Raw genomic sequence first — 141,369 nt, 5'->3', positions numbered from 1 at the left:
TCTAAAAATTAAAATTTTATTAATAAAAATATATTTTAAAACAGTTTTCAATTTTCCAAAATAAAAAATAGGAAAATATATTTAATTAAAAAACTGATTTTTATTTTTAAAAACATAAAATATGGTGTTTTTAATGTAATATCTTTTTAGTAGTTTTCAAATATTTTTTAAAAATTGTTTTAAAAAATAATTATATAAATATGATAAATAAATAAAAATAAAGTATCGTATATAAAAGTTATTTTTAAAACATATTTTAAAATATAGAAATCAGATTAAAAATATTTTAGGTTTTTAAACAAATATTTATTTTATAATACATAAAAAGCAATTTTTTAAAATTATTCTTAAAACTTGTTTTTAAAAAATAGTCACCCAATTGAGACTAAGGTCTTGTTTAATAACTGTTTTTGAAAACAGTTCTGAAAAAATAGTTTTTAATAATAATTTTTAAAAATTGTTTTCTAATGTTTTGTAAAATAAAAGTTTGTTGAAGAACTTAAAATTATTTTTAATTTGTTTTCAATATTTTTAAATATGTTTTAAAAATAATTTTTATATTTATAGCTTTTTTTAATCATTATATATATTTGTATGATTATTCTTTAAAACAATTATCAAAAAACAATTTAAAATAACTAAAAGACATTTTCTAAAAATACTCTATTTTCTGTTTTTTGATAATAGAAAACATAAAAAATATATATATATATAAAATAATTTTTTATTGTGGAACGTGTTTTTCAATTTTTTTATTCTAAAAAATGGAAAATTATTCTTGAAGGGCCTACACATTTTTCTTAAAATAAAAACACCACTACGTAAAAAAAATCATTTAATTATAATCACTCCCAAAAAAGGATTTTAATTTAAAATAAAATTGGAAATTACCCACGTTTACTTGTCCCATTCTCCGTCCATGCCATTCCCCTTCACGTAGGAATATGATTACCTATGTTATGGGTGCAAAAATATTTCCTCAATGAGGTGTAGTCAAAAGTAGTGGCAAGATCTTTACCCCACATGCACATTGAGAAGTTGTAGCCCCTATATAAGGCACAAAGGCTCCATATTGTCCTACCCAACTTCATCCATTGAATCTTTTCCTTGGCTTCCTTTGTCCTATACTTTTGTACACTTCTATTAAATTGATTTCACTACTACATTTCTTAACCTTTTAATACCCATTAATAAAGTTTAATTATGAATATTAATTTTTCTTATGGCTCGATCGGCTATATAAAAAACGATAATCTAGAAGCAATCGGAAAATAGTCTAATCATATTTGAGAAGTAATTGAGTTCAATTACTTGATGCCATCAAACTAAGAATTGGTCGTGTTTAAAAGATAATTTTGTCTAATTACTTTTTGATGTGAGTAATACCATTGGCATACAAATTGGGTTGGGCTGAGTTACCTATGTTGAGCCCATTGTATGCAATGGAGATTGGGCTTAGAATTTGGGAGGCCCGGATTTGCAGGCCCAACTAATGTATCATTGATGAGTCATGGATATGACTCATATGAGTGAGTAATAATACTTGTAAATGCTTAAAGGAACAATCCAATCAATTGGATTAGAATGTAAATGTGAGAGAGGGGCCCATCATGGCCTGCCCCCCTTATTCATTTTGTATTTGACCTTAGAAGTGGTGTATATGCATCATGACAAATTCAAGATCTGTTAATTATTTGCAACTTGGAACTTAGTTCCAAAAGTATGGAGAATGATTACAACAAAAATTTTACATAAGCTAAATCCCTCTCTCTCTCTCTCTCTCTCTCTCTCTCTCTCTCTCTATTAATGGGTAGTGTTACTTTCATAATTACTTTCTTGAATAATATTTTTTCTAATAATTATTCTATTTATTTTATTTTATTAGGCAGTATTAGTGTAACTATGAGAATTATAATGTTGCTTTTAGAACCATTTCAAACATTTTATTTGATCAAAAAATAATTTTGGTCATGGTCCTTTCAACATTAAAAAAAAATAATAAGAAATAAATAAATAAAGCAATTAATTAAAAATATTGGATATTTTAAGCTCCATTTGGGTTAGGAAAAAAGTTTCAAAAGAATAAACAATAATAATAATAAAAAGTAAATAAAAAAAAGTGTTAATTCAATAATTCTCAAATTTTACATAAACAGTGGAAGCACATGTATTAATATTAGACTGCTACAAATTTATTGCACCTAAATGTATATTTTACATCATACTCTCCTAAGGTGCATTCCCTTTAAATTAAACTATAAGAATCATTTGTATACTTTTATTTTCATTTTAGTGGGTTTTTGGTAAATTAACTTAATAATTTAAAGTGACTTAATGACTCAATTTAAGTTATTAAATAAATTAAGTATGTTTGATATAATAACTTAATAATATGAATTAAAATAAAAAATAATTTTAAGTAATAAATAAAAACAATTAACTTATTCTTAAGTTTATATTTTTATTTTATTTTATTTTGTCATAATTACCTCAACGATCTTATTTGTTATTCAATGACTTTCACTGTTACTTAACTTCTTTTATCCTAGTTCTAAATTTATAAGAATAAATATGTCAATTTGATAATTTATAATAATTTTTAAGTTAATATTATCAAACAATCTTAATACTTCAAATAAAAATTAAGTAATAAGTTTTGGGATGATACCTTAAATATAATTTAACTTAAAGTCAACTTAAATTTTAAGTAATAAATATTAAATTTTACCAAATAACTCATTTAGTTTAGTTTGTAAATTATTTTTAAGCGGTATAATTTGTAACTTTTAAAAGAAATTTAGTCAATCATTATAGGTTAATATGTTACATAGTATATAATTGATAACTATCTTTATGTAATGATTATTTAAAATATAATATCAAAATTTGAAATGATATCAATTTTTTTTTTCCAAAAAAAAAAAAAGTTTAAAATATGTATTTTTTTTTAGACATATAATCATGATAGTTAGTGATCCAATGATGACAATAAGGAATTATATAATGAAAATGTTGATCCAATTTAACATAGATTTTTTTTTTTTAAATATGGGTTTATTTTGGTATAATATATCCTTTTTTAAGTAATATTTGAATGGATAAATACTCGGGAAAAAAAATTTACTATTAACATATTTATTGTAATAAAATATTATATATATATATGGAAAAATTATTAATATTTATAAATGGAATATTTTTAAATAAAATATAAATTTTAATTATATTTTTTTTAAATAAAAAATTAAGGAAAATTATGTTATTCATAACAAAATAATAATAATAAGAAGAAAACAAGTTTGGTAACAATTTTTTATTTTATTTTATATTTTCTATTATTAAAAACATAATATAAAGTGTTTTAAAAGAGTATCTTTTAATTGTTTTTTTGTTATTTTTACTTATTTTTTATAACTATTTTAAAAGACAATTATATAAATATGTAAAATGATTAAAATTAAAATATTATGAATAAAGTTATTTTTAAAATATTAAAAACATGTAAAAAACATTTTAGGTCTTCGAACAGACTTTTCTTCTACAAAAATCAAAGAATAGTTTTAAAAAATTATTCTTAAAAACTGTTTTTAAAACTATTTTAAAAAATAATTACTAAATAGACCTTAAATTACTGTGATGGATTTTCATACCCTATTCATAAATTCTGCATTATTCTGTATTCAATTTAAAAATATGTTTTCGAAAAATAAATAAATCATAATAATCTGTTATGTAGTAAAAGATATTTATTTAAAAATATAACTTTTATATACTATATTTTCCATAAATAATATTTTGAAATGGCTTTTTCCTTAATAAAGGTAAGCAATTACTATAGTAATTAATGAACAATAATTACACAATTATCGTTATGGGCTATGTGTAAAATAATTAATAATATTTTACTATACATACACACATTTAAAAAATATAGCATTTATATATACCATATATTAATATTACAAATAATATATTAAAAAATAATTTTGATTTTTTTTTATAAAAGGGAAGGAGTAACTATTAAAAAAATAAAAAGACTAATAACACAATCATGAGGAGGGTTGTGTTGCTAAAGACTCAATAATTATTATCACCATAAAATAATTATTATAATAAAAGTTAATAATAATTTTAGACATTTTTAGAAAAAAAAAAGCATCACATTTGTTTCAAATAGTGCTAAATAATTATGGTTAATTATTATAATTGTTAATTTAAGAAAAAGTAAAATATTGATGTGGAAATATATGGTAGAATAATTGATATTTTAATGTAATATTATTTAAAAAATTAATAAAATGTACATGATATTTAAGAGGGGATGCTTTTGGTAGAAAAGGTGATGGACATTTGGCAGTCATTATTGACATAAGAACCAAAACATATTTATTACAATAAATGTAATAATAGAAATAATAAAACTCATAATTATTATAGTAAATGGTTTAATAAAAATAATTTAAAATATTGGTAAAAAAATAATATTTATTGTAATTAAAATTAAGGAAAAAAATGATTTTGAAATTTGAATAGAAAAAATTACTGACAAGAAAGTCTTGAATTAGAAAATCAGTCACACACATTACTTTCCTCCCAGGCTTGCACTCTCTCTCTTGTTTCTCTCTCTACAACCCAACCCCCAACCCACAACCCACCTCTTTCATCCATTGCTCAGTGGCCTTGTCGTTTACCCATTATCTTTCAGAAATCAAAAGTAACCGAAGAAACAGAGAGGGGCGTCAGAGCCGTTTCATATTTTCTTTCACCTACTATTTCTTTCTTCAATTCATCCCCCATTGATCTTTATCTCCCTCAGTCCTCTCAGGTACTTCTTGCAAGACATCTCATTTTTGTTATTGATTGTGTCTTGAACAATGTTTTTGATGATCAGGATTATGGTGTTTCTTTTTTAATCATCTGAATTTCAAGGTTTTTTGGGGTTTTTTTTTGGTTTGTTTGTTTGTTTGGCTTCTTTCCCCCTCCCCCCTTTTTTTTGGGTCTTTTGTTTTTTTCTTTCTGTGCATGTTGGTGGAATTGTGAAGAGAAATGGGATCAGGTAGACCCATTTAGGGTTTGGGTTGGAATTTGGGTTTTCTGTTTTTTTGGTGTGCATGCATGTGCGGATTTTCTGGGTTTGTTTGATTCTTTAGGTTTGGGCCATCTTTATTATAGTTTGATTTGGTACTATAATTGGTGTTTCAGGAGCTGAACTACTCTGAGCAGTGGGTTTGATGCCCTTCTCAAAGTTGTAAGCTTTCATTATTCTGTGTTTATCAGTCAGCTTTGTGGGGGTCTTGATATGATGGAGTTTCTGCATTAAAAAAATGCAAATGTTCAGTCTTTACTGCATTCATGCATATAGTTCAATTGCTTCTCTAAGCTTCAGTTTGGGTTTCTTTAATTTTTATATGTAATTTAGATTAGATTCTGGAAACTTGATCAACATTATTTACCAGAGAGTTCTGTTTAAGTCTTACATATTTATGTGTGCTTGTCCCTATGTATAATGTTTGGTACTTTCTTATTTCTTATGGAATCAGCTAAGCTAATCTACTTGTTTTTATGTTTTTACTATGAATCTGAAATGTGCTAAATCTGTAGAAACAGTCATCATTTAAAATTTTAAATTCTGGTTTTCTCATTGCAGTTTAAATTTGCCTAGTAATTGGCTTGTATGGAAACATTGAGCAAAAATTTGAAGGGTTGCAACCATGGTTCTTATGGCATATCATTTAACTCAGGTAACATGTTGAATTTCCAGTTAAATATGGAGGTTTCCTGGATGACCACTTGCATACCATGCTTTGCTTCATCACATCTGCATTGTCTACAGTCCTGTTTCATTTAGATGAAATCATTACTGTCTATTGGTGCTAAAGATGGCTCTTTGAACTTTCAGTTGCTACTGGCCATGGATTTTAGTTGTTAAAGTGAATGAATTGGGAGCCATCCAAGTGTTATGGTCTTATAGAATTTGATCGTTGCTTGCAGGTGGGAGATACACGTTTCAAGAACCTTTTTTTTTCAACTTTTCTTACCCTTCTTTCATTTTTTTTTAATTCTTTTTTCATCATAATTCTGTTCATTGTTAATGTATTTATTGTTCCTATGATATTCACTCCAGTTTTGCTCCTTGCGGGTCATGTAATTGTAGAGTGAATTAACATTTTGAATGTAGATTATTACTGATGTTATCATATCATCACAGTCATTATATCTTAATATCTTGTGACTGTGCACAGTTTTGCAATTTCGCAGCCACTAGCACTACAGTTACTCCTACTAATACTACTATTGCAATTATTGGTGTTACTGCATGAATAGCCTTCTCATCTCATGCAGGGCTTTACAGTTTTCGAGCTACCTTTTTGAGTTATTATGTATCCTCCTCTGCTGTTGCTTGATTTCAGGTCCTTCCCAGGTGTATTCTTAGCAGCACACTGTTTGTGTTGGAATAATATTTTGTACTTTCAAACTTTTTGGGGGAAATTCATCTGGTCTGATGCAAGGGCAAAGAAGTACCATTGGTTCCTTCTCTGAGACCATTGATTTTGGGCAGGGCTCTGTTTCCAATAACACTGGCATGAATCAGCAGACTTCGTGGAATAACATGCTAAATCCCGTTGATAGCCGGTTGTCAAACTATATGTTACCTTCCAATGAGGCAAATTTTACATGTGTAAATGCTGTCAATCATGATGTTCAAAACTTTAATGGCTGGCATTTGGGTGAATCTAGCTCTAGTATGAATCCACGAAACCAGGCGATTAATGCTGGTGTAAGAATGGAACACGGTAGGTCTTCATCTGGTACTCTTGCAGGGGCTGATCCTAATTTGGAAGACAGGCGACTTGATCTGGCTAATAGCCCTCTTCATGAGAGTGCCACTAGTGGCAATCAGATTACAAGGGGGCCTTTATTTATTCGGGGTTCCAGTTCTACTCGTATCCCTCTGAATGTAAATCTAAATGCTGAAATTGTGGGTAATTCTGGTAGTGGTGGGCAGGAAATGGGAGCAGGCCTGTGCAAGTCAGGTGGATTAGGAACAGAGCAGGTTTCACCTGTTAGTGCTTCTGCTGATAATATAGGGGCCTCTTCTGGAAGTTCTGGTTCTTTGATTGAGGAAAGCAATGGTGGATCAGGTTCTTCTTTGGGCAGTTGGGGCTTATCCTGCAAGAGAAAGGCTCTTGAAGGTACTTCTGGACAGTCTTATCCTAGTGGAAGTTCAAGCTGTTCTCCACAAGCTGAACCCAGTGCTTGGCTTGCTGTTCCTGCTCATTCTAATGCTTCTAACAGCTCAAGCATATCCACACCCTCAGGGAATTCTCTCAGTGTGAATCCTCCAGGGCTGCCAAACCAACAGTCTGGGATTGGCATGAGAGGTGTAGCTCCTTCTGATGTTTTTCCTTCTTTAAGTGTTACAGGAAATGCAGAAAACTCCCAGAGAAACTTTGGCAGGAGAGTAAATCCGGGACATCAACAGGAACCTGTGGCATTTAATTTATCATCAGCAGGAATTACTAGGCGTTCTAATGTTAGTTCCAATCATCAATCATCTAGGCCTCTGACATTTAGTGATTCTTTGGACTTGAGGCCAAGTGCAGCGGTAGCAGCCAATGCAAATGCACCCCAGATTGCTCCCCAGAGCCAGTCTCATGTACTACATATTCCTGGCTTGGCAAGAAATATGCATCCTTTTCCTTGGAGTGGGGCTTCCAATTCAAGAGCTGGCAGTTCATCACGTTCATTTAACTTTTCTAGGGAGAGAGCTGCTGTGTTACAAGAGGAAGCAAACCTAAGAAGCAACCACAGAAACAATGCAGAGCATCCCATGTTTATTCCTGCAACTGAGACTAGAAATTTGGCACAGGATCCAACACATTGGAGTTTGGCCACAGGAAATATTAGCACTAATGGAGGTGGTCCTTCAACTTCTCGAATGGGCCTGAGTTCAAGTGTTCATTCGTTGCCTACTGCTTGGATTCCTGTTCACAATCCCCCAACATCAAATCAGCAAAGATTATCAGAAATTGCTCCTTGGACTTTATTCCCATCTATTGAGTCTGAAGCTGGAGGTCTCAGTGGTCCTTTTTCATCATTGCCTTCTGGTCCTTCCGCTAACACACGGGAGACAGTTATATCAGCTGGAGCTATTAGCCAAGTCCATCAGCAAACATATCCAAGGTCTGCATTCTTGATGGAGAGGCAAGGAAATGATGTTCTTGGTATGCCCCATTCATTGCGTGCTTTAGCAGCTGACATAGAAGGGAGACACAGGCTAATATCTGAGGTTCGTGTTATTGAGATAAATATTTTCTTTTCTTAAGTTCTCTATTTCTGTATGTTCTTAGTTAAGGCTAGGGTACCTTGGTATGATATATTTGACTTAAAAGTGAAATACTGATGCTGCTTATAATTTGGAGTTCTAGATAGTAGTGTTTAGGTATTATGTTTCGGATCACAACAGGTTGCATGGGTTGATATTTATTTATAATTGCTTCAGTTTTATCCATATGAATTTTTTTCAACATTTTAATCCACATAACAAAACATGACTGTGTGTCTTATTGCTGCTGATGTCATGATTGTTATAAACATTCTTATGATTAAGTTTGTTCTGATTATCCATTTCTCTTAAACATATCTTGCAATCCTTTTGGTTTTAGAATTTGGATTTTAAACTTTGAGACTTGCCTTGGGGATTAAACATCATGAGGCTTTACAAGTAGTGATCTCATTGACCATATGCCTAACCAGTCAAGGCTTGATCAAAAGATGTGCCTTTATGCTCCTCAAGTCATCAGGCATATGCCTATTGTTCTGTTAAATTTTTTAATTGACCAACATTATTTCTCTAATCCCTGGTTTATCTCTTTTTTATTAGGCAAGAAAGCAATGTATTAATCAATGCCACAAAAGGCGCACAAAGTATAAATGACGTATACAAGTGAGCTGCAGGGCAAAGAATAAGAAGAGAAAAAAAAAATGCTTCCTCCCCTTATTTGCATCCTATCCAAACAACAAAATCAATCATAGACAAGGACACGTCCTCTAAAGAGAGAACAAAAAACACTTCCTCCCCTTTTTGCATCCTAGCTAATTGACAAAATCAATCATAGACAAGGACACATCCTCTAAATCCCCTTTGAACCACTCCAAAAAATTACACATGCAAAATGATTTAAACTCTTGCTCTAACAAGTCAATATTTCTGAAAGCCTTTCTATTTCTTTCTTTCCAAATAATCCAAAACAAACATAAAGAAGCTTTTCATGCTTTCTTCCTCTTCTTCCTGGTTAAAAGTCCATGCTAACTTAGTAATGCTGTTTTAATTGATGAATTTGGCACCCATACAATTCCAATCAAGGAGAAAATTATCTGCCATAGAATTCTTGCCTTAGAACGGTGAAGGAAGATGTGCTTACCAGATTCCTCCTCGCCCTTTACCCATAAAATATCTATTCACCAAAGTCAGTCTTCTCCTCTTTAAATTGTCCATAGTTAATATTTTGTTTCAAACCACTTATCAAGCAAAAAAAGCTCACTTTTGTTGGAATTCATGAATTCCAGATAACATCTGCTGGAACCCTGGTCTTTCTTGCCCCAAGGTAATAGGATTTAACTGAAAAGTTGCCACTCTTTGAGGCCATCCATTCTACTTTATCTTCAACATTCCTTCTTGCTAATTTTCCTTGTAGTCTCAAAAAGAATGCTTCAACACTATTCAACTCACAATCATGGAGATGTGGCATGCCCCTCACCCCTCCACCCCAGTTTATCTCACATTTTGAAACTTTTTATCCTGTGATGGTGTTACACAATCATTGTTGTTATTTGTGTTACTAATACTACAAGTCTACAACTAATAGTAGTATTATATTATTTTGTATTTATCCATGTTTATTTACTGAACTGTGATTATGATAATTCTATGTACAATTTTCTTATAATCTAATCTGTGATGACTGCCAAGTGTTTCTTTTTTTCCAATTGTTTTATTATTATTTTTTAAAATTTTAGTTATCCCCACATGTCTAAATTATGTTAAAATCCTTTTACTTTTCTCATTTTTAATTTAAAAAATACCCAACTTTCAAAAAATTATTTGTAAGAAATTTATTTATGTTTTGGAACTTGTGGAACATCTTTTGAATAACAGTATGCTTGTCCACCTACCCAGACATCATCTCTCTTCCCTCCTCTCCACAATAAGTTGTATCCTCTTTGAGAGACAACTATTCACTCCCCATTTAAGTTTTAAAATTTTCAGTTATTTAACTCTGTGGTTTTAAGTTTTACCTGTGTCATTTTATCATTTTTCTTATGGAAAAATGGGCAATTATATTTGTTGCAGCAAAATCCAAGAAAGAAGTTGTGTTTTGTTAATATAGCTATAGTTGCACTATAATGATGGTTCAATTCATTTGTCTCAAACCCTCAAATATTCTTTTAAAGTTTGACCTATAAAGTGATAAAGTTACTCCTTTTGTGCTGTAGTTAATATGTAAATATTATGGTAAGCTCATTCTCTAGCTATCACAGAATCAGATCCCTGGCCTGATTTAGTACTATATCATAAAAATAATATATGCTTAAAGTACATTTATGATGTACATAAAGTGGACTCATAAACATTTTCTTTTGTGAAATTACATTTCTTTGCTAGTGCTTGTGGGTTCCATAAGTGTGTAATAATTGACTTGTGAATTTTCCTCAATAAACAAAGTTAAGTAATTGCCATTTTAGTTTTATTTATTGACCTTTTCTTTTGAATGATTGCTGCCTCAATTCTATACAGTAGTAGTTTTCCATCCTATTTGTGTATCACTTTATAATATTCCATATGTGAGATTTTTGGATTAATTATAATGTATTAATTACACCTTTAAACATATAATTTCCTTTTAGTTAAGTAATCATTGACTTTTAAAATTCTTAGATGAGGAGTTTTAGAGAATCCCATCATTTAGCTTTTTAGTTAACATTAGTAGTTTATAGCTTATTAATGTAGCAAATATCTTTCCTGTTTGGGATCTTAAATTTCATTATCTTATTCATTTAGAGAAAACAACACCAAGGCACCTTTAGTTGTTAGTTTTTTTTTAAAAAATTTTTATCTACTTTTGGATGTTTTTAGTGTAACTTTTCTTGTATGCAATATGTAAGAAAACATAATACTTTGCTAGATAATAAAAGACATTTTTTATGTTTGCTGAATGGTGGTGGTTAGTCATTTGATGGTTTTTTGTTCTATTCTCAAAGGAAGACCTAAATTGACTTCTAGGTTAGGAAATGAAAACTGCTATCAACCATATTTTGATACACTTTTAGCTAGAAAACTAGAATAAACTTTTAAGGGTCTATTATATTTTAGATTATAAATTCAACTAGATATTTGTTCAGTTTGGATATAGATCAAGTGATAGAGTTTGTATCCTATATATTAATTGCTATAGTGCCTCATTAAATATGAAAATGCTAGATTTGTAGATAACCTTTTTGGCTATCATATTGATAGGCTTTGATATAATAAGGTATTTTGCCAAAATGTTTTGACACGGAAAAAAGAAGAAAGGAAAAAGCTTGTTATTTATTATGATAAGAAGAAAATGATCTCTTGTTTAGTGGTGAAAGATGTGTTTCTAAAGACATTGTTCCTTGATTTGCACATACGAAGGATTTTGCCAGACTCTTTTGTTGTTGTTGGATCTGGCGATAGCTCAAGGATTGGTTGGTTAGTCGTTTGTGGTTTTTTCTTGTTGATTTGTATGTTGCATGTGTACATATGTACACATGTTTTGCCCCCTTCTTTTGTTAGGCGCTTATACTAATATAATTGTTCTATTTTTCCTACAAAAAGAAAAAAGGTAATGAAAAACGAGGAAAAATGAATTGCACTTATTGAAAAATCATTGGTTTGTCAGTAAATAACCACCATTGAAAAGTATGTGTGATGACTTATTAAGTATTATTGCTTTGAAAAAGAATGAAGCAAATCTGATCAACTAATCTTAAAGTTGTGGAATGTACGAGTACATTGATCAAGAAGCATTTCGCTAAAAGGAGGAAAGCATGCTAGGAGGTGTTGATGAAGTGGAAACAAGAATTTCAGCTTACTAGTGCAAACATTGTTGCAATAGCTCATTGATTGAGTACTCTTCTGAAATGCATTGATCAAGTGGCCTTTTGCTTTAGAGCGAAGAGCTCACGCAAGCTTGGTGAAGGGAAAGATGTTTTGTTCTTGCTTCTAGTTTCTTTGGTTTTCCAAGGCTTCTTGTATGCTTTTTGTGTGCTTGAGTTGTGGCCTTTTTTTAGTGAGAGACCTTCTTACCTTTTTTTTTTTATTTGACTATTAAAAAAAGCTCATTGATTGAATATCCTTGTTCCCAAAAATGAAATGAAGTGGTTCTTCAATCCACAAGATGTATAAATGCATCAATGAGAGAGGGTTTCACCTCTGTGGGAAGCACTTGCAATCAAGTGTTGATTAAGTGGAATCGAGAATGTTGGTTGAGTAATGCAAACGTTGGTGAGGCTTTAGTGCCTAAAAAAACCTAAGGGTTCTTCTTCATTGTTTGTCAATGTAGGGTGAGTTAGGGCTAGGTAAAAGGTAAAAAGCATAGTTAATGAGTAACAAATTTCTATTCTTTTTGTACTATCACCTATTTTGCAAAGGATAAAAGAGCATAGATTAATTGCACGATGGCTATTTGTTCAAGGATGATAGGTGACTTTATCTTTCAGGGTGAGAATTGTATAGAACATGTGTTGAGCTAATGTTTGCTTTGGTCTAACCCTAGTTGCAATTTTGTATCCATTTAAAGCTTCAAACTTCCTTAGTCCAAGCTCTCAAGAGACTCAATATTTTTCATTATGTGCAAGATAGAGCTTTTCCTGTTCTTCTGTTGTAAGTCACTTCCCTAGCTCTAGATCCACCAAGTGCTTTTTAACAATCTATCATGAAGAAATTATATAAATGTATAAATAATAACCATTTTTTCATCTTTTCCTTCATTATCATTGATATTTTCTACTACATATGCAAAACCACTAAAACAAGAAATGCTTGGGCACCTACCCAAGTACCTTTTGCCATAAATATTTATAATGTTCTTGAGTTGTTGCCATAAATATATATATATGCCCATTAATTTTTTCCAAATCCACATATCTGTCGGATGTGGTAGATTTTTAAGATATTCTTGTGGGATCAAAATATTATTTTCTTATCTAACAATCTTGGAAATTATTTAAACTTGATAGTGTACAACTTTTATATCCTAACTTACTCAGGGAAATCTATGTCTACAGTTTTTTATTTTGGATGGTGGTGATTGTTTTTGTTTTCAGTTTCCAAGAAAAAAGGGCCATCCTCAAATCTTTGCAAGCAAGGAATCTATGACTTTTAAATTGTCAAACCTTCAATAACTCCTCTATAGGATAGATGAGCTTTAACCTTCCATTGAGTAATGAATGCAAAGATGCTTAACACTCTTTCTTTCCGTCTTCATGATCTTTAATTCTCATCCTAAGAATTTGATGTTAAAGAATTTGGATATAAGATAAAATGAATAAAAGAATTATTGGGGATGGATAAATTACTTACACGTTTTTTACTATTATTGGGAGCTCCTCTTAGATGTTTAAAGTAATATTGTTTGTTTGTATAACATAGGTAATGACGTTTGCAAATTATGAAAATACTCATCTTTTAAATCAAATAAAAAATGTAACATCCAAAAGGTTGATAAATAAGTTGCTTCGCTCAAGATTTGTGCTAGAGTTTGGTAAATGGTGATTGGTTGGAGTCATAGAAGACTGATTGAACATTGAAATTTTGATATCTATGTTTAAATAGTGAGAAGGAAAAATAGGGAAAGTAAAAAAGGGGACAAGGGAAGAGGACATTAAGGGCTTGTTTGGTAATTGCTCTTGAAATTAGTTCTCTATTTTCTAGAACAAAAACAGTTTTCTAATTTAGAAAACACGTTTGACAAACTTCTAACATAGAATTGTTTTTTTTTTTTTTCAGAGTTTGTTCTAAAAACATGTTTTTTATAACAAATTTAAGGTGTTTTGAGTTGTTTTTTGTAGAGTTTTCTAAGTAACAATTGAAAAGATGGAAAATACTTTGGAAACTTTTGTACTATATATAAGAAGAGTATCATGATGGAGTATTAAATCAAGAAAACTATTTTTCATATTTGAGTTCAAATATAATTTTATTCATGAAAACAATTGAGAACCATTTTTAATAATTGTTCTCAAAATTTGTTTTTTTTTTTTTAGAACTGTTTTTGAAAACGTTACCTAACAAGCCCTAAATTGCTCTTTTTGGTACTGATATCTTCATACACTACCACCATTGTCATCTTCAATTGCTTCTCTGCTAAAATTCAAATTAAATCTCCATTAAATCCCTCCTTCACAAATATCAATATCAATTTCTTCACAAACTAAAAATATCGCATTCAAAACCATTTCCCACTCAAAATCATGACCAAATCAAATAATAATATTTATAGTAAAATAGATTTTCTGGGGACATTGGGTCAAAGTTGGTGTTAGTATTGTATTTGACAAGTTAAAAGTGCAAATGGTTGATTGGAAAGGTCATAGAAATTATTGTGGTGATGACATTTGATTTGGGTAAGGTTTTTATGTGGGTTATTGATAGTGACTCGTCATGATAGCCATGGATGGGCCTTTAAGTAGGGTGATGGCTATAATCAAAATGGCGGGGTGCAAGTGTCCCTTGATGGTAAGAGGCTGGTGTGGGGATGGGGTAGGCTCTTGGGTTGATTCCATGTGACAAAAAAAAGGGGGAAAGAAAATGAAAAAAATTTCCTATCAAAGAAAAATGATGAGCATGAAGAAGATGGAAGTTGAATAGCTTTAATAATCAATGAGGTGGTGTTGGAGCGAGGGGAAGATGATGTAGCATGGATTTTGGTGGAATTTCTTGGTTTTGCAATGATGACGTGTGTTGGGGTTGACAAGCTTGTAGTTTTGACATAGTGATGGGATCTTGTTTGGTAGTTGTGTGCTTTGGATTGGAGAAGAAAGTGATGCATTAAGTGATTGTAGTTCAGTTCTTTGTTGTTTGATCTTAAAGGGCATTAAAAAGAAAATTGCTTTATTAATGGTGGCAAGTGAGGAAGATGAAGATGATAGTGAATTAGATGAGGATGGTAAATGAGTGAGTTCTCAATGATGCAGCAAAAATTTACTCTTTGCATTCTTTAAATTTCAAAGTGCATCATGATTAATTTCATCATCTATCTATTAGCTTATGGGCAGAGAAGGGGTTGAAAAAAGTTGATAGTGAGCTAGGGGAAAGCTTAGTGTTATGTCATAGTTTAGTTCTATTATGTAGCAAAAAACTAAGGTTAAATCATAATTTATGTAGGTTACAAGTATCTTATGTGGCTTTTGGGCCAATATATATTGTATAGGGCCATTTTGTTGCGTATGGCCTCATTTATGGAGGTTGTGGGCCCATTAGTAGGAAGGAAAAAGCCATGGGTACACGACCACCTCCCACAAAGATTGTGCATTAGGTGATTGCAAGACTTGAACTTAGGACATCCCATTCATGAGTTGAAGCACCTGCTAGTTGAGCAACCCTTTGGTATTGGGTTTGAGGGGTTTCATCTTTTTGGCCCATTATATAGTCAAGCAGGTGCACAAGTTTGTTTTGTGGTTTGTGAGATTAATATGTCACTCCTTCTTACTAAAAACAACAAATTCATTGCATTGAATTAGTAAACAAAATGAGGGATGAAATATCTTTCCAAAATGCAGAAATCTAGATATAAGGGGAGAAAATTAAGCTTAGAAAAGAAAGAAATAAATAAATAAATAAAAGAAAAGCAACCTCCTCTAGAAGCTTCACAAGAAATCAAAACAACTTGCCCATCTAAACAAGGTTGCAAACTCTATATAATCCTAGAACCACTTAACATGACTTAGGGAGGTAATAAATCCCTACAAGAGACACACGAGATTCCTTCTTAGAACAAGAAATTCCTTCTTAGAACTAGTATTCGTATTGGAAATGGTAGACACACGAGATTTTGGTGGGACATTTGGGTTGGGGATTTTAAGCTAAAGGATGTTTTTCCTACGCTATTCAAAATTGTAGCCCATAAATCTGCTTTGGTGGCTGACCTATGGGGGAGGCAAGGAGATGGAGGCGGTTGTTGGGAGGTGCACTTTAGAAGATCTTTCCAAGATTGAGAATTGGAGGAGGTGACTTGTTTTTTGGAACATATTTCTGTGATAAAGGTTCAAGAAGGGGGGGATTCCTTAGTATGGAAGAATGATGGGAGGGGAAAGTTTAGTGTCAAATCGTATTATAGGTCTTTAAGGGCTGAGAATAGTTTTTTATTCCTAGCCAGAGAGATTTGGGGTTTGTGTGCTCCTCTTAGAACTCGTTTTTTTTGCTTGGGAAGCAATTTGGGGGAAAATTTTAACAATAGACATGTTAATGAAGAGGGGTTGGTCCATGGTCAATAGGTTCAGTCTTTGTAAAGACAGTGATGAATCGGTGGACCACATTCTAATTCATTGTGGTAGGATAAGGGAGTTATGGACTTTGTTGTTGTCATCTTTCGGACTGGTGTGGGTGTTCCTAGCTTCAGTGAGAAATCTTCTCCTGGAATGGAAAGTTAAGGGGCTAGGGAAGAAGAGGAGAGTAGTTCGGAGATTGTCTTCAATTTGTCTTTTCTGGTGTATTTGGGGAGAGCGAAATCGAAGAACGTTCTAAGAGAAAGAGTTGTTAGACCAAAGTTTGAGGAACCTCTTTTTCCGTTCACTTTTAAAGTGGTCTCAGCAGTTTTTGGATTTAGGTTTTTCCTCTTTTCTGAATTTTTTCGGTGATTGACATGGTGGCTAGCTTTCTCTCTCTAGGTTTTTTCTTTTTCTTTTTTCCAGCTTGGTTTGGCTCTTTTAGTATACTGCTTGTATGCATGGGGTGCAGCCCCTGTTTTGGCGTTTTCTTAATTTAATCTGCCTTTGTCTATAAAAAAAAAAAAAATTCCCTACAAAAGAAACAATTTACTTGGCTTCTTGGTGAAATGATTTGCCAAATTGCTATCTTAGTATGGGGCCTAACAAAAGGAGTATCCTAAATCTCTAGCTAGACCAATGATTTGGTGAAGCCACACATCAAATTTCCACAAACTTATTTCCTTTTTAGATCTCCACAAAACGACAATAGCATAAGTGTCCTCCACTCCAGAATTTGGTAGACTGAAGGGTTTAACCTACATCATGCCTTTCATAAAGCTATAGATTCTCTACCTTGATGGTGAACCCTCCCTTGCAGATTTATATAAAGCTTTTAACACCATACCACCTTCGTCTCTTAAGTACTGCTTTAATCTCGCTGTCCTGGGTTTCCAAAAGAAGACCCATGAAAAATTTACCTTGATAGAACCCATCAAAGGTGTTATGCATATGGGATTCTCCCCGACTGACATCTTGGAGATTCTGATTTCACAATATAAGCCTCAACGAAGCACCTCACACTTTTGTTGGAGATATCAAGCTTGGGGTTTGGAGCTTCAACTCTTGTCTTCTGAAGGAGATGGAGGCCGGGACTGAATATAAGGTTTGAATGATAGGACCAGAAAACTCTCTTGAATGAAGCCTAATCCATTGCCTTAATTGATTTAAATCCTTTGTTTAATTTTTTTTATGTATATTCCATTTATAATTTCATCTTATTTTTACCTTTCTGGTTGGGTCCTCATCAGATCAAATTGGCCTATATGCATTTGCTCTGTTAGCTTATAGGTCTGGCCAATTTGGATCATCAATGAATACCTGGATTGGAAGTCGCTTTCCATGTTTGGATTTATGATATGGTTCAGATCAAAATCCACTCCATTGACATTCAGTGACGGCTAGCAGAATGATGATTATGATTAGATTGATGATGATTCCAGCAATGTGAATTTGGATAGCAAGGGCTTTGTTACAGCAGGGGGCTGTTATGGGATATGGTGATTATGATGATGGAGGATTGTTGACAGCTGTAGTATGTAGCCAAGCAGTTGTTAGTCATGGTAGATGTGGTGTTGGTGGTGAGGGATGTGGTGGTAGAGCTGAAGATTGTAGGGCTAGTGATGGTGGTTCTAATGGGACTTGGTGGAGGTGCATAGGTGAAGGTGCCCTAGCCATGTTAGAATTTATAGATGGGTTAGGGTCCTTTTGAAGGGGTTTTTTGTTGCCCTTTTTGTTGTGTTTGTTTTTTTTGGGGCGTCCTCTGTATACGTTTTGTATACTTTGATGCGCATTTGCTAGGCACTGTCAATATGTATACTTTAAGTTATAGGGTTTGTGTTATGTTGATATTTTTCTTGATCAGATTGTGATACATTGATCTTAGTAAAAGGTCTGTATATTGATAAAAGAGCACATTTGTCAAAGTTCAGGACACATCATTCTTGGTTAGGAACTTAGAAATTTAGAAGTTTGTGGAAGGTATTTTATATGTAGAATTTATAATTTTATTGAATAACAAGTGTTTAGAATTCTGCTGCTGGAAATTTAGAATTTTTAGTAGTGGACTACATAGGTTACTGTTATGACTTCCAAGTAGATATAAGCTTTTCAACCAATTCCAAATCCAGAATATCACATTATTATGATTTGGAATTATTGAAGTTCTTTAACTGTCTACATATATAATGTTGACATCGTATCCAGTTGTAGTTTCCGTTTCTTTTGCCGACAAAATTCTATTCATTCAAAGTTTGGTTATCAGTTTTCTGGTGGAGCTAACTACTTTTGTTCTTTATGTGGCAGATTCGTCAGGTTTTGACTGCCATGCGTAGGGGTGAGAGCTTGCGGGCTGAGGTTTGATTTTAACTTTTGTGATGATTCATGTTTATTCTCTTCAAAATTTCATGTTGTGAACTTAGCATCCTGGAAACAACTTAGATTAATTTGACTGTTTTGATGTATGGTTCTTTTCTATTGTTCTGACTTATTGAAAACTCTTAAGGTGGCAAAAGGCGAGTATGCTTATGCTTATGCATCTATGTATATTTATGTATTTATGTATGCATGTATGTATGTATAGTTTGAAATATTTCAGATTTTTTTTTTGCCTAAATAAAAGCCCAGAATAGTAAATTATTTTTTAAAAAAGGATCCTGAGAAGCTACTTTAAGCTCTCATCTTGTAGACTTAAAATCAGCTTGTTTACAGATGTCACCATCTAACATATTGACCTGCAAATGGGTGATATGTCAGGATTATATGCTCTTTGACCCGTTCATATATCATGGGATGTCCGAATTGCAGGATAGGCACAGAGATATGCGGCTTGATGTCGATAATATGTCATATGAGGTAAAAACGGCCGATTTATTGTCTCCTCATTGATTTGCCATGGAAGTTGTTCGCTGACTTAGTGATTGGGATACCAGGAACTACTGGATTTAGAAGAACGCATAGGAGACGTGAACACTGGATTGAGTGATGAAAAAATACTGAAGTGTATGAAAAGGCAAAAATATTCATCCAATCCAACACCTGAGGTGGAGCCATGTTGTATTTGCCAGGTTAGAGATAGTTGAAAATCTCTATATAACAAGAAATGCTTCCATTTAGTTGTTTAAAATTTGCTCGGTTTATTAGTTATAAACATATTTTCCCATTCCTTGAAAATAATATACAGGAAGAATATGCTGTTGGAGATGACCTTGGGATACTGGATTGTGGACATGACTTCCATACCAACTGCATCAAACAATGGTTAATGCAGAAGAATCTGTGCCCCATTTGTAAAACAACAGGCTTGGCTACATGAGAAGGGATCACCATCATATGCAGAATCTCAAAACTTTACTTTCTTGCTTATGGATCATTAAATCCGACATTTGGTGGATTATATCTTCTTTAATCTCTCTTCTGTCTGAAACCGGTTTTTGCTTGCTCATTACCTGCATAATCTCATGGAGAGATGGGAATGAGCTGTTATCTGGGTCATGGAAATGTTGCAGCATGAATGGTGCAATGGGATATTTATACCTTGGGAAATTGGAGAAAACTTCAAAGCTTTATGACATTACAGACGTCTATTGAAATAATATTCAACATTATCCAACTTTCGTCGGTCCAGTATATGATTAATTTATATAATGCTTGCTTATATATATTCTAATCTTTTCTATAAGCTGCTACATAGTCCTATTACTTGCCTTTGACAGCTTTTTTCCAACTGGGTTTGGGAGTCCAAAATTGGTCATTTCTTACATGCATTTGGGAAATGAATTTTAACTTATTTGCAGATGAAGGGGGTGGAAGATTTGGCAAAATATTAAGGTAGAAATGGTAGTGGAATACTGCCTTAGACCAAGCGTAACGTCCGACCGTGACTATTGATTCAGGGAGGCTAATTCATAGGCGACAAAAGTTAAAATATATAAGCCAAGGCCTTTCTCGGAAACGGTGTCGTCTTATGCTTTTAGTTGCAGAGGTCTGACGGTGGGGCCTGGACGGACCCCGACCTGATTCCACAAAAGCTCGGTGTCGTTTCCGAGAATAAGGAAAGTGGGAAACTCACTGCCTTTTTGTGAACCCTCCGGAGTCCAGACGGCGTCGTTTTTTCGACAGACGGAGAAAGTAAAAACGACGCCGTTTTGTAGGGGAATTGTAAAGAGGTGGGGAAGCCACGTAAGTTAGAGAAATGGGGAGTGGGGGTGTGGCCGGACACGTTGAGGTTAGAAAGGTGGTGCAGAAAGCGCGTTTTGCAAAGGGGTAGAGGATATGATTAGAGAAACGGCAGAATGCAGATTCATATACATAAAAATTTTGAAACCTGGTTCACACTGTTTTTTCTGATTAGAAAAAAAAAAGGACTTTTACGTCACCACACCCCTACACTAATCATTTCCCAATACCCAAAACGGCTCTCTCCTGGATTCCACTATTCATCATTAGTCTCTCACGCCTTCTACCTCTCTCTCTCCCTACACTTCATTCAGCCTTATTCCACCGTTCCTCTTCATTTTCTTTTTCTTTTTCTCTCTCCTTCTACCTAATATATTCTTGGTCTATAGTATGAGCATTGTACTTAAATGGAGGTTGTTGAGTCATCTCCACTTTCCACTGTCTTCCACCCCGTTTGACTTTTTGTTGTATCGTGTATTGTTATAAATTTGATTCTTTGATAGTTGGCTTCTCCAAAAAGAGATTGTACACACACTCTTGTTCTCTTGTTGATTAATAGAAGATGATCAACCCTTCAATTTACTCCTAATAGTATGTGTTTTTTTTCATACAATATGTACGTACACAACTTCATCCATGTTGGGAAGGATCATGACTACGTGTAGGGTATGTATGTATGTATAAATATGCATCAGACTGGAAGAAAAGGGCATTGTCTAGGGAATCTAAAAGAAGAATAGTGAAGAAAGAGAGCAGCCGCAATTTGGTTCTTGTTTTGTATTCAGAGCGCCGCAGTTTCTGTACTGCTTCTGCTTCTTGTGATGACGCCTCTTCACTCTTTTTTATTCTCTCCCTCATCGCGTGACCTTCATTCCACCCACTGACCCACAGATATCAGTGTATTTGAAGCTGAAATTTTATTAATGAACAAAATTCAAAATCATGCAAATTATTAAGTCAAAAGTTGGGAGTTTGATGCATAAGATACAGGACAACAATGGAGGAATAATTGAGTGCGTCACATCAAGCCCTTTAACTACATGGGATGGCCGATATATAACAAGTATCAACATACTCAACCTACGTCCACACCGGCCCACACTGACACTACACATTAATCAGTCTACATGTGATGATGCTGCACTTCATTTTGTGCCACGAGGGGTCACCAACTTGAAGCAAGCGATCCAGTCATCACATGGAGCTGATCTCTGATAGCTTTTATACCCATAGAAGGTGCTCTCATATTATGTCTCATGGCCAGCTTGGGTGGCCTAAATTGGTTCGTAACCTCCCGTCAAACCAAATTCTAATACCATATTAAATAACTATTTTTTCTAAAAGTTTAAACTTACAACATTTGGATTCAATATGCATATCATGCTCCTTAATAAGAACTACTCATTTATACCAGCAACTTTAAAGATTATAATAATATATTTATAGGATAATTCTTACATGAAGTACTCTTCCTAAGATGTTCATGATCGGTATTAAGTAAATCTAAAAAAAAAAAAGGAAGAAAATAGTAATAAGTTTTTTTTTTTTTTTTTGTTAAGTATTTGCCAAGTTTACCTTCCCACTTGAAAATTTTGCTTGAGGTGCAAGCTTCAAATAGATTGTATTTTCCTTTCTATTATGCTAACATTAATTACGTATTCATACATAGAAAACATAAAAAATAAAAGGTGTCTACTTTAGCTAAGTATAATGTGAGCTGGATTTCGTTTTAAGGAAGTCTGCAACCAAATCCCTCTTATTAAAGCTCCTAAAACAGTAGTTTTCATCTGGCTTTTCTATTTTGGAAATCGGTTCATAAATTAATCTAAAAAATAAATAAATTTCAGGAGAAGACCTTGCATCATATATACCTTATACCACAAATGATAATCAATATGATACCACATTTGGATCATATAGAAGAACATATAAATACAAATAAGGATCCTTTAAATGATCATGGATCATCTGGTACCCTATGTGCGATTGGATCGATTCAAGTTTTCAGATTTCAAATTTAAGTTGAATAATGTCAGAGATGTTTCTGATGATGATTAACACAACTTAAATAAAAAGGAAAAATTAGCTGAATTTGGATCGATGTTTTAGTTGCGAATAGCTTGTGGTTTATTGGTAGGAAGGTGACAAAAGGCATCCCCAACACAAAATCATTGCATACACAGGTAACGCTCCTGGTTTCAGTCCGAAACAGCTAGGCACGCAGTTAGCATTATTTGCAAGATAAGAAGACATTTATTAGAGAAACATTGTATCTTGATTTGAAATTAATGGAAGGAAATCAAGAAATTAATTGATCAACTTCTCCACCGACTGGGGTTTGATTAGCATACGTGGGAGGAAGCCATAGCTGTGCTGAACTTGCTAAAGATGTCATGTATGTATAAATGGCAGATTTTTGAATGCAAATGAGAATTGGCAAAGCTTGTGGAGTTGAGGATTTTAGTAGGTATGGTTGAGCCAAGTGGTGCACCCCATGAGCTGAGTGGGGCCACTGGTTGAGAAAACTCTGCAGAACACGCTTAGCTATCCGTTTTTGTTTTGAAGCCAGTAACGGCATTGCCTTATGATTGTATTTTGGGCTCTTCTTTGCCAAGAGAATCATCACTATACCTAAACTTTGCCACCTTTTTAAACGCCTCCTCACCCCTTTCCCTCTCTCACTTCCTTATATCTCTTCTCTCTTTCTCTCTATCTCTCTATATATATTTCTTTTCTCTTTCTCTTTCTCTGTAGCTATGGCTGAAGGAGGAGGCCATGAGGGTTTCTTATGGGAAAACCAGTCATGGGGTTTCTCGAATTCGGATAACTCTGGGGGGAGTGATAAGAAATCTGGGGAGAAGCAACCTGGTTCGGCCTCTAATAGCCAGACTGCAGCCACGGGAATGGATTTGGTACCGCCTGATAAGAAGCGAGGGCGAGGCGGAGCCATCAAGAATGGAAAGAATGGAAAGGGAAGTGGTGAGGGGAATGAAGGAAAAAGCGGTGGTGGTGGTGGCGGTGAATCAGATCATGAGATACATATATGGACAGAGAGAGAAAGGCGGAAGAAGATGAGGAACATGTTTTCTAGTCTTCATGCTTTGCTTCCTCAACTTCCTCCAAAGGTAATTACACCTTCTTCAAGGTTGAGGTTTTGATAAATATGGTGTTTTCTCTCTCTCTCTCTCAAATTACTCTTTATGATAGTTCTAAGTTGTCTCAGGTTTTCAATTTGTTTCCTTCATGGGCAGTTGGTGAGAAAGGTGTGGTCTTTTTCATTTCTTTTCTTCTGAGTTTTTTTCTTTTTTCTTTTTTTTTTCCTCCTCTTCCTTCTCTTGCATATCAGGAGAATCTTCTAATCCTACCCACAGGATATCCATACCTGGTTCTCAATCAAAATTAAGAATTCATCCTAGATATAGCTTTTCTTTCTACAAAGGTCCCAAACTATACATACAAAGGGCAGCCCTATTTTTCCTTTTCCTTTTGGGGCTTTTATTGAATTACTGGTGTAAGAATGAACTAAAATACCAAAACTTTCAGTAGGGTTTCATGGGTATGACCTCTATGGAGGCACCTTCTCCACCCATATCCCTATTTCTCCTTTTCAATCCATAATCCTCAGCTGCTTCCCCTTGTTTCTCAGTTTGAAAGTACTGAAAATTGGTGGTTTGTTTCCTCAAAAGTTCTTCAACTTGGATTTCAAATGGTGGCTCAAATAGGTACCTTACTGTCACATCCCTGAGACATCAAGTGGGCAGATTTCATCCCCATTTAAATTTGAAACTTCAATAAGATTTTTATAATCCCAGTGGATTTCCATTTTTGGGTCAGTGCAAGATCTCAGAATATCAAGAGGTAAATAAGATTCACATCGCACCACATCAGCTCTTTACCAGGACAGTTCATATGATACTTGGTATCTAAAACAGGTAGAATTTTATTTTCCTAATTATCCTCTCATTGAATTTTGTACAGGCAGACAAGTCCACCATTGTTGATGAAGCAGTGAACTACATCAAAACCCTACAGCACACACTCCAGAAGCTTCAAAAACAAAAGCTAGAAAGGCTTCAAGGTGCAACAACTGTCAACTATGAGCCATCAATAATCACGTCGCAAAAGCTAGCCTTCGACTCAAGGGAGGCTTTCTTAGCTGATCAAGGATCTTCCAGTAACTTAGCCATTACACCATCGAATTCTTCCAACTCTCTTTCAGTCGCTCGGGTTCCTGCAGTATTCCAATCATGGACTTCTCCTAATGTCACTTTGAATGTTTGTGGCAATGAAGCACAAATCAGCGTGTGCTCGCCGAAGAAGCCTGGTCTTTTAACCACCATCTGCTACGTGTTGGAGAAGCATAAACTAGAGGTGATATCTGCTCATGTTTCTTCAGACTATAACCGGAGCATGTACATGATCCAGACCAATGTAAGCCTACTATTCTTCCCTTGACAGTTCTCCTTTTTCACTACTGATTCTTTTGCTATCCTGTGTTGCTAGTTGTCTCTTGATGTTTTAAGATTGATCATTTTTGAAGTCCTGAACATAATTGGCCATGTCCAAGCCTTTAAAAGACATTTCTAAACTGGGACCTTTTCAACTAGGTCCCAGCTTGATTGTATCTGGAAGCAGTAATTGAACTGCAAAAGACTGTGAATTAGGGTTTGTATTGATTATAATTAAAGATACACATCTGAGGCTATTCAACCCTAATTTAAATGTCCCGGGATTACTGGGAATCCCCTCATATTATTCTGAAAACTGCACACTCTAGAGCATATATATGCTAAGAAATAGTAGGAGAGAATAGAAACATCCATTACTAGAAGCCAGTTATTCGATTTTCATTTCGTTGCAAATCATGTTTCTGAATTATATTTTTCCATTGGGGTATATGGCAGGCGAATGGAGCTTTGGATCAGTTCCCTGTGGGATTTCCAATGGAAGAAGTCTACAAGCAAGCTGCAGGAGAGATAATGTTCTGGGCATCCTCTTGACCATATCCAGCCAGAATTTCAAGAACATGATCCTCAAGATCAGGACACAGTTACTAGTGTAGGTTTGCTATGGCAGTTTTCTTTTTAGGATGGGACAATCTCCGTTTTTGATCAGCAAAATGGGTATGCAAGCCCTTTTTCTCATAGTTTGGGTAGCTTACTGATTTGGATTACTATGGCATGTTTTAGCCATAGTTCCATATAAGTGGCGACTTGCGACTTGTGACTCCGTAATCTGCATTTCGAAATATAAGCTTAAATTCAGTGATTCTATTTCTGCTGTATTTAAGAAGACCTTAGAAATGAAAATTTCATGTCATTAATTTCAGAATCAAGAAGTCAAGACCCCAACCAGTAAGGTAAGTCCTCATTTGTGCATGAACAAGCAGAGCTTTTGTACATTTAAGGACCTTTTGTGAAGGATGAAGAAGAGAGCTTTCCATATAGAAGAAACCCTCTGAAGAAAAGGGGAAAAAGAAGTATCTTAAAGGGGATGATCTTGCTCATGATGATGAAGATGCTATCATATTTTGTGTTTTGAGAATACCAGAGTTAAAAAGAGAAAATGAAGCCATCATGGACCATGGTGGCCCATTGCCAATACCATAGTAGGTGTTCCCAATAAGTACATTTCAAAATGATGCGACAGTTCAAAGATAAGATTCATGAATTCCCAACTAAGTGTGCTTATCATCTATATATATATATATATATATATATATATATATATAAATATATATGGCTAGTGGTATTGACAACTAAAATTTAGATTTGGGTATTTGATCATTTTTCTAAGGGGGGATTGTGTCATAATAGTGTAAGTTATAAAAGCAATTATTTTGGTCGTGCTATATACCTAGTTGCTATTAATTAAAGCAATGTAGGAAATGTTGTGGTTGAAGGGTTTTCTTAGAAAAATAGGTTGAAAACACAAAGTATATGTGATGTATTGTGATAATTACATACTCCGTTCCCACGCTAAGCATGTTGATGTCAGATATGGATGGTTGAGAAATCGATGTAGTTTAATAAAAGGCGGTTTAACTAAAGAAGAGATAAAGGTAATAAAGTTTAAAGAGTAACTTGATTCGTGTGTTAGCTTAATGAGTAGGGATGTTAATGGGGTAAGTTTGGGAAAGGCCCGGGTTATCTTGATGGTTGTGATTATTTAAGTGCATTCACATCTTCCTCCTAAACTTAAATTAAGGAGGAGGATAACGATGGGTCATGATATGTCATGTTCATATCATTGTTAAGATAAGTGATAGTAAAATTTTACTCAACTTGAATATAACACGTTTAATCTCTCTAATAAATACATAGATTAAGATTAACAGTATATAAATTGTCATAGATAACTGTTGATAAAATTCTAATCCGTTTAACCTGTTGACACACGATTCTAACTTATTTAACCTATTTGAAATTTGAAATTTATAAATATATTATTTAAAATATTTTTAATTTTTAATTTTTAATTTTCTAATATTAATTATTTTAATTATAATATGTTTAAAATATAAAAGGTAAATTAAAATTTTAATTTTACACTTATTTATAATTTTATTTAATGTTTTAATTATAAAATATTTTTAATCTTTGTAATAGAATATATAAAATTTTATTTGGTGCCTTGTTTTGATTCGTGTTCATTTGGATAACCTGTTTCTTTTTTTTTTCTAAAACAAAAAATATTTGTAAGTTGTATATAAAATATAAAAACTCTTAACATAAACATTATGAATTTATCTCATGTTACTTTCATTTTTTCCAAACAAAATAAGAAGTGTGTCCAAATCACACCTACTTGTCTATTTGGATACATTTATATATTTTCTATTTTTAAAATGAAAAATCAAGTTACTTCTATATAAAATATAAGAATTCCTAAAGGCTTATATTTTAAAGGAAATAGATTTAAATTTTTTTGAAAAGAAAAAACTATTAAAAAAATTTATTACCTTAAATTTTGAAGTTTTTGAAAGTAATTTTAAAGACATAATAGAAATCCTTTTATATATATATATAAGGAGACATTTGTTTTCTATTTTTACAAATAGAAAATAGTAGTAACTTTTATAGAAAATATAGTAACAACTCTTAGAAAAATAAAATTTAAGGAAGTAAATTTTTTTACTAGCTCTATATTTTTTTTTTATTTAAAAAAAAAGTAAAGTCTATTACTTGTTCTTATATTTTATCTAGAAATTACTTTATTTTTATTTTTCAAAAATAGAAAACAAGAAATGTATCAATGACACCTAAAGAAGTGTATCTTTAAAATGAAAAAAGAATTTTTTATTTTTATAAATTTTTAATATATAAAATTAAGAAATTTATATAGGTTAAATGGTTCATAAATCAGTAGGAACATAATGAATCATTTTGATATGATTAAGCAAGGATACATTTTGAAATGAATAAGTAAATGTTAAATGAGTTGAGTAATATTTAAACTCAAACCCAACATGTTTATTAAATGGGTTATATGCATTGACACAATTATTATATACTAAACTCAAACCTGCTAAAATTTGTACCATTCTTAAGTATATCATTGTGCCATGCCAAATTGTTAACCTTTAGGCAAGGCAAGGTGGGGATGTGAAAGTTCTATACCAACCCTATCCCATTCAATTTTTTTAATTGTATAAAAAGCAATTTAAATATTTTTTAATTTTTTAATATATAAAAGTAATTTATATAGATTAGACGGGCCACAAATGGGTAAGATCATAAATGGATAATTTTGACATGATTAAGTAAATAAGTTATTTTGACACAAATAAATAAACTAGTTAAATATGTTTGAGTAATTAAACTCAAACACAACATATTTATTAAATAAGATATATAGGTTGAAATAATTACAGTTCGGACATAATTCTAGTTGATTCAAACGCATTAAAAATTCTTATTATTTTCGAGCTATATTATTTTATCATGTCAAAATTGCTACCTCTTTGATGAGGTAGCAAGAGGGTGTAAAATTCTCATACTAACCCTATCCATTTAAAATTTGTAATTATATTAGAACATACAATGAATAAATAAATTTTATAAGAAATAAATTTACAATTTTTTCTATATGTTCAAATTAAAAGGGAAAAATGAAAATCTTAAATTAAATTAATTTTTATATGCATTTACATATAATTGATTGGAGGAATATATAAACACACCTTGAGTTTTAAAAATATTACAAACTTGTCTTATTAGAGGCTAAGATAGGACCACTATAAAAATACCAAGTATAATGTCATCCTTAATGATCGACATGAACAAGGGGTTTAGGCTACTTTTCCTATGTTGGAGGGAGAGACTTTTGGAGCATGTGTTGGTGGTTCTAACACATGAGAATCATTTGATGTAGGTGGAGCAGACAAAGTTTGATAAATTCGCCAACTCAATTCAGATTAAATTTGAATTGAGTATAATTATGTTCAGCTTAAATTTGTGTTCATCGACATAACCTATTTAACAAATATGTTTTTATCAACTTCTATAATATAAACTTAACAATTGACCTATTTAATAATTATGTTGATTAACCTAATTATAACAATAAAATATTGAACTCATTTTAATTTATTGTTGAATAAACATGTCAATTGAATCATAAATATATCAAATGGGAGAATTAATCATAGACTTATATAAAACTTAATTCAACTTGATTACGAAATAGAAGGACCTAATTATAAACTGGGTTAAATGAGCTACTTGTCTTGTTTCCTATTTAATAATTATGTAGCATTTGAGTTTAAGTTTTTTAACATAATTATTATTCATCATGTTTGGGTTGACTTACTATAAAATGTTTGAGCCTTGATACTACATGAATATGACTCATTAACATGAATGATCACCCATAGACGTAGAGATGTATAAAAGGTGTGATTCGATCGAATTTTAGAGGAAAAATTAGTTGAACCAAGATAGTTGGTTCATGTTTGAATCAAAACAAATTGACCTTGTAGAGATAGAAAAAGTAAATCAAATCAAACTTGATTAAAATCAACTTGGATTTGAATTTTAAATGCTCAAAATATGATAAATGCATTTAAAAATTAGTTTAATTATAGTTTAAAATAATGAATTACTTTAATAGAGCCGAGCATAAAAAATAAAAATATAGATAAAAAAACTTATCAAACGTTGAACAATTATATATAAGTTTTAAAATATCAATTTTATTTTATTTTTATTGGTCAAGAGACAAAGAAACTGAAAATCAATTGACAAAATTGGTTTTCAAAATTCTCAAACTAAGCCAATCTTTATGATTATCGAAAACATAACCAATTATTTATATGTTGAAGGACTAGTCTTTGATAGCACAAGAAGCCCAATGCGTGGTGCTTCTAGCAGCAACTTGAGCCCGATTTTGGGCTATTTATGTGGGAAGATCTCAATCCTAATATGGGCTGCTCCGGTGTCCAATTCTTGTGACCCAAATCCATTAGAAGAAGCTGTTGGGAGAAATGGGAAGGTTGATTTGAAGTCAAATTCATGGCATTTAAAACTTTTCATTATTGTATTAAGTTGCAAATTCTCTCTCTCTCTCTCTCTCTCTCTCTCTCTCTCTCTATATATATATATATATATATATTCCCAAATGGGATTGACCCAGCTTGCTAAAAGTTCATTCGGCCCATACCCTTTCAATTCCATCTTCAGAGAAATGAGCCCATACAATACCAATTCTGGGCCCAAAAGCCTGAATGGTCAAATCCTCCAAGTGGTTGAAAGACTGATTGGCGGGCATACAGAACAAGTTGAACAAAACTCCCATGTTCAGTAGTGGAGCATTTAAGTATACCTTTGGTCCAAGGACATATAGTTCTGATTTGAGGTGGTGAGCTTGAAAGGAGGAGATAAGGGAACAATGTTAGGTTGGGCTGCATGTGAACACTAATAGCCAGCACAAAAGGCAAAAGAAGAAACAGTGAAAAGGAACCAAGTCACGTGCTAAAAATTCAATGAATCAACATGATAGGTTTATACTTAAATCAAAATCGAATCAATAAAATCGGTTTTTAAAATTCTCAAACCAAGACCCGATATGATCAGTTTTCATTGCTTTGAATGGAATTTTTTTTTTTTTCGGTTTTACTTACACCGATAATGACCGACACACCTCGCTTCCATTTTGGGTGTGGGACATTATTGTTAGCATGCCATTGTTTGTTCCTGCATGGGCAGAGCCCTTTTTTGGGGCATTCCAAGAGGAAGACGAACCATCCAATTCCCCACCTAAGGGGATCCATCCAAAAATAATGTTACCCTCATAAACCAATATCAAAAGTGACCTAACAATTGGTGTAAAGAAAAAGGCTTACAAACAGTGAATTTGACCATCCATGCCCCCTTTTCACAACATGGTGACCCAAGGGAATCGATGATTTGGAAGACTACTCTTTGAATAACCTCCATCTCCATGCATAGATCCATTTTTATGGCTGACCATTTCAGTAATGCCTTCACGTCCCCCCATCTCATCATTATAATGGTCGACATCACACAAAGAAAAGCAAGGAAAGAAATCCGTTTTACTTCACCTTTTTCTTTTTCCTCTTTTCTTCTTTCCATGGGGGATTCTTAATTTTTGCTTCTATTGGGTTTTTTTTCACACAAAGCAATGATTTGAATTACCCCACTTTAAAAATTATAATTTACAAATAAATCAATAATAATAGTTAAAAATATCCTAATTTTATATATGTATGAACTTCTCTTATTCTTATAAACATGATTTTTTTGAATTAAATGAAAGCTTTTTTTTTAGTTTTTGGTTTTTATTTTTTTATTTTTCGTCTTTGTTGTTAGTGGGAAAGGTAAATATGACAGGTTGTTGATATTGTAACAATGATTGACATCTAGATTTGAAAGAAGTAGCAGAGAAGTCAAGCTAAGGAGGCTTGTTTTTTTCCCACTTTTATGGGTTGGGATTTTGCAATCATGCATCTCGTTTTTTTTTCCCCCTCTAAATTTAGAAATCTCAGAGGATTTGTTTGGAATTATTAATTTTGGATTTAATTACGGAAAAATATATAAATATATATATGAATAAAAGCAAAAGTAGTGAGAGAATGGTCAAAGTGAGAACATATTGGTGACCAATCAAGATTGAGCGTAGCGGATAATGGCATAATGCAATGCATCCGACGAACTAAATATCACCTCGTCTGAAACTAATCACAGTTAAGACACTAATGGCCCCCACAAAACACATATTTAACATCACATCTATCTTTTCCTTTGCCTTTCAACAAAAATTCTTACGTACAAAAATACATACATACACAAATACATTTCCCTATATACCGATCTACAATCAATTTTGCTGCATTTTTTTTTTCCCCTCTGCAATTCGTGAAATGGAATAGAGATTTGAATTGGGGAAGAAGAAGAATGGAATGTGTGTGATCGTGGTCATCGTCGTCAAAATGGAACAACATCACTGCAACCAAAATCGTCAGAATTGACTACCGAATCTTCTGGCCACGAATCCCGAAGAAGCTTCAACAAAAGTTGTGCTTTGCGCTTTGCTCTTTCCGTACAGTCGCTTTGTACCAGCAGCAAAAGCTGAGTCACTACCCCCGCGGAGACCGCCTCTCTCTGGCTCTGCTCCGCCGCCGAGCACAGCGACAGCAGCGCTCCGGCAGCGTACTCCGTTGCGCGGTCGGAGACTTTTAGAATTTTTCTCACGAGGAGGGGCACGGTGAGTGCGTGTGCTGCGAAGGCGGCGCAACCCGCCGGAACGCGGCAGAGCAGCTCCACTGTTGCCAGGGCTCGCTCCACGTCGCACTTCTCAAAATCGGCCAATCGGTCGATGAGAGCAGTCACAGCACCGGCAGCGACCGCCTTGTGGCGGCTTTGCTTGGCCAGGCATAGGGCGAATAAGGCTTTGATTCCAACTTTGAGCGCGCGAGGATAGGCCAATGGATAGTTGAGAATTCCGGTTATTCCTTCGAAGATTTCATCCACATTGCTGATTTGAGCTCTGAGATCCAGTGATCTGGTTCCGGCGACCACGATCTCGATGAGTGCGGCCGAGTTGACCCGAACCTCGATCGATGCGTGAAATAGGAGCGACACGAGATGCGCGACTCGGTCCGGCTGGGACGCTACGAACGCGCACTCCGACTCAGAGAGAGGAAACATCACCAAAAGCGCGAGTGACTCATGCTTCAACTCAGCCGAGTCACACTCCGAATCCGAAAAAATAACGGGGAGAAGAACCTCCTGAACATTATGCGAACCAATGATAGAGCGGTTTTTGTCCGAGTCACGAGCGAGTCCTCTGAGTCGCTTCACCGCCGAAAGCCTGGTGTGGGAAGGATTGGACTGAGAAGAGACCTGAGTCTGCAGAGACCGAACCGAGGCTGGGTCGGCAGGCTGTTTGGGAGTGGGAATACGCTCAACTCCAAAGGACCGGTTGGCAACGCACCAGTCCTGGATGAGACGGCGAAGGGTGTGGTTGGGGATGAGGGTGAAGTCGGTAAGAGAAGACCGCGTGACGGGGCAGGTGGTGTTGCCGGTGCCGACCCAGTACTCGATGCTGGCTCGGTCGTAGGTCTGACCCGTGCTAACGGTGACAGGGTCACACATGAGCTCGAGCGAGATCGGACACCTGAAGTGGTATGGGATCTGAACACCCACATCCAATGGCTCTAAACTCCCAGGCATTTTTTTCTTTCTCTCTATAATAGGACGAGCAATACTATATCTGAGCTCACTGCAAATTCTCTTTCACTTTCTCACTCTTTGCTTTCTCTTATACGATTTGAAACAGAGGGACATACCAACAGCCGTAGGACTGGGCTGGACTCTGCCCCTTATCTCTGACTCTGCTTCACACGTGTGTCTCCATTTACTCACCTCTAACCCTAGTTGGCAAAGTTTGGTCAAAAATAAGGTGAGACTACTGGGCCCACTTTCCTCCATAAATCTTACTCACGTTTACATCTTCTATTAATTGTCCCTGTTTCTTACTATTTCTGAGGTTTCTTTCCTCATATTCATTATGTTTTTAATGGTCGCATTTGCAATTTTGCCCTCCTCACCACTATTATTTATTTCCCTTTCATGTCCCTCCCCATTCATTAATTTGATTTCTGGCATGCCTAAAGTTTGGTGTTGTTAGAATAATTATAACTAAGACATATAAATTTTATGATTTTTATCCCTATAACTGGAATCAAATATTTCTATTTTTAGGTTAATTAAAAATAAATAAAAATATATGGCATAATTGGAATGAAAAAGAACAAGGCAAAGGCAAAGGCACCAAGTGAAGCGAATCTATACTATCCAGCGAATAGGAAAAGAACAATACAGAGAACATTGAAAACAAAATAGAAATAAAATAGAAACAAAAACAGGAACTGAGCACGCGTCCAAAGAACAACACCGATTCTGATTAGGTTTGATTTTACTGTGGTTGGCGGTCAAAGGTCAAAGATGAACAGATTTCAGAGGAATGTGCGGGTCCAGGTTGTCTCTACACCTCTTTATTCGAGTACACATCAAAAATATATATATATAAAAAAAAATTAAATGGAAGCATTTGTTGGATAACATTAACACGGTGGTGGTGGACTGGTGGTAGGTCTGGGGAGCGGTGGGGCCACCAGAAGTGGACGATGTTGATAAAGTGGGGCCCAACCAAAATTCCCCTAAAACCCTAGATCTGTGGCTGGAGTACTGTAGAGCGAATCAATCACATGCTTGCCTTGGGTGAGATGGGAGGTAGGGAACGGTGTCGTTTAGCGGCGCACGCACACGCGTGCGGGGAAGGGGGGACAGTGCGCCCCACGGAGCCACGCCCCATTGGATGGTGATGTCCCCGGTCAACCGGGCATGATTGCCGGTACAGCTTACACAATGGTTCCCCCGATGCACGTGATTAAACACCCTCGCACGTGTCCCCAGTACAGCCTGTATTTTTCTTTTTAATTTCTCTTTCAAATTTACTCCGCCTCTGCTCTCCTTGTTCACACGTGTGTTTTTTGCAGCTGGAGTACGAAACTTCCAGCGTTCCCATTTACATTCTCTGGTGGAGCACCGTCCAGATTCGACACGGTCAGTGTCTCAATCTTCCCATAGCGGTACATTTTTAAATATATATATTATGAAGCCTTTAATCTCTCCTAACTAAAATAAAGATATTCTAGAAAATGATAAAAATGGGAGTTAATGACACATCAAAGTCATGCTTATTTTTTATAATATAAAGTTTTATTTGTCACTAATTCATTCACATCAATAAACAATAGGCGGAACCAAATTCCCTTCTTAGGAAGTCCAATTTAGTATCCATTATACAGGTTTGAGCAACGTGTAAAGCTACAGGAGATATATTTTAAATTTGGGTTAACGGCAGCAACGTACTAAAAATAATGCTTGATGGATATAGTTTAAAATACAATATGGGAAAAAGGACTACTTTGCCAAACGATTTCATTAGGCACTTTTTTAGTGGGAAAAAGTTCCTACGTCCTACCTTTTAGCCAATCTTCCATTATCTATGGTGGTGCCATCCAACATAATTGTGTTCATACTGTAGTGGCTTCCCTCCCCGTGAGTCTCCCATCCACAAATTCAATTGAACCAATCATTTCACGTAACATTCGTCTCGAAAGGTGGATTCCCCATTTTTAATTTTAAAATAATAGGTCAAAAGCCTTTTAAACAAGAATATTAGAGGCATCTCATTTTCATATTTGCCTTTGCTTTATTTAAATTCTTAAAAAAAAAAAACTTAGGAATTCAAAATTCTAAAGTCTGTTTTCGGGGTTAGGAATTATTCTATTATTTTTATTTTTTATTTTTACTTTTAGAAATATGTAACCCACTATTAGAGTTTAAAGGAGCCAAGGCTAGTTGTAGTTGGTTTGTGATTCGGCCTATGGCATTATCCTAGTGGTCCTCTAATGAAATAATTGAAATCCTCTTTCCACGTTGCTTCTCTATGCGTTCACCACGTGTACTCCGCAATCGTGAATCTGATGTGGTCCATAACTAACGTCCATTTTTCAACCAAAAATCTGTATGTGTGCAAGAGCCATCCACATGGGTCTTTTGTTCCTTCCAAAGCTAAAAGACATCTTAAAGTTATTGTGGCATTGATTCACTTTCAACTCATGAAAAAGTTGTTTGATTTTTGTCAAAGACGAAGATTATGGGAGTTGATGCTTTGGTTGGGAATATGGGATGATCTCCATGATATCAATTCTAATATTTTTCCTGAGATAAATTATTTTAATTTTAATGAAAACAATTCTTTACCCTTATATGCTAAAGTATTTCACTATAAACAATTATTAAGTTCTAGAGCCATGGGTCCAATCTATATTAAGATAATATTTAGATTAAACTCTAAATATTGTAAAAAAAGCTCTTCTTCCATCTCTCCTAACAGTGACTTAAAACTTAAAAGTGTTCAGAAAGCAATTATATAAACTATATATTAATCCTATTATAAATACGCACAGCTACCATACAGCATTGAGCAGCCCTTTTTGTTTGACTAAGAATGGATGGATGGATGGACGGATGGATATATAGTTATGAAATTCAGTGGATAATGTTTAGGATTTACATGGTTTGTGCTTAAAGCAATGAATCAGTAATGCCCCCATCAAAATTTTGTTTTTATATAATTTTTAAATTTAAAAAGGTGGGGAAGTAGCTTTCGGAAGGGGGCAACCGTTGGTCAGATTTTCAAATCTTAATTAATGCAAAACATTAAAAGCAAGTGGAAAGTCTGTGCCTGAAAAGGCCCAAGCACAGTGAAAAATGGGTGCCCCTGTGTCACCCTCCAACTGTATGGATTTGGCATCGGATATGACCTTTGGTCTTTGTGTGTCCCCCCAATCAGGCCCATGGAGCACCACAAATGATGGCCAATAGGCCTCTTGATGGAAATATTGGTGCTCACCTCAGCTTCACAGTGACTTTGACCAGTTGCAGTGCTTGTTGAGAAGAATGTGCTGGTTGGGCGAATGCTGTCGTAGCTTCATAACTATTATGATGCGCATTCATATTCTTCTGGGTCCTACTGATTTGGTTCTCCAACAGTATCAAATAGTAATTTTTTTTTTTTTTTGGATAAATATTAAAAAGACATATCAATACATTAACTTCCCATATACAACTCAAGATTATCAATAGAATAACATTAACGTTAATGTCCCATATGTAACTTGAATCTCATGACTTCATACTCAAGTTTCCTTAATTTATATCATATAAGGTCATGTTACTATATGCTTCGGTGTTATTTTATTTTTTTTATTTTTATTTTTATTCAATGATCTCAATTTTATCATACTTCTTATTTACTTATACATATTAGATAATTTCGGGTTTTTTTTTTTTTCTCTCAATTCTTTAGATGTCGTTGGTCTTATGACTTGAGCCGGGTTGAATCTAAATCATTTTTCTAATAGGGAAATGAAGAAGAACAAAAGAATGAAAATAATATCGTCATGGATGCTTTTGTGTTAGCATTAGGGTACATTTACATATGGGGGTGCCTATTGGAAAGGAATATAAATTTTGAAAATTGAGAAGGCGTGCTTTGTGCTTGGGGTTTTATTCTACAAGGTCATCAAATATTTTAGAAGGATCAGGATTGAATACCCACAACAAAAAATAAATAAATATCTCAAAAGTACAAGTAGAGATTCTCCCTACACCATAGAAAATTAATTTTGTCATGACATATAAGTGGGTTTCAATGCAGTCGTTTTCCATACGAACGAAAGGCTCCTAAGTTAGATTCGAGATGACTCCACAAAGAAAAAAATGGGGGAAAAAAAAAATCAGTGGAGCACTTAGGTAATGACTTTTGTCGTTCATTGAACAAATGACATAAAATATTAGGAAACAAAATTTAATATACGTAGTTATGTGTGGCTTAGAGTGGATTGAATTGAAGGATTAGATGTCGAGAATATGCCATCTTGTTTATAGTTTATGTGGGTAATTTATTATTAGGGTTAAGACACATTTTGCTTTTGCCTGATTCCCCCCTACCTACCTACAGGCTACAACATGTGATAGCCAATTAAAGGGAGCAAGGCCATTGGTCCTGGTGCTTGATGAGAAGGGTTTCAGTGGAGGTTAGTGACATGTTAATCGTATCATTAACCTCGGTCTGCTAAATGGGATTAAGCTTCATTGAGCAGTGCGCAAATGGATAATGTAATGTTTGTTTAGGTGAAGCGCCCTTGATTGAAGCCTGTTTAACTCTGACACTGCACTGCAATTGGGCCTTCCGCACGTGGGTTTGGGCTCGGTTAGGAGACACCTGGGCCAATATTATTTTGGACCTGATTCCAATGTATGCCTTGGTCCTGTTTAGTTACTGTTTTTAAAAACAGGATTTTTGTTCCATGTTTAATAATTAAAATATAAAAAATAGTTTCACATAATTTCTAATAACTGTTTTAAAAAATAATTATATAACTATAGAAAATAATTAAAAATAAATAACTATATATAAAATTTATTTTTTAAAGATATTTAAAAATATGGAAAACAGGTTAAACGATTTAAGGTTTTTAGGCTTTTACTCTACAAAATATTATAAAATAATTTTTAAAAACTATTTTTTAAAATACTTTTTAAATAAAACCGGGTTTGGGTTGTAATACTTGATGAAGGCAGGAATTGTCGTAAGATAATTATAACCTTGGAAAGTAAATTTGTCGGTTTGTGATGCCTAGGATTTGCCTTTCTACCACTTAATAACCACCCTTATGAAGAGGCGTCAAAGTGGAACACTACTTTTAAAAATGTTTAGAAATACCCCTCATCTATGATCCTCCCACAGACCAATGATCTAATGTATTGAAAAAATATGAAAATATGGGTGGTTGAATTTCCCAAAAATGTAAGGAAATATCATATGGAAATCTTGAAATATATACATAAAAAACTTATAAAATAAAAAACCAAGAAGTGATAAAATAAGAAATAATACATATTAAAATTATTTTTTTTAATACAATCTCTCTTTATATATATGTGTGATAAAATTCGTAATATTAAGTAATAATATGTAATATTTGACAACATATTTAATATTAAAATGATGACCAACTTAGTTTGAATTCACTTAAGAAAATAAAAGAATTAATGATATATGTATAATTATTTTTGTTTAGTAATAATTATGTCTACTTTGTTACTATTTAAATAGAAGTTAAACACAATCACAAACAACACTTTAATGTTTCAACACCATAGAAAAAATTATTTTAAGAGCATTCTTAGTAATATATTATATAATTAAAAAGTAATTTTTGGAAGAAGGTTATTTGAATAATCAACCCTGGTAATTCTTTAGATATTTAAAAAAATGATATTTTAAATTTTATGTCTAATTATTTTAAGGAAAATACTTTCAAGTATTATGAATTGTGAGAACTAACTTCTAGAAGAGACAACACCAATGCTCCAATCATGGATGAGATAGAGGGGCTAGTTGAAATAACCAAATGAGACCTATAAAAGAAGGAATTCCCCTTAATCCTTAGGGAAACCCTATCCTATGGTTAAGTTAGTTTTTGTTTTGTGTGTTCAAATACCTTTTTCTTATACGTGAGCTAAGAGAAGATGCTTAGTTGTCGCTCCCATGTCTTATATATAATAACGGGACCATGGATGAGGACAATCGACAAGGAATCAATTGTCCATCATCCATTGGTTATGCTTATATGGTCATATGGACTTAATGTGCCTTTCTTGTCGTTCATTGATTGAGAAGCATCACATCACAGTCGAAAATGACTTACAATCTTTGTGTACACCACATCTTAAGAAACAAATGGCTCGAGAGGGGACCACCTCGATTATTGTCTTATGAAGAGCATCTTGTGCAAGATGGTCCATAAGTGCCTCATGTGTCGAAGGACTTCCTTTAGCCAGGTGGTTTTTTATGGATATCGATTAAATGTGCCATGGAAATTTAGGGTCTCCTCAACTGCGTTCCCCCACCCCCTTTTTCATCCACCTTGAATAGGGTTAGGTAGGAAAATTTCTCAAGTGCTTCAAATTTCAAATGATGCCTAATCAACTTTTCATGTGGCACCTAATCAATTCTACAAGTGGCACCAAGGGGAGTTGCCTCTTGAAGTCTCCTTAGGGCTCATAATTCATGTCATTTTAATTGCTTTTAGCAGTCGATAATGTGATAGTGCCTTTTTGTTTCTCGAGGCTCTTACCTAACAAGGTATTTAAGGACTTTGAGGTTTACCTTCAATTGCTTTCTTTCTTTTGCCATCTCTTTTAGTTGTCGAGGATGCCCCACCATGCATCAAGGTCCTAGGTTATATGCCTAGGTTTCGAGTAAAGAGTGCAAAGAAGGGGGATGGCCTAGTGCTGCATAAGGTAGTCCCACATACATTACCAATTGTTGAAACTAACTTCTAGATGAGGCAACATCAATGCTCTGGTCAAGGATAAGATAGATGTTAGGACATAGTCCTTAAAAACATGACATAATGTAACAATGATGGATTTGTTATTTATCAATAAGATTCATATTTCCCATTTTATCTATTATATTCATGCATTATTCTTTTTGAGGATTTTAGTTTGACATATTTTGCATTTTATAGAATTTGAGTGCATTACAAGTTGCATGAAAGATTCGATTCATGGGTTCATTGCAAATAGATGATTTGTTTATAGCTAGTTCATGGATTTAGAAAATTCATTTGAGGTTGTAGTACATTATCTCTTAATTAGAGGAATGACTAATTTTGGTAATTGGGATGAGTTTCCTATGGTAATCACACTAGTGTTTGTGGTCACTCATTGGAAAGAACCTATGGTGAATTATGATAGAGAGGAAATTGAGTTTGTGCTAAAGTTTGCAGTGATTTTGACCTATGAGTGAGAACCTAAGATGATCATATATTCCCCGTGAATTGGGTTATTATTGATGGAAGTCAGTAACAACAAGCATTCTCAATAGAAGCATCATGATATCTCATGAGATATAGATAATGTGTCCCTTTGGACGTATGTTCAAGAAATCTATAGTTGTTGTAGTTTTTTAATTGGAACTTGATATATGTTCTTTGTGAGCTAAAAGATGTTACTCAAGCATAAATAAGGAGGATATGAAACTCAAGGTTTGTAGAGGTAACATTGAGAGGTTAATAACATTCACTTTGTTAGATTATGAACACCAGTTCATAGGGAGTCTGCATACAGTGAATAATAGGTCATAAACTCAAGTTATTATATCTCGTTGTAATATTCATAGGATATTGGAGCATAATCGACTCTTTATAATGAGATATTGAGTCAATTTCATAATTGGATTTTGAGAGAATTAGTATTGTCCTATAAGTCTCATTAGTCCTTGCTCGAGCTCATTTTCTATGGTGATAGTTTATGAGGGGTAGTTGTGTTCTTTATTCACTTGTATGCATAGGGGTATTTTGATAAATATATAAAGTTGCACAAAAAATGGTGAATGGTCTCTCTATACTAAGTTAATTGATTAATTACAACCTAATAGGATTAATTAATCAATAATGACTCAAGTAAGCTAGTTTAAACGATTCAAGCCTATGATGGGCTCAAGTTACTTAAGCCCACTAAAAGCCTATATAAACCCCCTTTTAAGGGTTTTGGGCTTCACTCTTACCATTCAATTTTCTATTCTTTAGAGAGAAGAAAATTTTAGCCACCAACCCTCCTAGAGGATTCCACCACTTGTGTGTTAAGATTCAGAAAGAACCATCAAGTATAAGGTAATTGAGTTTTCAAGATCTATCGCGACTTTGACACATCTTCATTGACTATATTTGATCTAGGAACATCCATATCAAGGTTATACACTAATATTTTATATCTAAAAGTTTTAAATGCTTGTTTGCTTATGTTGCTAAGATCTAAAGGGCCTTAGAAAGATTTGTGTATATCTTAACAATATAAGAATGTGAATTAAGAAATTCAAATATTCCTTACAATAGAGGGGACAACTAAGAAGAATAGATGCAACCTACAAAAGAAGGAATTCCCTAGGGGATGAGGGAAACTCTCTCTAATGGTTAAGTCAACCTCCCCTTCAAGTGATCAAATACCCTTTTTCTTATAAGTGAACCAAAAGAAGATGTTCGCCTGTTTCTCCTATGTCTTATATGTAAGCTGAATAGCTGAATACACGTTCACACGTTCTCACTTCATGATGTGGTCCAACACTTTGACCATGTCCTCCACCATCTCACTTCCGCTGCGGTTAAGGAGCCAGCAACTGTTCAACGTGGTGGCAAGAACAACGTGGTATGATGGAAGCCACAGATATAAGATTTTAAAAGAAAAAATGGTCCCGAACTCGTCTACTATTTATCTTCAGAAACACCATCTAAACAAAGAAAGATTAGAATTTGGAAATCAAGTTTTTGAAACCGACTACAATGACTGGAGGTAAGTAGACTATTCTTAGTCTTTTTCAGTTTTGATTCATATTGAAAATCCATTGGAATCATATATATATATAGCATGTAAACAACTTACATTTGGTATCAGAGCACGTTAAATCTTACCTCTATTTTGTATTAATTCTGAATGAAAATTCTTGTTATTATGATCTCTCTAAATTATTTAAACAATGGTTGCTTGAGGCGATCCAAAGGGTTGGCGTAATTCTTTCAGAAAAACGCCATTATAGGCAGCCATTCAAGCGCCGTTTTTGGGTGCTTCAGCGGCACTGTTAAGGCGCCATTGGAGACACCATTGGGAGTGCATTTTGGGGCTGCAACCAGCGCCATTTTCAGGAGCCATACCAGCCCCGTTCAGGCACCACTTGCAACACCATTGAAAGTCCATTTTTTGGTGCTGCAACCAGTCCATTTTCAGGCGCCATACCAGCCCCGTTCAGGCACCACTTGCAGCACCATTGAAAGTTCATTTTTTGGTGCTACAACCAGTCCATTTTCAGGCGCCATACCAGCCCCGTTCAGGCACCACTTGCAGCACCATTGAAAATTCATTTTTTGGTGCTGCAACCAGTCCATTTTCAGGCGCCATACTAGCCCCGTTCAGGCACCACATGCAGCACCATTGAAAGTCCATTTTTTGGGGCTGCAACCAGTCCATTTCAGGCGCTATACCAACATCGTTTTAGGCGTCTTTTCGCACCGGCAAAAGGCGCCCTTTGGGAGTGCCGTTCAAGCGCTATTCACAGCGGCTGGAAGTCACCAGTGAGGACTTACTTGCTGGTGATGTTGGTAGTCGGAAGGCACCCGTGAGGCTCTTTATGCCTCTGATGCAGGTGGCTCCATGACTAGTTGGTGATGAAGCAATCCACAAGGGTGGCGGTAAATTAGAACCTAGAGAGAGAATGGGTTCTATTAAGTGTTAGGCCATGAATTAAATGGAAATTTGGGCCTTGGTATAAGAGGCTATTGGGCTCATTAAGCTCAATGCATGCCATTAGCCCATTTTACAAAATTATGGGCTTTAAGTTTTGGTTCATTGAATGATGGTTAAAATTGGGCCAGTTTAGGCCCTTTTTGGCTCGATTTGAATTTTTATTTTAATTTTATTGGGCATAAAATTGATTGTGTTTTATTTGGATTTAAGCATTCATTCATAATATGAAACCTTTAAATTATTATTATTATTTTTAAATTATCATGTAAATTTTATACATGCAAAATAAATAATTATATATTGTTTTATATGTTTGTAGCCTAAATTAAAGTTGTAGCTCTTAATGCATGCAATTATTGCCTGAATTTGAGTTAGATATATTAAAATTATATTATATAGTTTTAATGTCTAGTGAAACCATATGATTTTTTAAATAATTAAGGAATAGCCACAACATCCTTAATTATATAAAAATTATATATTAAGTAAATAAGGATCACATTATGGACATTAATTGTAATTAATTATATAAATATGATGATTTTGCCCCACAGGGTTTTCATTATGTTTATATAATTAATTAGGATAAAATATTAAAATCAATTTTTCCTAATTTACCCACAGGAGTTAGGAAGAATTAATTTAATAGGTTTATCATAAAGATTATAGATAGAAAATATCAAACTATATTCATAATAAATTTCATAATTCAATAAAATAGTTTGATAAAGTTTATCATAAAGATAATTAATTTGATTGAATTAAAGATTTAGCCCATAGGCAATTTTTAATAAAATTAGATTCAATTTTTTAGCATGTTCTACATTGGTAAAACATGAATTTAAATTAAAGCCTCGGTTTTTAATAAGTTTATAATAATTTTTTTTATGCAGTTTTACCTAGCATATCTGATATTCGTTGTGAGGTTCCCGAACTTAGGGGAGATAACTTTAAGATATGGAATGAGAGAATTCTTCTTCAATTAGGGTGCATGGACATAGATTATGCTATAAGGAAAGATGAACCGCATAAGATCACTGATACCAGCACACCTGAACAAATTTTATTGTACGAATGCTGGGAGAAATCTAATCGCCTTAGCGTGATGTACATTAAGACAAAAATCAGTGCTGGTATACGTGATTCAATCGAGCAACATGAAAATGTTCGTGAATTGCTAAAGGCTATTGACGAGCAATTCGTCACTTCAGATAAAACCTTGGCAAGCACCCTAATTATGAAGTTCACATCCTTGAAGCTCACCGCTATAAGAGGTGTGCATGAACATATCATGGAGATGAGAGACATTGTGGCTCAATTGAAGAAACTCGAGGTAGAAATGTCTGAATCCTTCTTGGTGCACTTTATCCTTAACACTCTTCCACCTCAGTATGGACCTTTCAAAATCTCTTACAACACACATAAGGATAAGTGGTCTATCAATGAATTGATGACCATGTGTGTTCAAGAGGAAGGAAGGTTAATGATGGAACAAGGAGAAAGTGCCATGTTGGTGACGCAAAGGAAAGGAAAGAAAGGAAAATCTCAAGCCAATTAGAAAGAGAAGCAACAAATTTCTCCTAAATCTGACATTAAGAAAGACGAAAAGTGTTTTTTTCTGTAAAAAGAAAGGACACGTGAAGAAGAAATGTCTGAAATTTCAAAATTGGCTTGAAAAGAAAGGTAACCCTACCTCATTTGTTTGTTATGAATCTAATATGGTTAATGTAAACACCAACACATGGTGGATTGAATCTAAATCTACAATCCACATTTCAAATTCCTTGCAGGGCATGCAAAACCTAAGGAAGCCAGTGAAAAATGAGCAATTCATCTTATCCGGAAACAAGATGGGCTCGCATGTGGAAACAATAGGGACATGTTATTTAACTTTATATGATGGTTTTATTTTGGAATTGCAAAGGACCTTTTATGTACCAAGTTTCTCACGAAACTTGATTTCAGTTTCTAGACTTGTACCGTTTGGATATTCCTTTTATTTTTCAGAAACATCTTTTAGTTTGATTTATAAATCTGAATGTGTTGGGAATGGTATCTTGTCTGATGGTCTTTATTGTATATTCTTACACAATGATACCGCTCATAATTCATTACATGTCCAAACTGGCATTAAGAAATGTGTTGTAAAAGAGGATTCCTCTACATTGTGGCACCGGAGATTAGGTCATATCTCCATAGATAGAATCAAAAGATTGGTGAATGATGGGGTACTTAGTACTCTAGATTTTACTGACTTTGAGACTTGTGTGGACTACATTAAGGGTAAGCAGACTAATAAGTCAAAGAGAGGTGCTACTAGGAGTTCCACCATACTAGAGATCATACATACTGATATATGTAGTCTTGACATGGACTCTCATGGTCAGAAATATTTCATCTCTTTCATAGATGATTTCTCACGATACATGTATCTCTACATACTTCATAATAAAAATGAAGCTTTAGATGTCTTTAAAGTCTTCAAGGCAGAAGTAGAGAAACAATATGGTAAACAAATTAAGATCGTGAGATCAGATAGAGGTGGAGAATATTATGGTAGATACTTGGAAAATGGACAATCACCTGGGCCATTTGCGAAGTTTCTTCAAGAGCATGGGATTGTTGCCCAATACACCATGCCTAGTTCTCTAGACCACAATGGTGTAGCAGAAAGAAGAAACCAAACTTTATTGGACATGGTGAGGAGTATGCTTAGCAGCTCAAAACTTCTTAAATTCTTGTGGACTGAAGCACTTAAGACAACTGTGTATATATTAAATCGAGTTCCAACCAAGGTTGTCCCAAAGACGCCATTTGAGTTATTGAAAGGTTGGAAACCGAGTTTGTGACATATGCACGTTTGGGGATGCTCGTTTGAAGTGAGAATTTATAATCCACAGGAGAAGAAACTGGACCCAAGGACTATTAGTGGGTATTTCATTAGATATGCTGAAAAGTCTAAGGGGTACAGATTTTACTGTCCATCTCACAGCATTAGGATTGTGGAATCGAGAAATGCTAAATTTCTTGAATATGACTTGGTCAGTGGGAGCGATCAATTCAGAAACATAGTTTTTGATATTGATCATACAATGTCTCAACCTTCCACTTCAAGTGATAGATTGTTTATTGTTCACAACACCCCTCAAGTACAATCGGGTGTAGAACGAACAATCGCTGAAGTTCAACCAGTCGTTGAAGTTCCACAAGTTGTTGACAATATTCCAGTAGATCAAGTTGATTAGGAGCTTCCTGACACTTTTGAACAACAAGTTGAACCTCATACTTCCTTAGAAGATATTGGTGCAACCTTAAGAAGGTCTACTCGAACTAAGAGGTCAGCAATTCCTAATGATTATGTAGTGTATCTATAGGAATGTGACTACAATATAGGAGCCGAAAATGATCCCGAATCTTTTTCACAAGCCATGAGTTGTAAAAAATCATAATTGTGGTACAATGCCATGAAGGATGAGATGAGTTCTGTGAAGTGCAACGATGTTTGGGACCTTGTTGAGTTGCCTAATGGTGCAAAAACCATTGGTTGTAAATGGGTTTTTAAGACAAAAAAAGACTCATTAGGCAACATTGAGAGATACAAGGCCAGACTTGTTGCAAAGGGGTTCACTCAGAAAGAAGGAATCGATTACACGGAAACCTTTTCTCCTGTATCTAAGAAAGATTCCTTACGCATTATATTGGCATTAGTAGCTCACTTTGATTTGGAATTGCAACAAATGGATGTGAAAACAACATTTCTTAATGGAGAGCTAGAGGAGGAGGTTTACATGAAACAACCTGAAGGATTCCCTTCTAGTGATGGTGAGCAATTGGTTTGTAAGCTTAAGAAATCCATATACGGTTTAAAACAAGCATCCCGCCAATGGTATTTAAAATTCCATAACATAATTTCTTCATTTGGTTTTGAAGAAAATGTTATGGATCAATGCATATACCTTAAGGTCAGTGGGAGTAAAGTTTGTTTTCTTGTTTTATACGTGGATGACATCTTACTTGCAACCAATGATAAGGGTTTACTTCATGAGGTAAAACAATTTCTCTCTAAAAATTTCGACATGAAGGATATGGGTGAGGCATCTTATGTCATTGGCATTAAGATCCATAGAGACGGATTTAAAGGTATCTTAGGTTTGTCTCAAGAAACCTATATCAATAAAGTTTTAGAGAGATTTCGGATGAAGAATTGTTCACCTAGTGTTTCCCATATAGTGAAGGGTGATAGGTTCAATCTGAACCAATGCCCGAAAAACGATCTTGAGAGGGAACAAATGAAGAACATTCCATATGCTTCTGCAGTCAGAAGTTTGATGTATGCTTAGGTCTGCACAAGGCCTGACATTGCATTTGCTGTTGGAATGTTAGGACGATATCAGAGTAACCCAAGTATAGACCACTGGAAAGCTGCAAAGAAAGTGATGAGATATCTTCAAGGAACCAAAGATTACAAGCTTATGTACAAACGAACAAGCAATTTAGAGGTAGTTGGCTACTCAGATTCAGACTTTGCTAGCTGTGTTGATTCATGTAAATCAACATCTGGATACATTTTTATATTGGTCGGTGGAGCTATATCTTGGAGGAGCGTTAAGCAGACCATGACTGCTACTTCTACTATGGAAGCTGAGTTCATATCTTGTTTTGAGGCTACTTCACATGGTGTATGGCTTAAGAGTTTCATTTCTGGGCTTAGAGTTATGGATTCAATATCTAGGCCATTGAGTATATATTGCGACAATTTAGCTGCAGTCTTTATGGCGAAGAACAATAAAAGTGGAAGTCGAAGTAAACACATCGACATTAAGTATCTAGCCATAAGAGAACGTGTTAAAGAAAAAAAAGTGGTTATTGAGCACATTAGCACTGAATTGATGATCGTTGATCCTTTGACTAAGGGCATGCCACCATTGAAATTCAAGGATCATGTAGTGAACATGGGACTTAGTTCCCTTATGTAGTTTCTATTGTACAAACTCTTATTATGATGTTTTCTCATATTGATGCGCATTTTTTATTTAATTTTGAGAAAATTCAACTTCATTGGACCAAGAATGAACATAGGGTTTATTCATTAAGTAATATTGCCACATAAAGTATAATGTTAAGAAATGAGTACACTGTAATACATGGAAGGTAACACTAGTTAAATAGAGGACTTATCGCCATGATTCATGTATTTGTTACTTAATGGGACAATTGATGGACTGAATTAGGACATTAGGTTAAAGGTGTGGACCAAGTGGGAGAATGTAAGTTGAATAGCTGAATACACGTTCACACGTTCTCACTTCATGATGTGGTCCAACACTTTGACCACATCCTCCACCATCTCACTTCCGCTGCGGTTAAGGAGCCAACAACTGCTCAACGTGGTGGCAAGAACAACGTGGTATGATGGAAGCCACGGATATAAAGATTTTAAAAGGAAAAATGGTCCCGAACTCGTCTGCTATTTATCTTCAAAAACACCATCTAAACAAAGAGAGATTAGTGTTTGGAAATCAAGTTTTTGAAACCGACTACAATGACTGGAGGTAAGTAGACTATTCTTAATCTTTTTCAGTTTTGATTCATATTGCAAATCCATTGGAATCATACATATATATAGCATGTAAACAACTTATATTATATATAATAGTGGGACCATGGGTGAAGATAATCAACAAGGCATCAATCATCTATCACTCACATCTTTTGCCTATCTAGCCATATGAACTTGATACGCCTCTCTTGTTGTTTGCTAATTAAGAAGCATGATATCGCGGTCAAAGATGGTCAACGATCTCTATGTGTGCCACTTCTTGGCAAACGAATGGCTCGAAAAGGTACTACTCTTAGTTACTGTTTTATGTGGAACATCTTATTCAAGGTGATCCCTAAGTGCCTCATGTATCAAAGGATATCCTTTAAACAAGTGGTTTCTCACGCAGATTAAACATGCCATGGAAATTCAGGATCCTATCATGAAATACTTCTAATCCTTTCATAATCACTTCTAATTGACTCTACTCTTGTCTAAAAAAAGTAAGTTGATCACATTTGGGAGATAACTTGGTTTAATACTTTGCAATTTAACTAAACTTGTTTGATGCAATGGATGAGAATGGAGATACCACGTGTCTATTTGATAACAATTTTTTAGAAGAGTTCTCAAAAAATAGTTATTAAAATAATTTTTAAAAACAATTCTTTACACTGGGGTAGCATGACTTCGTTTGTAGGTGATTAGATGTAAGCCCAATTGAAGCAGGTATCCAGCCCACCATTTTGGGCCCAAATAAACGACCCTTCCCAGCTTTCCATTTCTCAAGCCTGCAGATGCAATAAATTGCTACTGCCTTGTGAAACATGACAGTGAAAGGTAAATGGATACTTTTTGTTTGGAGAAACAAGGATTCAATGATTCATTACTTATCCTTGTCTTCTTTCTGTTCCTATCTTATTTGTTAGTAGTTAGTAGTATCAGAAAAGCACAGAGGTGAATTTGAGGTCCCCCTCCCCATCTCTATCACTCATAAAACTGATGGTGACTCCTGTTAAATAGTATTGCTCACTCAAATTCAAATGTAAGTTACAGTGCCATGAAGATCTGCATTACTGTCCTCTCATACTACAAACATTAGAAATTACCCAAGGCCTAAAATTAGGGCTGCAACTTGACTGCCCAATCCGATGTTCGGGTTGGTACAGGTAAAGTTTCCAACAAGCTAATCTGAAAATATTAGAGTTGGTATGGATTGAAGATCCAGGTTTAAAACCCAAATCGACATATTATTAATATATTAGTATGCGGGTTTGGTGTGAGTTAACCTTCTAATCCGCCCAAGTTACAGCCTTACCTAAAACAAAGAGACAGAAACAGTCAAACTAAACACCCCATGAGATATCAAATTTCTATTTCTTCCAAGGACACCCAGTTGCATGGGATCGTGTAAAGCTGAGCAGATTGAATGGCCTTAGCCCTTAGCCCATTTAGGTCCCAGGCCAACCCAGAAGCCAACCAAGAGAGAGGAAGAAAAAAGAGTGACTTGAGACTTGAGAGGCCCTACCTGACCTGTTTCATTAATTAATGATAATTCGTCCAAACAAGCCCCAATTCTTTATTTGGGCAAAACTACAAACTGCAGTCACATGATACCCATTAAAAAAATAAAAATTCTTCCAAATGCATCATCTGCCAGTCACAAGGTTCTCTTTTCATCCTTGTTTCTAATAAAGAAAAGCAACTGCTAATATCATATTATAAAAGAAAATCAATATAATGTGTCAAAAGGAATCCATAGTGACAAGAGAATAACCACAAGAATGCTTATGTTTCTATAAGACATAAATCACATGGAACCCACATCAGACTATCCAACTAGGATTATCTGTCAGTCTTAAACAATTTTTTTTTCCTTTTTTTTTTTTTTTTTTGGTAATTTCGTGTTGTTTATGCAAAATAAGAAACAACAATGTAGGTTATAAGATGGATACCACCAAAACTACCATCAACCACAGAAGTTGAAGTGGTCTGCTAACTGGATTAGCAAAACTGGAATCACGAGCCACCGGTCCTGGTGTAGAGGCAACAACAGGCTTCTGTAGCTCACATTTGCCAAACGTCATGTTTGCCTGCACAAAACAATCAAATCAATTATATGCCAATCATGGCCTTCTGCAATAAAACCTTCATTTATGCGCATATAAATCAAGCTGAGATTAAGGTATTGCAAACCTGGCAATAGGCAATGTTTCCACACCCACACACTAGTTGCCCATTTGCCAAATCTACAGCTTCTGGGGCTCCTCCTCCATCACTTCTCTGTAACATCAGATGCAAATGATTTATTTCCATATTCTACCCTGCATTGGGTAGTAAATGATTTTCACGAATATCATCTCAGTACCTTGTAAAAATCTACTGCAATGAAGTTTGGCCATCTTTTACCTGCTGCTTCATGGCAAGTGTTCAACATACTAATTAATGGAGCTGAATTATGCTTACAAGCTTGGGTCACATCTGGTCCGTCTGGGAAATAGTTCATTAAGACTAGTGACTTTGTCTTTGTGTTGTTCATGGGAGATGACTCGCCGCGATTTGGACATGATCCAGCTTTCATTCCACCATTGCCATCTGGTTTTAAGATATCATTTTTCATTCTTTTTATTTTTTTCCAGTTCCATGAAATTTAAGAGGCAAAGAAAAATAAGACTCACATTGGTTTTCTACTAGGTATCTCCACTCATAAGCAATCCCTTCAGAAGCCTGCTTAGCTGCTTTTGAGGTAAAAACCACCAACCGCTGATTTTTTTCGACCATGTCCTCTACTGTTGGCCAATCTCCACCATTTCTTGGCATTCGAGATACTGGAAACCAGAACTTCCTCAGGCCAGCGGCATTAAACACATTGGTCAGGCCCTTGGGTGATGTGACATAGTCTTCTATGATAATGGTGACAATCTCTGATGGGTTTGCTTCAAGAAACACTTGAACTTCTTTCAGAACATTAATGGCAGGTTGCTGATGAATTAGATTGCAGATCAGTTAGTTATTTGAAGAATATAGTTGATCAAATAGAATTACAGTTAAAGGGCATGTAAAGTACGGGGGCAGCAAAAATACACTTTGATTTCTCTCTGAACACAATTGATTCTGTAAGATGTAGCCATATCAAAATAATTATTTGGAAAATAGAATCGAACAAACTCTTTCACACTTACAAAAGCGGTGTAGTTGTAGCACTGACCACCATAGGAGTGACATAACCAGATGTCATTGTCAAAGTCATACATATCGAGCATCAACCCTCTGACACCATTCTGCAAGGGAAAAAACCAGTCTTAAACAGAAGCTTATTGAAAAGAAATGCATCTTAGACTAATGAATAAGACTGAAAAACCAACTTCTTGATGAACTAAGGAACTCATCCATTTACAATTGCAAGATGGACTAATTCTGGAATGAAAAGGGAGAACATGTAACAAGTTGATAGTTAGGTCATGATCCTGTATGGTCCACCCACAGACCTTGAACTTCCTGCCAACAAAGTCATATTACTTCGAAAAAGTTCAAAAACCATACATACAGGCTACAGCTGGGATTAATGGTAGGTCCATACATCAAATTTCAGCATTTGTAGGTAATACCCATTAGACTTTTTCTTAATATTACCAATTGAAAACAGATTATTGACATTTTGGCAGGCCTTCCAGCGAGGAAAAGTCAAGGAATACAGCTCATTATGTTAGTCCTTCTAAAGCTCACCAGACGCATCAAATTTACAGGGAATAGGGCCTTTGCAGGCCCTGGTTGGGACAAAGGATTACTTCATGCTAAGTCAAGTCATAAATGATATTGCTTCTCTGGATTAGGTTAAATTCTATTAACAGGGTGACCCAACTGGCTCCCGCCCAGCACCACCACTTTAGATGCTTATATTACAAACAAAGCATGTCAAGTTTACTTTGGAAGTCAAGTTCAATGATTTCTCTCAAAGAAACAATGAGGAAGAAAACACTGCACTTTAAATATTTATTTCTTCACATAGAAAGAAGATTCTTACTTTTCAGAAGACCCTACGGAGCCTTCCTTCAGCCTTTCCTCAACCCAACCAACCTCATTTTGTGGGGTCCTTCCCTTCTTTTATTTGAAGGCCACACTGTCCTTGTTTTTCAATAAGATAAAGAAGAACAAACAAGGGGATGGAATCTTGAACTGTAAATAACAATCAGAAAACACAAACACCTAAACAGTGGCATTTAAAGACAGTTAACAGTGCTTTGGAACCTCTAAGTGGGGCTCATATGACACAAGGGCCTCTTGGCAAGCTAAGATTCCAAAGTTGGAAAAAATTTCCACATTCCCTTCCAAGTCCAGGACTGTTTCTAGGTTGTCGGGTTCTGTAATTTTTCATCCAGAACTCCAAGCAGTAGTTTGATAAAGTAGATGAAACAGAGTGTTAATTAGAAAAAACACTTAGAACATTATATTCTTTTTCCCTTTGGTTTGAATATTGAGAAGAATCAGAACCCTCAAATTAGAAAAATTTTGTATATATTCCCTTCTACAAGGATCCTTTAGACTTCCCATTACTTGATGTGAAACCTCAAGGATTTTTAATTAATTTAATCATCCACGACAATATTAAACAACAACAAAAAAGGCAGGGGCCTGATCCTCTGTTTTCTGGAAGCACTTTGCTTGCTTTCAACAACTATTATCAATACAATTTCCGCTTCAAAAACTAAAATAAGTATTTGGAACTCACATTGAGCTGACTGGTAATGGAGTCTTGCTGGTTCGTCGGAGTCAGTATCGGCCACCCACTCGCCGACTTCGCCCCCAACTTAGCAAAAGCATTGTGAGTCGTCAACCACGAATACCTATTAAAAGGCAGACCCTTTACCTGATCGATCACAGAAGATTCAAAATCATGTCAAACAAACACAGAATTAATGAAACAAAAAAAAAAAAACCGAAGAAAAAACAAGCGTACGGACCTTTGAAGTAGGGTTCACAGGCCTTGTACGCGTGCATCTGGGCCGAACGTTTCCGTTCGCGAGGCACGTTTCGCAGTGCAAACCTGAGTCGCAGTTTCCATCCGACACGCATGTCTGTCCCAGCTGAAAAAAGGTAAATGACACTCTGTTTGGTTACCAGGAAAATGTGCAGGAGAAAGAGCAAAAAAGCATAAGATTTCAAACTTCCTTTTCTTTCTCACTTGGATCCGAAAAGGGTTTTGTGGGTTTGTTTTCCTTTTGAAAATAAGAGCTGAAAATGTGAGACGTACCTTGAGAGCAAAAGCAGAGTCCAAGAGAAAAGCTGCAATGAACAGCGTTGAAATGAAACCCATCCTCTGCAATCAAAATATACACTTTTAGGACTCTCAACTGATATACAAGCGACTGTATATTGAGAAATGAAGATGAAATACCTCCACCAATGGCTTAGGGGAGAAGAAGAAAGAAAGATTTTTCTCTCTCTAGAAAATGTGTACGTGAGGGGTGAGGGGTTGTGTCAGCAATGGAAGCTCCACAGAACATGGTTTCTGTTTTGCATTTTAAAATTATAAAATTTTAATCATTATAAATGATTATCTTTTTTAATAGATAAAACCAGTTTTTTAGATATTTTGCCGAAATTAAATCTAATTACTAACAAATAAAACCAAATTTATATTTTGTATGTTGGCGTATTTATGTTTCTTATGGTGCCTTTGAAGTTGAGACAGATGAACTGCAAAAACTTTGCAGGACTTTTATTAAAGGCTGGTTCTGTTCACACTCAGAGAGAGAGAGAGAGCAGCCATGAGCTGCGGATGGTACCTACTCCATTGACTCTCTCACTTGTGAATAATTAATCTGGGATTTAAAATTAAAGTGGGGAGTTTTGATTAGTGGTGCATGATCAAGTTTGTCTCATGATCAATTTAGTTCCTTTTTTTTTCCCCCTTAATTTAACAAAAGGAAAAGGTGGTTATGGCTTTTTCTTATGGGCTTGATGGAAGGTATATTATTTTCTGTTTTTTTTTCTTAAGAATAGAAAATAGATGGTGTTTTTAGTTTTTCTTTAATAGCGTGTTTGATAGTGATTATAGGAAGTGTTTCCGACATTCTTAATACTTGAAAAATGAAAATTTTTAAGTGTTACAAACGTTAAAAACACTTCTTAAAATCATTATCAAAAGCACTCTAAATCTGTTTTAAAAAATAATTACAAAAATTATATAATGATTATAAATAAAACTATAAATATTAAAAATAGGTTAAAAACATTTTAGGTTCTCAACTATATTTTTATTCTATAAAATATCAAAAAACAGTTTTTAAAAATTATTTTTATAATTATTTTAAAAAATGTTACCAAATAGGACCTTAGTAACTATCCTTACAAATAATTTTTTACTTGCATTTGTTTCAAAAATATAATATTTAGGAGAGTATGGTAGTGTTTGTCTTTTGACTGAATGTAATTTTTTTTTTTTTATTAAGTTAAAAGTAATTTGCTGATATCAATATATTATTTTATTTTTTTTTATTTAATTAAAAAACCAAATACCACCTAAATCTTAATATTTTGAATAAGGTGGAGAACTTTGTAATAATAACATTTGCAAAGCAAATTGTGCTCTAACCATATTTGTCAAACTCACCTATCAAAAGTCTTTAGCATTCCTTTTTTAGCTTTGTAAGTGGTAAGTGTGAATTATGGTTGAAGGATGTCAATCACTTCTAGCCTCATTAACTTTCTCCAAGTTGGCACGCGGTTTTAGCTTTGGCTCCCCTGAAAAGTAAGAACTGTTGGGGAAGGAAAAGTTGAGACTTTAAGCACCAACGACAAGCAAAGACAAAGGGAAGTGAAAAGTTAGAGAGAACAACTTTTATTCTTAAAGGCAGCTTGGGTTAAGCTTTCTTGGAGAACTGAATGTCACCTTCAAGTGAAATTGCTTAAACAAGAAACCATTCTCAATGTACCACTCCACCAAAATGCCTCTTCAAACACTACACTACACTTTTCCTTTGAAGCTATCTCCTCCTTCCTTCCTTCCAAGCTAGACCAAAAAATGTCTTCTCTAAGCATGCATGAGACTAACTTGTCCACTCTCTCAAATCCATTTCCAAATGATGAGTAAGAAAGAGATTTTCTATTACAATATATTTTTTTTTATGAAAGGAATAATATATGAATATTTTCTAAGTTTATACGTGATTATAAGAAGAAAAAAAAAACATAAGATAAAATAGAATGTGTCAGACTCAATAATTACATTTATTTATATTGTTTATGATATTTTTTTTGTGTAAAATGTTTTTTTTTTTAATTTGTGGAGGTATACATGATTGATTATCTGAATCACGTGAAAAATTTGTATACCTTTCTAAATAGATGACTTTATTTTTGTATTTTTTTATTAGCAATTTGCATTTACATTTGGATTGGCACAACATGTATGAGTGTGTATGAATAGGAGGTGGACTATTGGGAAGAAAAGATCAAAACTCATTTTCTCATCCCCATGTGGAATGTTTGAGTGGAGTCCATACCATACCAAACTTTGATTGACCCTTGTTCTCACAAAAAGTTCTTTACCGGAATAAAATTATTTAAAAATGAAAACCCCACTAACATAATTTCCAATCTAATTTGTTCATTCATCCGGATCCATGTGGATAGAACCTTAAAAGAGGGAGAAAATTCAAAAACTAATAGCTCTTGACTATGCCTCTAAGTGAAAACCTAAAAACTGCAACCATATATGCTTTCTTAATTGATAGAAAAAATATAGCTTATTGTTTTCTTTCTAATACTATGTAATTGAATTTTTTTTATATTTCCTTATCTATATTTCAAAAAAAAAAATTATTTCTTTTTTTTTCTTTATCTATTTTTTTTTAAAAAAAAAAGTATTTCATTATCCATATTTTTATTAAATGTGAATATATATATATAAAGGGAGAAAGAAAAGACAATAATAATATTTCACTGCATTTTTATTTCTTTAAAATGATAATAATAATAATAATAATATACTCTAACCCACCTATATGTGGCAACTATATAGGAGTTATTTTTCATTCAACAATAATTTTATTTATTTATTTATTTTTTAAATTATATATAATGGGCCAAAATCTTCACACACTTTGGGTCTGATTGGTAACTGTTTTTTGAAACAGTTCTAAAAACAGTTTTTAAAAACCCTTCATTGATATTTTGTCAAAATAAAAGTTCATTTGAAACCTAAAATGTTTTTAATTTATTTTTAATATTTTTAAATATGTTTTAAAAATAATATTTTTATTTTTAATCATTTTTCATATTTTTATAATTATATTTTAAAATAACCATTAAAAAAATAAGTAAAAACAATATAAAACAACTAAATTATGCTATATTTTCTATTTTTATGAATAAAAAACAAAAAATAGTTTTTGATTATTAACGTATTTCCTTGATTTTGTTTTGAAAAATATAAAATTATTCTCGAAAATAGTTATCAAACAAACTCAAATTTATTTTTAGACCATTACAAGTGGACATGGAACTGAGAATTACGAAGAAGCCTACAATCGTTCCATTTTAGGCTTGCATAAGCCATGGGATGGCTTAAAAATCCAAAAAAAAATTAAAACCACGGAAAAAATTCACATATAGTTTAATTAATTAATTTCTTTATTTTGGTTTTAATTTGCATTATAAAAAATTCATAGTACTTTTATTACAAGGTTATGTTTGATAAAGTTGACATTCACATGTTTTTAATAAGAAAATTTATAATTGAATTATTATTTTTATTACATGCTTCAATGTGATTAATTTGTATCGAATACAATTTTTTTTTGTCTCCAATTACTATCCATAAGAAACAAACATAGAAGCCATTGCAAAAATAATATTTTTCTCTTTTAATTTTCTTAGGTTATATTTAATTCCCCAAAAATATTTTTTTTTTTTGATTATATTCTAAAACATATCAAAGAAAATAAAATATAATTAAAATCAATTACAAATTTACATATTTTTAAAATTATCTAATATTTACATAAAAAAGTTAAAATAAATAAAATAGTTCTATATATATATAATTTATTAATCTTAAGTTTTTTTTTTCTTTTATTTTTTGGGTTTATAAATTAAAAATGGTAATACTGAAGACAATGAGAAGATATTTTTTTTTTTTTTTTAATTATAATCATACTTGAGGAAAGTGGTGGAAAGTGTGGATTTCAACCCATAATTTCTTCTTACCAATGAGAGTCAAATTTCAATTCATATCAATTTGGACAACTTTAAGTTAATCACTCACATGAAACACTAGCAAAATCCACCGTATGTCCACCACACACACAATCATAAAGAAGAAGAGTAAACCAACTTTTGTCTGAATAAACGATACCCCCAGAAGAGACTAAAAGCTCATTTCATCGAAGCCCATAAAGCAACAAACTTAATTGATTAAGTTGACTGTTCACAAAATAATCAAATAAAACAAGACTCACGAACTGAGAGAGGAATACGAGCAATGGGCAGGATCACAAGAAGGGAAATGATAGAGAAATGATACCAGAAATTTTCCGGGCCTCCAGACATGGGCACTGCCGTTTTCATACTCTATTTCCTCGGACAGGAAAGCGCATGTGACGGAGCTAATACACAGCAACTGGATCATTATCAACGGCTTTTGAGGCATGCAAAAAATTAGAGTGTGTTTGACAGTAATTTTAAGAAACATTTCTAAAACATGATTGATAAAAATTTTCAACTGTTATAAAGATTAAAAACGTTTCTTAAAATTACTATCAAATGGATTCTTAGTAACTCAAAGGACATGTAGAGATGACAATCCTGGGTTCTGGGCTAGTCACCCATGTTTAATTATCTCATTTATTTATATCTATTTTTATTATTTTTCAAAAATTTTAAATAATTTTATAAAAAAATTTAAATTTATTTTTATAAAAAAAATTAAATATATTTTATTCTCTTTAACCTTTACCCTATTTTATACTCCTAAAATTTGTTAAAATAAGATATTTTACCTCATAAATTTATTAAAAAAATCAATGAATAATTTGTTAAATAAAGAAACAATGTTAAGATATAAAGAAAAACGCTTGAAATGTGATAATAAAAAAAATCTATTACCTAAGTTCAAAACCGTTCTATTTCATATCTGTATGAAAAAATCATGAATAATCATATAAATATATATTTTAAATAAAAATTTAAATTGATAATTATTATATTTTAAAGATATTTAAAAAAACTTACTTTAAGACTGTTAATTCAAAATTGGTTTTATCTAATTTCATCTTAGTGTTCAAGTCAAAGTATAAAAAAGATCAATTCTTTTCATAATTTTATGAAAGGGTTTGCAACTAGTGATAAAACATTGATATTAAAATGTTAGATTTTTAATATGAAATGGTAAACCGTAAAACACGTCAAAATTTAAAAGAGTGAAGTGTATTTAACAAAAAAAAAAAAAAAAAAAAAATCTATTAAAAATTACTTCTTCGGTAAAACTTTGTTCTCGACATCATTGTAGCCATGATAATAATGCTCATAATAAAAATAATAATAAATAAATAAAAAGTTAAGAGAAACATGGCAAATTTGTTGTCATTCAAAGATATGGACCGTCAATGCATTGGTGTAAAGGTTATTATACAAAGAATATAATTAAAATTAAATTCTTATTAGGTGGGTGAGGGTGGTGGGTAGGGGGCAGCAGCGCCCAAAACAAAAGGCAAATCAAAGTATACACATGCTGGCTTAGGCACGGGGGCACTTCTTGGAAGTTAGTGATTTCTGTTTTTCCCTCCATAAATGAGCCTTTCAATTCCCCTTCAATTGTCACAAGAGGAGGTGAAAATTAAAATCCTTAGGCCAAAATATACTCACATTTTTAGATGGATTTATAGTCTAAAACGTCACCCTTTTGGTCTAAATTTTTTTAAATGGGCTATTTGGATACATGGGTTAAGTTTAGTTGGTCGGGTTGATCATGTTATATGATTTAAAATTCATCCATGTTTTTTTAAAACTTAGATAAAATTTGAAGGTAAAACAACAATATGAAAATAAATTTATATATTTTTCTTAAAAACCAAAAATATATATGGTATAGTTGTAATTTGATTTTTTTTTATTAAAAATTCTAGAAAAATAAATATTATCATATAAGATGATATATGTTATAATTATTGTAAAAATATTAAATTGAATTTAGCTTATATTCGGATTATTCTAAATTTGATCGTGTGAATCGAATCCAAATTGAGTTTGAATTGAAAATCATAACTTAAATTCATTTCAAATGTTAAAAATAACCATTCAAATCTTTTTCGATACTAAGTTGGGATCGAGTTAGATAAGGTAAACATGTCTAAGTTGAACCCATCGATTTAGATATAGGTGTCTAATCTTGAACTATAAAATAATTTGAATTAAAAAAAAATAAGGTGTAAAAATGGCAAGAATTCATTAAATTAATATTTAAGAAGGTGGATTTGACGTGAATATGTAAAATAATTTCCAAATTTTCTTAATTGGAAAGCTTAAAGGAGGATGATATAATAGTTGATGTTAATATTGGAGGAGAATCTCACTGCAACCGAGTGTAGATCACTCTGAAATGCAACCCACATCTGCACCGTCCAATTAAATTTGACTAAAAGAAATCATATGGTTTTGACAAGTCGAGGGTGGGGCCCTGAAATCAGTGAAAAAGACGCATTCACACCCTGCCTAGGAGTCCTCCATCTTAACCAGATGTGCTAAGTGCTAACTGCTAATGTACGCAGGTGGTGTTGCTCTCCACTTTCCACTCTCCATTCTTCCCAATGGCGGTGTACGGAGCTGCCGCCGTTCTGGGATCACTGGTTTTTCTTGGAATGCAGCTTCCACTAGTGATGGGAGGTGAGGTTTCTCTGCATTTCTCATGGACTCTGTCCTTTCTTTGTGATCTCTCTTAGCTTTACTTTTCCCTTCTCGGTCTTGCAATTTGTGTGAAGTTACAGTACTGAAGCCACGTATGGAACTTGCTTTTGTTGATCATCTTCTTGGTGGGTAATGTCGGATTTTGAAACCCATTTCAGTATTTTATCTGTGGGGCTTGTGGGGAGTGTTTTGGGTAGAAATGGGTTTGATTCTTTGAGCTGTTGTTTTGTTTCATTTTCTTTCTTGTTCTGTCCTTCATTTTTATGGGCATGTGTGTTTTATGGGTTTTGGGGGTGGTGAATTTGGTACTAGGTGTTGTGTGGCTCTTTTGTATCCTTGTATTGAACTCACTGTCCGAATAGTTTTTCTATTTTTGGTTTTGGCTTGAGGAGAAGCATTTTAGTAAAATCTTTCTTCGACAAATTTGGGTTTGTGCGAGGAATCTAGGCTCAGTTAGTCTGTCTGCAACTGGGTTTTTATGGGTTGAGTGGTATGTTTGTGTTTTGGTGATCTCTGTGGAGGACAATTTTTCTTTACTTCGCTGATTATTTTGATTCAGCCCTATCATTCAATGCATGAACCAGAAATCACAGAAACAAGGCTTTTGGCAAAAGTATATTAGAAAAATTTTCCCATGAGTTTAGACAATGCTATGTTCTTCTTATTCTTTTGACTTTGACATGATTCTATATTTTCCTTTATGAGTGGAAATGACCCAAATGCAGTTGTTCCAGGTAATATATGTTTAAAGAGGAAAAAAGGGTATATCAGAAGTGATGTTTGCTTGTCCTACTTGTGCAGATTGCCCTTTGGATTTGAGTGGGTCAAATTTTACTCTGGTGGCCTCTGTATGCGCTAATAAAGTTGATAGAGGAAAGTGCTGTCGCTATATTAATGCCTTTATTGCAATTTCTGTTGCTCGTTATGCAAATAAAACTAGTACCTTGGGGGTTGCTTCAAATTTATCTGATATTTGCCTTCATTCAATATCGGAGACCTTAGAACTATATGGAGTTCCACCAAATGCAACAGTTTTCTGCGGGTTTGGGACGAAGATTCCTGTTAATTATGATTGTAAGGGTCGAACAACTGTGGTGCAGATGCTGGAGTCCCCAAGATTTTCCGATGTCGCAGATAATTGCAAAGTGCCCCTTTCAGAGGAAAGCAAATGCAAAAAATGTTTAAATGCAGGAATTAGCTATCTTCATCGCCTGCTAGGAGCAGAAAACAATATGACACTGAGTACATGCAGGGATGCAACTTTTGCTGCACTTGCAAGCCAAGTTGACAACACATCAGCTGTTGATATTGCAAGCTGTTTCTTTGGCATTCAAGGGCTGAGTATTTCTCCAGGTATGATTGGATCGAAGAAAATGGGGTTTTAACCTGTATTAGACATAATATAAATCAGGCTCTTTCTGTTAGATGTGTTGTCATGAGTCAAAATTTTATTCTTGTTCTGGATTTCCATCTCTAATTGGTACTTCTTTTTTACTTTATCATTGGATTTTGTGTGTCTGTTCATGGAATTGCAACCAAATTCTAAAATGTATAGGGGTCTCTACCATTTGTATATATAATTTTGTTGTCTTTCTATTGTAGTTTTTACTCATGACTTTACGGGTGTTAAGGAATGTTGTCTATAGAAAAAAAAGGTGTTAAGAAATATGTTGAAGAGTGTCTGGTATATGTTACTTTTTGCTAATAAATATTTTATAGAACGTATTATGTATGGGTATTTCCTTGTGAAAATAGGTTTCCTTATAGGATAGGGAAAGGTGTTAGAAATATCTTCATGACATTGAGATAAATATGTAAAGTCTGTAAAAATATGAGGGAGAGCAAAAGACACCCAATGGAGCAAGGCTTGGCTTCAGGGATGTAGATTCATGGAATTGTTTTGGGGTTGGAAGTTATATATGTTTCCTTTTGCTCTGTAAGTTACCTATAGTATGCTGGATTGGTTCTCTCACGTACTTGAATATACTCATGTAAGTATAGTTGATTGAATCACATTAAAACATGTCTATTTATGTGTGGTTTCACTTTATTTTACACATTACTCCAATACACGCTATCCAACCTCTCATTGTCACAACAAAATGTTTGTGCCATGGCAAAAGAAGTGGTCAGTATATGCACTGGAGTATTAATTTGCAGTTCTAATCATGATGAGATGAGGGCAATGTTCTCGGAGGAACTTGATGTAGTTAACTGGTTGTTTGCTTTTCCATAACAATTTTATATGAAGGAAGGTAGGGACTTTGTCACCCAATGGTGTCACTAATTTGATCAGTTAACAATGGGGAGGATATCTATGAAGATTCATCAATTTCTCACTTTGTTGTACATTAAGTGGAACTGGTTTCACATTTTGAGTGTGGAGATACTAACAGGTTGGGAAACATTTCTGAGCTATGATAGTCAAGTTGCTCTATCTAGTTCGACTTGCAGCTATCTTCCAGTTCTTTTTAAGTGTCATAGTTGATTACTTCCTCATTTGGAAGTGTGGTTTAAGAGTCTTTTACAGGTTTGGTTGAGGAATGATGGGGCTTCTCTAGCAACTATATAGAATGAAAAATGAAGCCTGGACACTAGCTTTTCTGGTCTCAAAGAAGCAGGCACATGGCCTCAATAAAGTTCCAGAAAGGTCTTACTCCAGTAAAATTTGGTTAAGACAATTTACAAATGAGGAGAGTTGCAGGGCTCAAACAGGTTTGCTGACTAAAGGAGAATGTGAGCTCTGTTCTTCAGAAGGGTAAATTTGACTTGGCTTCAGGGGAGAGCAAAATTGAGGTGAAGTTTGGTGCTTTTATCAGTAACTTTTATAGTTGTTTCAACCAGATTCTCTGGTCTATTGGATTGTTGGGGATCCCATATAAGATTTTGGCTAAGGATTTTTCTTCCTAGCTCTGGATTAGTATTGTATCATCCTTTCTCAGAAGGCCTTTCTAAGAAGATGTCTATGTGACATTTTTGTTGTTAATTCATCTGGCCATTCTAGATGAAGATCAGGTTTCTAGGTGTTCTCACAATCTTTACATTGAGACTGAGGAACTAAATGGTGTTTCAATACAGAAAGAGATTAGAGCTCTTTCTTGGTGGCATGCTGCAGATGGACATTTGCTTGTTCATTTTAGCTGTAGAAAGTATATGGTAGATGCTTTCCAAAGCTTTAAAGGGGAGTTTCTTTAAGAGTGTAGTAAGACAAAAGGCCAATTTTTCCTCAGTTTAATTTTCTATTGACAATATTATTCTCTTCTGCCAGGATGTCTAGTTAGTAATTTAGATATACCATTTTTGTGTCACTACGTTTAGCAATTGTATCCAACTAAAAATGAACCTTCTCTAAAAGGAACCATGGTGTTCTAAAATGTTTGGTTTTTTCTGTCCTCGATTTGGATTATAGTGCAGATTATTTTCCAGACGGCTTACATCTACAATCCAGTAAGAGGAGGGTTTTCTTGTTTTTTTGCTTCGGAGCACACTGTATACTCACTGTGTACTTTGTGTAGCTTTTTTGGCTCTTTAATACATTGCTCTTTTTCCTATCAAAAAAAGAAAAAGAAAAAAAAAAGACAGCCTACATCTACATTCACCTCATACATGATTCTGACACAGTTGACTGGAAACATGTGAGTTGGTAGAGTTGAAAGGGGGCGGATTTTGCAATAAGTGTATTAATTAATCTTTCCAACAGTACCTCATTTTGTTTTGTCCTTGATTTAGACTTATCAGGGGGCATCGATTAATCTTTCTACTTATTTGCTTGATTTCCTGTAAGGGTTTCCAAGAAGCTGCAGAAGCTATCAAGGAAATTCCCCAGAAAATGTGTAATTTAATTCAACCAACTAATGTTTCAAGATAAACCAATTTGAAAACTAAATTTCAGTTCTATAAAAAACCAATTATCAAGTTCTTGTTACATTCCTTCTTGGGATTAGCATGGGATATATGTTAGGATATTGGTAGTTGTTATTGTGTTACACTGTGTATCAGTTTAGTCTGTAATGTACTTTACATCATGTAATATTGGGTTTTGATGATATATGGTTATCTAATTTTGTGTTTTTTCATCCAACCATTTATCTACTATTTTGCTGAATTTTTAATGCTAGTTTCAGAACCACCACCACCTGTGCACACTCCTGAGGTGTCTCCTAGTCCATTGGTTGCTGCCAGCCCTAGCCAGGTTGTCTCCACCGTAACCCGTGATGAAAATCACCATCCCTACCACCTCACGTTAATTCCAGGTGTTGGCATTGCAGTCACTGCCGTTGCTGTTATAATGCTGGTAGTCTTGATAATTCTCATACGTAAGAAAAACAGAGAGCTAGAGAATTTTGAGAATACTGGCAAGACTTCTTCAAAAGACTTCCCCCCTCCTCCTCGGCCTATAAGAAAACTTCAAGAAGGTCCCTTTTTTTTTGGTTTAATGCTTTCTCAGTTATGGCATACATACTTACACTAAATTCCTTTTCTTTTGGGGTGGGGGTGGGCGGAACTGAAACTGCATACAGGTTCTTCATCTATGTTTCAGAAGTATAGCTACAAGGAGACAAAGAAGGCAACTAACAATTTCAACACTATCGTTGGACAAGGAGGATTTGGAACTGTGTACAAAGCTCAGTTTAGGGATGGTTCAGTGGCAGCAGTTAAGCGAATGAACAAAGTTTCGGAGCAGGGGGAGGATGAATTCTGCCAAGAGATAGAGCTTCTTGCCAGACTGCATCATCGTCATCTTGTTGCCTTGAGAGGCTTTTGCATTGAAAAACATAATAGGTATTCTCTCTCTCTCTCTCTCTCTCTCTCTCTCTCTCTATCTATCTATCTATCTATAAATTACTCTTTAATATCTCTGTGTAATCGAACAATTGTGCATGTTGAATGGCAGGTTTCTCATGTACGAGTATATGGAAAATGGAAGCTTAAAGGATCATCTTCATTGTATGCTTTTTCCTCTTCTTCTTTATCTTCTTATTCCTCCTCTTCTTCTTTTTCTTTTTCTTATTCTTTTGTTGGCTTCTTCATCTTCTTTTGTTGGTTTTGAATGTGCTCTGTTGGAGGTTACTCTTAGTGCAGGGGTGTGTGTGTGGGGTCAGGTGTGATGCGGATGTTGTAAGCCACATGGAGTGTGTGTGTGGGGTCAGGTGTAATCCTTCTTTTTCTTTTGTTGGTTTTGAGTGTAATCTGTTGGAGTTTAATCTTCTTGCAGGAGTGTGTTCTTCTTTTGCTGGTTTTGAGTGTTTTCTGTTGGAGGTTAATCATAGTGCAGGAGCGTGTGTGTGGGGTCAGGCGCTTCTTCTTTTGTTGGTTTTGAGTGTGCTCTGTTGGAGGTTAATCATAGTGCAGGAGTGTGTGTGTGGGGTCAGGTGTGATGGGGATGTTGTAAGCTACATCATGGAAGTGGAATAATTCTATTTTGTTTTTCATATCATTCTTATCTTGTTTTTGGTAAGAAATGAAATGAGTCTCTCTTGGGTGATGACTCCATTTTAATTGATGCTACATAACATAAAATAATGGACTATCCATATTTGCTCATTCTGTACTTGGATTAAGCCTGGTCTTTTACTTTGTCCAGCTCCAGGTAGAACTCCACTAAGTTGGCAGACAAGAATCCAAATTGCAATTGACGTGGCAAATGCTCTGGTAATCTGTTGAGATCATGCTCAAAGTTTCAAAAACTTTCAATGGCTTAGATGCAGAACCTCCAATATTATCGTCATACCATTATCTTGTGAAATTACTTTACCTTCCTCATTTGATTTTCTAACATACAGGAGTATCTCCATTTCTATTGTGATCCTCCACTTTGCCACAGAGACATCAAGTCCAGCAACATCTTACTAGATGAGAATTTTGTCGCCAAGGTAGTTTTTCCACTTGTATATGTATCTTTTTATGGATATAACTCAACTTTGCTATGTTTAAATCAAATGACATGGAGGAAGATAACACATTTTATGTTAGCCCCGTTTTCAATGATTCCCTTTTTCTTGAAAATGCATATTGAGTACTCACTTGAATGCTCTAAAATGACACTCTTTTACTCTTGTTCCCCGTCTCTCCCAAATTAATTAAATCCAGGTTGCAGATTTTGGTCTTGCACATGCTTCAAAAGATGGTTCCATTTGCTTTGAACCGGTAAACACTGATGTTCGGGGTACTCCAGGTTAGGTTTGTGAATGGTTTGAACATGAATTCCCTCTTCTTTTAGAAGGACCTAATTTTTATATGGCTTTCAGGTTATATGGATCCTGAATATGTGATCACTCAAGAGCTCACCGAGAAAAGTGATGTGTACAGTTATGGTGTGGTACTATTGGAGCTTGTGACTGCAAGACGAGCGATACAAGACAACAAGAATTTGGTAGAATGGTCCCAAATATTCATGGCATCAGAATCAAGACTAGCCGAACTAGTGGACCCCAGTATTGGGGACTCCTTTGATTTTGATCAGCTTCAAACAGTTGTGACGATTGTGAGATGGTGCACACAAGGAGAAGCGAGAGCTAGGCCTTCAATTAAACAAGTCCTAAGGCTTTTGTATGAGAGTTCAGATCCAATGCATAATGGGTTTGTGCAAGCTGTGGAAGACGAAGAGTATGAAGAAACTGAAGAGAGGGGAAGGACAAGCAAAGGAAAAATGAATAGGGGTGATGGGATTTTTCACAGTGGGGATGGGCGATGTCTTGCTTCTTCTTCAAGTACATCTAGGTCATATTGTAGTAGAAGCTTTTTACTTGAAAATGGCTCTCCACAATCTCCTTCTGGTATACTCTCTGTTTGAGGCCAACTTTTCCTCTGCTTCAGGCACTGATGATGGACTGAAAACTTTTGAATGCAGCTCTTGTTTATGGTAATGCTTAGGAAGCATGGAACCACAGTTGCTATTTGACAGGTATGCTCACATGTTTCTTTAATTTTGAATGGGTAAAAGAATTGCTTCTATAGAGCATGTCAAAGGATTTTGAGAGTATTATTAGTCCTGGTAAAAGGGAAAAACAGAAACAAATGAAAAATTGAAGTAGCCTGTGGCATTTGTTTTTGGCTCATATTGTGTTAAATTTTGGGAGAAATGAGGTATAAATATATTAGAAATGATGTATAATTTTATTCTTTTGGCTTGTGTATTGACATTAAGCATTGTGGGAATGCAACAATTTCTCATCATTGTTATTGGAACAGTCAAAATGGATAATGCAGTTTGAATGTTGTAGCAACTAGCAAGTACAATTTATCTTGTAATATTGATTGTGTTTGGTGTGGTTGGACTTGCTGCACTTTATGTATGGAAAAGATGAAACCATTCTACTGTGTATAGATCTGTTTTGTTTCTGAAAAGTGTTTTCCTTGACAATCATGATGAGGTCTATGATGAGTGTTAGCCATCAGATGACATACTGGGAAATCAATTTATTACCATACTGGGATCTTATGCAGCAATAGAGAAGGGATATTTTTGGCATGTATTGGGATTTTGCATCCCATTTGGCACTTGGTGATGGAATGTCATTACTGTTACTAGCCAATCCTTGAAATTTGTTGGTATGTTGCCCATGGTGGCCTCTTCATTTTGTACCAAATACACTGCCTGCCTACTCCTTTACATTACCATGCGGAAGATGTTAAAGGAAACATAATTTTCTGCCGCCTTAATTCAAATGTCATCTAAGGGTATCCAAGTGATGAAACCGAAGCAGAAATTTCAAGTAAATTTAGTATTCTAGAACCATTGATGTTCAATTTATTCCTTGTCATTTCTCCGATTATGTTTCACTCGTATCACTGTGTTTAAGTCCAAAACAATCCTTTTGAAGAAAAAAATAGTGAGAATAGTACTCCTCTCAAATTATTTATCAAAATAGTTTTTTTTATCCACGTAATTATCCATGTCTTTTTTTTTTTTTTTTCTGTGCAGAAAACCACATTATTATGGTTTTAAAAGTTTTAGAAATATCCTTAAAACCATAATAAAAAATGGTGATTTTACAATTTTCTTTAGAACCACAGTTAATAACTGTGGTTTCAAAAATATTTTTAAATTACACCCCATTACAATGGTTAGTATTATGATTTTAAAATTATTTTTAAAATCACAATTAATAATTATGGTTTTAAAAATATTTTGAAAACCACAGTCACTGATTGTGGTTTTATAATTTTCTTTAGAATCATAGTTACTAACTATAGTTTCACAAATATCTTTAAAGTACACTCCGTTACAATTTTCAATAATTAGTATTATAATTTTAAAATCTTTTTTAGAACCATAATTAGTAATTGTGGTTTCAAAAATATCCTTTAAATTGCATTTGTTACAATTTTTCATAGTTGCATTGTTAGTTTAAAAATATTTTTGAAACCACAGTTATTAACTATGGTTTTATGGTTGTTATGATAAAAAAGATTTTAAAAATAATTTTAAACTCACAATACTAACTATTAAAAGTTGAAACGAGTTATGGTTTAAAAATATTTTTGAAACTATAGTTAGTAATTATGGTTTTAAAGAAAATTGTAGAACTTTATGATTATGATTTTAAGGATATTTATGAAACTTTTAAAACCACAATCATCAATTATGGTATTTTATACTAAAAAAAATAAAAGGAAAAAATCCAAGTGGATGAATACGTGGTAAAAAAAAAAAGACTACTTTGATAAATATTTTGGGTGGGACACTATTCTCACTATTTTTTTTTCAAAAGTATTATTTTGGACTTAAAACTCCATATTACCGTAAAAGGACATAAATCAAGAGACTATTGAGAATTAGATTTGTGGACGTTTTATACATATAATACAAAACATACTTGAGGGGAACTTTGGAAGAGGAGGCTGCAGGCTTTGCATGTAGGCCATGACTTAGTGTTGATGTGCCCTGCTCCAAAGCTGAGCAGTCCCTGCCACTACAGTGTCCATATCAGTGATTGGTACCATACTATCATGGAGGTGGTATGGTGTGGCCATCATTTGCCAACAAATGGAGCCTCACTCCAATCAGGGTAAGCAGCTACCCCAACTGCAAGACTCTGAGTGCCAACTGCCAACTCATTGAACATGTAGTTACCTCCTATCCATGTTATTCTGTTGGGTGCCCCGGTAGCCAAAAAAACCACTCCAGAAGCCAATGCACCAGGTTTCAATATCATTAGAGTGCTACGTCCGGGTCCTCATGACGGGAACCAGGCGCCATCACAGGGGCTGGTTACGTAGGGCTTAGTATCAAATAGAATTTTCTGATTTGATTATGTAGTTCTTCAACAATTTGGGGCTTACATAGACAAATGGTATGTTGAATGCACAGGGCAGTAGGCTCCTGCAGCTCCTACTCTACCCACTTCACCCTGCCGTTCATTTCCTCCTGATCCAGGAAAATCGCATAACACAATCTTGACTTCAACATCGGTGGGATCCATGGCACATTGTTAAGAGGTTCTTCTATTCCCATGGCCAAAGTAGAGAGGGACTTTGGAGATCGACAGGTTTCCTGAATTAACAGATTTTTCTCCGATGGTTAAGATGCCATTACCCTAGCCTTGTCTATGATATAGAAGCCGAGCATACATCTATTTTTTGCTTGGGATTGATGAACTATACAACAAAACGGTTCAGGCTTTATAAGGACGTCAGGTTTCCCCTGCAAACCACCCAGTCTGGACCTTAACTATCCTCCATTGACATTAATCTTGAAGAAGACTAAAAAAGGTAGCCACATCTTCAAGAGGGTGTTGACTCATCATCCACCCAAGAGCAATGCCCTTTGCGGAAAAAAAATTGTCATGGAGGTTGTATATCAATTCTTGCAGTCAGTAAATTCCCACTATAGGTATTTCTATATGATGTTAAAGAGGAGAAAAGAAAAGAGAAACTGTTTTGCAGTAAATAAAAATCCCTGAACAATTTATGAACGACAAATACATACTGGAAATCAGTGCTTCCCAATCACGTCCAGGGGTTGCTCCAGCTAGGGTACAAGGCAAAGGATACAGCTCACACGGTCATGAAATAGACCAAATGACTTATAACTAACTTAGACCAAATAGCATACTAACCAATGCTGATTAGTTGCTTCTTGTTTTATGTTCGACTTATTTAAAGTGCAAAAGCAGAGACAATAGGACTTTTCACCACATGGGTACCATTAACCTCCCACCAGGTTAGATATCCAAAATTTCCAATATATTCGCTCTGTGGTCTAGCATATCCCAGATTGATCTCTACTGTCATGTTGAATTCAGCTTTGCTGTATTTTCCTGCAAAGAAAACCATGGAGGGCTGTACGTTAACTTTCATTCCCGATGGTTGCTTCACACTTGCCCGATAAACCGAAGGGGAATCCACCACGTTTGTCAACACCCTCTTGAAGGTGTAGCTAGTAGTGTTGGTGTTATTGTTGAGGAGGACTATGAATGAAGGGTAATTTAGGTCTAGATTGGCTTGATCGCAGGTGAACTTTGATCTCCTGCTGATGATCTTAATCTGTTTGCTAGTGTAGTTCAGTCCACACAGGAAATTGATATAGTCTTGGACCTCTATATCATAAATAAGACCTGGGTCCATGGCCATGTTAGGGTTGATGTGCCCTGCTCCAAAGTCCAAAGGAGTCGCTGCAACTCCAGTGTCCATGTCAATGATAGATCCAATGGTGTTGTCGAGCAGGTATGCTGTGGTCATCAATGCTGACCGAATGGCGGCCGAGCTCCAATCTGGGTGTGCTGATTTCAGCAGTGCAGCTACCCCAACTGCATGGGGAGAGGACATAGATGTTCCAGAGAGGAGAGTGTAATCAGTGAGCAAGCGGTTATCTCCTACCCGTGTCAGTGCTACCTTGGGTGCCCATGCAGCCAAGATATTCACCCCAGGAGCCAATACATCAGGTTTCAGTATCATTGGGGCCCTATTATTCGGCCCTCGAGATGAGAAAAAGGCAACTTGAGGGGCTGGTTTACTACCCAACACAGTTATCAGGAACTTAACATCAACCACAGGATTCTCTGATTTGATGATGTAGTCCTTCACCAAATCTCCATCTTTGGGGGTTACAACCACCAATGGGATAAAGAAAAAACTAGGAAAATTAAAAAACTCCGAGTCTGAACTGATGATGGCTCCTTTTGCTCCTGCTCTATCCACTTCACGCACCTGACTAACACCTCCTGATTGGTTGAAGTAGCAGAACACGATTTTGCCTGCAACATCTTTTGGGTCTAGAGCAAAGTCTTCACATAGTTCCTTGCTTCTATTTCCATGGCCGAAGTACAGAGAAACATTCGAGACCAACACGTTTTCCGGGTACACGGATCTTCCTCGGATGGTCAAGATGCCACCGCCAAATGTGACATCGGCCGCATAATCTCTATCAATAGTCCCGGCACCAATGGTTGTAATCCAAGGAGCTCCATTGAGCATGGTGTAGCCCTCAGGGCCAGAGTTACCAGCTGAACAAGACACAAAAATCCCTTTCTCCATGGCTGCAAAGGCTCCCACTGCAATTGGGTTTTGTTCGAAGGTTGTCTCTTCGAATCCCAGCGACAGTGACATGAGATCAACACCGTCGGCTATGGCTTGGTCCATTCCGGCTAATGTGTCTGAGGCAGCCGAAATATCCGAGTCATTGGTAAAAAGCACTTTGTACGCAGCAAGCCGAGCCTTGGGTGCAATGCCAATAGCTGTTCCCTTTGCATAGCCAAAGTAATTGGCATCTCTCACTGGACTCCCAGCTGCCGTCGACGCAGTGTGAGTCCCATGTCCAAAGAAATCTCTTGGGGAATCATAATCATCAGACGTTGATATGATCAAGCCTTGCTGCTTCAACCCTTTACTAAAAGAGCGTGCTCCAATGAGTTTTCGGTTACAATAAGAAGAGTTGAACTCCACCCCAGATTCACATGCACCTCGCCATCTATCTGGCACCGGACCCATTCCCTTATCCTTAAAACTCTCACTCTCTGGCCAGATTCCAGTGTCAATTATACCGATAATCACGTCTTCACCAAACTTGCCTTCCGGCCATGAGCCTGCAGCATTTTTATCTAGTCCAAGAAATGTTGGTGAACGTGTGGTATGGAATCTCCCAAAGGTATCTGCATGGATTGCCAAGAACCCCGGCATCTTCTCCAGCTGATCAAGATGTTCCCGGGACAGCACAGCACTGAAGCCGTCCAAAACATGGTTGTATGTGTAGAGATGGGTTGGATGCACTCCATCCGAGGATGACATGGATGATAGCATTGACAGATACCAGTCATGATGACTGGAGAAGGTCATTGGCATGGTTGACTTATCCATGTGGATTATGTAAGTTCCCAGGTCTTCTGCCATGGAAGCTGACATAGCAATTGAGAGAACGAGGAGGAGATACAGGAGCCTGAAAGGAGTGAAGCATTCCATTGTTGGACGCTGAAAATGCATGGTTTGTAAGGAACCTAGTACAAGAACAACTTATATAGGTCAGTTCAAATGCAGTGGAAGTTCATTCCCGCTGAAGGAGCTAATTACCATCCATGAAAAACCAACAGGGAAAAACAACATCGGAGTGGTTACAGGCTTGATCAAAACAAAATTCGATGCAAACAAAGTTTCAATTATTTAGGCCGGCAAGAAATTTTGTTCTAGTTATGATTTTCTAGTACGTGGAAACATATTCCTGCACTTTAGCCGGCAAACAATTTTGTATAGCTATGGTTATTGCTGTGCTAATATAAACCGATCGAGCACCGCTACGGTTTCGCAAAAGGTACTATCTAGACTGGGTCACATCACTATTCTTGTGCACATCACTATATTGCAGCAGGAATTATAGATGGAGGTTTAATTTGCGTCCAATGTCACACTTTATGAAGTGGACTGCGTTAGCACATTGATTATGTTGATACGGGACTGAGGCCTGTTAAGTTGACATCTTGCACCTATGAGTGTCTATGACATGTGGGACGACATACCATGTTGAAGACAGTATGAGTAGCATGTTGCAAGGGATGAGTGAACTGAATATTTTGTAATTGTAGACCATATATACTAAATGCCTAGTTAATGGGCAGCTAGCTCACGAGGAAGAGAAGGGAAGGTTTCAAAGAAAGACAAATTTGCATAGTTGGAATCCCATTAGACGAGCATATACATCTCGATCAAGTCATACTGGGATAGGACTTGAGCTTTAGTTAAATTAGTTTAAACTTGTTGGATCATATCATGAATGTCGAGTATACTAAACTTACCCATTTTTAAAGTGAAAATCAAAATGGTTCATGTTTGGAAATATGCAGAGGCCACCCACATATACACTGTTTTTTTCTTCCATCTCTTTTCAGTTGGTTTGATCTACCACACCCACCTTATTATTCTAAGCCAAGCAAATACAAACATGACCATAGATATAACACAGGCGGCTAGCCTTCTGATTTGGAGGATTGGGGCAGCCTGGTCACCTTTGGGCCAGGGCTCGCCTGACCCGTGGCCCCTGGCCCACACAGGCCATATTTCTGAGAAAGAGTTGATGTCTTTTTAACTGCCCAGGCCGCTTGGCTCTACTTGCCTGTCTAGGCCACGTACGAGTGCTCATTTTTAGCCCTCCAAGGCAAGAGAGGGGCTGTCGCACGCCTGAATTGGGCCAGCTATCCAGTTTGTTTGCACTCTCTGGACATCTTCTTGGTGGGTTGCGATACTAAGCCAACCACTAAACCATAGTTAATTTCAAGGTTCTCTTAGAGCAATGCACAAGTGGAGGCCACTAATGAGACCACACTTGACTCCTTGAAAAAAATGTTAATGGTTAGAAGAGAAAGAACTTAGAGATATGAAGAGAAGAAGAAGATGTGCAGAGCATCTGTTTGAGAGAAAACCAGAGAGATGGAAAACTGAAATTGAGTTACGACCAGCAGCCCACTGATGGGTACTCTGTTTCTTATATATAGGAATTTAAAGATCAGTTACTAACAACTTTCTAATTAGTTACAACAAACAGCCTGTTAACTACTTAAATAACAGCTTGTTAACTACTAAAAACCACTTTACTTGACATCCCCCTCAAGCACACAAGGCGAGAAAGAACTGTAAGCTTGCTTCAGAGATGGAGGAAACGTTGAGTGGAGAGAGCTTTGGTCAAGATATCAGCAACCTGGTCTTCAGATGGAAGAAATCAAACATCAAGAGTTTTCTGCAAGACTCGTTCACGAACAAAATGATAATCAATTTCCATATGTTTAGCCCGAGAATGAAGGACAAGATTTGCAACTAAATAAGTAGTGCTGAGATTATCACAAAAAAAGAACAGGTGGCTGAAACAGGGGAACAAAGAGTTCTTTAAGTAGAGACTGGATCCAAGTGAGTTCAATTGTTGCATTAGCCAAGCCCCTATATTTGGATTCGATACTAGAGCGAGAAACCACCTTTTGTTTAGAAGCTGACCAAGAGATCAAATTGCCTCTAAAAAATATACAGTAGCCATTGGTGCTACGTCTATCATCAGGGCAAGATGCCCCATCTGCATCTGTATAGGCAATAAGATCAAGGGAGGAAGATGGTTGGAAAGAAAGCCCATAAAACAATGAACCTTTGAGATAACGAAGAACACGCTTCACGGCTTGAAGATGAGTAGAGGTTGGAGCATGCATAAATTGGAAAAACTTATTAATAGTATAAGCAATGTCTGGTCTAGTAATTGTGCAATACTGTAGGGCACCCACAAGACTCCGATACAAGGTGGGATCTTCAAATCTAGTACCATCAGCTATGGAGAGAACATGACCAACAGCCATTGGGGAAGTCACGAGCTTTGATTCAGACAAACCAGCACGCTGAAGAAGATCACATATATATCTAGCTTAACTTAAATGCAAAGAAGATCCAGAATTGAATACCTCTATTCCAAGGAAGAAGTTGAGAAGACCAAGATCCTTGAGAGCAAAGCAAGAGTTTAAGGAGGATATAAGTTGTTCAATGAGCAAGGAACTTGAGCCAGTGACAATAATATCATCGACATAAACCAAGACAACAAGCATGGCAGAATTGTTACAATAAACAAACATTGATGTATCTGCTTGAGAAATGGAAAAACCCCATTTAACTTAGGTGGAGCTGAGTTTGGTGAACCAAGCTCGTGGAGCTTGCTTCAAACCATACAATGCCTTGGTAAATTTACAAACAAAGTGGGGCATAGAAGGATCCACAAAACCTGGTGGCTGCGTCATAAAAACTTGCTTAGATAAATCATCATTAAGAAAGGCATTATGAACATCAAGTTGTTTGATAGACCAATTTTTACTTAATGCCAAAGAGAGAACCACACAAATAGTAGTAGGTTTAACCACGGGATTGAAGGTTTCAAAGTAATCAAAACTTGGAGTTTGATGAAATCCTTTCACCACCAAACGTGCCTTATAGTGTTCAATAGTTCCATCAGGTTTATACTTCAATTTATAAACCCAGCAACATCCAATGATATTCTGATTAGACGGAGGAGGAACCAAGACCCATGTTTTATTGTTCATAAGAGCTTCAAATTCAAGATGCATAGCTTGCTGCCATTCAGGAACTTTAGCAGCTTCCTTGAAGGAATTCGGTTCACAAGGTGGAGGAAAAATAGTCTCAGTAGGGGATAGAAATATCTTGGGTTTGAAAATGCCATTTTTGGCACACGTTGTCATGGGATGACAAGAAGAAGGAACATGAGAGGAAGGAGGTTGAGCTGTTGGAATAGGTGCAACCTTAGAAGAGGAAACTGACACACTAGTATCAGAGACTGAAACCAACTCTGAAAGTGGACCTGATGAAGAAGACAAAAGGGAAGATATTGGAGTGGTTGGTACAGCTAAGGGAATGGCACAATGAGAGAGGGAAACAAAACAGGGAGGCTGAACTGTAGAAGACTTAGCAAACGGGAAATCTAGTTCATAAAAAATAACATGTCGTGATATATGTATTTTTCCAGTGGACATGTTTAAACAGAGATATCCTTTATGCTTAGAACTATAGCCAATAAAGGTGCATTTAACTGATCAATATGCAAATTTATGGCGATTAAAAGGGCATAGAAAAGGATAACAAGTGCAACCATAGACACAAAGAAAAGAATAATTTGGTAGACAATGGTAAAGAGTTTTATGTGGAGAAGAAAAGTTCAGCACAGAGGAAGGAAGCCTATTAATCAAATATAAAGCAGATTGGAAGGCAAAAGACCAATATTTAAGTGGAATAGAAGCATGAGCAAGCAAGGAAAGACCTACTTCAATCATATGTCTATGTTTTCTCTCCACACGACCATTTTGTTGAGAAGTAGACGAACAAGATACTCTATGTAGAATCCCAAACTTACACAAAGTATTAGTAAAGGCTTGAAACTCTCCTCCCCAATTAGTTTGAAGCACTCTAACTTTAGTATCAAATTGAGTCTCAATCATCACTTTAAATTGCAAAAAGGCAGAGATAGCTCGATCTTTAGAAGCTAGTAGATACAACCAAGAAAATCTTGTATGGTCATCCACAAAGAGTACAAATTATCTTGCACCATTAGCACCAACAATAGGGGTAGGACCCCATAGATCAGAATGTACAAGAGCAAAAGGCTGAGAGACTCTAGATTCAAACAAAGTAAAAGGTAAGTGATGGCTCTTTGCCATTTGACAAGGTTCACAAACACTTGTCCAATGTTCTGGGGGCAAGCTACAAGCACTCAGAACTTTATTGACTATTTTACGTGCAGGATGGCCTAACCTAAAATGCCATAGAACTGCCTTATTGGAAAGTTGTAATGCAGATGACATACATGGGACCTCAGTTGTCAAGCTTGTTCTTCCAGCAAGTTTATCACCATCAGGATCTTGATATCTTCTACTAGGTGCTTAAGACAACAATTTGTATAAGCCATAGTTAAGGTTGCCTTGGAGAAAAGCCTTCTTCGAAGCTTGATCATTCACCACAAATCCATTAGTAAAGAATTCCACAGTAATATTATTGTTAGTACACAACTTATTCACACTTATCAGATTGGTTTTAAGTTGTAGAACATGTAAAATATTCTTTAGATTTAAAGACCAAGAAGTTGAAGAAATAGTGGAGTGTCCAATATTTGAGATATTTAAACGATTACCATTTCCAACGATGACTTTGTCTGAACCAACAAAAGGAGTATGTGAATTCAAATCGTTGAGATTTGGAGTTAGGTGATACGTAGCTCCGGTATTCATGTACCAGCCTCTATCTCCAACAGTGGACGAAGTTGCAACCATTGCAACAAGATGATTGTTCATTGATGGTTGATAAGTTTGATCAAATCTATGATAGCAATTAATCGCAATGTGACCATATTTACCACATACTTGGCATTGTGGTTTTCCATTGCTGCCACCAGAAACATTATTGAAGTTTCCAAATGAGTAAGAATGATTATTAAAGCTACCTCTTCCTAGACCATGTCCAAAATTTCCACCATTGTTGTTATAGTGGCCTCTCCCACGGCTTCTGCCAAAATTCTGATGATAAAATTGTTGTTGATTCGGATTGCCTCTACCTTGAGTCTTGAATTGACCAAACTTATGATTTTTTTTTGTGTCATTGAAGGTTCACTGTTGCAATATTTGCTTGCAGGAGATTTGTTTCTTCTGTTGTGTGTTGTTGTTCTAATCGACTTTCATGAGTCAAGAGCATGCTGTGGATTTCTTCTAGGCTTAATGGTTCATGCCCAAAAGTAACTGAAATGACAAACGAATTATACTCTGCTCCAAGTCCTGCAAGTAAATAGAGAATTCGATCTTGTTTTGTAATTTTTCTCCAATTGCAACCAGGTTATCTACAACGAACTTGATTTTGAGTAGATATTCCATCTTACTCAATCCTTCTTTCTTTGTTGTTTGCAATTGGAAGCGAAGCTGCATGATACGAGCCTTTGAAGCTGCTGAGAAAATTTTCTCTAGAGCAGTCCAAATTTCTGATGCAGTATCAAGGCCGATAATCTGTGCCATCACTCCTCCTGTCAAAGAAGAATAAATTCAACACATCACTAAGCGATTCCGATGTTGCCATATACTGTATTCTGGATTTATGTTCTCTGAATCGCCAAGAAATCGTGAAGGAGCAGGGATCTTTCCATGGATCATCTCTTCAAGGCCATTTGCAATGATGATGTTGAGCATCTGAGTTCGCCACAATAAGTAATTTGATTGATCGAGTCTTACCGTGAATGCTTGATTCAACGATGACATTGTATGATGAGTAAAACTGGAGTTAGGATGATCAGTGGAAGAAGCTGATCCTTCTAGTGCCATGGAAAAGGGATTTGCAAATGTTAGTTTGTGGCTCTGATACCAAGAAAGAACTCAGAGATATGAAGAGAAGAAGAAGATGTGCAAAACATCTGTTTGAGAGAAAACCAGAGAGATGGAAAACTGAAATTGAGTTACGACCGGCAACCCACTGATGGGTACTCTGTTTCTTATATACAGGAATTTAAAGATTAGTTACTAACAACTTTCTAATTAGTTACAACAAACAGCTTGCTAACTACTAAAAACCACTCTACTTGACAAGAAGAGCCACACACTATGTTCAAAAGAATATTTCGATATTTTATTTAAACGATGAAAAGGTAATTTAAAGCAATTTCCCATTTGATGACTAATACATATATAGCAGGTCTAGTCATCTATCAAGTATTATTAAGATTTTTCTTCTCTTTTAAGAGAGATAGTATCTTTGACAAATTTCATCTAAGACAGAACTGCCCCTTTTTTTATGCCCCTTTGCTATTTTCCTTTAATTGTGATCCTTAACAACAAAATCCTCATTTGTAGTAACATCAGTACTATTATATGGTTCGATATGGGATAATTTACCGGTGTCATTTGTCATATGAGACACGGCTCCCAAATCAGCATAAAAGGAGCGGTCGTTTGAGTCAGCAAGGACAAGAGGGGCTAGGGCCTGATGAAAATCTTCAGACTGAAATGAATATTAAAACATGTGCTAGCAATCAATGAAAAAGTGATTGAATTTTCCAACAAATTTGACAAGTAACATTGCCATTATTGTGGGAAAATTCCTCATACCTTTTGGTTCATCATACAAGATCACGACAGACCTTGTCAAATGGCCCCTCTACTCCTCCATACTAAACCTATGATAACACAGTGGTTTCTTTTTACCTTAGCCTCTAAGACAACCCACAAGAATACCTCTCTGCATGGGAGGTCTTGAAACCCTGCTTGAACTATTGAATATTTTGATCACTAATTTTACATCTAGCTAGCAGCTGATGGGTCTGGCTTCTCTTCCCTCCTCCCGTCATCTGAGGACCCAATTGCACAAGTAGCTTTTGCAGCAATCTGTGACACGTTCAGGTGGAAATGCTTCTGGCCCCAAAAAATACCGAGCTGATGAATGATTATATGATCAAATCGGATAATCCAGCAGTTGATATTGAATTTCTGATGGTGATGTTGGGTACCAAGCCAACTTTACAGCTGGTATTTTTCTAGCCATGAGGGTCTAATTGAACAGCTCCGGGGACCCGTCTTGATTTTTAAGGCTATAGAACCCAGCATTCTGTATGATACAGGGGTAGCAGACTACAATTTCTTGCATGGGATGCAGAGTACATTATAGCTTTTGAGCTTGCCACAAGGAAGGACATTCTTATCCTCATTCTCAAAAGAAAGAAGAATATTCAGCAAAGCTGAGTTCAATTTGAGTGTTTAGATTGATTTGGTTGGTGCTAATTGGCATAGCAATCACTTACTAAAACTTATTGTCATTTTGCATGGTGCTAGTGAAATTGTATGTTAATGGGCAGCTTATTGGGTAGATGAGAAGAAAACTATCAAGTAAAAATAATTTTATTTGTTTTGAATCCTGTCAAACTGACATGCATTTCTTAATCAAGTTGCCAGCTAGGTCCCATGAAAATCTATGCTCTTCCGAAAGAAATGATCAATCAACAGCTCACAAGGTCATGAAATAAGATTGATCAGTTGCTGGTCAAGTTCTGATGATAGGTGCAATGGCGGAGACAATAGGACTGCTCACAACATGAGTCCCATTAGCCTCCCACCAGGTTAAATACCCGAAATTTCCAATGTAATCGCTCTGTGGTCTGGCATCTCCCAGATTGATCTCTACCGTCATGTTGAATTCAGCCTTGCTGTATTTACCAGCAAATGAAACTATAGAGGGCTGCACAGAAACTTTCATCCCTGACGGTTGCTTCACACTGGCATGATAAACGGTATGGGTATTCTCTACATTTGTCAACACCCTCTTGAAGGTGTAGCTTGTAGTGTTAGTATTGTTGAGGAGGACCATAAATGAAGGGTAATTTAGGTCTAGATTGGCTTGATCACAGCTGAACTTTGATCTCCTGGTGATGATCTTAATCTGTTTGCTGGTGTAGTTCAATCCACACAGGAAATTGATATAGTCTTGGGCCTCTATATCATAAACTAGACCAGGATCCATGGCCATGTTGGGGTTTATGTGCCCTGCTCCAAAATCGAGAGGAGTCCCTGCAACTCCAGTGGTCATATCCATGATTGGTCCTTGAGTGTTATCAAGCAGGTATGCTGTTGTCATCATTGCCGAGCGAATGGCAGCTGGGCTCCAATCTGGGTGTGCTGATTTCAGCAGTGCAGCTACCCCAACTGCATGGGGAGAGGCCATAGAGGTTCCAGACAAGAGAGCGTAATCGGTGAGCAGGTAATCGTCCCCTATTGGTGTAATTCCTATGTTGGGTGCCCATGCAGCTAAGATATCCACCCCAGGAGCCAATATATCAGGCTTCAATATCATTGGAGCCCTACGACTGGGTCCCCGTGACGAAAACCAGGCCACCTGCGGAGCTGGTTTAGCACCCAGCACTGTTTTCTGGAACTTGATATCAACCACAGGATTCTCTGATTTGATTATGTAATCCTTCACCAAATCTCCATCTTTATGGCTTACAGCCACGAATGGTATATAAAAATCTCTCGGCCCGAGAAAATTTTGTGAGTCTGTACTGAAGATGGCTCCTGCAGCTCCTACTCTCTCTATTTCATCCTGCTGATAGCCTCCTGGAAAGTCACAGAACACAATCTTGCCTGCAACTTCTTGGGGCTCTAGAGCATTGTAGTCGCAGGTTTCCTTGCTTGCATTTCCATGGCCAAAGTAGAGAGGAACGTTAGAGATGAACACGTCTTCTGGGTAGACAGATTTTCCTCTGACTCTTAAGATGCCATTGCCTAGTGTCACATCAGCGGCATAATCTCGATCAATAGTCCCAGCACCAATGGTTGTAATCCAAGGAGCTCCATTGAAGATAGTGTAACCATGAGGACCAGCGTTCCCAGCTGAACAAGACACAAAAATCCCTTTCTCCATGGCTGCAAAAGCTCCCACTGCAATTGGGTTTTCGTCAAAAGTTGTCTCGAAGAATCCCAGTGATAGAGACATAAGATCGACACCGTCTGCGATGGCTTGGTCCATTCCGGCTAATGTGTCTGAGGCAGCCGCTTCCGGATCACTGCTGTCACTGAAGAAAAAAACTTTGTACATGGCAAGCCTAGCCTTGGGTGCAACGCCAGTAGCCGTTCCTTTTGCATAGCCAAAATAATTGGCATCTCTCACTGGACTCCCAGCTGCGGTTGACGATGTGTGAGTCCCGTGTCCAAGGAAATCCCTGGGAGAATCGTAATCATCAGGCAAGGATATATTCAAGCCTCGTTGCTTCATCCCTTTACTGAAAGACCGTGCTCCAATTAGTTTTCGGTTACAATAAGAAGAGTTAAATTCCACCCCAGATTCACAGGCACCTCTCCATCTATCTGGCACCGGAGCCATTCCCTTATCCTTGAAACTCTCACTCTCTGGCCAAATTCCACTGTCAAGTATACCAATAATCATGTCTTCACCGAACTTACCTTTCGGCCAGGACCCAACTTTTTTCTCCAGACCAAGAAACTTTGGGGTGTGTGTGGTGTGTAGTTTTCCAAAGCTATCCGGGTATGTTGCCAAGTGACCTGCCATCTTCTCCAATTGATCAAGGTGTGCACGGGACAGCACTGCACTGAAACCATCCAAAACGTGATTATATGTGTAGAGATGGGTTGGGAGAATACCATCTGGGGACGACATGGATGAGAGCGTTGACCTGTACCAGTCATGATGACTGGAGAAGGTCATTGGCATGGCTGATTTATCCATGTGGATTATATAGGTTCCCAGATCTTCTGCCACGGAGGTTGAGAGAGCAAGAAAGAGGAAGAGAAGCTTGTAGGGAATGCATTCCATTTTTGGAGGCTGAAATGGGTCAAGAGATAGTTGGACAACAAGGACTTATATAGGTGAGCTTGAATCTATTGAAGCTATACCCAGCTAATAATGCTTAATTTCATCCATGAAAGAGTTCAAAAGAACTTAGTATTTGGAGTTTTGGCCAATGCAAGAACCGATGCGATCTAAGTTACAGCTTTGTTGGCCAGCAAACAGCTTTGTATTTGGAAAATTTGCTGCTATAGAGGCCGGCTAGAAATTTTGTATTGTTATGTCCATTGGAATCCTAATAAAACATTGTTCTGGACAGACCAATCATATCAATCTTGACAAAGGAGCAGGATCAGGTGGGATTTAATTTTTCGCCGGCAACTTGGATTATCAGTTCTTGGATCTTTGACCATATCACTGTGTAACATCACAAAAGAAGAGATTAATTGTCTGGGTTGGAATATACATGTCCAGATATTGATATATTCGTGGCACGTTCGCCTTGAAATGTAGCCTTTAAGGCATAAATAATCTGCTAAGGAGTTCCTTGGACCAGTACTCATGTTGATGCTGCAGGAATTGTATATTCATGATACTTAAAACCTTCTAGGATAGTAGCAGGCACACGATTTTAGGATTATGGTAGTTTAGAGTGGGGAATGAAAATAAATATTTTATTTTTAGTTTATTTGGAATAAGAATAAGTTTGATTATTCAAATTTTTGTATTTGGATATAAATAAGAACTTATGGTTGAAATGATTATTTGTTTACATTTAATGTGACTAATAAGGGAAATGAGAATGAAAAAGAAAAAAACAATAATTTCCATACAATTAGTTTAAAATAATTTTTATTTTCATTTAAATTTTAAAAAAGAAAACCTCTCCATTTACAATTAGTTTAAAAATATTTTTTATTTAATTTTTTTTAGCTAAATGATAAAATCTTGCTTGATGGTGTGATTTAAAAACAATATTTTATTTTAAAAAAATATATTATTTTTAAAAATTTATTGCACTATTTGATTGTTGTTTTTTAGTAATAGTTTTTAAAAACAAAGTGAAAAAGAAAATAGATTCTAGAAAACAAATAGATTATAAAAACAAAAAGGAAAATATAGAAAAATAAAACGAAAGTAAATAAAGTAGAACATGATATGTTTCTTTTTTTTCATTTTCTCTCTACAACCCCATACCAATATAATATATATATATATATATATATTAAGCAAATGCATTCCAAATCAAGCAACTCTTAATACACAATAATTATTAATTTTTAAAAAATAATTTAAAATTTAAAAATGGAATCAATTAGTATTAGAAAGTTATGAAACTTAAAAAATGGTCAAATTATTAGAAAGTCACAAACCTTCATTTTGAATTACTTATATATATATATATATATATATATATATATATATATATATGTATAATCATAATTTTATAAATTTTTTTACTAAGTAAATAAGCTTCAAATTAAACAAAAATTAGTATATTGGATTCTCTAACAAGTCTAGCAATTTTGAAAAATAATTTAAAATTCAAATATTGATCATTAAATATAAAAAAATTATGGACAAAATTTGGTTTAGAATGATTTTATTGTTTTTATTTTGCATAAACCATTTTTATTTTATATTTTTTACTAGAGAAATGAATATCAAAACAAGCAAGACTTTATATTGTATTTATTAATGAATTTAATAATTTTTAGAAATAATTTGAAACTCAAAAAATATATAACTATTATAAAAAGTAATAGACAAAAACTAATACATATGAGTAATAACTTTACTGTTTCTCTTATCCATATAACTATATTTTCCTAATTTTCTCACTAAGTAAATAAATTTGATATTAAGTGACATATAATTAATGTTTTGAATAATTTGTAATTTAAAAAATTAATTACTTAATTATAGACTAAATAAAAAAATTTAGAATACCCTATCACAAATTGATTACTAAATATACTAAATATATGTAATGAAAACTTGACTTCTTTACATATTAAAAATTAAATTTTATTTGTTTTTAGATTATTACCAATTATTATTTTTAAATTGCTGTTATTTATTTTTAACAAAATAAATCACTTATGCTATTATGAAGATGTTAATATCCATATTTTTATACTATTTATAAAAACACATATCATTTATTATTTTATTATAATATGACTATTCATATTTTATTAAAAACTATTTATTTTTAAATTTATTTGTAATTACAAAATTATTTTTAATAAAATTTAGTTTATATTATATAAATTGAATTTTTAATTTTTTATAAATAAAAATAAAATAATTATTTTTGAAAACATCTTCTCTAAGCAAGCTTTTGGGTTTTTCATTTTTTTAAAATAACTTGCATCAAAGGAATCATAATACCTCATGATAAAGATCAATTGAAATTTCATATACAAATGTGATTTCATTTTTCATAAAATCATTTTTTATCTCATTTCTATTATCACTTCAATTATCCAAACATGATAATAGATGAGAAAATAAATAAAATGTTTATTTCGACTCTTCATTTCCTCATAACAAACATGACTTAAGGTTTTGTTTTGAAAGATACATCCATCTTTATATGCTTGGTACCCCATTCATCTTGAAACATGTACTTTTTCTTGAGTGATTAAGTTTTAAAACCCATTTTCAAATCATCCTTTTGATTGCAAATCAATGACTTCCTAGTAATAGTTTCTTACCCTTCCCCATCTTGAATGAAATTAACACTTTGGAAAAGACCATCTAATTGCACTATTTGATGGGTAGTTTAATCCAAAACCATGCATTTCGATGCTAAAAAAGAAGGTAAACGAGAATATGTGAATTGAATTGAATTTTGTATAAGATATGCAAATTAAAAATGTAAGATAATTTAATTATTAATATAAGATATTGTAAATAATAAGAAAATTTTCAAATCTTGTACGGTGAAAATTATAAATATTTAAGACAATAAGAAATATCTTGATATAATTAAGTGAGTGAAAATTGTTATCATTCAATGTAAGATGGTTACAATAAAGAAATTCAACATCACCTTTAAAACTCGTAATTTTCCAGGGAAAAAAAAAAGAAAAAGAAATTCCACATCAAAAACCAATAATTTCTAAATATTTTAAAAAATGATATGTTTAATACATTTTTACCCTTCTTTATTCCATTTAAAAGCATTATTGCTCTTAGTTTTTACCAATTTCCCTCTCTAGGTAGATGAGAAGGAAAACTTCCCAGCAAAAGAATTTTCATTTGTTTTGAAAATCCTATCAAACTGACATGCATATCTCAATCAAGTTGCCCGCTAGGGCAAATGAAAGTCTATGTTCTTCTAAAAGAAATGAACAATCAACTGCTCCACAAGATCATGAGCAAACCATTTTCCATGTATGCTGATTGATCGTTTGCTGGTTAGGTTCTGATGTATGGTGCAATGGCAGAGACGATTGGACTTCTCACAACATGCGTCCCATTAACCTCCCTCCAGGTTAAATACCCGTAATTTCCAATATAATCACTCTGTGGTCCGGCATCTCCCAGATTGATCTCTACCGTCATGTTGAATTCAGCCTTGCTGTATCTTCCTGTGAACGAAACTGTAGAAGGCAGCACGGTAACTTTCATCCCTGAGGGTTGCTTCACACTTGCTTGATAAACGGAATAGGTATCCTCTACATTAGTCAACACCCTCTTGAAGGTGTAGCTTGTAGTGTTAGTATTGTTGAGGAGGACCATAAATGAAGGGTAATTTAGGTCTAGATTGGCTTGATCACAGCTGAACTTTGATCTCCTGGTGATGATCTTTATCTGTTTGCTGGTGTAGTTCAATCCACACAGGAAATTGATATAGTCTTGGGCCTCTATATCATAAACTAGACCAGGATCCATGGCCATGTTGGGGTTTATGTGCCCTGCTCCAAAATCGAGAGGAGTCCCTGCAACTCCAGTGGTCATATCCATGATTGGTCCTTGAGTGTTATCAAGCAGGTATGCTGTTGTCATCATTGCTGAACGAATAGCAGCTGGGCTCCAATCTGGGTGGGCTGCTTTAAGTAATGCGGCTACCCCAACTGCATGGGGAGATGCCATAGATGTTCCAGACAGGAGACCATAATCAGAGAGCAAATACTCATCTCTTATAGGTTGAATTGCTCTGTTGGGTGCCCAGGCAGCTAGAATATGCACCCCAGGAGCCAATACATCAGGCTTCAGTATCATTGGAGCCCTACTACCAGGACCTCGCGATGAGAACTCGGCCACCTGAGGGGCTGGTTTAGCGCCCAACACTGTTATCTGGAACTTAATATCAACTACTGGATTCTGTGACTTGATTATGTAGTCCTTCACCAAATCTCCATCCTTGGGGCTTACAGCCACATATGGCATATCGAAATCACTGGGCCAGAAAGAATTTTGTGAGTCTGAACTGAAGATGGCTCCTGCAGCTTCTACTCCCCCCACTTCATATGACTGGATTCCTCCTGATTCAGGGATGTCGCAGAACACAATTTTGCCCGCCACATCTTCAGGGTCTAGAGCACCGTATTCGCAGAGTTCCTTGCTTCTATTCCCATAGCCGAAGTAGAGAGAGACGTTAGAGATTAGCAAGTTTTCTGGATAAACAGATTTTCCTCTGACGGTTAAGATGCCATTACCTAGTTTGACATCAGCAGCATAATCTCGATCAATAGTCCCAGCACCAATAGTCGTAATCCAAGGAGCTCCATTGAACATAGTGTAAGCATCTGGGCCAGAGTTTCCAGCTGAACATGACACAAAAATCCCTTTTTCCATGGCCGAGAAAGCTCCCACTGCAATTGGGTTTTGTTCGAAGGTCGTCTCCTCGAACCCCAGTGACAGTGACATGAGATCTACACCGTCGGCTATGGCTTGGTCCATTCCGGCTAATGTGTCAGAGGCAGCGGCATCGCCATCTGTGAGGTCACTGAGGAAAATCACTTTGTACATGGCAAGCCTAGCCTTGGGTGAAATGCCAATAGCCGTCCCCTCTGCATAACCAAAGTAATTGGCGCCTCGTACTGGACTCCCAGCTGCCGTAGACGATGTGTGAGTCCCATGTCCATGGAAATCCCTGGGAGAATCATAATCATCGGGAGGCGCCGATACGTTCAAGCCTCGTCGCTTCAACCCTTCACTGAATGACCGAGCTCCAATGAGTTTCCGGTTACAATAAGAAGAGTTAAATGCCACCCCAGATTCACAGGCACCTCTCCATCTCTTTGGCACCGGACCCATTCCCTTATCCCTGAAACTCTCACTCTCTGGCCATACTCCAGTGTCAAGTATACCAATAATCATGTCTTCACCAAACTTACCTTCTGGCCAGGCGCCACTATTTTTCTCCAGACCAAGAAATTTTGGGCTGTGTGTGGTGTGTAGCTTTCCAAAGCTATCTGGGTATGTTGCCAGGTGACCCGGCATCTTCTCCAGCTGATCAAGGTGCGCCTTGGACAGCACTGCACTGAAGCCATCCAAAACATGGTTATAGGTATAGAGATGGGTGGGAAGACTACCATCTGGAGAGGATATGGATGAAAGTGTTGACATGTACCAGTCATGGTGACTGGAGAAGGTCATGGGCATGGCTGATTTATCCATGTGAATTATATAGCTTCCCACATCTCCAGCCATGCAAGTTGAGATAGAAATTACGGGAACAAGCAGGAGGAAGAGAAGCTTGCTGATAGTGAAGCATTCCATTTCTGGATACTGTAATGGGTCAAGAGGTGTTTGGACAACAAGGACTTATATAGGCAAGCATTGTAGAAGTTTTTCCCAGCTAATAATCCATGAAATAGTTTAGTAAAAAACCTAGGATTTGAAGTTTTGGCCGGAGCAAGAACGATGCAAACTAAGTTACAGCTTAGAAGGCCGGCAAACTAACAATTTTGTATAATATTGCTGCCATTGAAGCCGGCAAGCAATTTTTAATAGTTACATGTTCAGGATAGGCCAACAATCATATTGATCTTGATATAAGATGAGGATGGATTTGATTTTCCTCCATTATTAGAGTTCCCGGATATTTGATGATATCACAGAACACTGTAAAATTGTCACTGCTACTGTTTCACAGAAGTACTAATGGTTTTGTCTGGGGCAGAATGAACATGTCCTGATATTTATCACATGACCATCCCAATTGCACAAGTAGCTTTTGCAGCAATCTGTGACACGTTCAGGAGGAAATGCTTCTGGCCCCAAAAAATACCGAGCTGATGAATGATTATAATGATCAAATTGGATAATCCAGCAGTTGATATTGAATTCCTGATGGTGATGTTGGGTACCAAGCCAACTTTACAGCTGGTATCTTTCTAGCCATGAGGGTCTAATTGAACAGCTCCGGGGACCCATCTTGATTTTTAAGGACAGCACGTTTATCTCGATAAGGCTATTGAACCCGTCTTTCTGTATGATACAGGGGTAGCAGACTACAATTTCTTGCATGGGATGCAGAGTACATTATAGCTTTTGAGCTTGCCACAAGGAAGGACATTCTTATCCTCATTCTCAAAAGAAATAAGAATATTCAGCAAAGCTGAGTTCAATTTGAGTGTTTAGATTGATTTGGTTGGAGCTAATTGGCATAGCAATCACTTACTAAAACTTATTGTCATTTTGCATGGTGCTAGTGAAATTGTATGTTAATGGACAGCTTATTGCGTAGATGAGAAGAAAACTATCAAGTAAAAATAATTTTATTTGTTTTGAATCCTGTCAAACTGACATGCATTTCTTAATCAAGTTGCCAGCTAGGTACCATGAAAATCTATGCTCTTCCGAAAGAAATGATCAATCAACAGCTCACAAGGTCATGAAATAAGATTGATCAGTTGCTGGTCAAGTTCTGATGATAGGTGCAATGGCGGAGACAATAGGACTGCTCACAACATGAGTCCCATTAGCCTCCCACCAGGTTAAATACCCGAAATTTCCAATGTAATCGCTCTGTGGTCTGGCATCTCCCAGATTGATCTCTACCGTCATGTTGAATTCAGCCTTGCTGTACTTTCCTGCGAAAGATACTACAGAGGGCTGTACAGAAACTTTCATTCCTGAAGGTAGCTTCACACTGGCATGATAAACGGAATGGGTATTCTCTACATTTGTCAACACCCTCTTGAAGGTGTAGCTTGTAGTGTTAGTATTGTTGAGGAGGACCATAAATGAAGGGTAATTTAGGTCTAGATTGGCTTGATCACAGCTGAACTTTGATCTCCTGGTGATGATCTTAATCTGTTTGCTGGTGTAGTTCAATCCACACAGGAAATTGATATAGTCTTGGGCCTCTATATCATAAACTAGACCAGGATCCATGGCCATGTTGGGGTTTATGTGCCCTGCTCCAAAATCGAGAGGAGTCCCTGCAACTCCAGTGGTCATATCCATGATTGGTCCTTGAGTGTTATCAAGCAGGTATGCTGTTGTCATCATTGCCGAGCGAACGGCAGCTGGGCTCCAATCTGGGTGTGCTGATTTCAGCAGTGCAGCTACCCCAACTGCATGGGGAGAGGCCATAGAGGTTCCAGACAAGAGAGCGTAATTGGTGAGCAGGTAATAGTCCCCTATTGGTGTAATTCCTCTGTTGGATGCCCATGCAGCTAAGATATCCACCCCAGGAGCCAATATATCAGGCTTCAATATCATTGGAGCCCTACGACTAGGACCTCGTGACGAGAACCAAGCCACCATAGGAGCTGGTTTAGCACCCAATACTGTTATCTGGAACTTAATATCAACTACAGGATTCTCTGATTTGATTATGTAGTCCTTCACCAAATCTCCATCCTTGGGGCTTACAGCCACAAATGGCATGTAGAAATCACTGGGCGAGAGAAAAATCCCTGAGTCTGTACTGAATATGGCTCCGGCAGCTCCTACTCTCTCCATTTCATCTGACTGGATTCCTCCTGATTCAGAGAAGTCGCAGAACACAATCTTGCCTGCAGCATCTTTTGGGTCTATGGCATTGTCCTCACAGAGTTCTTTGCTTCTATTTCCATGACCGAAGTAGAGAGGAACCTGGGAGATTAACAAGTCTTCCGGATAAACTGATTTTCCTCTGATGTTCAATATGCCATTGCCCAGTGAGACGTCAGCGGCATAATCTAAATCAATAGTCCCAGCACCAATGGTTGTAATCCAAGGAGCTCCATTGAATATAGTGTAACCATGAGGGCCGGAGTTTCCAGCTGAACAAGACACAAAAATCCCTTTCTCCATGGCTGCAAAAGCTCCAACGGCAATTGGGTTTTCTTCAAAAGTTGTCTCAGAGAACCCCAGTGAAAGTGACATGAGATCAACACCATCCGCTATGGCTTGGTCTATTCCGGCTAATGTGTCTGAGGCAGCTGACTCGTAAGTATCATTGTAAAAGAGCACTTTATACATGGCAAGCCGAGCCTTGGGTGCAATGCCAGTAGCTGTACCCTTGGCATAGCCAAAGTAATTGGCGTCTGCCACTGGACTCCCAGCTGCTGTAGATGATGTATGAGTTCCATGTCCATAGAAATCCCTTGGGGAATCATAATCATCAGGTGTTGATATGTTCAAGCCTCGTTGCTTCAGTGCTTTACTGAAAGACCGTGCTCCAATGAGTTTTCGGTTACAAAGAGAAGAGTTAAATTCCACCCCAGATTCACAGGCACCTCGCCATCTATCTGGCACAGGAGCCATTCCCTTGTCCTGAAAACTCTCACTCTCTGGCCAGATACCAGTGTCGAGTATACCAATAACCATGTCTTCACCAAAGTTGCCCCCCGGCCATGAACCAAAATTATTCTCCAGGCCAAGAAATTTTGGGGTGTGTGTGGTGTGGATTGTTCCAAAGGTCTCTGGGTATGTTGCCAGGTGGCCGGACATCTTCTCCAGTTGATCAAGGTGTGACTGGGACAGAACAGCACTGAAGCCATCCAACACATGGTTATAGGTGTAGAGATGGGTTGGGAGAATACCATCTGGTGAGTAGAAGGATGAGAGGGTTGATAAGTACCAGTCATGATGACTGGAGAAGGGAATTGGCATGGCTGATTTATCCATGTGAACTATATAAGTTCTTATATCTTCTGACATGGAAGATGTTGTAACAGTTGACAGAACAAGAAGGAGACATAGGAGCTTGAAAGGAGTGACGTGTTCCATGGTTGGAACACTGAAACCATGTGAAGAGAAACATTAGGACAATATGAACTTATATAGGCCGGTTTTGATGTAGAGGACAGTTTTCCCAGCGATTGAATCTAAAGGTACTTGAGAGAAAACAAACCAAAAAAATAAAAGAAAGAAAGAGAACTTAGCGTTTGGACTTTCTGCTGAACCCTGAGCAGATGTAACCCAGTAAATGCAATGGAGGCCGTCTAGCAATTTTGCATAGCCATGGTCGTCTAGGTTGTTGCAACATTGCTAGAATTGAGGCCGGCAAGCGAATTTGTATTTGTTTGCGGATGGTCATTCTGCCACTATCCTAATACAATGTTTTTGAGTTAACCTCCACATGTTGTTAGTAAAGCAAACGAAGCAATATGTATAGGAGAAAGACAAGAAGCAATGCTCGCCTAAATGAGAGGGGATGATACAAGCAATAGTGGAGGAAAAACTGAAGGTAAAAACCAAAATGTATTAACGATAGGCTTTATGCAAATTCTAGAACAAGAAGCACAATAAAGTCAGTAAACCCTGGATTCTGATAATGAAATACAATGATTAAAATGCAAGTTAATTTACATATGGATCTCCCATTAGCAGTTGTTCAGTTACATCGATCAGGCATGAGTCCAACATGGAAGTTCTGAAAATGAACTACAAACCCATGTAGGAGGAAAAGGTAAAAAGGAAAAGCCAACATGCCCCTAGCCCATCCTATCACCTATTATATAAATGAAGGGAAAAAAAAAAAGAGGTAGGCAATAATAAGCATGCCTCAACTGTGATCCAAAACAAGTTAGAACATGGCAAGTTACAAGAATCGGCAGCCAACAGATCTTCTAGCCACCAACTGCATCAAGGAACTTCCTCTTGGTTACTGGTTCCTCATGCAACACGACAACATCCTTCACCTTGTCAAACAACCCCTCTAACTCATTCACACCAAACTTTCGATAGTCCAGTGGTTTCTTGTACCTTTGTTGGTATATTGCCTCAAAACAACCCAGGAAAATCCGACAAGAATAGCTCACTAGGATCTCTTGCAACTCATGTTTGAACTGTTCAATATTTTGATCATTGATTTCACATCTAGAAGCCAACAGACCAAACTTTTCTTCTCTCCTTCTCTCATCATGTTCTTCTACAACCACTCTTTCATCATCTGAGAACTCATCTGAAGACCCACAGCCAGTGATATTATCCATGTTCTCCTCCTGGATCCCCTTCCCTTTCTTCTCCTTCCTTGCCATTATCAATGGAGGAGCACTTGGGCCAGCCTTCGAGTTTCGGAGGTAGACAAGCTTCCTATGGCCCTTCCCCTCTACGGCCAATGTATCAGCCATCTTCTTGAAAAGATTCACAAGCTTGAAAGCTCCATATTCTGAAACATAAAGAGGCCGTCCAAAGAGTTTCTGGTAGTCAGAAGGAATGCGGGCAAGAGGCAGGCACCCTCCTGATAGTTCAAGCAGTTTTACCAGCTGTGCCTTTAGTCCATTTAGGTCCCCAGGCTGCACCCACAAGGTGGATTCATTTTGTTCACCATAAGAAATAGGTCCTGCTGAAGCTTCATTCAAACCAGATGGGAGGCTTTGTGACCTCAAAGTCGGAGGAAAACAAGACATGGTGATTGAAGAAGTACTGTTGAATTCAGATAAGGATTGTGATATTATTGAGAAATCCCTTGTGCTATAATAACCTTGTGACATTCCCCTATATACAATTGCCTCTTCTTCATTTTGTCCATCTGGATTGTCATTGATATGGCAACCCATGAGACACCCAGCAATATCAGCTGTTCCTCCACGAGGGGGGATCAAAACCTTGGTGGGAGGCACAAAGCCTTCCCCACGAGCCACACTAGGCCAGTCCCAAACAAACCTTCCAGCATTGCACAGGGCAGATGCCACACCCACTCCAGAAGGAATTACTAGAATGACAGTATATCCACGTTGACCAAGTATGTGAAGTGCAGGAGCAAAATCAACATCCCCAGATATCAGCATGATGGAAGAAGGTGGAGGATTGTCAAGGGCAAACAGGAACATGTCAACTAAGATAGCTTTGTCAGCTGCATCCTTCCTCCCATTTGGAACATCTATGAGTTTGACTCCTGTTCTCTGGCAGCCCTCTCTGAGCCGCCTGGGAAAGGCATTAAAATCCCCATATGCAGAAAACATGGTTACAGCACCTCTAATTACAGGATGGACACGCAGTGCCATTCGGATATTGCCAGCTACATCTTCAGGCCGCACATCACTTGGGACAGGGCAATTCTCAATGTCCCAAAGGATAGCCACAGAACCATGTGGGGAGGTTCGACCTTGCTGATTTAGAAGAGGTTGAAGAGGATTCGCACTTGGATTCATCATATGTGTTCCACTTTGTTCAGAGGATTCTGAAGATACTATCAAAGCTGATGTATTTGGATCAGCCATTAGTGCTTCATCAACAACTTAAAAGGTTCCTGAAAAGGGCCAAAAGAGGGGAAAAATTGTTAAGGCATAGCTGACCCCGGCCATCCCAATATCCATTCATAGAAACTGTTGCTAAAGGAATCATATAGCCAGCTTCAGATTCCAGCTTCAGATTTCAAACTATACCCAATTTTATTTAAACTAGAATTCTAAACAAAAACACGAGCAAACTTAAACTAACAGCACATGTGTTCACTAGTTGCCCTAGAACACAACACTCCTGATATAGCAATCAAATTTTAGTTGTTCAATATAAGTATTTAAAACCTTGGCTACTTTCAATTGTGTAATCAATCAAAGTTGCAGTTAACCTGGATTTAGATTTCACAATCCAAAAGTCAGGACAAGGAAGCAAAACTACATCATAAATGCATAAACTTGAAGAAATATCTCCACAATTCTCCCCCAGATTAGTAGCTTCCTGAAAAACCTTTCTGGGACACCAAAAAATTAGAAGAGTCCCACACTATGTGCAGAAAGCCAAGGAGGCTTCCAAAGGTACATCGACATATCCAAAGTTTTCTCTTCTGGTATTTCACACAAAAATAAAACCGTGTACGGAAATTTTGATGTATTTTATAGCACATATTGTTGAAGGAGCTTAGAAAAAAATTAAGGTTGAATTTGATCAGATGCACATCGATTAAAAAAAAATTAGAATAGCTCTATCTAGCTTAGTGGATCCTTGCGCAAATTGTTAGGCCAATGATCGACTGAAAAATGAGCCTCGAGCATGATGTCCCAACTTTGATGTGGTAATAAAACATAGATCACCTCCATGAAACACAACAGAGAGAAAAAGAACTTAAAGCTACAGCCTGGTTGAAATTCATTTCTGAACTCATGGCACACAACCAATTAACATAAACTACCCAATTCTAAAGTAGAATTTCCACAAATCTGACAGTGCAATGGCCCTACTTGATACAAGTTTCAACCCAACAAAAGAAACACTAACCAACTGCAAATCTCCAACTAATAAGGAATGAAACTTTCTCCAATGACAACACCCCTTGTTTCTCATCACTCTGAAACAAGTCAGTCACTGATTTTTTAAATAAAATGTTCAGCATTCATTTTCTGCATGTATTACTAATCATAGAAGCAGAGAAGCTAAACCAAAGATGTTGTTGATAAACAAATAACATCAAGATTTTAGTTTTGATTTTAACATCCATTAGTACCAAGCAGGAAATTAAAACTATAAGCCATGAAGTGATGAACATAATGCATATAAAAAACAAACTTAAGAAATACCATGATAATTATACCACCAATAATTTAACAAAATTAAAATAAATAAAATAAATAAAAAATAAAAAAACCACCTAATAGAGATGTATTCTCTCATCTCAACTCAATCAAGTCTCATCCAAACTACTTGTTCTCAGTTAAAGGGTTTCATTTTCCCATTCTTCTATATCTGAACTGGTCAGCCTTACATTTTCTTAAAGCACCAATCAACATTTTTTTTCTCGGCATCACCTTAAATTCATTCACTTTTCACTCCTTAAAAAAATTACTCTCAGTGCATTTACCCACTTATCATCCTGTACCATTAAGCATTGATAATTTCACAGCTGCATATAAAAATCTTCCATTAATTTTACAAGAAACTTCTAGGGGATGCCCTCATAAAAGTTGAACAAAAAGTTCCCATGAGCATATCACATTAAAAACTAAACACAGCCTACAAAATAGTAGATTTAGCAATAGGAGAAAACTATGAGATTCACAAAGGAGCAGGAAAACAAGGCATCAAAGTTGAACCTAAGCTGGATATAGTGATATAAATTCCAACCAAACATGCTGCTTTTATTCTTTTGTTACATGAGGACTCAAAAATAGAGATGAAGTTTCATCTCTAGCAAGCTAGGATTGGTTGTCCTCAGTGAGTTCAGCTGTTATGATTAATGGAATGAAAAGCATTGGATCCAAGCTTCTGGCCAGACAAGGAGATCCTTTATCCCCCTTTCTGTTTGCACTAGTGGTGGATGTATTCAGGGTTTAGGTTTAGTCGAGAGCTATGAGTTTGGGAGAGAGAGAGTATCTCAGTCTTTCCAATGTAAAACAACTGAAAAAGCTAGTTATCTATGCTTTATGGAGGAAAATGAGGAATTAGGGAATATGGAAACAAGAAAGAAAGAAAGAAATTAAAATTTTAACAAATAAAAGGAAAAAAAGAAAAAGGACACCTATAAACCTTGAAATCTCACTAAAGTCCTCTAATAGTCTCTAAATAGACTAGAAAACAATAAACCTCACTATTAAAGTGAATGAAGCCTACAAAAATTACAATTCATTCTATTCCCACTTTACAATTCCAATACTTATTTATAGACTACAGAACATCCTCAAAACTCAACAAACTATTAAAAAAGAAAAAAGGGAAAGAAAAATGTTAAAAGAAACCTAATCTATATAATAGCCCATCCTCAATAATTGAATTGAAGCCTAAAAAAAACTTCCAATTAATTCAAAGTACAGATTAAAAATGTAGAACCTCTTAAATTGTAATAGCAAAGAAATTTCTTATAATAAGAATTTTTCTAGTAAATTTTCAGATTCTAAATGAGAATCAAATAACCAACCAGAAATTAATAAGACCAAAACAATTATTAAATTGTATACACACTCTTAACTAGGTCAATCTAAGATCTGTTAATTTTCTTCTTTTTGTGAATAGACATTAAAGGACACATCCTCATAACTCCCACCTTTTATAGACATGATTGTTTGGCTTATCTAGCTCATAAGGTAAAATATCCAGTATCAAGGGCACCCAGAGAGTTCTTCACCTGGACTTAAGCCTCATAGTTACCATTAACAAGAGCACTATATTGGGCATTGACATGCACAAGGAGAATTTGGGGGGATCAATGTCCTTTATAGGCTGTGAGATGAGTGATTGACCTTTGAAATACAAAGGTCCTTGCCTACGGGGAACCTATGAGCACTAAAAATCTAGGATACCACTGTCAAGAGTCTTGAGAAGGCTATTTGTCCTATAGATGGGACTACATCGATTCAAAGGGATTTCCTATAATCCATACCTGGAGAAGGTTCTAAAGATCATCTTATCAAATTAGAGGTGGTTTGTAAACTAAAGGCTAAAAGGAAATTAGGTTCAGAATGGAAGGAATGTGTACGGTTGAGCTTTCATTGGTAAGTGATCAAAGAGATCTCCCAAGGAGATATCATTCTATTATCAAAAGTAAATATGGGGGAAGGGGGCACAAAATAAGAGACTAGACGTCAATCCTATAGTTACAGATTCACATCATTGTCCATAACAAGTCATTTACAAGAGTTACCTAGACTCAATTCATCACATTAGATACTCTACGGACCTACTATGAAAAGGTATAAAGAACCTTTTTGGGAAGAGTTAGGTGCAATTCGAGGTTTGTGGTCTGATTCCTGGTGCATCGGTGGGGACTTCAATGTTATTAGATTTCCCAATGAACGGAGTAGAGTTGGAAGACTATCTGGTCCTATGAGAAGGTTTTCAGAGGTGCTAAATGAGTTGGCTTTAAGAGATCTGCCTCTTCAGGGGGGTCCTTATACGTGGAGTGGGGGGTTAAATGGCCAATCCTGGTCGAGACTGGATCGCTTCCTGATTTCGGAGGATTGGGAAAACCATTTTAGTGGAGTGTCTCAGTGCACACTCCCAAGGCCTGTGTCTGACCATTCCCCAATCCTGTTAGATGGGGGTGGTGTTAGGAGAGGTCCTATCTCTTTCCGTTTTGAGAATATGTGGTTGAAGGAGAAGGGATTTAAGGAGCTTCTGAAGGGTTGGTGGCAAGGATTTAATTGCAGTGGTTCATATAGCTTTGTCCTCTCAGAAAAACTAAAGGCCTTAAAAGTTAAGCTGAAGAATTGGAATAAGGAAGTCTTTGGTAAGGTGGGAGTAAACTTGAGGATGGCTTTGGGCAGTGTATCTTTTTGGGATGATCAGGAGAGGCAGAGAACGTTAAACGAGCAGGAGTTAGAGGCTAGAAAGGAGGCCAAGGAGGAGTTTAAAAAGTGGGCGATTATGGAGGAAATCTCGTGGAGGCAGAAATCAAGACAAATATGGTTGAAGGAAGGAGATAAGAACACAGGATTCTTTCATAAGATGGCGAACTCTAACAGTAGAAGGAATTGTTTGAAAAAGATTAAAGTCAGAGGTATTTGGCTTTCAGACGAGCAAGATATTCAAAGGGGAGTGGTAAGGGCCTATCAGGATCTATTATCGGATCCTGGTGGCTGGCACCCGAGCATGAGCAGCTTGAAGTTTGATAGTATTGGAAGAGAGGAGGCTGCCAGGCTGGAGGAGATGTTCTCTTTGGAAGAGGTGTATCTGGCCCTTTCGGAGCTAAATGGGGACAAGGCTCCTGGACCGGATGGATTTCCCATTGCCTTCTGGCAGTTCTGTTGGGATTTTGTCAAAGACGAAATTATGGGCTTCTTTAAGGATTTTTTAAAGAGGGGTAAATTCGTTAAAAGTCTCAACTCCACGTTTCTGGTTTTAGTCCCCAAGAAAGGTGGGGCTGAGGATTTACGTGACTATAGACCCATCAGCTTGGTGGGTGGTCTGTACAAGATCCTCGCCAAGGTTCTAGCCAATAGGCTGAAGAAAGTAGTGAGTAAGGTGGTGTCTTTGGCCCAAAATGCCTTTGTTGAAGGAAGGCAAATCCTTGACGCAGCGTTAATTGCTAACGAGGCCATAGACTCGATGCTGAAAGGGGATGAAGCTGGTGTGTTATGCAAGCTGGACCTAGAGAAGGCTTATGACCATATTAACTGGGATTTTCTGATGTTAGTGATGCAAAAAATGGGCTTTGGGGAGAAGTGGGTCGGCTGGATCAGGTGGTGCATCTCCACTGCCTCTTTCTCAGTTCTGATTAACGGTTCGCCAACGGGCTTCTTCCAGAGCACTCGAGGGTTAAGGCAAGGGGACCCCATTTCCCCCTACTTGTTTGTCTTAGGAATGGAGGCCTTAAGCTGCCTCATTAACAAAGCGGTTAGGGGGGGCTTCCTATCCGGCTGCAGGCTAAGGGGAAGGGGTGGAAATGGGATTCAAGTTTCTCATCTATTATTTGCAGATGATACGCTGGTCTTTTGCAAGGACTCCCAAGACCAAATGGTTGTTCTAAGCTGGCTTTTAATGTGGTTTGAAGCCATTTCTGGTCTGAATATTAACTTGGAAAAGAGCGAAATTCTGTTGGTGGGAAGTGTTAAGAATGCTGAGGTCTTGGCTTCTGAATTGGGCTGCAAAGTGGGTTCTCTTCCTTCCACTTACTTGGGGCTGCCTCTAGGTGCTCCTCACAAATCGGTGGTTGTGTGGGATGGTGTGGAAGAAAGGATGAGGAAGAGACTCGCTCTATGGAAGAGGCAGTTTATTTCTAAGGGGGGGAGAATCACTCTCATTCGGAGCACTTTGGCTAGCATGCCGATTTATCTTATGTCCTTGATGCGTATTCCAAGAGTTGTAAGATTGAGGCTTGAGAAAATCCAAAGGGATTTCCTTTGGGGAGGGGGTGCGTTGGAGAAGAGGCCTCACCTTGTAAAATGGGATGTGGTTCGCTTTCATAAAATGAAGGGTGGATTGGGGATCATAAATTTTTCTATCCTCAATAGGGCCCTGTTGTGTAAATGGAGCTGGCGCTTTGCAGCTGAAAGAGAATCTTTTTGGAAACTTGTTATCAGCTCGAAGTATGGGGAAGAAGAAGGAGGGTGGATCTCTTGTGAGGTTAGGGAAGGCTATGGGGTGGGGTTGTGGAAGGAAATTAGAAAGGAAGGCGTTCTGTTGTTTAAAACGCTTCCTTCACTATAGGGGATGGTAGAAGGGTGAAATTTTGGAAGGACATTTGGTGTGGAAATACTCCCCTATGTGAGGCTTTTCCTTCTCTGTTTGCCTTTGCGGTATCCCAAGATGCGTGGGTAGAGGATTGTTGGGATTATATGGGGGATGCGGGGGGATGCGGGGGGATGGTATCCTTGTTTTTCTAGGTCTTTTAATGACTGGGAGCTGGAGGCGGTGGCGAGTCTCCTTTCGGTCCTTCAAGGAAAGAGGCTGAATGTTGGATTGGAGGATAGAGTGGTGTGGAATGCTTCTAAGAATGGGATTTTCTCTGTAAAATCCCTTTACAATACTCTGGATTTTGGTGGTGCAGTCCCGTTTCCGTGGAGAATCATATGGAGCCCTTGCGTGCCTACTAAGGTGGGTTTTTTTGCTTGGGAAGCTTCTTGGGGGAAGGTCCTAACCCAAGATCATCTCAAAAGGAGGGACTGGTCTCTAGCAAACAGATGCTTCTTATGTTGTGATGATGAGGAGACAATTAACCACATCCTTATTCATTGCCCCAAGGCGAAGGTGTTGTGGAATCTTATGTTTATGATGTTTAGGGTTAATTGGGTCCTTCAGCTCACGGTTAAAGACACTCTCCTTGGCTGGTCCGATTCCTTTGTAGACAAGAAGCGTGGGAAGATTTGGCGGGCAGCCCCCCTTTGTTTATTTTGGACGATGTGGAAAGAAAGAAATAGGATAGTTTTTGATAATGAGGCTTTGTCGATCCAAAGATTGAAAACCTCCTTCGTTTGTAATCTTTTCTCTTGGACTAAGTCCTGCTTAGATGGAGAGCCCCACTCCTTAATTAATTTTGTAGATTGGTTGGGCTCTAATTGAGGGTTGGTGAGTGTCTGCTTCCTTGTGCTTTTTGTTTTTGGGGCTTCTCGTGTATACTTCCTGTATGCTTTGGGTTGCCTTCTTGCTTCCCTCTTTTTAATATAATATTTCTGTGTTTATCTATCAAAAAAAATTCATCACATTAGATACATTATTGGAGATGGATCTAAGATTAAGTCTTAGGAAGATTTATATATATATATATATATATATATATATAGAGAGAGAGAGAGAGAGAGAGAGAGAGAGATAAAGGTCTTAGGAGGATCTTTATAGAGGAGATCTACCTTTGTATTATCTTTTTTTTTTTCTTTGATCAGTAAAAGCAATTGTATTAAGAGTGCTAAAAGAAGAATGCTCGAAAGTATACACAACGCATACAAGGCATTAAAGCCAAAAAAGAAAAGAGAAAACACAAAGAACATCACCTTACATCCTAACCAATCAAAAAAATCAAATAAAGACCACAAGCTAAAGCCTACATGCGCCTTGACCCATTCCAAAAAATGTACAAAAAGGACTGCACAATAGCTTGGTCCACCAATTCAGTATCTTCAAAGGCTTTTCTATTTCTCTCTTTCCATAAGGTCCAAAATAAGCATAATAGGACTGCATTCCACACCTGTTTCCTTTCTTCCCAACAAAAGAGTTATGCCAGATAACTATTGTTTCCTTGATTGAAGAAGGCATAACCCACTAAACATTAAAAAGAGCAAAAATAAGTTGTCAAATCATGATTGCCTTAGGACAATGAAGAAGCAAATGATTCATTCATTCCTCTTCCATATTACACAAATAGCACCTACTTGGTAAAAACTAGCCCTTCCTTTTTAGTTAATCCAGAGTTAGAATTCTTCCCCAAATCCCTTCCCAAACAAAAAAGCTAACCCTATTCAGTACCCAAGATTCCAAACTATGCCTGAAGGAGACAGTCTAGCATTGCAAAGAGCTAGGGAGGAGTAAAAGGACTTAACAAGTAAAGAGGCCTTTCTTTGAAGCCCGTAAGGACATGACATCTTCATCGTCCTTTCTAAACACCCTATCTATGCAACCTTCTAAATGAGCTTCCACCTCTCTTATTTCCTATCCATTGTTATGTTTTGTGAATACAAGGTTCCAATGACCCACTTCTCTTATCTATTCCCACAAATGAGTTACCCAAGCTTCTTTAGAGGAGGTTAATGAGTACAAGCTTGGAAAAGCCTCTTCCAAGGAATCCTCCCTACACCACCTATTCTTCTAGAAACACACTCTTCTACCATTCCCCGCCTTAAAAGCCACCATTTTGCTAAACTCCATCCACCCATTCCTGATGACCTTCCAAAGACCCACTCCATAACCTTCCCTTTAAGCACCAAAACAACTCTGAAAAGAACCCAACCACTCAACAAAGTCTATCATACACAGTGTCACATTATTTAAGCACACCCTTATCCACTCTGAAAAGAAACACAAGAAGTATTTTAGCACTAAATACATTTATTCCATATCTCTAAAAGATATACCATTTCTCTCCTTCCAAAAGTTCAAAATATGGACAAAGGGTCAGCCTTCCATGCTTTCTTTCTCATCTTCCTGACAAAGGATCCATCCCCCTTAAAGAGGGTTATCACACACAGTAACCTGAATAAAGATAAAACTATCTGCCACAGAATTCCTGTTTTGGTGCAATGAAGCAGGAGGTGCTCTACTGATTCTTTCTTGTTTTGAGAATAAATTATGTGCATTATTCATCAATTCCATTTTTTTTAATACAAGTTAAGCTCCTTTTTTTCTTTTAAGAACGGTAGCCAACCAGCCATACCTCAACACTGATAGCTAGGTCCCAAGTCCCCTCCCAATTCACTCATGACTTGTGGAACTGAAAATCTATGATCGGCCAAAGGCTCAGGGATGTTTGTGTGGGCATTCGCGTAGACGCGCGACTCCACATACACATAGAGGCATCAACTTAACTAAGCCTAACAGCAATTTGGCTTAAGTTTCATTTTATAGAAACCAAACAAAAAAAAAATTAAAAAAACAGATTCAGAATGCAATTCTCTTCGCCCCTTCCTTCAATTTCTCACCAACCAGAGAAATGTTTCATACCCAAAAATATAAATAGAATCTAATAAATAAAAGTACCTGGCGTTGCGATTCTCAAATTTACACAGCTTCCCAGGCTCCTGTCCCGAAAAAAATCAAATAAATTAAATCATCCAAAACAGCTCATCCGATATTACACTCTATAATTGATGATCAAAGAAACATTGCCAAACAGGTCCTGAAAGAAGAGAAGATGAATCCTGAAGAAACCTAGATTCCGTAGAAAGAAAAAGGAAAAACAAAGCGATCCAAAGTTTTCCCGATAAAATATCTGAATATAAAACCTCAGACGAATTCAGACGTTGGAAAAATCGATATTGAGAAAGAGAGAAAGAGAGGTGTGTGGAGAATGGGAAAGAACAAGGGGGTGCCCTGCTTTTTGCACTCTGCAACTGAGATTTTGGGTAGAGACAGCAGAGCAGAACAGGGCAAGGGAGGCATTTTTATGGCCGACACCTTGGGCCTTTTATTGGAGTCACCGGCCCAGTTTGAGGGACAACTAACCGCCTCTACCAACTCAGGAAACGACGTCGTTTTGAGTTTGGAATGTCTTTAATGATTTTTACCCTTTCACTATCACGAGGCTTATTTAGACATCAAAGTCAAGTCACTAAAGCTCGTGGAAATAATATAATTATTTTGACCTAATTTTTTCATTAAAGCTTGTTGTTCATAATTACGTTGAAAAGATAATATAGGATCAACATGATCTATATCAATAATTTGTTTATTCAAGAAATTAAATTTTAAAACTTACGATGATCATGATTATGAAACCCGAACTAGTCTTAACAACCACATTAAGTTTACATTTGATAAGGCCAAATATTTCCTTAAGTTTTGGATCATGGGAAAAACCTTAAAGCATGGTTCATTACCATCACAAGCTTAAAGGAGGAAAATGAAGATACTAAAATTTCAAAGTTACTATTTCTATCGCTTCTACAATCAAAAGTTTAGCATAAAGTTCAGCAACAAACCATTGTGGAGAATTAACAAACTTCTTCCAATTGGAAGAAAGAAAAAGAACAATCCCTTTCACATTCATCTCCATCCATTTTGACCATCTGTGGTAAAACATGGCGGCCAACTAGGGTTAGCAGTACAAGCACTTGTCAGATTGAGATAAGATAGTTGAATTAGAACCAATAACATCCACTGGAGAATCATTCTATCCATTAGTATCCAACCACATTCTACCTCCAAATTTATAAAAGAGAAACAGTTAATAAATGCAAATTGACTGACTTTGAACCTTTTATTGTTCATTATCATTAATGATGCACAACTTGCATAGACATGAAATGCATTCAGATTCCTAAAACAAGCCGCACAGTCAAGGTCATATGTACAAAACATAAACTCATACCAGCTCATTCTTCAAAAAAGAAGAAGAAGAAGAAGAAGAAGACGAAGAAGAAGATGGTAACTAGAATGTACAACCATGTCGTGACAGGCTGACAGCACAATTCACAATTCAAGATATAAAAATGATATGACATGGGGGAAAATTGATCAATTTCCCTGGATGGTCTAGTTGTGAAACAAACTGGGATTAAGATGAGAGGACCCTCTCAATGGCAGCCACATAGAACTCCTTAGGCATGGTTCCAACTACAGATTCACGTTTCTCTCCATTTTTAAACAGCAAAACCACTGGCACAGCCTTAATTTCATAGTTCTCAGCAATATGCAAGTCATGGTCTGTGTTCAGCACAAAGCATTTAAGTCTCCCTGCATAATCTTCTGCAATCTCATCTATCACCCGGTGAACCATCCTGCAGGGCCCACACCAACTAGCATAAAATTCAACCAGGACAGGGATTTCGCTGTTCAGAATTGATTTTTCCCATGAGTCTCCAGTGACCACTGCAGCTGCACATTCCAAACATAATGTGGTTAAGAGGACCATCCAATGTTTATCTAATTATTAGATTAGAATCTTATTATTCTAATATACATATACATTAGAATTCCATAATATAATTTTTTCATTTTTAAAATATATTAATACTTAGTGATCATTAAATAATCATTAATGAATTCCCATTTTAGTTATAGAGGGTCTGCTCTAAGGACTAAGGAAAGGATAAGAAAAATGAAATAGAAAGATGCAATCCAGATAAATGCAATTCAGATCATAATGAGACATTCCTCTGCTTTCATTCGGAAAGGTGGAAGCTAAGACAAAAAAAAGAATCGACCGTTCGAGTATTCTCAAATTGTACATGCCTACCTTACAGATATCTCTGCATATGAGTTTGATTTAATCACATGACTAATTGACATGGAGAAAAATCATTCAAAGTCAAAAGTTTTCCCTCTGAGCAGATTGCAAATTTCTGAAAATGGTCTAAACAACCATAAACTACCCCTAAACCACGCAAGGAATGAGGGTTGAATGAGAATAGGAAAAAAAAACCTGATAAGCTCAGACAGAGAGCACAGCGCTCACCCAATCCTTCATTCTGCCACATTTTTGAAGAGTGCTGAAACTAAAGAGTGCAGTTATTTCATTTCTGTGGTATCCATTTTTTTCTTTCATTTTTTCACTTTGTTCTAGTTTCTTCCATTTTGCTACTGTAAACTATTACCAATATACTGAAGGCAAAACACCCAGGTAGCAAAGAAGAATACAAATCGAAAACGTTAAAAACCAAAAATGACACCATAAAACAGAATCAATGTTCCAACCCCAAGAAACTCAAATTCAATATTTTATTAAATAGAAAAGAATACAGTTAATCAAACAGAACAACAGACAAAGTGGAAGGATAAGAAATGAGCAACACATTTTAGAAAACAAAAAATGCATCAAAAGTAACGATAAGGAGCATCTAAACCAAATAGGTTAAATAAAAATATAGTCCAGACAATGGGAGGAAAACCAAAGGGAGATCTAAAAATATTGTACATTGGTTATGGAGAAAGAAAATTATGTGAAAAACAAGAACACTAGAAGAAGAAAAAATATATTGATTTCAAAATCTACATAGAACAAACAAAAGAAAAAGGCCATAAACATTTATTTCCATCCACACACAAAAGTCAAAGACAAGATGCAATTAGTTCAACAAATGAACTACAAGAAGAACATAATTAACAAACTAAAACTGATTAACCAATTAGATATGCACTTGCCTGAGAAAATCTAAACAGAGAGAGAAGTGAATAAACAATAAAAAGGAGCAAAAATTAAGGGTCAGAAAATAATATGCAGAGCATTAGCATTTAAACATCACCACCACCCAACCCCACCACATCCATGCTGCCTCCTCACCTCTTCTTCCCCAATTTTTTGGAAGTTATTTCGACATAAGCATAACCCATAGGAGTCCAATGTCACATCCTAGGAGGCACATATGTTTCCGTTGTAACATTTCATCCAACCAGATTGTATCAAGAGTTCAAAATCATTATTCCCTCTGCGAATTTTCAGAGAAGCAATCCCAACTTGACCAACCCAGGAAAGGAAATACACTTAAAACTGGTCAGCATTTTATTTAAAAAATTATATATAATAAAAAATAATACAGAAGTTGCTTCAATATTTTTGTCCAAACTTGAAGAGAACCGCTTCATTTTCTGATATTGGTTCTATTTGTAACTAATGAATTGCCATCACTGGGTCATCGTCATGAAGCAAACTTTAAACTTCAACATCTATCTCCATGCCAGAAAAAAGAAGCACAAAAAAAAAAAACCTCCTTCACAATTTGGAATCCCACCCCAATCCAATAAATAAATATAGATAAATAAAAGTTGCAAAAAATATAATTCTGGCCATTAAAAAAGTATGGGTATTGGAATAAGAGATAAATATAAGGATGCTCTTGCATGACACCCAATGACTTTGGTAGTGCCTTTTATCGCAAACCTTTACAAATGATTGGCTCTTTAATCAAGAACTAGATCTGGTTTTTATGGAGATGCCATAAAAAAAAGGAAAAATCAACAAAAAAAGTTGAAGCTTTTTCTCAAGATTCCATCTTCACCGAAATGCTAACATGAACACACCGCACTTTGAGGTTTTCAAAACATTATCCCTCAGGTCAATTTATAGTGAGATAAATGGTTTATCAACCCCATCTAACACAATGATAAGCTTTTTGTAAATCAATAAAGCAGATGAAAGAAAATATCAGGGAGTAGGGTAGAAGCTTCCCCTAACAAGATTCTGACAAAATTGCTGAGGCAGCTAAAAGATGCCAACACATCCAACCAAATGTCCCATCTAAGATTGAAACAGATAAAGAAATTGGCTAGTTCTATTCCCCCATTAACGAATCTAAGACTTTTCATAAGACCCCAAACCGCCACTATCCTAAATCCTTAAGTTTGATTGCAGAGAAAACTGAGGAGAGAAAAGAAAACGAGAACATAAAAAAAAAAATTGAGTGCTTGTTTCCGATGCCCTAGCTTCCAAAAATAAACTTAATCAAGCCAAACAATCAATGAGTCTGAATTTATTCAGCGTCATTGACAGAAACTCCAAAACTCAAATATTCAGTTTCATCTCTTTGCATAGTTCTCTCAGCAACCAAACAGACTTTAACTGCATCAAACCAAATTTCCACCAATAACCACTAAAAAAGCTCAAGAACAAAAATCAGATTGCAGGAAACTTTCAACACTCAAAATTGAAATTTTCAATCTGTGACCAAAGCCCACACAACTAGAATTTAAGGCTTCATCGTGGTCAAAAGATCGGATCAACCGCATTCCGGTGAATGCCTTGATCTCATTATTTTCTCATCAACATAAACTCCAAAATTCAAAAAAATAAAGAATAAATAAATAAATCAGTTTCAGCTACTTCCCTACATTTTCTCAGCAACCAAACGATCCTAACAGAACCAAATCAAAATTTCCACAAGTAAAAAATATAAAAACAACTCCTAAAGCTAAAAAATTTCCCAAGAACTCAAATTAAAACAAGAAGTTTCCAAGATTGAGAATCGAAGGGTTGAATAGTGAAAGGGAAGGATACCTTTGTCGTAATCAGCGGAGCAAAGAACCTTGAGACGGAGAGGTGGGTTTGAAAACCTAATGCCCCTTTTGGCGTGGAAATGAAGAGCATAGGAGGGTCCGCCGGAGCGAGGATAGGAGAGAGGAGCGAAGAGTTTTCGGGTTTGGAGAGAAGGGGAGAGCGGTGAAGAGAGAGGAGGAGGATTGGAGCAAGAAGCCATGGTTGAGCAGAGACCAGAGAGGGGCGTTTGGGGGAATCGAAAACGAGAGAGAGGTGGGTGGAGTGAGAAACGAATGGGAAAGTCAGAATGGAGCACGTTTTTTCTGATTTCCGAGCTTCGAAACATTGGGCCCCACCACGGTTTCGTGTTTTTTTTTTTTTTTCTCCTTGGAATAATGATTTGGAAAATTTAAGAATAATTTATACATAAAGGAAAAAAATAAAAAATAAAACTACACGCCCGGTGGGACTCGAACCCACAATCGCCTGATTAGAAGTCAGACGCCTTATCCATTAGGCCACGGGCGCTTGATGCTAGTAGGAATTCTTATTTGAAATCTAATCAGATAGATTATGCCTCCAAGCAGATCCAAAGATTTATTGGGAAATAAATTATGGGCATTCTGTGATTTAGTTTTTCCAAATTTAGCCTTCTGCGGTATTAAGATCTGAAAATTTACTACACTGGATTAGGGACCTTGGATCAGCCCAAAAAATACTAATAATAAATAAACAAAAATTTAAGGAATTGAAAGTAGTGGGGAAGTTGAAGTGTAAGGAACCAAACCGAGGCAAGAAGATTTGGAGGACTTTGAGCCTTTTTGAGATTTATTTTTTAAAACAATTTTCTAATATTTAAAACATAAAGCTAAACATATTTGATAACCTTTTAACAAAAAGAAGGATTTGTATGATAATTATTTTCGAAAATAGTTTTTTATTCACCGAAATAAAAGAAAATGAAAATATGTTTGATAACCAAAAAATAAAAAATAGTTTTTTGTTCTTAAAAATAATAAATAAGATATTTTCAAATAATATATTGGAGTTATTTTTACTTATTTTCATATGTCATTTGAGGGTTATTTTAAAAATAATTATATAAATGCGAAGAATAATTAAAAGCAAATTAGTATATGTATATATAAAAGCTATTATTAAAATAATAAATTAGATTTTTTAAAAGTTATTATATAAAAGTTTTTGAAAAAAATATATCAAATATTTAAGATTTTTAAATAAGTTTTTTATTTTACAAAACATTATAAAACGGTTTTCAAAAACAATTCTCAAAAATGGTTTGTTCGAACCATTCAAAAACACTTCTAAAACAAAGCTTAAACTTTTTATAAATTGTTCTAAAAATAATGTATTTTTTGACAACATATTTTTAATTATTTTATAAGGCTTATTTTAAAAAATAATTATATTAATATGGTAATGGCTGAAAATAAAATATTATAAATGAAAATTATTTTAAAAATAATAAATTCAGAATATTGAATTTCTTTCTTTTTCAAAAACATTTCCAAAGCGTATGTGTTTGGCTTTTCTTTGAGGTATATAGCACAAAAGCTCACTTATATTAGAAGTGGTACTGGTACCTCGTGACAAAGGGCCATGCATCACCAGGGTAACTCAAAATATTGTTTTGGTCTCAAAACCTTTCCTCTGCAGTCCGCATATCTCACAGCCAAATGCAATTTTCAGCAATCCTTTCATTTCAGGTCCTTCTGCACTTCTGAATACATTCAGTGAAACCTACTCATCTTTTTATTTCATTCAATTTTAAAACTTTTTTTGAACCAAGATTTGAATTTTATTTCTATAAAACCCAAATCCCTTGTAAAGAACTCTTGGGGAGAATATAACAGAGCAACATAGTGCTTCCAAGAGAACCCATTTGGGTTATTGGGCAGTAAACATTTCACTGCCAGTGTGTTTATTTTATAAAGAAACTGATGGTAGTTCACATTCTAAATACACCATACTTGGTATCTTCTGGGGCATGGTTGGTGGTGGTTGCAGAGATACAGAGACCTATGATTTTTCTTGTGTCTGCTGGATCAATGATGCCGTCGTCCCAGAGTCTTGCAGTTGAGTAATAGGAGCTTCCCTCTTTCTCGTATGCCTCCACCACCTTTGCCTTGAATGCTTCTTCTTCATCCTTTGGCCACTGCAACAACGCGTATGAGCACATTACCCACACAATGGTTCAGTTTTTTTGGCTCAGAATAAAAAATATTGTGCCTTGCAGAAACACCAAGAAAGAACTTTACCTGGATTCCTTGCTTTTTCTTGTTGCCTCTTTCTATTTGAGAAAGCACACCAGCAGCCTGAATGATACAATCAGAACTGAAGAGTTTAAAAGCCTACTTCTACAAATCACAACTACAATTTGAGCATACCAACAGATTCAGGACTCAGACCAATAACTCTGTACTGGCCGAATAAATCAGGAAGATGCAGGACCATGCAAGGTCAGGAAGAATTTGAGTGGGAAAAAGGTAACATGCGCAAGGGGAATTTTTATCTTCTTTTATTAGGATTTTGTGTTGCATTTACACATTATTGTCAGCATTCATCATACACATAAATAACTTATAAATTAGACACAGCATAAGGGTTACATATCATAACAAAATTGCATGAAGTCCATACATCTGGATTAAGATTCTTGGGAAAAAAAAATGGGTTTAGCCATCAAATCTCCCCTTAGGAGGTGGAAGTAAATTCATTATGTCTACAATAGAGAAACAGTATCAAGCTTGCAATATAGAAGCAGATTGATCACTTTATTGCATCTTTCAAATTCAAGCATTCAGTTAATGTTATCACATTACCAAACTCAGCTCATAGGAGTGTCTGGATAATGATTCAACAAATCAAAGTTCTTAGGGCATAAATTTGATTTCATTAGACTGGGCAATATCCATCAGGAGACCAGTCAAACTACTGATGTCCTAGCTCATTTTCTTTCTTCAATAGGAGAGTGCACCGTAACAAGTCCTATGGAGCTTGACCAGGGTAGTCAAGGATCAGGGTAGAAATCGACCTGGGTGGGGCTCAGTTACAATCTCTAAGCCTTTTGCCCAGTTGCCAACAAAAAAAGAAAAACAAAAGAATGCTCCTTAAAAAGTATGTAAATTATAACATGTCAATGATCGGACAGGTAACAGAATCAGAATGCTGTTAGTTCCCTCCTATAGCAGATGAAGAGGATCACCTCCTCCTAAATACAAGCTACATGACCTTCTGAAATATAGACAGATGGATAAAGGATAGTACAAGGCAAATGAAGAAGTTAGACACTAAGGTGGTGTTTGTTTTTTTACTTAATTCTAAATAGAACCTTAATGCTTAATAGTATTAAATATTAGGTTGTTTGTTTTTATAGTATTTTATTTCTATTAAGTATTAAAAAGTAAAAAAAAACCAATATGGAGGTGGTGTTTGTTTGTTTGTTTTTTTACTTTTTAATGACTTATTATAAACTTTTTACTAAATAAAAAAAGCCAAAATATGTAGCTTTTTCTAAATAGAAAAAATAACATATTAGTTTTTCTTTACTTTTTAATACTTTATAGAAATAAAATACTACAAAAACAAACAACCTAATATTTAACACTATTAAGCATTAAAGTTCTACTTAGAATTAAGTAAAAAAACAAACACCACCTAAGATTGAAAAGTACTAAGCAATGACAAGTATTCAACATTAGAGTCACATGCAAAACATATTGAGCTAAAGGGCTAACCTGAGCACCACCCATCACGGATATTCTGGCATTTGGCCAAAGGAACATGAAATTGGGACTATATGCACGCCCACACATTGCATAATTTCCAGCACCAAAGCTTCCGCCAACAATAATAGTAATTTTAGGAACCTGTGCATTTTCTCTGTATTAATTTCCTTTGTGATTCAAAAGTACTAACAAAAGAACCATATTAAAGAGAAAATGTAACTCAAAAGCTTTGCACTCATTAAGTTATAAAAGAAAAGGTCTAAACAATATGACTTAAGGAAAAAAGAAAAATAAAAACCATTGGTAGGAAAAAGAAAACAAACAAACGAGGCATCTGTAAGATAAACATCATTAATTTGTAGATGTCACACAAAACGACTTTTAAATTCTATGATTGAAGCCATAACAATATGTTGACAATTGGATATCTTGACCATATTTCACATTTTTTTCTGCATTTTAATCAACAGAGTTGGTCCCTTTTTTAAAAAAAAAAAAAAAAAAAAAAATCATTTAATAATTACAAAACTGATATTACTTTGTTTTCCCCCTTCTTTTTAGATAGATAAAGCACTTAAATAAAGATTATTCTGAATGTATCACATCCAATGGACCTCAAACAACATAATATTCAATTCAGTATCCTTAAACCATTGGAGGTTAGAGTCTGTTCAGTTCTTGGGGTGATAAGTCCAATGTGCACCCGCACCTACTCTGAGTTCTAAAGGCCTACACTTGATTGAGTCTTCCATTGAGAGAGTTCATAATGTGTGCCTCACTGCACCTTGTAGCTAGTGACATTCTAATAGCACTATTTTTCTTCCATTTTCTCGCATTATAGCAAGTTTGTTGGTGGCCTAGAGGCCCACACCAAAGGTGTATTGGGGATCGGCAATAACTAAGCATTGTAGCCATCACAGTTCACGCTATGTATGGCTGGCTTACAGCCTATGGGCTTCTTAACCAAAATAAAAACAATAAAAAAGGAAGCTTTGGGATTTTAAAGTCTATCTACATAAGAAAAATAAATTAATAATCCTTCAACATATTATCAGCAACAATCAGACTCTTAAGAAGACTACGCTTAAGGTCTTGAATTAAGACAGATGCGCAAATAGTGAGCTTTCCAGCAGGTCTAGTCCTAAAGTTTTAAAAATTGTATATAATGTTTGAGATTGTGTGCAACTAAAATTCCTCCCAACAATGCATAAAAAAGGAAAGAGAATTAAAAAGTCACAAGAATTCATGTCAAAGTACATAGAAGCCCAGTATATGAAGTTGGGCTACTGCAGGCCTTAGTGGTCCAACTATGTAAATCAAGGATCCAGCTAGAGAGGTTAAGGTTCTATTAGGCTCTTCACCATGCAGGGCAGATACCAGCTTAAGGCAGGATTCACATGCAGTCATGAATATTACAAAAATTATATAAAACATTTTCATCCCAACAAAAAAGTGAAGAAAAGTAGAAGAAACTAACCTTTGCACAAGAAACTGCCATCACCATCTTCGCTCCAGATTTTGCTATCCCATTTGCCTCAGATCTTGAACCAACCTATCAAACAAGTACTTATCAACTGACCTACCAATGAAAAGGCTCTACAGGTCCAAATGATTCTATCAACCTGCATGAGTTCCATCCTAAGTGATACTACTTCATGAGTCAAACAAAATGGAAAAAAGAATTTTGCAGAATAAGTGCATTGAGATTAAAAAAAAAAACAGAAGAGAGTAAAACTAGTTCAGTTGTATATAAATTTCTTCAATAGAACTCAGATCTAGATTATATGAAAGTCACTAACTGTCATGTGAATAAGGAAAGAAAACCAGAATATCAAAATAAAAATTTCTCCAATGAAACTCAGACCTATGTTATATGAAGGTCACTCTAAACTCCTTTTCCATATAGTTTGAGAAGAAACATTAAAAAGAAAAAGGAATCAAAATAACAGAACCAAACAATTGTACAGCTTATAGACACCCAAGCAAACAACATTTTCACAAAAAAGATTAAGGTTGTCTGATTGGCCTTGAGCAGAAAAAACTGTAGAGATTCATCTTCTCTTTGATGGTTGAGACTCCAATTACTTGGATTAGACATCTGAATGAGTTTCCAAGGACCTTATTCTAGATTATGTCTTAGTCCATCTTCTATTATCAGAAAAAACATTTCACATTGTGGTTCATCTTCATTTCCTTTACCTACATTATTCATCTCATATTAATTTTCTTCTTATTACCTTTAAATGAGATCTTACACTCCATGCAACTTAGTTCAGCCCTTTAACCCTTTTATTTGGTTCTCCATTTGTCATTCCCTAAACCTCAATCAGCAGAGCTATACACTGCATCAACCCCTCTAGAATGGACTCGAATAACCAGAAACATAACATTTTCCACATTAATGCATTCCTCTTCTTGAATGTAATGGCACAAGAATGGTGCACAACTTCATCAATAGAGTAATGGGAAGAGAAGTTGAGATCACATACCATAAATCCAGTGATGTTCTGAAGAAACACCAAAGGAATGTTGCGTTGAGTACATATTTCAATGAAATGGGCCCCTTTTAGAGCAGATTCATTAAATAATATCCCATTGTTTCCGATTATGCCCACAGGTTGTCCAAAAATTCTAGCAAAACCTGTTACAAGAGTCTGCATAGAAACAACTAGAATTACCAAATTTGAAATTGCCAAAAAGAACATGCAATTAGCTTAGAGTTTTAAGATATTAAAATGCCCTCACAGTTCCATACAATTTCTTGAATTCATCAAATTCGCTTCCATCAACAATGCGAGCAATAACTGATCGGATGTCAAAAGACTGCTTGTGGTCTGCTGGTGCAATTGAACGGAGCTCCTTTACATCATAAACTGGTTCTTTAAATTCAGGAATAATATTTTGCAATTCATTTACAATCCCCAGTTTTCCAGCCATGTGGAAATTCTTGATAATGTTCCTCCCAATAGCAAGTCCATGCAATTCATCTACAAGATGGACATAAAATCACAAATAAGACTACCATGATTAAAATAAGAAGGCCATATTCTTTTTTCTTATATTTTTCCTGAGAAGCATGAGAGAGAGAGAGAAAGAAGAATAAACTTAAATCTTTAAATTTCTTTACATGAGTACTCCATTTGGACAAGGACCCCATAAAACTTGTCATACGATGAGATGTTTTTCCTTCTCTTTCTCATTCTTTGGGGACCAATGAATTCTGCCTTAGACATTGTCATTCTAATAACAAAATTGCACACCAGGAAAGTGAAACGTAAAGGCATTTTCAGTTGTGGTTGCTGTAAAAGATTACTTCAAAAAAAAACTCTAGGGCTGCAGGTTGAGGCTTCAAAACTTGAATGAGCATACTGAATTCCACTAAATTCATTTTGGATTTTATCATATGGGAATGGCTTCTCAGTCAAACTTAAAATCAAATTCATCTCCATAAATTTCTAAATGATGTGTGTATAGCTATTAATATAGTTGAAGGGATCTGATAACTCTTATAACATGGCTGCAACATTTGAAGGGAAGATCTCCTTGCTACACACTAGGATCCTTTACATTTGAATAGCATTATTAATGCTTTATGAAATTCAAATTAATAAAATCAATTTTCAAACAAGAAAATTATGCACAACTTTATCCATAGCAAAGGAGGGCAAAGTAAATAGACATATAAACAAAAAGTAAAAGCAGCTTTGATAGACAACATATTCATAGCATATATTCACACTCTAGAGTTCACTGTGAGAAGCTTGGATCCAATTGTGCAGCATGCCACCAGCATTTTTGCAATGCCTCCTTTTCAGAGTTCAGCACGCAGACCATTTGATTAAAAAAAAAAGGCAAAAAATTACTCATAGGGCTTCTAGAAAATAAATGTAAAGGGTTAAAATAAAATAATATGAAAAAATTGTCCTGACACCAAATTCGAAACAAGGGTTGTGTTTAAATCTCACAAATTAACACTCATCACACCACATCTTGCCAAGTGCTATATCAGTTTACGTAAAGAAGTTTGAGTCAAACTGCAAATCAGTGGTGCAAGAAGAAAGCACTGAAAGATCAGAGAGAGTTCAAAAGTTAGCCATGTCAGATGGATAGCACAGGGTAACAGAAGGAGAATACCTTGAGCAAAATAATCTGAAACCCCTGATGTTTTGCAATGCACAGTTGCACCTCCCAAATCCTCAGCAGAGACTTCTTCTCCTGTAGCAGCCTAGTAAAACCAATCCTTTAGCTATAACTATGTCTATACATAGATCCATACATATGCACATAGATATACACACAAAAACATTTGTATGTGAAAGCATGCATCTATTTTTTTATAATTCTTCAGGAAACATGCAAAACATGCAAAAAGAATTATGAATCCAGCCACTGCATGAAGCATTTAGGCATGCCAAAAGATCTGGAACTAACCTTCACAAGTGGAGGCCCAGCTAGAAATATGGTACCATTTCCTTTGACCATAACACTTTCATCCGCCATTGCAGGTATATAAGCACCACCAGCAGTACAAGAACCTAATACCAGAGCAATTTGAGGAATACCTTCTGCAGACATTTGTGCTTCATTATAGAAAATTCTACCAAAGTTATCCCGGTCAGGAAAGACATCAGCCTGCTTTGGAAGGTAAGCACCTCCACTATCAACAAGGTATATGCACGGTAATTTACATTGAGCAGCAATCTCTTGTGCCCTAAGGTGTTTCTTAACAGTGATGGGATAGTAAGTTCCTCCCTTTACAGTAGGGTCATTAGCCACAAACATACAAAGTCGCCCATGCACAGGTCCTATTCCAGTGATTATCCCAGCAGATGGTAAAGGTTCTTCATATAGCTCATGGCCTGCAAGCTTTAACCATAAAAAATACAACTAAAAGCAGATAGACAATAAATTATCTCAAAGCATATAACAAGTTTAATCAATTGATAAAGAAAATTTTTTCATTCAAAGCTAATACCAAAGTACACAATATTTTCCTCAGTTAGAGTGGCCTGCTTGCATGTATACATGGGGTTGTGAGAGCATCGAGAAGTGCTTGTGCTGGATCTAGATAATTGTTTGATCTAAAATAGTACAGTCAAGACTTGTGATGTTTGAGAAACATGAGCTCCCAATATTCTTGACTAGTGATTTGATCCACTTGTTGGATGAATCAGATGATTCAAAACACTACTCTTTTTCTTGAACTAAAGATTGAATGTGATGCATGCAGTCCTGGCAATGCCACAAATGGGATCACTCCCATCGCACCTTGACGAAATTGAAATCACTAGGAACTAAGTGTTGGTTTCGACTTTAGATACATTTCCTGTTTTTTGTTTTTAAAATTAGAAATTTCTACATAAAAGTAAAATATCTTGTACAGAAAGTATAGATTGATCTTATCATTTTCAGAAATTTTAAAATTTAAGGTAATAAAAAAATTTTAATACCTCAATCTTTTAAAACAGTTTTAAAACCCATGACTTTTTCAATGTAAAGCTTTACAAATTTTTGTATCTTATATAAGTCTTTCTACTATTTACTGATTTTAAAAACAGAAAACAGAAAGCATATCCAAACTAGGCCGTCCCCTCCTTTTTTTTTTCGAAATTTAACTACCAATTCTGAATCCCCGGTGTCAGTATTTCATAATCAAATGATCACAGGTCTTCTAAGCGAAAGCCTTACTTGCTGAGCCAACTCCTGGACTGACTAGTTATCTTTCCTTTAAACCTAATTCATCCTAATAACGATAGGGTTAATTTTCAAGCTATATTAGTCGGTAATACCTAAAAAGGAGGGGGGAAAGTAAGCAGTTTCCAAAGAGCCAAATTCTACCTCTACTAAACTCAAATAAGCAACAACATAAAAAATCAAATAGAAAATTAGAAACCTGAGAAAGCTCAAGAAATGAAGAGCCAGGGTCAAGCAGGCGATCGATTCTCTCTCTAGGGAGAAGTTTGTTCCTGCTCCGGTTCCTCCTCACAGATTCTGCTCCTCCTCCGCCAAGCACCTGAAACAAACCGAAAACGCACAAACTTCGCCCATTACGCCTCACATATATACTCACATTCACATAGAGTAGAAAAGGGGCAGACCTTTTGGACATGCGATTTGAGTTCGGAAATGTAATCGTTCATGATAGCGGAGTTCTGAGAGAAGGAAGGAGATTGACGATCGACGCCGTCGGGAAGCACTCCTATGCAGAACTGACATTTCTGGAGAAGTGATACCGGATTTCGCCATTGATGAGACGTGGATGCTCTTCTTCCCAATACCCTCAGCATCTTTCTTTTTCTGTGCATCCACTGAGCAGTGGATTTATAAATTATATTTATAATTATATTAAACTTTTCATTTTATCGTCCTACCTGGCATCTCTGCAATGCATATCCCTTAGGTGGCAGCCTGCCACGGATAATCCTATTGAATAAATTTATCTCTATTTATAATTAATTAATTATATATATATACACGGTGTGATAGTTTTATTTCAATTTTACAATTAATCAACCCAATTTAAACCATTGTTACGTGGATTGGTTTAACTAGATAAATCAATTTAATTTGTTTAATCAATTGATTTGGTTTGGTTAAAAATTATATCAGACCAAAATAACGTCCATTTTACTAAATTTGTTTAATAACTTAGATTAACTTAACGAATATTAAGTTATTAAGTTAATTTATTATAATTTATACTGACTACACCCAAACAGTGTTTATTTTTCTTAATTTTTTGTTGAAAATAATTTACTTTCAGACTCATTTTGTTTTTTTGTTGGTTTTTCTTTATTTTTAATTTTTAATATTTAATAAAAATAAAATATTACAAAAATAAACAATTTAATATTTAACATTATTAAATATCATTTAGTTTAAAGTTCTATTTCAAAAAACTTTTTCTATCGTTTAGAAATATGACGATTACCCTTATATAAATATAATACTTTTGTTGTTCTCATAGTATTGTAGGATCAAATCATAATGATTTGTTACCAATAATATTGATGTTGCCCACTTTAAGCTTAACGGGTCATCGACTTTAAACATGCGTTTATAAATTTAAAATAATTTAATACATACGTAACTTTAAACAAAAAAATTTATGTCCAACATGAAATATCACAATCACGCACACATGTTTATTTGGCACCACAGTCCTATAAAACACAATAAATGTGTTATTTTTTTATGGAGAAGAGTGATTATTTAGACAGCGAGATATATATCATTTATAATAGTTAACTTTCAATCATGTAAATATTATTTACGGGGACATCATAACATAATATCATTTGTAATGATTAACTCCTAATCCCGAGATATCGTCCACTATAGGTCTAAAAGGTTTATATAATTTTAAAATGTGTCTATACGATTGAGATTAATTCATACATATATAAAATTATAAGTTTTTTCATTTTTTTCCCCATTCAATATTCAATATAGGATATTAGACCACTTTAGTTATTTTATTCAAATATAGATTTTTTTTTCAAATTATATGAAATTAACTATATTGATATCTTCTTTATAATAATAAGAGAATTACTATCAATATTTATCCTAATAAGAAAAAAAAAACTAAAACGAAAAATTGAATCAGTTTTCAATAATTACTCAAACCAAAATTTCCTACTGTTTGGGAAAAAAATATTTTTCATTAAAGCAATAATTCATAATATTAGGGGATATTCAATTTTTTTTTTTGTTTATTAGAAAAAAAATGGGGCTCAAACCGGAGAAGCTTCAAAAAATCTGGATATAGTGAGAAACCAGAGCTGAAATTTGCAGTTGATGAAACGCAATGAAGTGTCTGAGTCTATCGCCGCTTCTCTCACCACCTTCTTTGAGCTTCTCTTCTTCCATCAAGACCCCATTTCTGGTGGCTCTCACCTCCACGCCCTCAAAAACACATACTCCCAAACGCTCCTCGAAATCCGCTAAAACTCTCTTTCCAACCACCACCACCTCTCTTCCTCCCAAAAAGGTTGTCGCACTCTCTATTTTTGGTTTCGGACAAAACCCAGAAGGGAAAACGTAGCCGAACGAAATTTTTTTGGCCCTTTTTGCATTTTCCCGGGAATCAAACAGTTTTTTGAGGGGATAAAGTTTTAGGGTTGTGAAGGTCTTAATTTTGTGAGTTTGTGTTATGGACGCAGGTTCTGGTGCCTATTGGATATGGAACGGAGGAAATGGAAGCGGTTATTCTAGTCGACGTTCTGCGGCGAGCTGGTGCGAACGTGGTTGTGGCGTCGGTGGAACCCCAGCTCGAGATTGAGGCTTCTAGCGGCACCAGACTGGTTGCTGATACCTCCATCTCAACATGCTCTGATGAAATTTTTGATCTCATAGCTTTGCCGGTTAGTTTTCAAGAACGTAGATTTCATTATTGCTGATTTTATACATCGTATGATTCATGAATTGGAGAATGGGGTTGTTGTGATAGTGGTTGCAGCAATGCTGCCTGATAATGGTAACTAGAATTTATTAGATTGACAATTGGAGATTTTGGCAAAGAATAAGGTTAGAGAAGTTCCTATCAACTGTTTGAAGCAAAGAGTTTTAGGGGCTTGTGGTGTTAGATGAGGATCCTGCATTAATTGGTAGGGCCATTGAAGAGAAGCAACTAGTACTCAAAATTGGAGGAAAAATTCTAGTTCTTTAGGCCATGTTTGGTTATGCAAATTTGAGGTAAAATGCAAGGGAAAAAAATAAAGAGGAAAATAGAAGGAAAGAAAAAGTAAAGAAAAATTTTAAAAACAGATTTAGAATCAATAAATTATTTTTATATGGTATGTCAAACTCATTAACATATTTAAGTTTTTTTACATAAAAATTAAATAATTTGAAAATGCATAAGTTTCCAAGTAGTTTTAATCATATTTGCTTCTTTTCCGTATTTTTCATAGTAAAACCTATCATGAGAAAATGGTTTTCCTTAACATTTTTTTTCCTTTCATTAGTGCTTTCCTAGAACCAGACATAGCTTTAGATTTCTTGTTCTTTTTATGTTTGCATTTCCCAATTGATGAAATCAATTGTTGTTATTTGTTTTCCCTTTTGCGATGTTTATTCTTCTGATCTGGTTTGATATTTTATAAATGGCTTATATCATGTGCATTGTTTAAGGGAGGAATGCCGGGCTCTGCACGATTGAGGGATAGTGAAATTCTCCGGAAAATTACTAGCAAACACGCTGAGGAAAAAAGGCTGTATGGTGCTATATGTGCTGCTCCAGCCATTACACTTCAACCATGGGGCCTTCTGAGAAGAAAACAGGTAAGTTAGGTGCTTTGTCTTTTGATCAAGTTCTAATGAATTTGAATGTAGGAATGTATTTGGTTGGCTGATTTGGATGTAGTTTCTTGTGCAAGATGACTTGTCACCCAGCATTCATGGACAAGCTTCCAACCTTCAGGGCTGTTAAATCAAATCTACAAGTTTCTGGGGAGCTCACAACAAGCAGAGGCCCCGGAACTGCTTTTGAGTTTGCTTTAGCATTAGTTGATCAACTTTTTGGAGAGTCTGTAGCCAAGGAGGTTGGAGAATTGTTGGTGAGACCTACTACTGTACTGTGTAACTCATTGTACTATTGTTTTGTGCCATTGCTATCAATATTCTCTATTTAAATATTGTGTGTGAAGTGTCAACTATTTTCTGATCAACAGATGGACTTTGATCTCTCTCTTTTCCCCTTATGTGTCTTTTCCTTTTCTTTAAATGTATTATGTGGCTAATCAGCTTGAGCTAACTCTATTTTGTGTCTTTCATGTCAGCTGATGCGTACTGCTGAGGACAATCATAAAAAGGAAGAGTTTAATGAAGTTGAATGGTCAGTTGATCATAGTCCTCATGTAAGTATTCCTTTTATTCTCAACTATTTTGTCAAGGGTTCAGTGGATATGATTGTTGGTTTTGGGGTATTTTTTGAGGTTACTTGCTTTTGTGGTTTCATGTCTTGGATCCGACTTTTGTGGCTTGAACTTTGGTTATTAACGTGACTAAATTGGATTTTGTATTAGTTACTAAGTAACATTAAGTTCACATATTCTAGCATTTGTTGTAGTGGTAGGTGGTCATCAAGGATTTACAGTACAAAGTTCCTTTAGATCCATTGGAATATATTGATCCAGATAACTTGGCATATGATATGTTTTGTCCGTTAGAACATGTTTGACTAAACATATGATCACTATTGCTCAACCTTCTAATTGAGGTCCAGGATTTTATCTGTTTTTGTTTCCAGTGTTACCCTGTTCCACACCAAAAGTGAAATAACAGACACCAGATTGCGGTTTGTTCATCCCCTTTCATAGTTTTCACTAGAAATCTTGAAGCAAGTATGTGCTTACACTATATTATTGGAAGAAGTTGCTTCTACAATGTTGCATCTATAGTTGAACCAGACTGGCATTTTCAGGGTTAGGGTTAATGTCTTAAGAGCTTTCACCATATTAGGAGTGTTAATCTTTCTGCTTCTTGTATAACATGTGATGGGAATCATGGGATGTTTAACATCAAAGTGGCTGTTTTCATTTGTCTACATTTGTAGCCATTCAATAGTCTTGTTTGCAGAGATTCTTCTTTTATGGTGAACTTTCTTATCAGTAGAGGGTGTGAATCTGAAGGCTATAATGATTTCCAGCATTGAATTTGTTTTCCCAATTATCATGATCTGTGTGCAAATATTGTAGTGTGTTCAGTTCTATTTGCACATTTTTCCAAATTGTTCATCCAAATGTTCTGTTTATGTTTTGCTGATTCCCCCAATTCCTGTAAACTGAAACACTTCCCATAATGTTTGTTTAGATTCATCGGGCTCCAATGGTCACAGTGCTTTTTCTTTTCTTCTGTCTAATTTTAGCCCTCTAAACTCGATATTTTCTCATCATTCAAGTATGTCACAGGTTCTTGTCCCAGTTGCAAATGGTTCTGAAGAAATTGAAGTGGTTACAGTTGTAGATATTCTACGGCGAGCAAAGGTGGATGTTGTGGTTGCTTCAGTTGAGAAATCTTTGCAGATTTTAGCATCTCGAGGCATTAAACTTATAGCTGACAAGTCAATTGATAATGCTGCTGAATCAATTTATGACTTGATCATTCTTCCGGTGAGACAAACAGAAAGCCTTGAAAATCTAATTGTTCTCTTTGATTTCTAGTTTTCTCAGTAGAATTATCAGAAGTCAAAGATTCTTCGTAAGATTTTGATTTTGTCCTTTGGCATTTCATGGCACTGCTGGTTTTGGTTATATATATATGTGTGTGTGTGTGTGTTGCTTGGAGTCAGAATGAAATCTCAAAATTCTCTTAATATTTTTCTATATTGCTTGGGACCATTGGGTCAGTAAGGACATGCTGCTAATTTCCAGTTATGCTGAATATCTGGTAAATGCAGTTGTCTGCTACTGATTTTGTTGTAGATTCTAGGAATAATCACTTCTTGGTTAAATACCTGTTTACTCTCTCAGATATTGATAGTCTGGTACATTTCCAATCCTTTCAACTTCATTCACATGTGCATTCTAGTTATTTTGTATTTTGGTACACTTATCCATTATTTGGAATGATGTGTCTGGACACACAATTTGTTTTTTCAAGAATGCATTGTGTTCCCCACTGTTGTAATTCAAAATCTGGACATAATAAACCTTAAAGTGACTGTCTTTTCTACTCAATCCACATTGCTGACAGGTTGGTTAATTCCAAATTTCAGGGGGGGATTGCTGGTGCTGAGCGGCTGCACAAATCCAAGGTTCTGAAGAAGATGCTCAAAGAACAAGGATCAGCAGGAAGAATATATGGAGCAATCTGCTCCTCGCCAACAGTCTTACATAGACAAGGGTTACTCAAGGTAAGTCGAGACAAGTTGATGTATGCATGCTTCTAAACAGTGGTATTATACACTTATGCTTCCTTGGCCAAAAACAGGGTAAAAGAGCCACCGCTCATCCCTCTGTAGCTAGCAAGCTCACCAATGAAGTAGTGGAGGGAGCTAGGGTAGTTATTGACGGCAAGCTGATTACAAGCAGGGGGCTTGCAACTGCAATAGAATTTGCATTGGCAATTGTTAGCAAGCTTTTTAGTCATGCAAGAGCAAGGAGTGTAGCTGAAGGTCTTGTTTTTGAGTACCCTAAGAGCTAGAGAGACAGTGTCTGGCACTTATGGTTGGAGTTACCCTGCACCAATTCAAGTCAGTGGTTGAAATGAGTCAATTTCTTGCCAGCTGCTTGGGCTTGAAATGAGAATTGGGTTTTTGTAATCAACATCTCAGGATTGTATTTTGTGCTAGTACTGATTTCTGTAAAGGTCTCAAGTATCACAAGCTCCATAACTGACTCAGGTATGTCTCTCATATTCAAACATGATGCTTTTTTAGGGTGCTTTTATGTACAAGGGCTTCATATCCTAATGACTCTGAGCTTGGTTTCTTCTTGTAGATTTTTCTTTGGACTGCTGCAGTTTGGGATTCTTGCTTGAGCCTTCCTTCGTGTTGAATGCTAAGGGGTAAACACTACGAATAGAATTATTTTCACAGAGAAGTAGAACTGATGACTAGAAGAATGCTGGTGCTGAATTCTTGTAGAATCCTGGTTGGGATCTTCTAGTTTGTTTTCCTAGCCACTAATTAATTGGGATAGCAGGATGAAAAGATCCCTTTGGCATTTACCTTTATTTATAGACTAATTTAAACAATTTTATATTGTTTGTGACTCGACATTAAACATCAAAGCAAAAAAGAAAGGAATGAGCAAAAAATAAAACTTATAATTCAAGGCCTAAAAAGGGCATGTCATACATCTGATTACCTAAGCTAATAAATTAGCTTTACATAAAATGCAGAGTACACGCTAGATTGTGGACAACAGTTGAAAATTTAACAACTTCTCAAGTAACCAGCCCAGGGTGCACACTGGACCCATACTCTGTTTTTAACTAGCCTGGGTGCCCTGGCTTATAAAATGAGAAGCAAACAACACACAACCAAAAGGTTTAATCTACGGGATCAAACTACCCTCAGATCATTACTTACAGCACACCCACTTTTAGCTTCTATACAGTCAAGCTGCCCTACCCTTTGTGGAAAAGCATTATTACCCCTACCAAAGATTTAGCACCCAATCCTTATACCTAGGAAAGGGCCAAGTTTGTGTACCCATGCTTTGTCATTAGCTCCACAGATTATTTAATTTACTCTACCAAGGGCCTGTTAGTGTTCTTCTCAAGCAGAGTCTTTTACCTCCCCTTTGCCGAATTGTCTCCAAGATCTGCCCAAAACAAAACAAAGAAAAAGGGTGATCAGTCTCTTTTCCTTCACTGCTACCTTTTAAAACACAACTATATTCAAGGAATGAAATTGAGCTCTGTTTTTAAATTTATCAGGAAGAACAGGGTGTCCCCAATCACAAGGTAAGAGGCCTGTCAAAAGGACAATGCACTCTTGGGAATTAAGACTTGGGGAAGCCATTGCGTACATAGAGAGAGAAAGAGAGAGAGGAACAGCATATTAAAGATTAAACGACTCAATTTCAACTCCTTGGATGGGACTATGGTCATAGTTTTGTTGCAATTAAGATAAAGTAAATCATTACCCACCTCGGTGATGCTACCAACTGCTAAATTACAGTTCTTTCTATTTACTTGATCATTAACAAAATGTAGGCTATGGCGCTTTTAGAGGAACTATGTATATATTATCTTCAATTAAAATTGGAGTTTGCCAATGTAAACTAAGAACAGAGGCAACTGCACAACTAAAAAGGGCTTGTACCTGATTTTTCTGGACTTCCATATCCGCCTGTAGCAATCAAAGAGCAGTAAAGAAGGGTTAGTGGCATTAATTTTCCAAATATCATTTTATAAAAACCAAGGTTTTGACTACACTTAACCTGTTTCTTCTGCAATTCTTCATTCGCCTCTTTCAGTTTTGCAACTTCCATTTCAAGTTCCAAGGTATAAGCCTGGCAGAAACCCCAAAAGAGAAAAGCAATGAAGTAGTATCAAGAAGTAGATTCATCAACAAGACTAACAATTTAACCAAGCAAAGTGCATTGTAAATCAAAACTGTTTGGAGGACCTGGTTTCTACCACAATGCTTTTTGCCCAATTCAAGATGAAACAGTTTCAACTTCATATTACCCCACATCACATGGACATGCTGCATGCTTAAGCTTTCATCAGCTGGGATTTATGTTTTGGTAACAAAGGTCTCCCTGATTTTCCTACACTGTTTCCATATCAGCCTAAGTTGTCCGCTAATCAATTTCAAGACACAGATTGTTTTAGGCCTAGATAAAACAGAAAGGCAGAAGGACTCACATAGTCAATCCCAAATGGTTGTGATTTAATGTCTTGTTGTTATTGAAGAAAAGAAGCAATATCCCACAAAATATAACCTTGACTTCAACCAAATCTTATGACAAGGTGCATAACTATAGTAGCGTTTCATTTAGATGCTATGTTTATGCATAATTGCTTATGAGTATCCTGCTCTAAATTTGCATTTCAGGATAGAAATAGGAGCAGCTACCCTGTTCATCTAAAAGAGCTATACAAAGATAACTTTCTTGCATAATGAGGGATTCCCCTCCAAACAAATCATTTATTTTTGATAGGTAAATTTTTTGTTCCCATTGGGACTTGAACCCGGAACCTCCAACAAACCCTCCCCATCCCTTTACCACTTGAGCCAGGCCTCAAGGGCCCCCACCAAACAAATCATAGGCAACTTCCAGAAAGGATTTCAGATTTAATTTACTTCACAAATTCATTTTAAGAAAATTTTGAAAGACTAAAGACTGCATGAAATGATACAAAGGTTCAAATGAATCTGCCAGAGTCTGACTCAGGATCTATTAAACTATCAGAATCCAACAGCCCACACACATATATGTATACCAGCTTCCTTTTGATTAGCTTGAAGTATCACAAAGAAACTACAAGAGCATCACAAGCAACACAAAATAAATAGTGTGGAACCACTAAAAGATGTATGATGGATATTCACCTGCTTACGAGCTCGTGATCTTGCGGCTGATTCTCTGTTTTTAATCATCCTTCTCTGCCTTCTCTCTACTACTTTCTCCAGTGCACCAGGTTTTCTTCCCCGCTGGCTTCCATTAAACACATAAGGAGCAGGCGATAATGAAGATGTGTTCACATTACTCTTCCCAATTACATCAGAAGATATGTGGCTTGCAGGAGATCCAGAGGCACCCAAAACAGCCCCAGTTCCCAAACCAATCATGGCCATTCCTCCACTCTGTAGCCCACCATTCTGAACCAGACCATTGTTAACCGTAGGATTTGCAATTCCAACCACTGCACCCCGCGTAGGATTTGCAATTCCAACCACTGCACCCCGCACACCCGAGCTAGCAAGCTGAGTGGTGTTTGTTAAATGCATTGGAGAGGAAAAAGCCACAGTCGCTTGCTTGGGAAAGAGTGGCTGATGCTGTTGTTGATGATGGTGATCCTGCTGCTGTTGCTGAGAAGATCTAGCTCCACTCATATTCAAAGCTAGACTAGGAGGTTGATTAGGAACTAAATAATTACTCTCTGTGATCTGGTTAGTTAAAGCACCATTATTTCGACCTGATTGCTGAAACCCAAGCCCTAACCCAGCATGATTGGGCTGTGATGATAAACCGTAAAATCCACTATTATTTGGCCTAACAATTGGTTGAGCATCTTCTCTTACTACCCCTACTCTCACCAAAAACTCTTCCAAAGTCATCTCTCCTAAAGTAGGTTGCCTCTGCTGCAAGTTTGGTGGCCCCCCAACACTACCTTCTTTCAATGCACTATTTTCTTTAAGCAAGTCCTTCCAAACTTCATCAACAGTTTTCTGACTAATTGTCCGAGGCAATGTCAAAGAACCCTGCCGTTGCAAATTCCCACCAGGGACACTCCCTTCTCCACCAGCGGAGGATGTCATATTCTGAGTCTCTTCAGCTGTCCAAATGTTCTTCAAAAGTTCATCCATGTTCATTGATCCAAAATCCTTCCCAACTCCACCCAAGGAGTTTTGGAACTCATCAATGGTCAAGGAGTATATGGAAGGTTGCCGGGTCAAGGAGAAATTTCCCAGTGGCTTACCACCATTTCCTTCTGGCGGCATATCACTGAAGTTCTTGAAATTCATGTTTGATCCTATTTTTTAGTAATTCACTGAAACCCAACAAATGAGAGGTGTCTTATACATCCAACCAATTGAAGCAGATCTGCAAGAAAACCCCAATTTCTTTTTGCTCTCTTTCTTCAAATGTAGACCCAAAATTCATCAAATCAATGAAAGATATGCAAGATGAGACAGAACATTCAAAGCTATCTATGAATAAGCTCTAAGGACCCATCGAAATTAAGGTACTTGGTTCATCATTATCCCAAAACTAAACCCAACCACCACCAAAATATTCAAAACTAGAAAACCCCTATAACTTAACAAACTCAAACTCAAAACCAAAAGCCATAAACATAGAACATCATGTATAATCATCACTACTATATTTAGAAAACAAACACACAATTGAGAAGTCAAGCAGTCAAAACAATCCCAAATCCAGCCTGAAAGAATGAAAACATGAAGAGTAAAACATCACTCTAGAACCCATATTCAAGAATAGGACAAAAACACTGACAAAAGCAAGCAAAATTGTCCTATGCATGCATTGAATTACACAGATCAATCGAAAACCCAAACATCTTTGCTTTCTTGTCTTCAACTTTAGATCCAACCACCCACCAAACACAAAAATGACAAACAAATCATGTCTTTCAATCTCACATCTTTGCGACGAACACTATTCTGTTTGCCTTTACTCTCCAACTTCTGATCCAATTGCACATGAAAGATCAATCAAAAATTAACATAGATCCCTACCCATAATCCTCAGCCATACTAAACCCATAATTCCAAAAACATAAACCCATCAACGAAGAACAAAAATAGAAAGAAAGAAAAAATCACCCCAACTGAAAATTGAAAATTCCCCCATGTCGATGAAAAAAAAAAATCAATAAAACCTTTCAAAAAACGAAAAAACTCATTCAACCCATTAATTAAAAACCAAAACCAAATACCCTAAACCCTAAAAAGAAAAAAGAAAAGGGAAAAAGAAAAAAAAAGAACACTCTGGTGGAGAGTGTAGAGAGAGACCCGTTCACCTTTTTTAATAAATTTGGGCTGTAGGTGGCGCAGTGACTGGTGGCAGTGTCGTTTCCTTGAACTTCTGCGGTGGAGGCGACAAGTGTCGTGGCAACCACGACACGAGTCGACATTTAAGGACGGGGAAGCCCCGATTTTCTATATTTCTTTAATATTGGAGGGAGACGTCGTGGTTGCGCAACGTGGACCAATGGGCAGTGGTCTTTTGACAGCGGTGTGATGTGTACCCAATCAACGAGTGATAGGTGGGAGGCTTCTGACCGTTGGATGTTGCTTTTTTTGTGACAGTTGATATGATGGTTATTTTGTTTGTTGTGCTTGTGGAAGAGTGGATTGGTGGATGAGTCCATACGTCTTTTTATACCCTCCCACACTATTCCCACCACCCTTTAACGGCTCAAATCTAGACATACTTCTTTTATTAAAAAAAGAAAAAAAAAAATATTTTACAAATATTTATTTATATGATAAAAACGTGGGTTACTTCTTAAACATTTTAAATTTCATCGGATATCTTTCTTACTTTAAATAAAATAGAAAATAAATAAAAAAAATTTAATTTACCAGGATTAAATATATTTAGTCAATACCTTAGTAGAGGTGAACGAAATTAATTCTAAAATTATGTGAAGCAATGTGTTCAATAGACAAGCTACTTGCAAAACAACGATAAATTGCATAAATCAATTGTTAAAAAAATTACATTTGAAATTATTATTTTCTCGTGATGTATAGATATTTAGATTAGTTTTATAATAAAAAGTGATCTTAATTGATGTTGAAGAAGTGGTGGGGTACTTAAGATAATTTAAGATGACTTGTTAACATTGTGACATGTGTACCAGATGCTATTACTTTTGTTAGGCAAAACCATCTTCTTTTTAATACTTAATCTCTATTCATATTTAGATATGTATAACGTTGATTTGATTGTGGTGACAAAAACCCTAACTTTGCCCGTGTCCATCTTTTTAATATTAAAAGTGTTAATCTTGTAATAATCACCTTTTTGAGGACATTATTTAAATTACCCTTCTTTTATTGTCTTTATTCTAAATTTTTCAAGATTTAAGATTTTTGTGAGAAAGTTTTTTAATGTTATATAAGTATGAACTCTCCTTAGATATATTTTAAAGTTTTGAAGTTTTTTTACACCAAAAGCGGATAATATATACACAATTAGGTGCAGGTCATTATAAATGGTATAAGAGTTGATCCGGATCAACCTCGATGCAGGGTTTGTTTGGCCCCGTATCAGGTGTTTGTCTATTTGGTTTCACATTTATGTTTGCATAGGGGGGTATTTGTGATATCTCATATTGGGTATCAGAGAAAATGAAGAAAGTTTTTGACGCTATATAAATATAAATTCCTCTTAATCATGTAAATGTGTTAGAAGTTCATCTTAATCATGTAAACGTGTTTTAAAGTCATGAAGACCCCTTGAGGGACCAAAGTGGATAATATATACACAATTGGGTGCGAACCGATACAACTCTTAAGTTCTATGAGAGATTATGTAAATAATGCCTTTTAAAATAGTTTTTAAAAGGCATGTAGACACGTTATAAGTTCATTTTAATCATGTAAACGTGTTATAAACTCCTCTTAATTATGTATGTGTTTTTTAAAATCGTGAGAGCCTAAAGTGGACAATATATACACAATTGGGTACGAATCATTACAAGTCTTAAGTCCCAAGAGAGATTATATAACTAATGCCTCTTAAAATAGTTCTTAAGAGATATCTCGCATGCCATCAAAAGTTTGATCAACCATCATTAAATGAGATAGTCAAAGCCCTTATAAAAAAAAATAGTATCATAGATCAAGGGTCATGAATTTAAGTCATAAAAGTACCATATTGATAAAGGAATTGTTAAGATGAAACAACACAACTCTAAAACCCGGATTCGATCGCCCAAATGATAACTCTTGGAATAGACCCACTCCACACTAAATGGTTTTCTTTATAAAAGTTAAATGCGAAGGAGTCCATTTAAGCATCACCTTTGATAAAGTGCATAAAGCTTATGAAAAAAAAAGTCAATGCATAAAACCCTAAATATTAAATAATCTGAAGTAAAAAAATTATGAAAAAAATAAATAAATGTGCATTACAGCCTCAACTTAATTGCCTCATGGGATGATTTAATGTTCAATAAAGAAAAACCATAAAGAAATCTAAATCGTAGAAATTATGGGAAGGAGAGGAAAAAAATGGACAAAGAGATTCAAAATTTTTTATTTAATTTCTATTTAAAATATTTATTAATTTCTATATTTAATAATAATAAATAATAAATAAAAATTATAACAATAATTATTATTATGCAATTGAAATAGTGATTTAAAAATACAATAAAAATTGATTATTTAACCCTTTTAAATAAGTATAAAAAAAATCCTCTTAAGAAAATCTTTCAAACAAGCTTTAATTTACCAACAAAAAATTTTAAATGTAATATTTTGAAATTCTTCTTATTAAAAAAATTAAAATAAATTTTAGTATTTATTATGTTTAAATTTATATCTTATTTTCCTTGATTTGTTTTTCCCCATTTTCTTGGATTTATTTATTTATTTTTCACCACTCTTTCCTTCAATTTTCTCAACAACCCCACCAAGTAATAATTATCATAAAATTTCCACCCCACACACCCACAATCATCTAGTTTTGAGATAGAAGGAGGCTCATGCTCAAGGTAGAGAAAGCAAATCCAATGCTTTAGCTTTAGCTTAAAGTTCAATCATAACGATTATAATTATAACGTGTGATATGGGGACATGAACCAACATCTCCTAAAATCTTGAATCCAATGTTCTTGCAAAACATTAGAAAAATATTATAATATTGAACCGATATTCATTTAACTTTTAATCTCGATCGTCGAAAATGTATAACTAAATTCAGATCATTAGATGAGGGGTATAAACATGAGATCGGAGTATAAAAAAAAAATTGACATTAGGTATAAATAATAGAATCAAGATACAAGAGAATAAAATGAAGGTATAAAGTAGTAATAAAAGTTAACTACGTATGTGACGCATTGTCATTGATTTCTTTCTGGTATGATTTCTGGTATGAATCGATTCAATAAGTACCAATTATTCTAGCTACGAAAAAAATATCAAACACAAATATTATATTTTCTTTCTCCAATTTTAAACTTTAAACAATGAATAGGATAAGGTCAAAAAGCACAAAAGGTCACCCTCATGTGCGAATGGATTCCCAAATGACCAACTTTGATTTGATCCCTTATCTCCTTCCCACTCCCCACTATCATCTCCAAACCCTAGGCATGGACACAAATAAAACAAAGGGTATAGGATTATCTTTTGGCATAGTGGTAGCATAGAAATAGGGTACAAGATCTCTTGACCTAATTTTTTCTTTCTAATTTTGGAAATGAACTTGATACTCACTCCAAATAAGCCCTAAGCCATCAATATAATCTAATTTAAAATAGGATCTACAATGAGATAATATACAAATAATGTTAATTTTATTAAACCTAAAGTGTTAGCAACTTTAAAGATACGTGATTTTTTTTTTAAATAACTGAAAGTATGATACATCGTATCCAATATCATATTTTCATATTAAACCAATATAAATTTATTAAAAACTTTAGTTTGAAAAATTATAACCAAATTAAGAGTCCGTTTGGCAGTGATTTTTAAAAGTGTTTCTACCCTTAAAAACACTTTTATGTGTTTTTGGGATGAAAATAAAATGTTGGCAAATTTTAAAAAACACTTTTAAAAATCTGGAAAAACACTTGAAGTGATTTTTAGAGAATCACTTGACAGGTGTTTTTTTTAAAAAAACACTTCAATTTTTTTGAAATATTCCAAAAATGCCCCCCAGTGATAAATCAATTAGAAAAATCTTTTTTTTTTATTTATAGAAATTAATAGGTGGTCATATATTGTTTTACTTTTAAAATTATCTTTTATTCAATGTTTTTATTTATTTATTGATTTAGATGTTTTTTGTAAATATTTTTTAAAATTTTAGTATAGTGATAAAAAAATTATTATTTTTAATTAGAAAAGTCTTTTTTTTTTTTAGAAATTAATAGGTAATCATATATTGTTTTAATTTTAAAATTATCTTTTATTCAATGTTATTTTTTTAGTGATTTAGATGTTTTTTCATTAATAAAAAGTTTTTTTTGTTTATCATACCATTTTTTTTAATTAAAATTGTATGTCCTTTTTAATAATTTATTAATATTAAAAGTGTTTTTATATTTATACAATATATTATCAAAAACACTTTAGAATCATTTTTTCTGATTATCATAAAAGTGTTTTTCACAAAAACACTATAGCAGAAAACACTTCAAATAAAAACACTTCTACTAGAATCACTACCAAACGGGCTCTAAAAAAAATTAAATCTTAAACATGAAATATTGGAAATGTTAAGGTACCAAACCGATACCTATTAAACTTTAAATCTCAATCGTTGAATACATATAATAAAATTTAAATCATCTTACACATAAATATGCAAATAAATAAAATTGAAGGATTAGTGAACATATTTTGATTATCGAGATGAACCTTAAAATATTTAATATTAATTTTTTTTTATTACACGTGTGTGTGGAAGCTAGGTAGGATGCAACATGAACCCTAACCATTGAGCCAAGAAGGATCTAGTGTGGGCAAAAAGGAAGTATTCTATGATAGCAATAATGAGATGCCCTCACCCATATCATTTTATGATTACCCACAAAGCTTAAGATAATAATAATAATAAAAGCAAAAATGCTATGATGATGTTATATATATATAATATAGGATTTGACCATGATATTAAAGAATTATTTTTTTGGTACTATACCAAAAGCTGATCCTAATCGTAAAATGACATGACACGTGTCCAATAGAATCATATTATTTTATGTCTAATAAATACAATTGTATTATTATTATTATTTTATTTTTTTATTTCTTTGTATCTTCAATTTTTCGTAGAACTTGGGGATGTGATACAATGAGGTGGCATAGTATTTAATGTATGATGTGGAGTGTGGGCATGTGCATGGGCATGGAGGACAGCGAGAATCAAGGCTAAGTAACCCACGAAATATTCTATATCTGGTCGTGACGGTGCCCGGTGGGGCTCCACCCAATATGTGTTTGAGTCTGATTGGTGGATCCGAAACAGAAAGTCATGGTGGCCCCACTCACCCATTTTCCACCAATCTGACGCTAGCTTCTGCCAGGTGGCGTCACATGTACGTCTCTCTTTTTTACATTTCTTTTCACGTGCTATCTCCCCTCTCATGAAATTACCAAACTACCCTCCCCAATTCCCCCACCTGTTTTAAATTTTAATATTTTTACTTTTTCTATGCTCTTTATTTTAAAAAAATTATTGCATATGTACGTTTAGAGATAGCAATGAGGTGGTTTCCACCTGGACGGTTCCTCACGATTATATATAATAATTTTATTTTACTATTTTTAATATATAGATGATAATAAAATATGTTTTAATAAAATAAGTTATAAAAAATATAATTATTTAATTATTTATAAAATATATTATTTTAATATAATTAAAAAAATTAAAAGTAATTTTAAAAAAAATTCAAAAAAAAGTTAACGGGGCAAGGTGAGAAGGATATGAGAATTTCTAATACCCGCTTCGTCTTTGGATGGGGGCAACCCATTGCAAACCTGCCCTATTGTCATCGTACATTAAAGATAAAATATTACAAATGATTATTTAAAAAAAATATTTAGATACTTAAAATCTCGTATAATTATTTTTTTATTATTTTCAAAAAAAAAATTTTGAGCATGACTTTAAAAATATTATCCATAAATAATTAGGGTCTGTTTGGAAACTTTTTCTATTTTTCATAACAAAAAACCTGAAAAACTTATTTGATGATCAACAAAATGTTTTTTGACCAGGTTGTTCTCTAATAAATTTTTTAAAGTTATTTTATATCATTTTCATTTATTTTTTATGACTATTTTAAAAAATAAGTATATAAACATTTAAAATGATTAAAAATAAAATACTACTCATAAAAATCATTTTAAAAACATATTTAAAAATATTTTAAGTCTTCAAATAAATTTTTGTTTTATAAAACATTAAAAAAATAGTTTTCAAAAATTATGTTAAAAGACAATTACCCAACAAAGACTTAATACCTTATTTTGGTATTCTAAACTAAGCCTGATGGGCATTGCATCGTAAATTTTAGACTCATCCAGTAATATTTTTTAATATTAAGTATTAATAAAAAAAAAAAACTTAGTATTTCTATAGATTTTTGAAAATAATTTATAAAATTTTGTCAAACTTTTCAAATATTAAAAAAAATCACTTGAAATTATAAAATAATAAATTTGGTGAAAAAGACTAAGAATCAAAAGGGATAAAAAGTTATAAATAAATTACAATCTCAACATGGAGGATATGCTTTTTTAATATCGACATCAAAGAACCTTCTCGAAAAGCATCTTCATGTGGGTGCCTTTCAACATAACAACACATATACAAAAGCTTCCAACCTTTAATCTCTCTTCTTTTTATAACCTTTTAAATATAAAAATTTATTCTCTTCGAAATCCCAAAAAAGTAGATACTATTTTTTTATTTATTAAAAAAATATGGTTATTTATGATTTGTTGCTTCTGATTCTTCAAATCCAATCCAACTTAAAAAAAATAAAATAAAATATCTGTTTAATAACGGTTTTTTATTTTTAAATAAAAAACAAAATAAACACGTAATAAAAATTATTTTCTATTTTTTGTTTTTAAGAATATAAATGAGTAGATGTTAGATAGATTAATTTAATAACTTAAAATGATTTAATAACTTAATTTAAGTCATTAAATAAATTAAATATATTTGATAAAAATAACTTAATAATATGACTTAAAGCAAAAAAATAATTTTAAGCAATAAGTAATTAAATTCATATCTTTATTTTATCTTTTTACCATCATTTGTCATAATTACCTTTGTTATCCTTTTTACTATTCTCCGATCTCTTTTGTTATTTTATGAATTCTACTGTTACTCAACATCCTTTATTATAGTTATAATTGATGAGAAAAAATATATTAATTTGATGATTTAGAATAAATTTTAAGTTAATTTTATCAAACAGTTTTAATATTTAAAGTAAGAATTAAGTAATAAGTTTTAATTTAATAATTTAAGTATAATTTAACTTAAAATAAACTTAAGTCATTAAGTTTTACCAAACATCCCCTAAGATGTTTTTAAAAAACATCTTTTAATTGTTTTAACCTATTTTTTTAGGAATATTTAAAAATAATAATGATATAAATATATAAAATGATTAAAAATAAAGCACTAGATATAAAATTTGTTTTTAAAACATATTTAAAAATATTAAAAACATTTTCAGTTTTTAAACAAATTTTTTTTTTTTATAAAACATAAAAAAAAATAAAAAATGCAGATCTTAAAAACTGTTTTTAAGTACTATTTTCGAAAATAGTTATGAAATAGGCCAAAAGAGTCGGTTACGATAGAATTGGGTTGGGATACTGGATTGGGCTACTGGACATGGGTTATAAAATGGGCCGGATCTGGACTCATAATTAGGCTATCAAAGTGGGATGGGTCGGGTGACCCGGTTAACATGGTCATCTCCCAGATCTCTAAAACCCTAACTCCAAAACCCTTATTGAAGTGATTCCAAATTTTAGTGGATCTCTCGTTATTGCAAAGGAGCTACATGTATGTTCAGGTGCAGTTTCTTGTTCTATGGTTCTTCAATTTCGTAATAAATTTACTGGCTTCTCTGCCAGGATTGCTCTTGTTGCTCCGTTTGGTTGCCGAGAAAATGTAGCAAAGAGGAGAAAACCTAAATTTTAATGCTATGTTTCATGCCATTCGGGGCCCAAGATTCAATTTTATATTTTATTTTGTTTACCATTATCTTCATATCAGTAACCAAGCGAAATGTATAGGTAGGCGTTTGTGGGGTTTTTTCTTTTGGCTTGAATTTGTAGGTTTTTGATATTTTAAAAAAAAATTGGACAACTTCTGATTGTATAATTTAGGTTTTGTATGTAACGTAATGAAGAGGGGAGAAGAAGTGCACTTTGATGTAAGTTTAAATTGGCAATTTTTGGTTGGAGAGAAAAGGGTGGAAAATGAAAACAAAATATTGAGACTTAATTATTATCTATTATCTGGTGCAATGGTAAGAATCTGGAACTTGATTGGTGGGACCAGCATTGTAGAATGACCTTCTTTCCCCCCCCCCCCCCCCCCCCCCCCCCCCCTTTTTTTTTTTTTTTTGGAAACATGAAAAACGTATCCAAGAAAGTAAAATAATCGTGTAAGGTTTAGTAGAGTGGTTTTTGTAATCTCATTATTTCAAATAATGAAGAATTCAATATTCAGAACTTCAATTTATTTTATTTTCCTGAATTTGATCAGTAACCAATTGGGGTGTAAAATTTGATAGGTTAATGTTGTGTTTTTGTTCCCTGAATGCATTCATTTTTAAGAATAATCACTGGTTTTGATATTTTGTGTTCAAGTGCTTGTTAAAACATGAGTGTATGTTCTGGATTTTGCACTCCATTGCTGATATGAGCGTTTGTTTTGATATCCAGATTGGCGCCAACCTTGAAAAGTAGGTACACTTCAAAATTTCTGCCACCACGTAGACGACCTATCCAATTATTTTCTGCAGCCAGAAGTTCTCCACAGTTCTCATCATATGGCCTTGGAAACCAGAATGAAGAGATTGATTTCAATTTTTTATTTGACTCCAGCACCAAAACCCCCTTTGCAAAGTGCCTTCATGCCCTTCTTGTGGTGGCGGGGAAAGTTCAAAGCATTTTTATCTCAACCCGACTTGTCAATCTTTACGCTAACCTTGGTGATGTATCCTTGTCTCGCTGCACCTTTGATCAGATCCCACAAAAGGATGTCTATGCCTGGAACTCAATGATATCTGCCTATGTTCATAATGGCCATTTCCATGAAGCCATAGGCTGTTTCTATCAGCTGTTATTGGTGTCCGAAATTCGACCTGATTTTTACACTTTTCCTCCAGTGTTGAAAGCTTGCGGAACTCTAGTTGATGGGAGGAAGATTCATTGCTGGGCTTTCAAACTGGGTTTCCAATGGAATGTATTTGTGGCTGCTTCCTTGATCCATATGTATTCTCGGTTTGGTTTTACAGGTATTGCCCGTAGCTTGTTTGATGATATGCCGTTTCGAGATATGGGTTCTTGGAATGCCATGATTTCTGGGCTCATTCAAAATGGAAATGCTGCACAGGCATTGGATGTCTTAGATGAAATGAGATTGGAGGGAATAAAGATGAATTTTGTTACAGTTGTCAGCATTCTTCCTGTCTGTCCACAATTGGGGGACATTTCAACTGCAATGCTAATCCATTTGTATGTCATAAAACATGGGTTAGAGTTTGACTTATTTGTGTCTAATGCCTTGATTAATATGTATGCTAAATTTGGTAACTTGGAGGATGCACGGAAAGCTTTTCAACAAATGTTTATAACAGATGTAGTGTCATGGAACTCAATAATTGCTGCCTATGAGCAGAATGATGATCCAGTCACTGCACATGGGTTCTTTGTCAAAATGCAACTTAATGGATTTCAGCCTGATTTATTAACACTAGTGAGTTTAGCTTCTATTGTTGCTCAGTCTAGGGATTGTAAAAATAGCAGATCTGTTCACGGATTCATCATGAGAAGGGGTTGGCTTATGGAAGATGTTGTCATTGGAAATGCAGTTGTGGACATGTATGCAAAATTGGGTCTTCTAGATTCTGCACATAAAGTTTTTGAGATAATCCCAGTTAAAGATGTGATTTCATGGAACACTTTGATAACAGGTTATGCTCAAAATGGTCTTGCAAGTGAGGCAATTGAAGTATATAAAATGATGGAAGAGTGCAAGGAGATCATACCTAATCAAGGGACTTGGGTTAGCATTCTGCCAGCTTATGCGCATGTTGGAGCCTTGCAACAAGGAATGAAAATTCATGGGCGGGTGATTAAGACCAATCTCCACTTGGATGTTTTTGTGGCTACCTGCCTCATTGATGTGTATGGAAAATGTGGAAGATTGGTTGATGCAATGTCCTTGTTCTATCAAGTGCCCCAAGAGAGTTCTGTCACTTGGAATGCCATAATATCCTGTCATGGAATTCATGGACATGCTGAGAAAACTCTAAAGCTATTTGGAGAAATGCTAGATGAGGGGGTTAAGCCTGATCATGTTACATTTGTCTCGTTATTGTCAGCTTGTAGCCATTCGGGTTTTGTTGAGGAGGGTAAATGGTGCTTTCGTCTGATGCAGGAGTATGGAATTAAGCCTAGTTTGAAGCACTATGGGTGCATGGTAGACTTGCTTGGTCGAGCTGGTTATCTAGAAATGGCATATGATTTTATAAAGGACATGCCTTTACAGCCTGATGCTTCCATCTGGGGTGCCCTTCTTGGCGCTTGTAGAATACATGGGAATATTGAGTTGGGTAAATTCGCTTCAGATCGCTTATTTGAAGTTGATTCAAAAAATGTTGGATATTATGTTCTGTTGTCAAATATTTATGCTAATGTTGGGAAATGGGAGGGAGTTGATAAAGTGAGATCACTGGCTAGAGAGAGGGGATTGAAGAAAACTCCCGGTTGGAGCACAATTGAAGTGAACCGCAAGGTTGATGTCTTTTATACTGGGAACCAATCCCATCCGAAATGCAAGGAGATATATGAGGAGTTGCGAGTTTTGACTGCCAAAATGAAGAGCCTTGGTTATATTCCAGACTATAGCTTTGTGTTGCAGGATGTCGAGGAGGACGAAAAAGAGCATATCCTCACTAGTCATAGCGAGAGATTAGCTATTGCATTTGGAATCATTAGCACCCCTCCTAAAAGTCCTATCCGGATCTTCAAGAACTTGAGGGTTTGTGGGGATTGCCACAATGCAACTAAATTCATCTCAAGGATTACCCAGAGGGAGATTGTAGTGAGGGATTCTAATCGCTTCCATCACTTCAAGGATGGAATATGTTCTTGTGGAGACTACTGGTGACATGGATCTTCATAAACTATTGAGAAGACTCCTAGTTCAGATTGTTGTTGTCATCACATGTCAGCCAACTTGTGGGGGTTTTGAATATCAGAAGCCTAGAGAATTTAATTCTAATTCGTTTTCCTCTATCCATAACACTGCATTTGCATTTGAGCATAAGAACATATACATTTCTTCGAATTCGGTTTTCCTTATCTGAGTCATCCTTGGCAGCTTCGCTTGATGTTTAAGAAAGAAGAATACTGTTCTAATGTGAAAATGAAATTTTTGTGGAATACAAGCTCTAGTCTAATAAGGTCTTCTCATCTATCTTTGTGTTATATTCTTGGTTGGGTGATGGTAGACGATGAGGCTTTGAATTACATGAGCTGGTCTCCCTGGATATGTCCTCTCAACTGTTTTCCACAAGCTGAGATATTGCTTCTTATCAATCATGATTCATGGGTGTGTAGGTACAGGGATACAAAAAATAGAGATTATATAGCATTGGTCAAGTAGTCAATGCATCTTGATTATGTAAGGACATGATTTAGATATTGCCTATGTGGAGCTAAAGTTGGAAAAGGAAATTAAAAATAAATTCAGAGCACTTTTCTGAAGCCTGAACTAGACCTTGTTTTTCTTTCTTGTGAATTCCATCATGTTTTCTATTCATGGAGGAAAATGATAGATGGGGTCCCTTTTGCAGCAGCTTTCAGTGTGAAGTCTTATTTTTTTTATTTTTTATAACCATGGATGTCTGGGCCAATTTATGCGCATTTCGATTAATTCCACGAGATCCTGAAGTTAACAACAGGTAAATCTCCGGCTTTGAATCCAACTTAATGTAAATACTCAACATGGCTGTATCAAGTGATGGTCAAATTGAAACGATTTTTAATCAAATTAAGAATGTTTTTAACAATGATCTTATAAAGTGTTTTTAATCTTTCTAATATTTGAAAATTTTAACTTTCAAGTTTTAAAAAAGTTAAAAACACTTTTAAGAAGCACGATCTTAATTCTTAACACACTCTAAATATAAATGATAATAATAATACAAACAACAAATAAATAAGAAAAAACCGTAAGAGAGGACAATTTTTTTTATTTTTTTATTTATTTTAATAATGGTTCAACAAACTTGCCATTGTCTATTCTTTTCTATCTTGAATCCTAAGTCTGAAGGTTTGTTTATTTCGGTCCAAGGCTTTAAAACCTTTTA

At 35.4% G+C, this 141,369-nt stretch overlaps 16 protein-coding genes and 1 non-coding gene across 36 annotated transcripts; 5 read left to right on the top strand and 12 right to left on the bottom strand.

Moving 5' to 3' along the window:
* The first annotated feature begins 4,563 nt into the window (after positions 1-4,563).
* On the top strand, positions 4,564-20,119 carry LOC100258840 (E3 ubiquitin-protein ligase MBR2). 8 transcript variants are annotated; one of them, XM_059735925.1, is made up of 9 exons: positions 4,577-4,825; positions 5,203-5,248; positions 5,648-5,741; positions 5,900-5,991; positions 6,411-8,290; positions 18,814-18,864; positions 19,315-19,362; positions 19,440-19,574; positions 19,691-20,119. In XM_059735925.1, exons 5-9 carry the CDS (start codon positions 6,503-6,505, stop codon positions 19,820-19,822), a joined length of 2,154 nt encoding a protein of 717 aa, XP_059591908.1. In that variant the 5' UTR covers positions 4,577-4,825; positions 5,203-5,248; positions 5,648-5,741; positions 5,900-5,991; positions 6,411-6,502; the 3' UTR covers positions 19,823-20,119. The 8 variants fall into 8 exon arrangements, with proteins under 8 accessions (XP_002282377.1, XP_059591908.1, XP_010647735.1 ...); XM_010649432.3 differs by having other exon boundaries at positions 4,578-4,825; positions 19,264-19,362; XM_010649433.3 differs by lacking the exon at positions 5,203-5,248.
* Positions 20,120-23,330: 3,211 nt separating this feature from the next.
* LOC100264010 (transcription factor bHLH95-like) lies at positions 23,331-25,958 on the top strand. Its single transcript, XM_002282333.4, has 3 exons — positions 23,331-23,810; positions 24,664-25,116; positions 25,590-25,958. The coding sequence occupies exons 1-3, from the start codon at positions 23,442-23,444 to the stop codon at positions 25,683-25,685; spliced, it is 918 nt and encodes a 305-aa protein (XP_002282369.1). The 5' UTR covers positions 23,331-23,441; the 3' UTR covers positions 25,686-25,958.
* A 5,963-nt stretch (positions 25,959-31,921) lies between these two features.
* Positions 31,922-33,672, bottom strand: LOC100264205 (U-box domain-containing protein 26). Its single transcript, XM_002285074.5, has one exon. The coding sequence runs from the start codon at positions 33,375-33,377 to the stop codon at positions 32,130-32,132; it is 1,248 nt and encodes a 415-aa protein (XP_002285110.1). The 5' UTR covers positions 33,378-33,672; the 3' UTR covers positions 31,922-32,129.
* Positions 33,673-50,312: 16,640 nt separating this feature from the next.
* LOC100252205 (PI-PLC X domain-containing protein At5g67130) lies at positions 50,313-54,424 on the bottom strand. Of its 2 annotated transcripts, XM_010649434.3 has the most exons (9): positions 54,023-54,424; positions 53,879-53,944; positions 53,589-53,711; positions 53,357-53,494; positions 51,810-51,908; positions 51,306-51,609; positions 50,996-51,222; positions 50,824-50,910; positions 50,313-50,720 (listed from the first exon to the last, which is right to left on the bottom strand). In XM_010649434.3, the coding sequence occupies exons 2-9, from the start codon at positions 53,939-53,941 to the stop codon at positions 50,568-50,570; spliced, it is 1,194 nt and encodes a 397-aa protein (XP_010647736.1). In that variant the 5' UTR covers positions 53,942-53,944; positions 54,023-54,424; the 3' UTR covers positions 50,313-50,567. The 2 variants fall into 2 exon arrangements, with proteins under 2 accessions (XP_010647736.1, XP_010647737.1); XM_010649435.3 differs by lacking the exon at positions 54,023-54,424 and having other exon boundaries at positions 53,879-54,015.
* A 5,924-nt stretch (positions 54,425-60,348) lies between these two features.
* On the top strand, positions 60,349-67,757 carry LOC100257333 (probable receptor-like protein kinase At1g49730). Of its 2 annotated transcripts, none has more exons than XM_010649437.3 (9): positions 60,349-60,510; positions 61,333-61,884; positions 64,650-64,946; positions 65,052-65,313; positions 65,426-65,478; positions 66,116-66,183; positions 66,315-66,404; positions 66,622-66,706; positions 66,780-67,757. In XM_010649437.3, exons 1-9 carry the CDS (start codon positions 60,435-60,437, stop codon positions 67,322-67,324), a joined length of 2,028 nt encoding a protein of 675 aa, XP_010647739.1. In that variant the 5' UTR covers positions 60,349-60,434; the 3' UTR covers positions 67,325-67,757. The 2 variants fall into 2 exon arrangements, with proteins under 2 accessions (XP_010647739.1, XP_010647740.1); XM_010649438.3 differs by having other exon boundaries at positions 60,350-60,510; positions 64,656-64,946.
* Positions 67,758-70,632: 2,875 nt separating this feature from the next.
* LOC100267603 (subtilisin-like protease SBT1.7) lies at positions 70,633-72,930 on the bottom strand. Its single transcript, XM_002282297.3, has one exon. It carries the CDS (start codon positions 72,928-72,930, stop codon positions 70,633-70,635), a length of 2,298 nt encoding a protein of 765 aa, XP_002282333.3.
* A 1,865-nt stretch (positions 72,931-74,795) lies between these two features.
* Positions 74,796-77,765, bottom strand: LOC109122304 (uncharacterized mitochondrial protein AtMg00810-like). Its single transcript, XM_019218834.2, has 3 exons — positions 77,627-77,765; positions 75,399-75,574; positions 74,796-75,335 (listed from the first exon to the last, which is right to left on the bottom strand). The coding sequence occupies exons 1-3, from the start codon at positions 77,763-77,765 to the stop codon at positions 74,796-74,798; spliced, it is 855 nt and encodes a 284-aa protein (XP_019074379.2).
* A 2,471-nt stretch (positions 77,766-80,236) lies between these two features.
* LOC100255612 (subtilisin-like protease SBT3) lies at positions 80,237-82,794 on the bottom strand. The gene has a single exon (XM_002282268.5). It carries the CDS (start codon positions 82,792-82,794, stop codon positions 80,509-80,511), a length of 2,286 nt encoding a protein of 761 aa, XP_002282304.4. The 3' UTR covers positions 80,237-80,508.
* A 3,225-nt stretch (positions 82,795-86,019) lies between these two features.
* LOC100260681 (subtilisin-like protease SBT3) lies at positions 86,020-88,551 on the bottom strand. Its single transcript, XM_019218899.2, has one exon. It carries the CDS (start codon positions 88,501-88,503, stop codon positions 86,194-86,196), a length of 2,310 nt encoding a protein of 769 aa, XP_019074444.1. The 5' UTR covers positions 88,504-88,551; the 3' UTR covers positions 86,020-86,193.
* A 1,023-nt stretch (positions 88,552-89,574) lies between these two features.
* On the bottom strand, positions 89,575-92,069 carry LOC100265894 (subtilisin-like protease SBT3). Its single transcript, XM_010649439.3, has one exon. The coding sequence runs from the start codon at positions 91,945-91,947 to the stop codon at positions 89,647-89,649; it is 2,301 nt and encodes a 766-aa protein (XP_010647741.3). The 5' UTR covers positions 91,948-92,069; the 3' UTR covers positions 89,575-89,646.
* A 402-nt stretch (positions 92,070-92,471) lies between these two features.
* LOC104878785 (uncharacterized) lies at positions 92,472-103,626 on the bottom strand. Of its 2 annotated transcripts, XM_010649441.3 has the most exons (3): positions 103,554-103,625; positions 103,222-103,262; positions 92,472-94,414 (listed from the first exon to the last, which is right to left on the bottom strand). In XM_010649441.3, the coding sequence occupies exon 3, from the start codon at positions 94,383-94,385 to the stop codon at positions 92,790-92,792; it is 1,596 nt and encodes a 531-aa protein (XP_010647743.1). In that variant the 5' UTR covers positions 94,386-94,414; positions 103,222-103,262; positions 103,554-103,625; the 3' UTR covers positions 92,472-92,789. The 2 variants fall into 2 exon arrangements, with proteins under 2 accessions (XP_010647743.1, XP_010647742.1); XM_010649440.3 differs by having other exon boundaries at positions 103,222-103,626.
* An 800-nt stretch (positions 103,627-104,426) lies between these two features.
* On the bottom strand, positions 104,427-108,473 carry LOC100248705 (thioredoxin M3, chloroplastic). The gene is made up of 3 exons (XM_019218979.2): positions 108,173-108,473; positions 105,605-105,677; positions 104,427-105,057 (listed from the first exon to the last, which is right to left on the bottom strand). Exons 1-3 carry the CDS (start codon positions 108,260-108,262, stop codon positions 104,738-104,740), a joined length of 483 nt encoding a protein of 160 aa, XP_019074524.1. The 5' UTR covers positions 108,263-108,473; the 3' UTR covers positions 104,427-104,737.
* Positions 108,474-108,606: 133 nt separating this feature from the next.
* On the bottom strand, positions 108,607-108,679 carry TRNAR-UCU (transfer RNA arginine (anticodon UCU)). Its single transcript has one exon. It is a non-coding gene; the product is annotated as a tRNA-Arg (tRNA).
* Positions 108,680-109,946: 1,267 nt separating this feature from the next.
* On the bottom strand, positions 109,947-118,227 carry LOC100253805 (methylcrotonoyl-CoA carboxylase beta chain, mitochondrial). Its single transcript, XM_002282231.5, has 10 exons — positions 117,999-118,227; positions 117,794-117,913; positions 116,332-116,766; positions 116,035-116,125; positions 114,646-114,887; positions 114,390-114,554; positions 113,378-113,452; positions 111,910-112,041; positions 110,431-110,487; positions 109,947-110,327 (listed from the first exon to the last, which is right to left on the bottom strand). The coding sequence occupies exons 1-10, from the start codon at positions 118,203-118,205 to the stop codon at positions 110,121-110,123; spliced, it is 1,731 nt and encodes a 576-aa protein (XP_002282267.2). The 5' UTR covers positions 118,206-118,227; the 3' UTR covers positions 109,947-110,120.
* A 1,390-nt stretch (positions 118,228-119,617) lies between these two features.
* Positions 119,618-124,606, top strand: LOC100258951 (protein DJ-1 homolog C). Of its 2 annotated transcripts, XR_009465393.1 has the most exons (9): positions 119,618-119,893; positions 120,066-120,266; positions 121,036-121,185; positions 121,281-121,460; positions 121,683-121,760; positions 122,814-123,014; positions 123,620-123,757; positions 123,835-124,246; positions 124,344-124,606. XR_009465393.1 is itself a non-coding variant. In XM_059735923.1 (8 exons), the coding sequence occupies exons 1-8, from the start codon at positions 119,711-119,713 to the stop codon at positions 124,045-124,047; spliced, it is 1,344 nt and encodes a 447-aa protein (XP_059591906.1). In that variant the 5' UTR covers positions 119,626-119,710; the 3' UTR covers positions 124,048-124,292. The 2 variants fall into 2 exon arrangements, 1 of the variants encoding a protein (XP_059591906.1); XM_059735923.1 differs by lacking the exon at positions 124,344-124,606 and having other exon boundaries at positions 119,626-119,893; positions 123,835-124,292.
* Positions 124,607-124,651: 45 nt separating this feature from the next.
* Positions 124,652-129,192, bottom strand: LOC100243434 (bZIP transcription factor 46). 8 transcript variants are annotated; one of them, XM_010649444.3, is made up of 5 exons: positions 129,070-129,191; positions 126,911-128,073; positions 125,793-125,864; positions 125,675-125,701; positions 124,652-125,171 (listed from the first exon to the last, which is right to left on the bottom strand). In XM_010649444.3, exons 2-5 carry the CDS (start codon positions 128,045-128,047, stop codon positions 125,100-125,102), a joined length of 1,308 nt encoding a protein of 435 aa, XP_010647746.1. In that variant the 5' UTR covers positions 128,048-128,073; positions 129,070-129,191; the 3' UTR covers positions 124,652-125,099. The 8 variants fall into 8 exon arrangements, with proteins under 8 accessions (XP_010647746.1, XP_003631613.1, XP_059591905.1 ...); XM_003631565.4 differs by having other exon boundaries at positions 126,911-128,126; positions 129,070-129,186; XM_059735922.1 differs by having other exon boundaries at positions 126,911-128,126; positions 128,690-129,176.
* Positions 129,193-136,701: 7,509 nt separating this feature from the next.
* Positions 136,702-140,767, top strand: LOC100854677 (pentatricopeptide repeat-containing protein At4g33990). 2 transcript variants are annotated; one of them, XM_010649446.3, is made up of 2 exons: positions 136,702-136,836; positions 137,714-140,767. In XM_010649446.3, the coding sequence occupies exons 1-2, from the start codon at positions 136,829-136,831 to the stop codon at positions 140,163-140,165; spliced, it is 2,460 nt and encodes an 819-aa protein (XP_010647748.1). In that variant the 5' UTR covers positions 136,702-136,828; the 3' UTR covers positions 140,166-140,767. The 2 variants fall into 2 exon arrangements, with proteins under 2 accessions (XP_010647748.1, XP_059591900.1); XM_059735917.1 differs by having other exon boundaries at positions 136,725-136,826.
* The last annotated feature ends 602 nt before the right edge of the window (positions 140,768-141,369 follow it).

Source organism: Vitis vinifera, chromosome 3, assembly GCF_030704535.1.
Source record: "Vitis vinifera cultivar Pinot Noir 40024 chromosome 3, ASM3070453v1".
Classification (NCBI taxonomy): domain Eukaryota; kingdom Viridiplantae; phylum Streptophyta; class Magnoliopsida; order Vitales; family Vitaceae; genus Vitis; species Vitis vinifera.
Note: the sequence above shows the minus strand (reverse complement) of the source record. Positions and strands in the feature narration are given on the sequence as shown.

Bases quoted from the DNA above. Each gene is read 5' to 3' on its own strand.
- LOC100252205 (XM_010649434.3), bottom strand. From the start codon at position 53,941: ATGGGTTTCATTTCAACGCTGTTCATTGCAGCTTTTCTCTTGGACTCT. The intron at 53,495-53,588 runs GTCCGTACGCTT...GTGATCGATCAG, and splicing joins CTGTGAACCCTACTTCAAAG to GTAAAGGGTCTGCCTTTTAA. The intron at 51,610-51,809 runs GTAAGTGTGAAA...CTAATTCATCAG, and splicing joins GCTACAACTACACCGCTTTT to CAACCTGCCATTAATGTTCT.
- LOC100253805 (XM_002282231.5), bottom strand. From the start codon at position 118,205: ATGCACAGAAAAAGAAAGATGCTGAGGGTATTGGGAAGAAGAGCATCC. The intron at 110,488-111,909 runs GTTAGCCCTTTA...TGTATCATTCAG, and splicing joins CCGTGATGGGTGGTGCTCAG to GCTGCTGGTGTGCTTTCTCA. The intron at 110,328-110,430 runs GTAAAGTTCTTT...GCGTTGTTGCAG, and splicing joins AGAAAAAGCAAGGAATCCAG to TGGCCAAAGGATGAAGAAGA.
- LOC100264205 (XM_002285074.5), bottom strand. From the start codon at position 33,377: ATGCCTGGGAGTTTAGAGCCATTGGATGTGGGTGTTCAGATCCCATAC.
- LOC104878785 (XM_010649440.3), bottom strand. From the start codon at position 94,385: ATGGCTGATCCAAATACATCAGCTTTGATAGTATCTTCAGAATCCTCT.
- LOC100248705 (XM_019218979.2), bottom strand. From the start codon at position 108,262: ATGCTCTTCATTTCCACGCCAAAAGGGGCATTAGGTTTTCAAACCCAC. The intron at 105,678-108,172 runs GTATCCTTCCCT...TGCACTCTTTAG, and splicing joins CTCCGCTGATTACGACAAAG to TTTCAGCACTCTTCAAAAAT. The intron at 105,058-105,604 runs GTTTTTTTTTCC...TGGAATGTGCAG, and splicing joins TCTCTGTCTGAGCTTATCAG to CTGCAGTGGTCACTGGAGAC.
- LOC100258840 (XM_002282341.5), top strand. From the start codon at position 6,503: ATGCAAGGGCAAAGAAGTACCATTGGTTCCTTCTCTGAGACCATTGAT. The intron at 8,291-18,813 runs GTTCGTGTTATT...TTTATGTGGCAG, and splicing joins GACACAGGCTAATATCTGAG to ATTCGTCAGGTTTTGACTGC. The intron at 19,363-19,439 runs GTAAAAACGGCC...TTGGGATACCAG, and splicing joins TCGATAATATGTCATATGAG to GAACTACTGGATTTAGAAGA.
- LOC100258951 (XM_059735923.1), top strand. From the start codon at position 119,711: ATGAAGTGTCTGAGTCTATCGCCGCTTCTCTCACCACCTTCTTTGAGC. The intron at 120,267-121,035 runs GTTAGTTTTCAA...GCATTGTTTAAG, and splicing joins TTGATCTCATAGCTTTGCCG to GGAGGAATGCCGGGCTCTGC. The intron at 121,461-121,682 runs GTGAGACCTACT...CTTTCATGTCAG, and splicing joins AGGAGGTTGGAGAATTGTTG to CTGATGCGTACTGCTGAGGA.
- LOC100255612 (XM_002282268.5), bottom strand. From the start codon at position 82,794: ATGGAATGCATTCCCTACAAGCTTCTCTTCCTCTTTCTTGCTCTCTCA.
- LOC100264010 (XM_002282333.4), top strand. From the start codon at position 23,442: ATGGCTGAAGGAGGAGGCCATGAGGGTTTCTTATGGGAAAACCAGTCA. The intron at 23,811-24,663 runs GTAATTACACCT...AATTTTGTACAG, and splicing joins TTCCTCAACTTCCTCCAAAG to GCAGACAAGTCCACCATTGT. The intron at 25,117-25,589 runs GTAAGCCTACTA...GGTATATGGCAG, and splicing joins TGTACATGATCCAGACCAAT to GCGAATGGAGCTTTGGATCA.
- LOC100260681 (XM_019218899.2), bottom strand. From the start codon at position 88,503: ATGGAATGCTTCACTATCAGCAAGCTTCTCTTCCTCCTGCTTGTTCCC.
- LOC100267603 (XM_002282297.3), bottom strand. From the start codon at position 72,930: ATGGAATGCTTCACTCCTTTCAGGCTCCTGTATCTCCTCCTCGTTCTC.
- LOC100243434 (XM_059735921.1), bottom strand. From the start codon at position 128,047: ATGAATTTCAAGAACTTCAGTGATATGCCGCCAGAAGGAAATGGTGGT. The intron at 125,865-126,910 runs GTGAATATCCAT...GGTTTCTGCCAG, and splicing joins GATCACGAGCTCGTAAGCAG to GCTTATACCTTGGAACTTGA. The intron at 125,702-125,792 runs GTTAAGTGTAGT...TGATTGCTACAG, and splicing joins AAGAATTGCAGAAGAAACAG to GCGGATATGGAAGTCCAGAA.
- LOC100257333 (XM_010649437.3), top strand. From the start codon at position 60,435: ATGGCGGTGTACGGAGCTGCCGCCGTTCTGGGATCACTGGTTTTTCTT. The intron at 60,511-61,332 runs GTGAGGTTTCTC...CTACTTGTGCAG, and splicing joins GCTTCCACTAGTGATGGGAG to ATTGCCCTTTGGATTTGAGT. The intron at 66,405-66,621 runs GTAGTTTTTCCA...AATTAAATCCAG, and splicing joins ATGAGAATTTTGTCGCCAAG to GTTGCAGATTTTGGTCTTGC.
- LOC109122304 (XM_019218834.2), bottom strand. From the start codon at position 77,765: ATGGTTGCAACTTCGTCCACTGTTGGAGATAGAGGCTGGTACATGAAT. The intron at 75,575-77,626 runs GTAATCGTTTAA...TTTCTCAAGCAG, and splicing joins CAAAGTCATCGTTGGAAATG to ATACATCAATGTTTGTTTAT. The intron at 75,336-75,398 runs GTATTCAATTCT...GATCTTCTTCAG, and splicing joins ACTTCTTCCTTGGAATAGAG to CGTGCTGGTTTGTCTGAATC.
- LOC100265894 (XM_010649439.3), bottom strand. From the start codon at position 91,947: ATGGAACACGTCACTCCTTTCAAGCTCCTATGTCTCCTTCTTGTTCTG.